Genomic DNA, 101396 nt, shown 5'->3' on the forward strand with positions numbered 1-101396 from the left:
CTGATTGGCCGGCGCCGCCGCTCACCCCGCCCCTTTCCCCGCCTCGCGGAGGGGCGTGTTGTTTACCGGCGGCGATTGGCCACCGACCGAGGCCGGGTCTGTCCTGATTGGCCAGGCCAGTTCTGCCTCCGCCCCGCCCCGTGCTCCGAGCCCTGGCAACCGCGACGAGGCCGCGCGCGCGCGCCCTGAGGCGATGGTGGGGGGGGGATGGCGGATGGCGGCGCTCACCCTCAGCGCTCCCCTGTCCCCACAGCGCCTGTCCCACAGCGCTCCCGTGTCCCGATACAGGATAAAGATGAATGCTGACCTGACTGGAGCAGCCTGAGGATGCTCAGCCCCCGCGGGTCAAACTCTCCGTGTAACTCTCTGGGATTCCCGTCATGTTCCTCGAGGGTTCCAAACACCCGTCTGGATTTAAAACCCCTCCATGTCCTACTTCACACCAAGAGACTTCTGTGCAGCCCAGCGTTGCAGTGGTTTTGGGATGTGCGCTTGCACACTTCCCTTCCTGTGGAATGAATCGAAGGCCCAATGGGTCAGGATGGAGCTGGTGGATCAATCCCGTGAGACAAAGGCTGCATCAAAGGGCTCCTCAACTTAATGGAGTCCTCAGGGCCAGATAAAACAAAATAAATAGTTGTTTAGAGGCTTTGTGGGGCTGTTCCAACATGCTGGTGGATGTTGGAACATCCAACAAAGGGATAAATGTCCTGGGACAAACCCAAAGTGCAGCGATTGGATGCCTGTACACACTGGAGACAGAAGTCTGGGCAGGTGACTCGGGCAGATTCGTGCAGGGTTTGACCTGCTGAGGCTCCACAGCTCCAACAAACAGAAAATGTTTATGAAATGTCACAGGCTGGAAAAGTAAATCCACCTTCTCCACGGAGCCATCAGCAGTGCTGGGCTCTGCCAAGCTCTATTTCGAGGCACAGTCCCCGTCTGCAGTGCCAGTGACGACGGCCAACGCCTCCCTCATGTTTATTTTGATGCCAAGGACTGCGAGAGTGCTGTAAACACGCACGGCTTTTCCTCAGGGTGTTCCTGATGTGGGCTGGAGTTCCCGTAGGTACCAGCAGATGTACCTCCCATCACACAGGCTGATTTCTGGGGAGGATAAAAGCTCTTGGAGACGCGGACCTGCTCCGGATTGAACACCTGCTGTTAACGGAGCTGACTTCCAGCCAGCTGCATGCAGTGACATTACTCAGGTAATGTTCACGGGATGAGTCTCTCAGCTCCAGCCTCTGGTATCCAAATCCCCTCAGCAGTTGCTCCCTTCTTTTCTTCCCCACATTCCAAAGCGTATCCTGCTATCACAGAGATGGAGTAGGGATGTTCTTCCCCCGTAGTGGAACACATGTTCCAGTTCACCTAAAAGGACAAAAAGGGTTCACTTTGTAAGCACAGAGCATGACAGCTCCAAAAGTACCAGTTCAGATACCTGCTTGAACACATACATTCCTTTCCCTTTACTAATTCAAACCTAATAGAACACTCTGAAAAATTATCCCTCATATCTCATGTAGCCTAAGGGGGGAATCTCTTATCAGAGCATGGCTCGTTTCCCAGGTTAGGAGAGAGGGATTCCTGCCCCATCTTTGTTCCTCAGTATTAACTCACTTGTTGAAAATAGCTCAGCAGGATCAAGGAAAAAAAAACCAAAAAAACCAACCAAACCTCAATATAAGTGATGGACTGCACCTTTGGGATTAAAAACAGGGAAAATAAGTCTGTTCCCTGTGCTGTCTGGACCTGGCAGAACAATGGAGTGTTGTGGGCAAAGGAGGAGTCATGTTGAGGTCAGCAAACAAAATCTGTGGTTGTGTTCTATTTTTTCCCTTATGCAAGGAATAATTTTCTTTCAATGTGGCATTTATTTGGGATTCAGGGAAGTGAGAATGTGGGGGGAGAATGAGAATGAGAAGTGTGTCCAGCATTCTGAGGAAACACAATTTACCTCTTCTGTAACGTGCTGTGCCTTACAGAGCAGCAATTCCTTCCTGACATTCTTTGGGAACCCAAAGATGCACGTCCTATTTAACAGGGATTATTGTGACCAGCCTGGCTAAGCAATCTTCCAATATGGCCCGGCAAGACTTGTCCAGGCATGCCCAAAGCAGCTTCCCAGGAATGGCTCTGCATGGCTAGGAGCTGTGTATTGCCTGGCAGGGGATGACACCGAGGTGTTGATTGGGCCCTGTGGCATGCGGATTTCCACACTGAAACAGGATTACAAACCGTGCTGATTAAGGGACACAGAGTAATTAACGCTCCAGACACAGCCATTGTCTGCCCACTCTGGACACCCACGGAGGAAAAACAGGGGTCACTTGGAACAACAGCTCCCTTGAGCCACTTATGCAAAGAGCCTCCCACAATTTACAGCCCCTAATTAATCCAAGTGCCCCTTATAATGCTCCATACCCCGTTATTCCGGTATGGAGGACAGCAGCAGTGCTGACACCTGGAAGGCAGCAGTCTCAGAGTGGTGCTTTTATACAAAATACAGATATTAGAAAACACCTATCAAGGCTCCACCTGTACACACACTGAGAAACAACTGAGGGATTCTGTTGCTTCAAGAGCAATGGGATCAGTGCCTTGGGGATAAAAGCTATCAAAACCTTGGCGTGGGCTTCCCCTCACCAGGCCCTTTGGGAAGGAACAAGTCTAGGAGATGAAATGATTCATCAATCTGCCAGAGTTTAAACCTTGTTCCCCAGACAGCAGCCCCTGAGGAAAAGTGGCATTTGATCCTCCAGTAGCCATGGGAGCAATGCTCCCACTGGTCCAGCTCCTGTCTGCCCAGAGGAGTGTAATTCCACACCTCTCACCTGGTGCTCCTGGAAATCGAGTTCACCACTCATAAATAAATGAATTTCTTCAGATTTATCGCTTGCTGCCCATGAGACCAAGGGAGAGCAAGGCATCCCGATAAGAGATAAAATGGAGCTTGGTGTTAGGGAAGGGATTCACTGGACAAAGCCAGAGAGGAGCAGTGACAGTGCCTCTCCCAGAGACCACACCTCGAGTTCCAAGCAACTGCTGGAATAAGGAAGGGAGGGGGCAGAAAAGAGAAACCCAGCGTATTTGCTCGGGAAACGCAGAGCACAAAGAGTTTTGAGCTGACAAAACCCAAACACAAATCAATGGAAACTTAGTAAGTTTAGGACACAATCGCTGCTGTAATTTAAATAAATCTGCCATGTACTGATAGCACATACTTTGCTTACTGAAAAATAACAGCTGCCTTGTATAAATAAGAACACCTATACCAGCACAGTTGCTCCACAGTCCTGGGACAAGACTCCCAAGATGAGTTTCCTACAAGAGAGAAGTCCAAAAGTCTACTGGGAAACAGTTTCTTTCTTAGAAAATGTTCTTATTCCCAGTAGCTGGCATAAAACTTGTAAAGCACAGCTAAAAACTAAATTGCATGCAGTGCTAAAACCCTGAATCTTGAAGGAAATTCCAAGTCCTGACTGTGAATTTTCACTGACACAAAAGGATTCTGTTCCAGAAATAACACCAGGGACAGGCCCCTGCCTACTATTTCCCAGCTCTGAGCGAGCCCATGTACACCATGTAGGGAACCAGAGAATTCCATGATCCCTGACACCAGCAGAGCAGGAGGAAAAGGCTGCAGAGTGAGCTGGCTCTGTGCTGAACCCCACGCTCTGCCTGTGTTGTCATGGAGGCCTCTCTCCACACACCGAGCTGGAAAGATCCAGAAAGCGCCCAGCAGCAAACACAGCACGAGTCCAGCGCTACCTATTTTTTCAGGATCATCACATTTCATTTGAGAGGGTTTAGAAATAGCTCTGGGATGAGAAGAAGAAGGAGGAGCCTTGCAAAGCCTCGTGTAAAGACAGCACGAAGGAAGGCACTCCTGGTGACTTCACCAGGGCCACGGCAACACCACCTGCAGCTCAGTTGCTCACGGGTTGTAGCTGCCCCACCTTGAAGTCCAAACTTCGCCCTGTGGTCACTGAGAAACAGGAAGGAAGCAGGAGAGACTCCTGATCCGTGACACATTTTGGAACTTGCCCAGTGACTGCAATTATTGATGACTGCTGCGGGGGGTGGACGCAGGTAGCACCCTTTGCCTTAGTCCTCGCCGGCTCCCACTGCAGCTACTGTCAGAAACCTGGGCTGCTTCTCCAGGCCTGATAAAATCCAGCTTCCTGCCTTTTGTAGCACATCCCTCCAGCTGCACGCACCCACTGCTGCAGGCAGCACCTCAACAGCAGCTGGAGGTGCAGCCCCACACTCCTGCTCCCACTGAGGAACCTTCCAGAAGCCCAGGGAACGCCAGCAAACAGCAATAATCTGCCCTCAGTGCGAGTTAAATTGTCTGAAAGGCAGCTGTGTGTTTCAATAGCCTCCTGCTTGCCCAAGCATGACCACAGAACCAGCAGCTGGCTCAGAGGCCTCCTTTAATAACCATTTGTTACTGGAAGGTGCATTTAATTCACTGTGTATTTTTGTCATTTACTTTAAGTGGGTTCTTTTATTTAATTGACAGGATAATTTTAGGCAGTGTTGTACTTAAGGCTTTGGAAAGTTTTGTTGGTTTTTCTTTTTTAGCAAAGGTGGTTCTGCATAATTTCAGGAGGCGTTTTCAAAATCACAGGGATTCTGCATAAATGGAATTTAAATTAGTCATTAAAAGTTAAACCAAGGGAAAAAATAAAGGCAGTCACCTTCCTGCCTGTAGAACTAGGCAACTGCTGAGTAAAATTATTTGCTAGGAAGCATTCAGCTACAAGAACTGGATATTGCAAATTTATTTTATCATTTTACACTTATTTTCTAATTTAACATTCCATTTTCCATAAAAGATGAGAAGCCCTTAATTATCTCACAAAATGCTCCTTTCTCTCCTTTCCCAGGCTGTCTTAAATTCTTGTATGTCTTTTGCCAAAACTGAGATCTTGGGACAATGTCTTCTACACTTTGCACAGGGATAATCATTAATGATAAGATTGCATCAGCTGGAACAGATATACAATTCTCTTTATCAGCCAATACAAACACAGCCTCCCACAGATGGAAGGGTTTTTCCAGCTGTAAATGTGAAAAATTTCAGTCCGGTGGATCGGTTATTCCTACTGAAATAACAGGCAGCTGGAATTCTGCAAGCCTTGTGGAGTCTGCTGCCCTTATCCCTGTGCCAGTAAGGAATATTCCAGTTCCCCCCTTGCTTTCCAAGCTCTGAGAGGGGTGAGAGGAGATGCACAAAGCTCCACGCCCAGCCCCACAGATGTTTCCCCAGGAACAGCTGCAGGAACATTGCCAGCATAGTTCTGTCTCAGGATACGGCATCCAGGCACGTTTCTCTCACACACCCCTGCTCCTTGCCAGAATAAATATTCCAGACAGACTTCCTCAGATGCACCCACAGCAAACGGGATCCTAATCCACACAGAGAAGTGCAAATTAGCCATTGGGAAAGGCACATCGACAGCCATCGCAGCAACGCTATTCTTTTTGTAAGGTTGTGAACTCCTACAGTGCTGATATCAACTCCCCAGGACACAAAACATCCAATTATAATTATTGATCTCTACAGGAAAAGCGTAGCCACAGCCAGGTAATTAATATGAGCTGCCTTTTAAAAACAGCAAATCAAGGAATTTTTATGTTTTGGAAGGGAAAAATGGAATAAAACCTGTATTCAATGACATCACTCTGCCAATACTGAGAAGGTAAAACCGGGAATGCTGCTAAGGAGGAGGCACGTTCGTGGTGTTCTTCCATGTTCTGACACGTGCTTCCAATTAATAATCTATTTTCTGGGAAGAATGATGGATTTATTGGTGGCATCCCCAGGGTGAAGGGGACAGTCTGAAGATATTGCTGTCACCAAGTTAAATGAAATAGAGCCGGAACAGAACACGTTCCAAAGAGCAAAGCAAACGGCAGAAAATAGCAGCTCCGGTTGAGAAAATTACATTATGGGGCTGTTTATTTAGTAAAACTAAATCAGGTAAAAAGGTTAATTTAGTGTCTGCAGCTCCCCTCTCAGAATTAATCACTGAGTGAGGTGAAAGAGGTGCTTCATCTGCTAAATGTGAGCACGTATTTGACTGTTCTGGATGAAAGCAGAACTGTGTCCCGGTGTTCTGAGGAGCTCCATGCTGGGAACGGATAGGAAGAGAATCTTGCGCAGCTCAAAGAGAAGGGTTTGTTTTCCTAGTAAATAATTTAAATTCCTGCTGGTAGGAAGAGCAGGGTGGGAACAGCTACACAAAGTCCTGAGAGGCCTTTGTGGAGATGTTCCACTCGAGCTGACACTCCTGTCATTCCACTGATGGTGGTTTCTAAGGCCAACAGCTTTCCTTAACAGCTGTGCTGGAAAGCTACATTTAGGCTCCAAGAAATGAAGGAGCCTGCATCTAGTTTCCTTTTTTTCCTTTGCCACATTCTTCAGGAATACTGGGTTTGGGGTAGGGGGGTTTACAATTTTCTTTGAAATTTTTTTAATTTTTTTTTTCCCCCAAAGGGCAGCTAATTATTGCCTGTAGGAACAAGCACAGCTGAGGTACTCATAAGGTGGAACAGCCTGATAATTTGTATATACTGATTTTCACACTGCTTACTCGGAAAATCAGCATTCCATCGATTGATTCATTGCACAAAAGAAAGGGTGAAGGTTTTTCAAAAACTGCCAGTGATTTTGTACAGTTCAGTTTTCACAGAGACCAGACAGTTCGGTGCTCAAATCCCATTTCATTCCCCTGGGAGAGTTCCTTTGTGCTGATAATTTTTCCTTGACAAGCACTTAACTCCCTGGAAGCTGAGCAAAGCCTTGTCAGGTAATTTCACCATGTTTTTAGGGTTCTCCTTGCTTCCTTCTGCTGCTTTCCCCAACATTCCACATTTGCAAGCTGTCCCTCTCACAAAGAAAACCGAGTTTAACTTTCTTTTCAGCTTCAGGAAAACCAAGAAATCCTCAGCCTGTTCGGTTTTTTTTTAAAGGTTTTGTTTTTTAAACCAACACGAAAATTGTCTCCTCTGGGCTGATCAAAGCCTGCTTGCTACTTGAAGGATCACAGGTTAGCAATAAACACAGCAAAGTTAAGTCATGGTTGGAGTCAGAGCGTTAACTCCAGGGATCGCTGGACTCGCTCTGTCACAGAGGGAGCTTGACCAAACAGTTCAGCTGTTCTGTTTATTTTTTCACCAGTTATTTTTAAAAAGCCTGCATGTTTGCATGAGCCCCTCGGGATGTTCAAATGCTGCACAAACTATTTTAATGTAGCCTCCCAACCTGCCTGCCACGAAGGTGAGTTTCCCCTTGCTCTGAGGCTGCTGGGTGATTTGAACTCCCCGAGCACCTCACTTGGGTGGGGTATGAAAACCCACAATAACCTTTGCAACCTTACAGATCCTTCCAGTCCTACCCCCTGCCATGGGAAGGGACACCTTCCCCTATCCCAGGCTGCTCCAAGCCCTGTCCAACCTGACCTTGGACACTTCCAGGGATCCCGGGGCAGCCACAGCTTTCCTGGAGGGGAATTTTCCTCTAAAATCCCACCTAACCCTTGCCTTTCTTGTCAGCACAAAACCCTATTGCCTCTTCCATCTCTCCCTGTTGTCCTCCAAACACATGGAGTTCAGGCTCCATCTCCTTCCCAGCAGTGCTGCCAAATCCCTTGGTGGTGGTCACTGCCACAAACTGCCACTGTGGGATTTGGGAAAACTGCCACAGCTTTACAGACTTCTGAAACACTGGCTCTTAGGCAACCCAGAATTAGAATGGAATTGTGAAAGCGAGATAAAATTCCAGCAGGACTTGCCCTTCTCTGCACCTTCTAAAAGTCATATTCTGTTTCAAGATAAAAATGAATAAAAATGGAAGGGAGCAGCACGTGGCAGGGCTGGATTTGAAGAACAGTTCACCCTGAGCACAGGGCAGCTGTTGCAGCAAAAACAGCCTTTCATTTCAGTCTTATGTGTTACTAGGGAAAGGGTTAAAAAAACCTTGAGACGGATGAATTTTTCACAAACTGATTCAGAGTTAATTTGCTGGAAAACGAATAGGAAAAAAAAAATAAATCTATGCTCTCTCGATGATTTATGCCACTGTGCTTATTATCTCCGGAGGAAATCCTCCTTTGTGTGCTGTCTGAACAGCCAATAACTACAGATACTGGAAGGAGTTTAAAGAAAACAATTTGCCTTTGCTCTGAACTTCTTGCTTTTATCTCCTCATTTCAACCTCTGGTGGTGCGGCAAGATTCTGACACTCATCACCGTGCCAGGATTTGCATGCCAAGTATTTATTCTTTTCCTGGTCTTTGCTGTACAGTATTGTAACACAACCCTAAACCCATTACAAAAATAAAAAAAAAAAAGGGCTTTGGTTACAAAAGGATTTAAACACTCAAAAGCTTGTCCAGTTCTCAGGGAATAAACGGAGCTGAGAGACAACAGCTCAGCTTCCACAGCACCTCGGGCATCTTGTGCTGTCAGTGGGAATGCCACACAGGTTGGAAACGACAAGGAAAAGGGACAGCGCTGCAGGCCTGTGTGCCGGGGAAGGCCTAAGGAAGTCAATGAAGTCCAGGGCAAATCCCTGTTTACATTCTGCAGCGCACTAAACAAGGGATCACCAGGGATAACACAGGGAGCTCTGTTCCAGCACGCACATTCTGCGAGACGCGGGATGCGCAAGGAACAGGCGAGAGCGTGACACTTTCGCCGAGGATCGGCACAGCTCGGGGCTTACTTACAATTAACTCAGAAATAAACACCTTTTGCCGTCGCCTCGCCAGGGTTTTAAACGCCGCTTTACCGCCCGTCCCCGGCCCTGCCCGGAGCACCCCCCCTCACAGCGCCCTCACGGAGCCGCGCACGCGCAGCAGACCCCACCGCGCGAGGCGGCTCTGCCGCCGCGCGATGCTTCCGCCAAGAAAAAGAGTCCCCGCCGTCCCGTCCCCCCCCCCGCCCTCCCGTTCCCCCGCACCGACATCAGGCCGGGGGGAGAACCGGGAGGGGCGAACCGGGAGAGGAGAACGGGGAAGAGAGAGCCGCCTCCAGCCGCCGCCGGCCTCCCGCATCCCTGACGCGGGGCTTTGTCCGCGGCCGGCGGCGCTGAGGCGAGGCGGCTCCGCGCTGAGGGGCGCTCGCGCCGCCTCGCCGGCGCTTCTTTCTTCCCCCTCCCTTCCCCTCCCCGAACCCCCCGGGAAGCGGCTGGCTGCGGCGGGCTGCCTCTCGCTCCCCGGGCCCCGCACGGTGCTGAAGCGCCGCGGAGGAGCCCCGGCGCCGCCGCCCCGCCATGGGGTGCTGATGGCCGGGCCCCGCCGGGCACCCCGCCGCCGCGCAGGGGAGGTGAGAGCCGTGAGGGGCCGGGGGGACCGGGGGTGTGCCGGGCAACGCCGTGGTTACGAACGCCGTGATTGTGCAGGCGCCGAGTAAACGCGCCCAAAGCATCCTGCCTGCGGTGCTTTGTGTGCCCGTCGGGTCCCTATCCCTGCCCCTCGGCCCGTGCAGGGGGCTCAGCAGCGCATCCCTGCCCCAGGGGTGGCTCTGGTCACAGCGGGGCATTTTCCAGTCAGAGAAGGTTAAAAAGGTCTTGGAATGCACCTTAAAGGTGACAGGGTGGCGTAGTCGCAGCCCCTGTGCCATGGGCAGGACACCTCCGGGTGACCCGGTTCTTCCAAGCCCCGTCCAACCTGGCTTGGAACACTTTCAGGGTTGGGACATTCACAGCCTCCCTTGGGCAACCTGTTCTAGAGTCTCACCGCCCTCGTAGTAAAGAGTTTCTTCAGAATAGCGAACCTAAATTTCCCCTCTTTCTGTTGTACCCATTACTCCTTGTCCTATCACTACAGTACCTGAAGAAGAGCCTCTTTCCAGCTTCCTTGTAGGCCTCCTGGTTTTGGGTTTTGTTCCTCTGTCTCCGTGTACTTCATTTGCAGAGATGGGCTGCGCTCTTTCCCCGCTTCCCTCTCAGCTCTCCTGGCTGCGATGGAAGAAGTTTCCTTGAAGGAAGAGCAGCATTGTGCGCTCTAAATCCATCTCCAGAGGGGTGAACTGGAAGGAGTGAGATTGCCATGGGCTTTTGTGCCTAAAGTAGAAAGAGTGACAGAAAAAATTATCCTGAAAACTTGTCCACTGTACACAGAAAAGACTGCTCTCCTGTCCTCCCATTTTTACCCCGTGAAGGAGGGAAAAAGGAACAATTCCTCATTTTACCACTCTTAAAAGTAAGGATCTTAGATGGCAGGCTGATTCAAGCCTGGATTTAAAAATCATTTCAGCATCAGCCTTTGTCTGCTCCTAGACATTTCTTTCTGAGGTGTGCTGCACCAGCACGTACATGGCACAGCCCCTTTTAAAGACAGAAAGGTGAGATTTTTTTAAGATAAAACGTTTAAACTGAGCAAGATGCAAGTGGTGCACTGCACACTTGGGAAAGGGGAGCATCTCCCCTGTCACTGCAGCTGTGCCCCCCACCTCTGCCCCGCTGCAGGTGCACCTGGAGCCCAGGTCAGGCAAGGTGAGGCTGTCTCTCAAAAACCAAATCGTGGCATCTTTTCCTTGTCTGGAGGGTTGAATTTTGGGTCCCTGCAAATGATTCTGATTTGGTTTTCAAGTAGTTTGGCTGGCTCGTGGGGCAGGAGCAGGGCTTGTTCTCATTGGTGCCTACACAGACCTCGGCGTGGGATGTGGGAAGCTGATTTTTTGGCTTCTCCCCAGCAGGAACTGAACTTTCACACGGGGGGGCTGTGTGTGTAGATACACACACACAGAGTTTTAATTATCCTTCACCCCCGTGTAGAACCTGGTTTGATGTGGCAGGACTGATCCTAGCTGCTGCTTTTGCTGCCTCTCTTCTGTATTCCCAAGTCCTGCACTTGGTTTGGTTTGGGACTCTACTTAAAAACACTGATAGTGGCTCTGGTGAGAGCCCTGCTCTGTTGAGATCCTGTGCACACAAGGTTCCCCTTGCTGGATGCCAGCCGCGGCCAGGCTTTGCTGCTGTTCCATGTTTGGGGTGTCACAGGGCTGCAGCCCATGCTGTGAGCAGGAGCTGCATGGCACTTCTCTGCCTGGCCCTTGGGAGCTGTGTTTCCCTGCTTCCAGGCCTGTCTTCCATCTTAATGTAACCCTTTGATGCAGTCATTATTTGTGATCCTGTTTTCTGGTGGTTCCAGTAATACGTACCTACATTTATCAGTTTAATCAGGGGTCAGTCCGAGCAGGACACTGCTCAGTGCTGCTGTCTTTGCTCCTGTCACTGCCCTGGGAGAAGCCTTTTTGTCCAAATGTTTACAGCTTTGTCGAGCTTTGAGCATCTCCCCTGTAGTTACAGCCCCTTTCTGTGCTCACCTGCCTCGTAGCATCCTTCATGCAGGGACTGAAATGAGACCTCCAGCAGCATCCCTGTGGTGGATGGTGCCTTCCCCTCAGGGCCAAATGTTTTGGGGAATATTTGTATGCACTGTGCTTTTACAAGGCACTTTTTATATTTAAGAAATAAAGTTCAGCATCATGCCAGTGGAAACGATCCATTTGACCTGGGTGATGGAAGGGATAGATAAAAACATCTGCAGTTTACACCACACTGAGGGATTTTAGAAAGGTCAGGCAGGACCAGTGGCCTCAGGAAAACTAAACATCATGTTCTGAGTGCCAAATGATAACCCTTAGGACTGGGCTGCCTGAGCATGGACCAGACTGTGAGTGAAGAAGACCTGCATCAGATGGAGTGTAACATATCTGTGGGGTCTGAATTCCTTCCCTAGAATGCTTGCCCAGGAACCTGCCTGTATTTGCCTTTTTTCCTCTGCTCCCAAGACTTTGTGGGGCCTGAGGAGCTCCTGACCAAAGACCTCTTCAGCAGCACACTCCAGGGAAGCAGCAGCAAAGCCAGGCTGGCCTCAGGGAGGTGGCTACATTGGAAATAGCTATGATTGCACTGCATTCTCAAAGAAACTATTCTCAGAAAAAACTAAAGCGCAGTGAAGTCACTGAGATGGAAGGAAAGCTCAGGTGTCTCCAGTCTCTGTACAAAGCAGATGTGGTCTGACATTTTCCCTTCCTGTGTGTTTGCTGACTGCGAATGTTATCAACACTCATTCATTAACCACAGTGGGTATTTGCACTTGCTGTGCCATAAACTCCTCTAAAAGCTCACTCATAAATAACATGTTGCTGCAGATATTCCATATTGCTCCAAACATCTCTACCAGGGCGATGGGAGCTGCCAGGTGAACCCATCTGCCACAGGCTTTTGGACCTTTTTGGTGGTTTTCCACTGCACACAGCAAGACCCTGTTTCTTGGCCGGGGTCACTTGGCTGCAGTGGTCTGTTAGACAAGAACTTGGCTCCTAAGAACTTCAACCTTCATGCTTTTTACTAATTCAGACTGTAAATCTTGGTGTTGACGTGCTCCTAACTGCAGCCGTGCAGCTGAGCCATCAAGCTCAGCTTAGTCCCCAATTGTGGGAGCCCTGCCAGTGTGTCCATGCACGGAGCAAAGCGGGATTCACACAACTCCGCTGTGGGAGCAGCAGCAGGAGCGCTCCAGCTGCTGTACAGACTGCCTCAGACACTCTGCTTCCTTCCCCTTCATCTGCACCCCCCTCTCAGAGCTTCCACGTTTAGTTTATTTTGGGCTCAGGGCTGGTTTTAGGCTGTCCAGGGCTGTGGGTATATCAGGGCTCTTGTAGGACAGGAGAGATGAAGATGCAGGGAAGAGCCAGGACTGTGCCTGTGCCGTGCTGTTTTAGTGGACAATTGGAATTATATCCTTTCCTGCATTGTCTCAACAAGAGGCTAATTAGTCAGCAAGCTCGAGCTCCTGGAGGATAATTAAGCTTTATAACTGTGGGTTCTCCTTGGTTGATGAGAAAGAGGAGGCAGTACCCTCAGAGCACAAGAATGCTGCTCTGCAGCTACTGTGCTGTACCTCATAATTGATCTATTGTTTCAACAGCAGATAATTCCTCATTTCCTCATAATTATCTCTTTTTACTGCCTCACACTGTATCCTGATATTAGCTGTAATCACTAATTTATCCCGAAGCCAGTCAGAATCTACAAAGCAAAATATTGGCCTTGGTGAGCACTTAGGCTTTCAGACAAAGTTCTCTTTTGCAGTTGTCAAGAGGAATCAAGCCACGGTAGTGAGACATTTTTTGGATGTGGGTGTTGAGCTGGGTATAAACTTGTTTGGTTTTATCACTGTTCATTGATGTTAATGAGTGACTACTGCCGACAGACAGAAAGAGGTACTGCTGAATCCTGCCTCTGTGTTTTTGCCCACAGAGGCATTGTATTTATTTGGTTTCAGGGGATTATATTACTCAAAAGGTGCTGCATGATGCTTTAAATTCCGAATGCCTGTTGGCCCTTGCCTCTAGAGAGTTAGTTTTTATGGGCTTGAAAGCCTCTGGCCCTACTTTATGAAATTACTGCTCTCCCTCCTACTTTGTGAGCTTGTTTTTCCTTGGAGTGACTTCCTTCAAGTTACTGTTGATTTATACCAAGTTACATTGGTGGTGGGAGAAGTGACTCATGCCCTGCATGTGTTGCTTTGAGGAGACTACCAGTGAGACATTACATAATGCCAGGTTTGGCTTGCCCCTTTTTTAATTTTAAAGCCTTCCCACTGCCTGAAGAACAGACAAGCTGCTCTGGGCTGCTTTGAGCCTTTAGCCCTTGGCATCCCCAAGTGCTTGAGGCTGCAAAGTACCTCTGAAGGTCAGCTTCTCTGAGGCCCCAGCTTGAGCAGAGCCACCTAAAACCAGTTCCTCTGTGCCATGTCCAAACACTCTTTCATTGCCTCCAAGGATGGAAACTCCACAGCCCCTCTGAGCAGCCCAGCCAGAGCTCTGTCACCCTCACAGTGAAGAAAGGCCACTGATTGTCACTCTCTGGACACAATCATTCAGCCACTTTGCAATCCACCTCACTGTCTGCTTATCCACACCCTGCTTCCAGCCAGGAGTCTGCCCAGACTTTCCTTGGCCTTCTTCTTGCTACCCAAGGACTCAAGCCCCTTTAGTCCCTCCCATGGCTTGCCAGACACAATTCAGCTGGGCTTTGGCTTTTGTCTGACCTCATCCCCAGCTGCCCTCATTATCCCATGGTCACTGCAGCCAAGGCAGCCTCACCCCATCCCAGTGAGCCCCTCCTTGCAGGAGGGTGGGGGTCCAGTGGAACCCCTGTATCCAGGGTGCTCCTGGGTTCCCTGTGCTCTGCCTGCTCACATCACAGTCGTTGGGAGTCCCCACAGGGACCAAGGCACCAGAATCTCCTCTTGGCAATAGAGCCTGCATCCCTCCTCTTCAGCACTCCCAGGGCATGGGAGCCATCCCACCACACCTCTGTGATCCAAGCTTGTATTCCTTCACCTGCACTCTCCATGTTAGCTCCCCACACCATTCATAAGCAGACACACACCTCAGGGAAGCACCCCAACGTGCTTTCCCTACCAGAAAGGAACCTCATAGACATGACCATGCTTACATGCAAATGCTGAAAGGGACCCCACTTAAGCAGCACTTGTTGTTATATTTTAATGCCTTCCTGTCACCTCACCTCACATGCTTTGAGCCTATTTTGTAGTTAAAAACCTTGAGATGGGGCAGAAGGTTTCCTTTTAGTGCCAACAGTCACCTGCTTCCACCCTTCCCCTTGTCCCCAGACACTTCACTTACCTTGATGGTGGGAGTGGGCACTGCCTGCCTCTCTGTTGCAGATGGGGCTGAGGCTCTGCAAGCTGCCAATCCCAGAGAAATTCCTGTCCATCTCCCATGAAACTCTGATGTTCTGCTGCCTGCTCGCTGCCTCCTAAACTCCTCCAGTTGGCACCATGGCTCTTCCAAGACAGCCAAACCTCCTGCAGGACCAAGGCCCTGGGCACTCCCTGGGGGGCAATGGCCCCGTGGTGTGTCACCACCATGCCTGAGACTGGTTATCCTGGAGCAGGGCTACCAGGGTCCCCCCTCACATCAGCCCAGCTCCACACAGCTCTGGCAAAAAGTGCTGCTGCTGCCTCAGCTGCCTCTTATATAGATTTAGCCCAGGTGCTGCTGAGTGGGTGCTTGGCTCTCCCCAATTTGGGACAGCTGGTGATGCTCCTGGGAAGCTGCTGGGGTTCTCTCAGCCCCCTGGTTTAGTGGCTCAGCAGCAGCAGCACCCTCAGGTTCTTCAGAGGATCACAGGTGCTCCCCAGTGTCCTGAGCCTTGTCCCCAAAAGATCCAGAGAGTCCCTGAGCAGAGCCCAGAGGCTGCCAAGCAAACCTCAGTCAGTTGCCTGTGGGAGCCGCTCGCTCCTTTGCCAGTGGTGCACAGGGAATTTGTACAAGGCTCAGCCATTGCTGCCTCGGATTTATCTGTCATTTACATTGGAAAAAGCATAAAAGTAGTGGGGGTCATTTCAGCACTCGTTTCTCTTTGCTTTATTCTGTCTGGTGCTTCAGTTCTGAACAAGAAGATGTCACCATCTTTTTGGCGTGTGACCCTTGTGACTGTCCTTGACGTTCACACAAAAAGGATCGCATTCCTGACCTGTTCCTGGGCCTTGGGACAAACTCTGCTGCCAAACAATAGCAGGGCCCATTCCTACTGAAATCTATCCCATGGCTGATTTGTATAAACCTTGTGAGGAACTTACATCTTCCATTAATTTTTAGGTTCCAAATAACCAAAATCTCGGAGCACAACTCACGAAAATATATTGAGTTTCATCTCCTTTTTTTGTATCCACACATACATACAGCAGCTGGAGCTGTTCTCCTAGGGCTGAATCCTGAGTTTCCCTTTTATCCACAGTTTGCTTGGTCTGTTGCTGCCACAGCAGGGAAAAGAGCTGTGATTAAAGCAGCCTGCTTACACCACTTGAAAGCCGTGGCGTGGAATATTTAAGCCGTTACTGACCAAAGACCTTTCTGGGCAAAGGCTGCTTGAATGGATTCATCTTGGCAGCTGCCAGACAAAAAGGAAATGCAAACCTCCACCTCCTCCTCCTCTGGCCCTTCCTAGCAGAGCCACTAGCACAGGGAGTGGGGTGGGCATTGGTCTGGGAGCACAACCATATCGCCAGGAGGGAAGAATGGTGACACTGTCTGAAAGTTAAGTCGGGAGTTCATCTTCTGCCTTGTTTTTTAAAAGTTCCTACTTTGGAAAACACAATTTTAAGTTTCCTGTAAACGGCAAACCCCTGATGTCAGTCACAAGGCTGGGCGAGTGAAGGGGAGCAGAGATCTCTTAGAAGTGATCCCGTTTATGGAGCAGCCCTTTTCCAGAGGGCTCCTCCTTCCCAGCTGCTAAATGGACCCTGGGATTTCTGTTTCAAAACAAGACATAAAAGAAACCCCTCCCCTCCCTCCCTCCCTTCAAAACACTGCTCTGCATTCCCTGTTCAACCCGTGGTTGTAGCTGGCAGGTTCCTTTAAAATGTTTGGAAAAATCCATCTGTTTGGAAAACGGGCACTAAAATGAGGTCAGCTTTATTTGCACTCCCAGGAAAAATCTGGTTGGAGGAGAAGAAGTGGCGAGCGTGTGATGTACATGAGCCCGCCTGAGCGATGCTGCCAAAATACCTCAGAGCCTTGCCTTTGTACCAGGTTGTGGGAGGCAGCTCGGGCTGAGTCACACACACAAGTGGCGAGGGCCCTCTTCCTCTCTCTGCCAGCCTCCAGAAGATTGCCTCTTTCCCAATTTGGGCTTAGGCACGGCTCAAAGGAGTGCTGCTTAAAGGTGTGAGATCACCTGCAGGCCCTCAGTCACTAACGCTGCTGCTGAGAATTCTTACTGCACTTGGTATTTGACCAGAGGGCAGTTTGTTCCTTCAAACACACTTGCTCACTTAGCTGTTAACCTTTGGAATTATATTCCCAAACGTACTTTTCCCAGCCACTTAGCCTGAAAAATTTTTATTGTCTCACAACACTGTCGAGCTGTTTCCTTTGGCCATTTATTTTGTACGTCCCAAACCAGTTGATTTGAACCCACACTGGTCATCTGCTCATTTACTGCTGTCACCTCGGGCTGTACTTTGGCATTTCCCTCTGGCCAGCACAGAAGTCCAGACTGCCTCACTGCCGGGGCATGAGGAAAGAGTTAAGCTGAGAGAAAGCCCCAGGTGCTAAAATTAACATCCATCCCAGCCCCCGGCCACAGCTTTGAAATTTCTAATCACAACTTGCAGTTAGACATTTCTGCTAGCAGTAGGCTTGGATCCTTTGAAATCACAGATGGCTGGCTGGAGCTCCGAGCCATTCAGTCTCCTCCTCTCTTCCTTCTGCTTCGCCTTCCCCCCACTGCCCAGAAAAATCTGTGTGCAGGTCATCTGTGAGATTTTATTACTGCTTGCTAAAGCTGAAGCAGATTTGGCTGCTGATCCCTGGAAATAAGAGGTCTGCAGAAATCAGTGTGGTGCTTCAGCTCTGCTGGAATTACTCCCCTTGTTCAGAACACCCACCTGGATTGATGTGCAAAACAAAGGTAGTGGGATTTGGGCTGTCTCTAGCCCTAGAAATCTTGTTAATTGTTTACAAAATGAGCTGTGTTTAAAACAGCAAACAAACAAACCCCCCGCAGCAAACTGAAAACAAGCCACCATCAGAACCAAAGAGGTTTTTGTTACTGCCCTGAATTACTTCAGCGATCCTGTTTGTAATTCAGTTGTATGAGGACAATTAAATTGCAACTGGAGGCAGGAAAATCAGGAGCTGTGTTAGGAGCTTGTCCTTCTAGTGGATAGTGTCTTCTTGGAGCAGCATCTTTTGTGTGCAGGAGGCACTTTTTATAGTCACTGCCAGTGAGTACAAAGCCTAAAAATAAAAAAGCTCCTCTATTTTGCATCCCACACAAATGCACCCCCCAAACCATGAAGTGTTACTTGGTCAGGGAGTTGTCTGCCCCTGTTCTTTCACAAACTGCTTTTGGAAACTGTAGCCTGCAGCACTTGGCAGCCTAAAATCTCTCCAGGGAAACTGAAAAGCGTTTCTTTGAGTCAAGGTAGCTATAAACTTGGACCAAAGGGAGATGTGTATGAGATGAGAGATCTTTATTGTATGGACCAGCTCGGTGTTTACCGTGGATAAGGAGGTGATTTTTGATGCCTCTCACAAGTGAAAACCTCACACCGTTTTGACTCTCTAATTTCAGAGCAAGATCTGACTTGCAGCTCCTCACAGGAGGAGTCAAAGCCAGTCCCTTGACTGGGCTCACTTCTCCTTTATTAACTCCCCAACTGTTCTTTAAGAGTTCCAGCGCTGCCAGGTGACCTTCCAGTGAAGATTAGGAACTTCAGGAACTGTTTGAACAGTGGTTGAAAAACTCCCAAAGTAACCACAAGGGAGAAAACCCCAAACCCAAAAAGCCAGCGCCCTGGAGCTAAAGGTTAATTCCAAATCAGGGGAAGAAGCAGAAAGCTGGGCTGAGTTAGTTCATGGTGTCTGTTCCGGCCTGGGCAGTTCCTCCTCCGGGGGTGACTCGGGCTGGCTTGCAGGAGGTTTTTGGCTGGAGGAAGTGTTTGGGGTGGGGGCAAGCTCAGGCCTCCTGCTGCCCCACCGAAGGGTTCTGCAGTGCTGCTGCCACTTTTCTGGGCTGCTCAGCTCCTAAGCTGGGCACAGAGAAGAGTCCGTGGCCCTCCCTGTGCTGCATTTTGGGAAGCTGTGCCAGCCCTGCTGTTCCTCATCCTCTCAGAGCCTGCTCTGCCTGTGCTCCCTTGTGTTTTGGGAAGCCTGCACACAGTCCTGCTGGCGGTTTTTTCCAATGGCAGCATTTATCTGATGGAGAGCTATGTAAATGGAGATGCAAACTGGATTCAGCCCCGGGGTGCTTGGCCAGGCTCCCGGCTCCGCTCTCTGCTGGAAAACTGCGCACCCTCTTGCTCCAAGGGAAACTTTCAAGCGCGTCATTCCTCTTCTTTTTTCCCTTATAAAGGTTATTGTGCCTCAGCCCTCAATTGAATTAGGTCCCTGGTTCACAAAGGAAAGGTTATTTTCTCCTCTCTTTTGCCCTTGGCAAGCGGAGAGCAGCTGGCAGCAGCGCTCACTAAAGATGCCCCTTGCAAGGCCCTGGGTGTGTCGTGGCTCCAGGCTCTCTGCTGGGGCACTGACCAGCCCAGGCAGCGCAGGGACAGCCTCAGAGGGGATCAGGGTAACTAAAAGCTCTTGTCTGGTTCCAGAGGCCTGGGAAACCCATTTGTGTTGTAAACATGCTGGGAATGTTTATCACTCACAATAGAAGAAAACGGCCTGAAATTTTCTCCTGCGTTGTCTCCAGTGATTTGGGGGTTGGCTAATTACTCTCTCCTTCCTGCAAAACCAAGGAAGGACCATCAATATTTCATATGAGGAGACATGGCCGGGCTAAATAAAGCTCCTGCTTTTTTCCTGACGAGTGTGGAGCGAGCTGCTCCCGGTCCCGGCTCTCAGCACTGCTCCCAGCCTCGGCCTCTGCCGTGGCTCTGCTCCCACCCTTACCACCTTCTGCCTGGTGCAGTGCCTGGCACAGCTGTGCCATGAGATGGGGAGGGATCCAGCCTTTGGGAACTGGCCACAGGGAAAACTGTGGCTCTGGTGGGAGGCTCACGAGGTGCTAATGAAGCCCCCAAAGGAAGGAGCTGGAGGGGAGGCTGTGACTCTGTGTCCCTGTTTCCCCTTCAGCCCCATTTACAGTGAGTGTCCTCAGGACCAGCCTCAGGTTTAAAAAACAAATGCAAAATCAAGTTAATGCACGTAAATAAGCTGTGGTTGGAAGTTCTGGAGTTTCACTTCCCCAGGCAGAGTCTCCCTCTGGGCAAGAGAGGAACTTCTAACAGGGATTTTTCAGCCCACAGTGGCCATTTGGGGGCTGGTGAGAAGAGACACGCCGCAGAGCTTTAGGAGTCCTTTTCAGCTCTCCTGGTTCCAGGGTGTTCTGTGTATTCCATGACACCTGGGCATCTCCTGTAAGGATATGCCAAGCCAGTACAGGCTGTCCTTTGTTCATGGAGCAGGATTTGTTATATAAAAATCTAATATGGAGGGGGTTCCTGTTCAGGACAGAGGGCCCTGACATTTATTTGCCACTTAAAACCTTCTGGGCTCTTAAGTGGGGCTGGAGTGTGGTTTATACCTGGTGCAGTTTGTGTGAATGAAGAATAGCGTTTGTTCTCTGTCAGTCTTGATCTTTAAGGTTTCCTTTAGCTCTGGGAAAGCACCTTGAATCTTCATTTGCTTGGAGCTGCTTTTGTTGTTATTTATAATAAGGGATTGTTTTCCCTGTGAATTCTGTTTTATTTTCTCAGTCAGCACCTTGCCTATTTCCTGTAAATACAGCCTGCACTGTTGTATTCACATGAAAATGCCTGGTTAGTGTTTGGCCAGTATCCACCTTGGGGGGATTGCACAAGGCCTCATGCAAAGAATCAGAAGTTTCAATAACTTTCCCATGGATTTACCCTTCATTTACCATTTCCCTGTTTTGCCCAGGTGAGTTAACACTGTCAGAAATCTGCAGCCGTAGTGCTGGTAGGCAGTCTGAGAGCTGCTGCCTAAATCACCTTTCCCATCAGATCATCCTCTCCTTTTGAGAGCAGGTGGTGCAATCTGTTGTCTTTAAAGAAATAAAGGACAAAAGCCTTGTCTCTGCTTTGTTTTCCATTTGTGATGGACAGGTTTTTTGACAGGCTGTTCCTGCGAGTGAGGCTGTGCCAGGGCTGGGGGAACATTTCCATTTCCTGCAGCTTTATTCCCCTCTGTGCTGCCTTTTGCCCAGACAGGCACAGCCCAGTGTTTCACCAAGCTCTCTTTGGTTTTGCAGGTAGCTGTATCCAGCTGGGTGGCAGGTGGATCCAAGGGTCACCATGAAGTTTTCAGGACCCCTGGAGAGCCAGAGGTTGTCTCTCCTTCTGGAGATGGCAATCTCTAGGGAAGCTCAAATGTGGAAAGCACATGTGCCGAAAATTCAGCCCAATCAGGTAATGTCTGTCCTTCACACCATCCATCCCAGCAGAGGCAGGAGGCTGTCCAGGGGTTGGTGTGGGAGCACCTGCAGGTGTTCAGGAGCAGTTACATTTCCTAGCACCTGAGGAATCAGCCTCTGGAGGAAGCGATTCCCTCTTTATTTGATGGACACACCTGGCACAGCACACGGGGTGGGGTTTCTGGGCTTGTGGCAGCACACACGTACCCTGTCCTGATTAAACTCATTTTGCAAACGGTGTGGATTATTAGCGCCTCTTTCTGCTGGGCACCAACTCTGCAACAGTTCCTAAAAGCAGCTCCATTGTCTTGGAGTAATTCACTGATGGCAGCACCCATCTGGTGCCTGCTCCAGGAGGAACCTCACTGACTCCAGCAGGGCTCTTTGTAGAGCAGGGTGCAAGCTCATGTCAGGGGAAGCAGAGCCAGGCACGGGCCTGTTGCAGTGAGGAATGTTCTCACAGGACTGGAGGAAAATTCAGGCTGGAAGAGCCCACAGGGGCTCTGTAGTCCAGGCCCCCTGTTGGGCTGCAGGGAGGTTGGACCAGGCCTCACCCAGCCCAAAGTGGGTTTGTGCTCCTTTGGGAGGAGGCTCTGTCTCACCTGTGCACTCCACAAAGTTCTGTCTGAAACAAAATATGGAAATGTGAGGAACGTTGTCACAGAATTTCTGTCCCTTTGTTGCCGGGTCGGGTTGAAATAAGCACACTGAGGGCCCCGATCCAGGCTTGCTGTAGTTGCACCACATGAAACGTTCACACAGGTAAGTCAGCTGCCATCAGAGCTAATCCCTGTGGTGTTTGTTTTCTCTCTCTGGCAAACAAGAAGCTGCTGCTGTTGGACAGGAGCAAATACATTTTAAGGGCCTCAGTGTTAGTTTTGTTAATCCCTGTTTCAGTTTCCAAACAAGTGATCTGGTTGTCAGAGGTGTGGAGTGTGTTGTAGCTGTGGCTGTCTTGAGGCACGAATGGCTTAAGAGTCTGGCTCATGGTAAACCAGCCTGTCATTCCCTGCTGGCTGTACTCCTGGGGTGATTATACTGCAGGGAGATAAGATTACAGGATAACAAGATAGGGTAGGGACTGGAGTGTAACCAAACCAGATTGATGGGTGAAGATTTCACAGGGACGAGGCACTTGCCTTTCTGCCTTGGTGAAGTTGGTTCTGGTGGCTCAGAAACCAGCACCTGCCTCAGGCAGACTTCCCAGCAATCTGTGCTTGTCCTTGCTCCTGGAATTTCCACCCCCAAAACTCTTGGTGTAACCTTTTTCTTTCTGTTTTCCTACCTGCCAGCTCAGACATTGATGTTATCAATGAAATGTTTTCTAGCAGTAAGGGACCACTGACTGGGAGTGGAAGCTGCGTGTGTGTGAGGTGTAGGAAGGTCAGAGGGAGAGGAGAGCATAAACACAGCTGCCTGCTCGGGGGAAACCCGGACTGGGGAGGGCAGGGAGCAGCTGAGAACACTCCTGTCTGTAATCACACATTTCCCTCTGTTCCTATGGTTCAGGACTCCCACCTTGTCCAGCTGTCCCGTGTTCCCCCAGCCTTCACTTTGGTGATGGTGCAGGCACGGACGTGCAGTGTGAATTATCCTGTTTTCTGTAATACCTGGGAGAAGGTCAGATTCCCAAACATCCACTGCCTTCTTCTGAAAGCAGCTGCAGCAGCCTAAAACCTCCCTTGCACGACAGTGTTGTGTATTCCCCGTGGCAATGGGGAAATCTGCATCCTTCTGTGGATCAGATCTGGCACCCCGGAGCGTGTGGAACTTTCCATTCCCTGCTCTGAGGGTGGCTCAGCTGCACGGAGGTTTAGTGGACTCACCTGCTTTGCCAGTGCCAAAACGTTGAGTGCGTCTGCAGACATCCAGTGATCTGATTGGAGACACTAGGGAGGGATTTTTGAGGAGTAAACTTTCTGTTTTGACTCTTCAGGAGACATTTTTGGTTCTGGTGTTTAAACTGGAACAAACTCAGTTTCTAAATATGTGACAGTGAGGTCTTTGACAGGAAGAAAGAAACCCACAGTTAAAGAAGCAGAAAGACTTTCCATTTTAGGATGGGGTGCAGAATCTGTTGGGACTTGGTTCCTGGTGATTTAATGTACCTGATTCTTCCGTTTTGTTTGTACTTCTTGTCTAAAAATTGCTATTCCCTCCTTTAAATGCAGGCCAGTGTTCTGGGTACGTGCAGCATATCAAAGGCAGATCTCACAAAGGCTTTTCAGCCTGAAAAAGCAGTGGGCTGAGTCTGGAACCTCCTCCTGCTTCTCAATGGATTTGGATTTTTTTCCCTTCTGGTTCCCCTTGCTGTGTCGTCCCTCCTCCCCCCACCATGGGTTATATGAGATGCAGGTGACATTCAGCAGTGCTCTTGGGATTAAGGCTTGAGAAGTGGAGCCGTAAAGACAGATCAAAGGTTGATTTTTGCCTGTTACAGAGTAACTTTGTGGCTGAGAGGAGCAACAGTGAAGATTTTTGAATTTATTTTTTATAGAAGGAGAGTGTCACTTGTGTCATGCCTCCTTTCTTTCCTGTTGCGGCTCACTCTGTCTCCCCACTTGTTCTCTGGAGGAATCTGCAGAGCTCAGTTTATTTCCAGTGCTAATAAAGGTCACCTGCTCACTGCCCAGGAGCCCACAGGGACCAGGCAGCAACAGACATGGGGAAAGAGCAGAACACCTGTCTGGGACAGGAGACATGAAGGAGAGGATTATCAGCTGAGGTGTTTTCTCTCTATTAGGCAGCAGTAAAACAGAGTGATGTTTGAGTTCATAGACTGTATTTATTTTAGCCTACATATTCCAGAAGTCTCAAGGTATGAGAGAGATCAGCATCCCTAGAGATGATTTGCTCTGTGCTTGCCCTCCAGGAGGATCCATATCTTCTCCCCTGGTTCTCTGGCCTGGGTGACACATGGAAAGCACCTCTGCCCCAAGGAGGAACCTTAGCTTTCCACCCGCAGGGACTTTCTCACTTTCAGCTCCCAGAGTGTCTCAGTTTTGCTTTTAGTTTCAATTAACTAAGAATCAGTGACCTCGCTGCTTAATTAATTTTCCTGTGCTGCATTTTGTTATTTGTGTTCTGAGGGTGTCACAGGGACACCTCTGAGAGAGAGGGATAGGGCCTGGTGTTTGTGTGGGAAGCTCGTCGCCCTGCGTGGAGCAGCAGCAGGGTTTGTGGGGGCAGGGGGAGCAGTTCTCACTCCTGCTGCCTGTCTCCTGAAGCAGGCTGTAACAACCTTTCCTGGTGCTTAAACTCACCTGTCTGTGTGAGGGGATTCTGCTCCCATCCTCCTGCTCCTTGATCTGCAGGTAGGGTCTGGAGCAAACACCCTTTTGGTAGGATTCCAAAAAGAGCTGGAGACTCCCTCCTTTCCTTTGCTTCCCCAGGTAGTTCCTAAGGAGCCAGATGAAATTTGGGGCCAGCCTTGTGCTGGACATGCACCGAGCTGAGGGTGCTTTGCAGTTGCTCCTTCCTCCCCCAGGCACTGTGGGGCCAGGCTTGGTTTAATTCCACATCCCAGCTATGCTGTGGCTTTGGGTCAGCGTCTCCCTTCACACAAGGACAGGCCCTGCAGGCACTGCGCGTGCAGCTCCGCTCCCTGACTGAAACGGTGCCTTTGGCTGCCCACGAAGGGCCACAGCCTCCAAGGCCAGGTCTTGGAGGGCTGGGGAGGAGAGGCAGCACAGAGAAAGAGAGTCTTAACTCTTCCCAGCCATGCTGGTTTTAGGAGAAGACCTCACCTTTTGCCTTGGCAGGCACAGGGAAACAGCGCCCAGCCGGGACAGAGGCCACTGGGAGCTGTGGAAGCTGCTGCCTGTTTTGGTGGGATCGGGCAGGAAAGGGATTTGCCAGGGATGGAAGGACTGGGGGGGTGGTGGTGTTGAAATCCCCCCAGGCTGCTGAGGCAGAGCCCTCCCTCCCCAGCAGGAACACCACAGGTGCCATTTCCACCCCTCCTGGAGCACTCCCCTTTCTTCCCCCTGGGTACTTCCCACTCCAGGAGCACCTGGAGCAAAGCGTTCAATAACCTCTCCCGGTGTGTGGTGTGCTCATTGTGCTCCTGGGCCCTCCTGCCCCCAGGGGGGCTCACATTCCACCCTGGAACTGCATCAGTGATTTCAGGAAGAACCAGTGTTCCTTGGAGAAAACAGCAGGTACTTCTTACTCAAGAGCCAGGCTGTAGCTGAGCAGCAGCAGACAGTGCTGGTGACACCGGGCACTGCCGGGGCTCAGGGCACAACACGGGCACTGTTACTGTCTGTGGAGGGTACCTACAGGTGTTCCAGTGGTAGATGTAGCCTAAAGTGTGTATTTGGTATCAGTATTGGGGTGGTTTTTTCCTAAATTCCTGCTGCTTTGCCCTCGTGGCATTTCTGGGGGCAGTTAGAGCCCAGCTTTTTGTGCTTCTGGACGCATCTGGGCCGATCAACCCCAATAACCCCCACTGGAGCAAGACCAGACAGTTCCCTGGTGATGTGAAAGGCTCAAGGAAAGCTGGAGATGCTTCTGAAGTGGGGCACGGGGAAGGATGTTGTGTCAGTGCCTGAGCTGTGCGTGTGGTTGAAATGTAGCTGCTGTCCAAACAGATCGATGGGGAGACACGGGCCAAACACCTAAACCAAACACCAAACCCAAACTGCACGTGAAGCTGTAGCTGCTGCCTCCTCCTTCCCACTTACCTGAGCCACTGAGAGCCTTGTGTCAGCTGCTTGCAATTTTCTTTATTATAACAGGTACTGAGCTAAAAAATCCTCATAATTTGAGGAAAAAAATAAGCTTTTCCCCACAGAACCCCAACAGAGTCCCTCCACTGTGCTGTTGGCAAGGGGAGGGGTTTGTTCCAGCTGGGAATTGCTGTGCACCCATATGGTTCTGAGCAGGTTAAAAACTAGTAACTAAATAAATAACAAATTTGTAGGAACTACTCTGGAGCTGAGGCTACCAGTGCTTGACAAACTGCAAGTCACCCATCCTCTTTTCCCCAGAAAAGAGGACAGTGACGCTGGAGTGGGGTTTGAGATTGCTGTAAGATGTCTTTTCCAGGGCAGGTTTTTCAGATGGGATAAGTAACTGCAGGAGCAGAGTGGTGACTGGGGCTGGCTCCAGGCTCCCTCTTTCCAAGGGAGGCTTTGTTTCCGTGCTGAGTCACTCAGGCAGAGGTAAAAAACCTTTGATCCTTTCTCAGCCCATACTGTCTGTCTTTCTCTCCCCCAGGATGTAGCCATTTCTCCAAGGCAGAGGGATGAGGTCATCCAGTGGCTGGCCAAGCTCAAGTACCAGTTCCACCTTTACCCAGAAACGCTCGCCCTGGCCATCAGCCTCTTGGACAGGTTTTTAGCAGCAGTAAAGGTAAATATTTGCAGCTCCACAGACGGGAACAGATTCCTGCCCTGGCACACGGTTGGCGTGCGCGGTCCGAGCGGCGCGGCCGGACGGAAGCGCTTCCTTCCCCCGGCCCCCGCCCTGCTCACACGTGGGTGGGCAGCACCTGCTGTGCTCTGGAGCCACATCTGGGGGGTTTGGGCACTCAGAGAGCAGTCTCTGCCCCAGCCTGGGCTGCCCTGGCAGCCCCAGGCCAGCCCCTGGACAGCAGCACCAGGCATGGGCCCTGCTCACCTCCATGGCTGCATTCCTCCCCTCTGTACCACCCTGAAATGCTGGGGCACCTGCGAGCAGGAAACCAGCTGGGAAAAAACTGAGGAGAGGTTTGAGCCTGGCAGGGGAGCTGGTGCTGGGAATTGGGGAAAAAAAATGGGTGAAGAAAGTTGAAATACAGCCAATGGCTTTTGGATGGGTAGTTCCCTACCAAGCTGCTCTACTGCCTGATGGACTCCAGCTTGGACTGATGTCTGAGAGGTGGGAAGGAAAAAGGGAAGCTGTGCATGTGACAGCTGTGCCCTCCTGCTGTGCTGAACCCAACTGGAATGGATAAGCCCCTTTGGGTTTCAGGCTGTTCCTCCATAGAAACTGCTTAAAAAAGGAGGAAAAACATTGGGGCTCCCTGCAAGTGGGCCCTGCTGCCCCTCTGGCCCTCTTAGCTGGGCTGTGCTTTGCACCTGCCAAGTGACCAAACACGGTGTGCTCCAACCTGGAACCACTGACCTGCAGCTGTGAAGTCAGGCTTTGGAAGTTTCTCCCTTAGCACTTTTGCTCGGTTACGTTCCGTGCTCAGCAATCCGTGCTCTCACGTGCACGTGTCTCACCCCACAGCAGCAGCTGTGTCAGCAGCACCCCCTAGGAGAGGGCAGCTGGAGGATGCATTCCAGTCCTGTGCCCTTTGTTTCCCGTCTGAGAGACTCTGGTAGAACACAAGTGACATCATTCATTAACTCACCCCTTAAATATTAATAAATATTGATCGCATTTTCATGCAAGCCATGGAAGTTATTATTTTTAAGCACCCAAAGGAGCTGATTTACTGACATGCTGAGGTGGCAAATATTTAGATTCCTCAGGAGCCAATGCCCTCAAGTGCAGGTTTTCTTCCAGCAAGTTGGAGCAGCCAAGGAGCCTGTACAGAAGGCGTGGGACTGCGAGTCCAGAGCCCACTGTGTGCTTTGGGCAGTGAGCAGGAAGGGGGAAAGGGGCTGGGCTGAGCTCTGGGGCTTTGTGCTCTCTCCCCAGTTTTCCTCTCCCACAAAGCTCATTTCTGTGATGCAGCTCAACTCCTGGTTTTTCACCAGGGGCTCCTCTGGGATTTTATTGTGAACACCAGTCCCTTCCCCAGGAGCAGACTTGGGGATTGCAGGGACTGGCTGTTACCCAGAGCCAGCAGTGTTGGTGTATCTCACTGCACAGCTCCCTGGGCAGGGCTCAGTCCCAGTCCTGCCCTGAGGGAATTCATTCCCTTGGACACCTGCATGCACAAGTGCAGGATTTTCATTTCCCTTCGCCTTCAGCATCTCTGGCCACAGGCAGGAGAGCTCAGCTGCCAGGAGGTGCTCATGGCTCTGCAGCTGTTCCAGGGTTTAGGAACAGCCTCTGCCTTTCCAGCCCCAGCCACTCTGGAGGATGTGGCCATGGCCAGTGGTCGTTACACTGCCTGTGGGAGTGAAGCTCCTTGTCAAGGTGGTCACATCTACAAAGCTCACAAAAAATCCCCCTTTCCCCCCCAAATTCCTCTTACCTTGCCTAAAAACCATCTCCTTGTTTGTGGAAGGGACCAGCTCTCCCTCACTAATCCCTGGGGCACAGTTTTGGGAATTGTAGTGTGAAATTACAAGTGATAATTTCACAGGGGATTTTAAAGTTTTTCTGAGTTACACTTCCCCAGGCAAAGACAGTGTTTTCCAATTCCCGTTTCCCTTCCCATTCCGTGTCTGACCTGCAGCAGGTGAAGTGGTTTTTCTGTGAGGGGACGAGCTCCCCTCAGGATTTTCTCTTTGCCTGCTGTGCTGCAGTGCCTAAACCCGAGCTCTTTCCAGTCCAGTGCCGCCCACTGGGATCACAGGGCTGGCAGATCCCTGCCCCGCTGACGTCACGGAGCAGGGATTTGTGCTTGGCACAGCTTGCCACTGCCAGGGCATAGCCAGAGGTCAGCCTGCACATCCAGAAGGAGACCTGGGGCTTGGGATGCCCCAAGAGAAGGATCAGGGCATCGCTGCTGCATCACACTGACACAGAGCCCTGTCTGCTCCCCTGTCCCACAGGCCCGTCCCAAGTACCTGAACTGTATTGCAATCAGCTGCTTCTTCCTCGCTGCCAAGACCATTGAGGAAGATGAGGTAACTCTGCTCTTCCTACCGTGCCATTGTTGGACTGTCTGCCCTCCCAGCCCCACCTTTGCTTGCTCCTGGTGGCTGCCACCTGCCAGGACAGGAACGAAGCATTTGGTGGGATTTCTCTAATGACTGGTTCTCTCGTTTCTTTTTTTTTTGCCTTGGCTTTTGCAGAGGATTCCAGTACTGAAGGTGTTGGCTCGGGATAGCTTTTGTGGTTGTTCTCCAGCTGAAATTCGCAGAATGGAGAAGATCATCCTGGATAAACTGAACTGGGATCTTCACATGGCAACGCCACTGGATTTCCTTCATATTGTAAGTAAAGGGCTGTTGATGTTCTTTCAGTGCAAATAATTTGTCAAGAAGCACCCAGACAAAAAAATCTACCTGTAAGGGACCAAAGACCTTGGAGTGTATTTGGAATTCCTCTGTACCTGTAGTTTCTGAAAGAAAATGCCTTGCCATAGAATTCCAGAGACTTGTCACTCTTGAAGTGCAATATCCAAAACGTGAGCCTGCCGCCTTTGGTCTGGCCTGGAGTGTGTTCAGCTACAGATTCACAGCTCCTAGAAATTGTGCTCCTAACTCTTCACTGCCAATGGTTTTCCTCAAAGCTAAACACCAGACAGCAGGGAAACAAGGAGTAGAGCCATGGAGAAATCCCCAAGGGCAGGTTGTGAGTGTGGATCCGTGTCTGCTACAGACCTGCGTGGCCAAGAGCCAGATACACACATGAGAGGAGATCAAGGGAGGTGATCTGAGGTTCTCTGTGGATTTTATCCTCACTCCTTCCCTGAGGAGTTTGTCTAGGACCCCTGAATGCCACACGTGTGCTGGAGAGAGAAGGGTGGATGGGAAGGCCTTTTGCAGAGCCCTAGAGCCTGGTGCCCAAGCAGGTCCCACCAGAAGGGCTGCACCAAGCTTTGGTGGGTTCAGCACGTCGGGTTTTTCCCCACGGGGCAGAAGCTGCCTCCAGGGTTGGGCTGGAGGATCCTTGTGCGTGCACAGACTGTTCCCCAGGTGTGCCATGGCCTGGCCGGCGCTGCCAGCTGTCCCCTGTGCTTGTGTCCCGCAGTTCCACGCCGTGGCGGTGTCCAGCAGGCCGCAGCTCCTGGCCCTGCTGCCCACGCCGAGCCCCTCGCAGCACGTGGCGGCGCTGACCAAGCAGCTGCTGCACTGCATGGCCTGCTTCCAGCTGCTGCAGTTCAAGGGCTCCATGCTGGCGCTGGCCATCGTCAGCCTGGAGCTGGAGAAGCTGCTCCCCGACTGGCTGGCTCTCATCATCGAGCTGCTCCAGAAGGCACAGGTGAGGAGCGGGAAGGGACCAGGGCCACATCCTGCTTGGGGCTCCGGGGCAGCTGGGGCTTTGTGGTTCCTTGCTGCCTGTTGTTCCATTCGTGTGGGGATGGCTGGGCCTCAGCCTGGAGGGACAGCTGTAGGGACAGTGCTGCCAGGTCTCAGTCCTGACCACTGCGTGACAGCGGGAGGAGCTGTGTGCCCTGATCTACACAGGCCCTTGCTGCACCAGGGAGAAACTCCACTTGTTAGTGGTTCTTCCATTCATTGACAGCATACAGGAAACCTTGCAGGTACTCTGGCAGCACGCTCCAGCTGCTAAAAACAGGCAGTGAAATCCTGTAATATGTCCCAGTTGTGCCTGCTTCCCCCGAGTCCCACAAGGTGCAGGAAGGAGCAGGAGGTGTATCTTGGGACGTCACCGTGGTAGTTGGCAGGGGGTGTATCTTGGGACGTCATCTTGAGGCTCAGAGGTGGCCGAGGCTTTGGGAGCCCGTGCCCTCTCCTCACCCTGCCAGTGATCCCACAGCAGCCGTACCTCTGCTTGTCTTCCCACTCCAGATGGACAGCTCGCAGCTGATCCACTGCCGGGAGCTGGTGGCACATCACCTTTCCACTCTGCAGCCTTCTCTGCTGCCCAACTCTGTATATGTCTACAGTCCCCTCCAGCAGACCCTGGTGACCTGTAACAGAGGAGCGTTCCACCGCCAGCCCTCCTCTGTCCCAGGGCCAGGTTTCTCCCAGGACAACGGCCGGCCAGAAGCGCCCGTCACAGCTACAGCCGCGCTCTGCCCGCGCCTGCCCGCCCCCGCCGGCGGCTGCAAGCCAGGCTCCGCCAAGCGCAAGGTGGAAGAGATGGAAGTGGACGACTTCTACGACGGCATCAAGCGCCTCTACAACGAAGACCTGGCCCCGGAGGCAGTGGCCCTGGAGAACGTGGGCTCCGTTTGCGGCGCCGACGTCTCGCGGCAGGAGGGCAGCGTGTCCCCCTGCCCGCCTCTGCAGCCGGTGTCTGTCATGTAGCTGCCAGTGCCACCGCGGGACCTGGCAGCCCGTGGCCTCAGCGGGGCGAGAAGGGGCCGTACCTTGTCAGGCTGAACTGAAGGGAGCCAAAAGAAAACCAGGAAAAAAAAAAAAATCCCGACCCTTTTTTGAATTTTATTTCTTGTGCGGCTAATTATAGTTCCACTATTTAAGCACTTAAAAACACAAAAAAGTATAAAAATCTAAAAAAAGACCCAAAAACCAAACAAAAAAAGTAGCAAAAACCTGTTCCTTTCTAGTGTTGTCGGTTCCACTGTTTTTCTGCTCCTGTGTGTTGTAACCCATTCTCCACATCCGAGAGCTCACACACCAGCCCTGCGGAGCTGTTTCCAGGTTTGCCAGCCAACTAATGCCTCTCTGATCCCATTCCCACCTGCTCCTTGCTCCCTTTCTGCCTGCTCCTCTTTTAGTTCTCGGCCAGTCTCGTGCATGACATTCTGTCCTGCCCCACCTCCACCACAGCTTTCTTTTGCCCTTCTAGACAGAAAACCTCTTTTGTTAATAGTTGGGTGTTTAAATGTGATAATATTGAAAAACTGGATTTAAACAAAACATTAGGCAGGAAAAAAACCTAAACCAATGCTTGCAAGCTGCTCCACACTTCAGTAATTGCCACAGGAGTGTGAAGGTGCTCTGTGCCTGGCACAGAGACTTCTCCCAGTTAGACCAGTTTGCCTGTCCCAACACAGAAAGCAGTTACTGGGTTTTGCATCACTAGAACTGAAACCATTTTTTTCTTGCTGTGCAGCACTCAGTGTGGATTCTCACCAAGGCTCGGTTCTCTCCATCAGATGTAACCCTTGAATTGTGCAGAGCCCGGTTCTCCCTGCACGTTTCCCAGCACTGCTGGGTGAGGTGCTGGGGCAGCTGCGGACACCTGAGGTTCGGAACACGTGTCATCATCAGGCACAGAACCAAAACAAAACACCCCGACCCTCGAGTTTTGTGTTCATGTAACTTCTAACCAAGAGTCTGACCTTGATCGCGTCTCCTCCGTGTGACACCCTGTTCTCAGAACACCCTGTCCCGACTGTAAGCTCTCTCCACAGCCCTGAGGAAGGTATTGTATCCAGAGCCATTGTACTGATGAAAGCCTTCTGGTAGCAATAAAGAAAGTTGTCCTGGATGCCCAGTCTGGTGTTGTGCTTTCCTCCCAAGACCTGGCTCGGCTTTACCCGGCAGCTGCCAGGGAGCTGCTCTGTGCCAGACCCCTGGAAAGGTGACATGAGAGGTGCTGGGCAGCCTCTCCCAAGACCTGGCTTGGCTTTACTTGGCAGCTGCCAGACCCCTGGAAAGGTGACATGAGAGGTGCTGGGCAGCCAGGGGAGTCACCCAGCATGAACTCACTGCCTCTCCAGCACTTCCAGCTTTGGGCCTGGTTCTGGTGCTCCTCTCTCCAGGCTAAGTGCCTGGCAGGAACACTGCTCCATGTCCCCTGTCCTGGAGCCCCTCCTGCTCCCTGCCTTCCAAGGTGCCATCTTACTGCAGCAGTGCACCCTGACAGCCTTCTCTTGGGTTCTGGCTTCTTCCTGCCACGGCTCAAAAAATACTCCTCAAGCCCACATTTCTCAGCAGGGTGTGTGTCTTCCTTCCCTTCCAGCCCTTCCTGCCGTCCTTACAGTATTTTCAGTCCCTGACCTTCTCATCCCACAGCTCAGTTTTCCAAAGCCAGGCTGCTGAGCAGGCTCAGGGTATCACAAGCACACCACCAAGCAAAGCACCCTGTCACTGCAGGACATCCCCAGTTCTGGGGCTCCCTGCTTCCAGCCCATGGCAAGTTACACATCTTTCCCAGTTCAATTACATTAGCTTTTCCCTTCCCCACCCCAGGTTTAAGGGCATATTCCTGCATTCCCCACTCTCAGCACCAGAACACAGGCATTCAGATGCACACATGGAGAGGAGTTGGCACGAGATTGGGAGCAGGGAGCCTGGCTGGAACAGCAAGGAGGGGAGCTGGGCCTCAGGAGATATTTGGGTGCCTCTGGGGCAGTTTGCTGACCAGGTGTGCTGCAGCCGTGGCTGTGTATCACTCTGGGAAGGTAACTGTGTCCTTGTCACTGTCACCCGCTCTGCAAACTCACAGGACAGCAGCGGGTCGTGCACTGCCCCACACTGCCCTGGCTTGTACCAGCCGCGAGGGGAGAGCTCTGCCTTCCAAACCACACCCAATTAACAGCATCACTGTGGCTCTCCCAAAACTGCCCTGAACCCTTCCTGGCCTCCTTGTGCTGCCTGGAGCCGGCCAAGCCACAGCACTGACCTGGCGAGCCCAGGGAAGCAAACACCTGCAGGGGCAGGACTCGGTGTCCCTGGCTGCAGAGAGAGACAGACACGTTTTATTTCCTTGGTGCCGTGCACAAACCCTGTCCCTGCTCCGTGTGAGCCACCTCTGCAGTGTCCTGCTGTCCTGGCAAGGCCCTGCATGCTTGGCACCTCTCTGGCTGTGGCACCCAACAGCATCCCATTGTTTTTGCTCTTCCCTGGAGCTGCCCCCTCCAGCCCCAGCCTGCACAGCCCCCATCACCTTCAGCAGCAGGCTGGCTCCTATGCTGCTCCCACTGCTGGAGCACAGGGCCGGACTGGAGCACTGCCAGGGCTCCTTGTTTCCCACAGGAAAACACTCCCTGATGCCCTTGACTCCTCACATTCATGTGACCTTCCCACAGACCTCACAGCACCCCAGTGCTTCACGTCATGGACCAGCCCAAGATGCCAACAGCTCCAGAGGGGCCCACAGCAGTGCAGGCCAGGAGCCCAACATCTCCCACAGGAGCACTGGGAGAAAACCACTGCATTCCCAAACCCAAGCATTTGCTCAGTGCCCCAAGCCCAGGCAGCTCTCCAGGCACAGCAGCCACATTTTGGAGGAGCACTGCTGCTTGTCCCCAAGCCTTTAGCTGCAATCCCAGCCCAACCTCACACGCTGTGCTGCTCCCCCCAGCTTCCCTGAACCCCTGAAGGATTTGCCCTCCAGACACCAGAGCATGGATCCCCTGCAGCAGCCACACAAGGGTTAACCCCAAAGCACAACTTTTCAGCTGGGAGTGGATGAAGTGGCTTTCCCAGCTCTGCTGGGGACACTTGGTGACAGATAATGTCCCCGATTACCAGACACCGCCCGTGCCTTCTGCTCCCTTCCCTCTGCCCTGCATCCACCACCAACAGAGTCTCTTTACCTTATGGACCTGTTCTCCCTGAAGTTACCCTTAAAAAACCCCAAACCAACCCCAAAACCTTCTGCTGACAGCGTCCCTATCAACAACCAGTGTCAACAACCCCAGAAGTTTAGTACCTGCTCTGTATGAAAGCTTCTCCATGTTTTGAGCCCATTCCCTTCGAGCTAAGTCCAGTTGTGAGGATTTGGTGAACGACAGCTCGGTGCACACCCCCATCGATTGAGCTTTCGAACAGTCACAAATAAATTTGGGCTGCAGGGGACCTCTAGAGGTCATGTGCTGCCAGCTCCTGCTCTCTGCCTCCCTCACCTCTGCCTTTCCCCTCCAAAGGAGCCGCCTCACCTGGCACGCCGCTGCTCCATCCCAATTCCCATTAGTGCCCTTCTCTAACTCCGCTATGTCCTCCCGCAGACACGAGCTCCAGAGCTGCAAGCAGGACTCAAGGCACCAGCGCAGCAAAACTCTACAGGGCTGCAAAACAAAGGCAGTCTGTGTGAGTGTCAGCATTGGGGTTGTGCCCCTCTGCTTCTCTTTATATTAGGCTTTTAAAATAATTCCATTTGGAGCTTAGAAGCAACAACAAAAAGGTGTGAGGACAGAGGGGAACATAAGGAGAGGATTCCCTCCCTGGCAGAGGGTCTCACAGAAGGCTGCAGGAGCCATCCAGCAGCTGAGGAGCCCACAGCCAAGGCCCTTGGGCCCCCAGCAGCAGCCACTGGCACAGCTGCCACCACTGGAAGAAAAGACAGCCTAAACTGGGCATTGCAAGGGCAAGGCGTGTTCTCAGTCAACAGTGACCAGCTTGGTGTGCAGAGCACCCTGGGCCAGGGGGACACTGCCTGCATGAGGCACAGGAGGGGCCCGAGCACCAGCATGCTCTGAGCCCCAGCAGCCCTTGGCTGCACGGTGAACCCCTATTTCAGGCTCCAAGGTAACTCACTATTTTTTTTATGAATATGTGCAGCTCAAGCCATGGCTTTTTGGTAGGGATGGTGGCCCAGGGCACGCAGGGATCCCATCCTGCAAGTTGTGGTTCCCAGGTAAGACAAACACCCACAGAGTTCTGCAGAGCAAGACAGGGACAGACACAGCCAAGGTTTCATCCAGCAATGGCCTCGACCCTGCTTTGTGCTCACAAGGCTGAACTGAACATGTTTCTGACCTGGCTGTGTGGTGGGAGGCACTGGGTACCACCTGAGGCCCCTGCAGCTTCAAGAGTGGGGCAGACTCTGGTTTTGGTATCACTGCAAGTCCTGTCCCAAGCTACACTTGTGCAAATATTCACAGCCCTTCAGGCTGGGCAACAGCCAGCAAGTCCAGCTACATACCAGGGCACAGCACACGTGAGGCCAACGCTCAATAACCTTCCTGAGTGTATTTATAAAGTCACTTCTTTGGTTGCAAAGGCTTCCAGGATATGCAGTTTTTCTTTCACCTGGCTGGAGGGAGCTGACCCTTGTCACTGAAGATGCTACAAAACACTGTATGTGTGAAAAAAAAAACCCCAGCAGATTTCAGCAGAGCCCCTCAGCAGCTGGCATGTCACACACCGAGTGCCAGAGGCCAAACCTAGATCAGCTCAGGGTAGCTTTACCTCAGCAGGTTAAAGGAAGGGAAGGCCTTGATTAATGTTCACAGATGCAAAGAATAAATCACTAGTATTCGGTTCAAAATCCAAGTGCAGCACTCTACACAAAACAACATCCCAAGAGGCTCGGGCTGCCTCCTTCCCTCCATCCCAAAGCAGCTGGAGGTCACCACACACATCTACAGGTTGTGTTTTTACCTTCAAGCAATCCTTTGGCACTTCCCAAACTTCTCAACTGAGTTCACTTCCAAAGTAAACAAGGTAGAAATTTTAACAACTTGCCCACACTGAGGACTGTTAAAAAATAATCACTAGTTAGGCTTCATGAAAACAAAATGAAGCCCTGCATCTAGGTGCAAGCCAGCTGTACAAAACCAGAACCTTGCTCTGCCCATAGCAAGGCACAGAAAATAAAGCCTTGACAGTCCAGCACAGGCTCCATCAGTGCCACAGGATGGGACATCCACCGTCACACACTGACACACTGAGAACACCACCAGGTCTATGGAGAGATTTCCAGCCACGCCAGAGGAGCACGGGACGCCCTCGAGATGAAGTTGTGGTGTCCAAAGCAGCCAGGCTCGAGGCAGAAATTAAATCCTCCAGCTTTGCACACTCGCCCCCAAGTCTGTCATTCCGTGTGTCGCCAGCAGCGTGTGCGTGTTACGGCAAAAGAAATCGGGGAGGGAGGCAAAAAAATCCAACTAACCCAGAGCAAGGAGTCCCAGCGCGGCCGAGCTCCCTCCGGCGGCCGTTCCCTGGAAGCCGGGACGCTGTCGCGGCGGGCAGGTCCCGCACAGACACACAGCACAGCACACCCTCAGACGCACGGGTGGGAACAAAGGGGGGAGGAGAGGAGGGCAGACGTGATGGAGGAATGAGATGGTTCTTCTCCTGGCACGGCTGCCCCGGATCCGCAGCTCTTCCAGTGCCCTACGGTCCACTGGGAGAGAGGGTGCGGGGGCTTTGGCAAGGTGACGCTTACATAAAGAAGAAGCTACAGAAAAAGAGAAAAACAGAAGAGAAAAGAAACAGAGGTTCAGAATTGAAATGAAAAAGTGAGGATGGTGGGGGGGGGAACAAAAGAGGAACAACATTTTAATATGTCACGGGGGAGGGAATGTACTGGGCAGGTGTCACACACATCAAATCTGGCCTGAGCTCCCCGGGACACCAGCTAGGGTGGGGAACAAGCTCAGGACCACCACAAAAAGCGACTGACAAACACCAGCACGAGCCTACAGAGGCACAGAACAACCTGCCGGGGAGGCAGAGGTTGACAGGTGACCCTCCTGTCACCCTGCCACAGAAAGGCAACAGCAAACATCACAGAGGCCACGCAAAGACCAAAGCTTGGGGTAAAAATATATTTCCTCTCCCCACTTCAAGTGTTGGCACTATGTGGATCTGCAGCCTGAAGCATATACAAGAAATAACTGAGTTTATGCTAGGTGGTTATTATTCCATCTGTAATTCAAAAACTGAAATATTTTCACATCAAATAAAGTGACAATATCTAACAGATGCATACATATCATTTGCATTAACACTGTATGTAGGTTACACAATCGTTTAGTTACAAACATGGGTTATTTTCCAATAGCAAGGTAATAAAGTCCTACATCTATGGTTTAAGGCAATCAGGATATTAAAAGTACAAGATTTCTACCGCTGTTCACAGCTTTGTTTCCCGTGAATGAAAAAAAAACCCTTCATATTTTCAGAGCTCTGCGCTGGCACACGCTGGCAAGAGCACCACAGGTATCACACCCTGCACATGCAGCCCGAGCCCTGGGAGAAGGGACACGGAAGGGGACTGGAGTCACACGGACACATCTGATGTGGTCACACACAAAAAGACATTTCCATCTGCACTCGGACGGCTTGGGAGAAGCTGCCTGCAGAACCATGGGTCCTGTTTAACAGGGATGTCCTTCCAGGGAGACATGCAGCTCCCTGCTGGGATTCCAAGCTGTCAGGAGCACGCAGGGGGGTGACAGCAGTGGCAGCTCTCCAGCTGGAGAGGAGCCCGGGGTGGTGCCAGTGCCTGCTTTCCCCTGTGGCTCCTGGAGTGCCACAGGAGGTGCAACTCAAGATGATGCATTTCACAACCACGAGCTCCAAGGGCACCTTCCTACTCACTGCCCTCTCTGGAATGAGCTGTGTGATGCCCAGAAGGTTCTGGGGGAACAAGCCCTTTATCCATCTCCTCCTCTCCCACTGCCTACAGACCCCCTCTCCACAGAGCAGCCACAGCATTGTTTCTGCTTATCCATTCTGGGGGTTTGCTTCATGCCCTGGGAACACCACCATATCCCAGAAAAAGCACATTGCAGCGTGCTTCCCTGCTCCCCTGTATTAGCCTCAGGACTGAAATCCACCTTGTGAGGAACATGCAGTTTTTTAGAGGAGTTTTAACCGCCCCACTTGCAAGTAAGCGGGCTTGGAGCATCTCCCAGAAAAGCACAGCTGCTCTCCTGTCAGGAGAGAGGCAGGAAGGGTCAGCCTCTTCCTGCTGTACTTACATGCAGAGGTGAAAGCACATCCAGCCACACCTGAGTGTATCATTCACTCCATGCACATCAGGGGCTACTGGGAAAAAAGGCACGGGGAAAGGAAAAGCAACAAGAGCAGCAGGAACAAGCTAAACATGGCCCAGGGGGTCAAGATAGGGAAAAAAGTAAAGTAATTTCCATCTCCTTCAGCAAAAAACCAAAACAATACCTTTGACATCTTCAAGTTTGTGGTTTATTCCCAGTTTCTCCAACACAGCTGGTTTTCTGCTGGAGAAAAGCTCAACCAAAAATACACTAATGCACTTGACCACAGCTTTCTGTCAAAAAGGAAAAGCTCAACTCAGCTGATTTCCCCTGCTAAACATCCCTTCAAGGGCTGTTAAACGAAGCAGGAGAAATAAATGTTAAAATTAAGTTTTCTACTTGGCACAAAACACTGGTAATTAAAAAGATGACATGCACAGAGGCAGCTGAAGCAAAGCATATTGCCACGAGCACTCGGTGATGGGCATGTGATGTGACTGTAAAAAACTCATGCAAACAACTCAAACTTCTTCCTTCAGAACTCCAGATTTCAAAGCTGGGTTTGCCAGAAGCCACAAGAACCAGAATTTCGTTTTTCCAACTAACCCTGCAGCAAACCCATTTAACCTGATGAAAAGTGCATAGTTGGCAACTCCAGGAGGGGAAAAAAAAAAACCAAACCCAAACAACAACCACAAAAAAAAAACAACTTTAAAAACAACTTCAAAAATCTAAAAAAAATTTTTTAAATGTGTAAAAAAGAATAAAAAGGGCAACTGCTTTATTTCCAGCTATTTATCCATTTCTGCTCTCTGTCCAAGACATGGTTCATAGATATCCTTTTCCCAAGGCCATGTTTAACCGGTGAGGGTAAAAAAGCAAGACAACCCATAAGCTAACCTCCAAGCACTTCCCAATCCAACACCTGAGGAAAAAGTGATTAAAAGAAGTGGGAATTTAAAAGAAGTGGGAATTCTGCCTTTTCTTTTTCCCCCAGAGAAATTCCATCCAGAAGCAGGCCAAGAGCTGCGGAAGGAGACTCAGGTAGGAAGAGTTTTGTGTAAGAAGGTTTTAAAGAGACTGCCTAGCTGGGAGCAGAGCAAGTGCTGGCTGTGCACTGGCAGAGGAAGAAATCCAGGAGTCACGGGGTAAGCACAGCTCACCACTCCTTGGGAAGGAAGGGAATGACTGTGTCTGAAAGCAATGGCATGGAAAAAACACTTTAAACAGCCCCCACTTCCACAGTGTGTGGCCAGAGAGCAGGGCCTGGCTTATCCTGCACCTCCTTGCCATGTCCTAGGGATACCTGAATGGGACATGATTCCTGCTGCAGGAGGGCTTGGGGGCAGTGCAGAGACTGTGTCCAGGCACCTTCTCTCCCCTCCACCTGGAATTCTGGATCCCACATGCTCCTGGCAGCTCCAAGAGGATGCTGAAGGTTCTATCTTCCCCCTGCCCAGGCAGTTGATTCCATGAGGGCTGCTTAAGCCTCGTTAAGACCCTGCCCATTGGAAACCAGGCAGGATTTTAAGGGAGGCTCCAAAGGTTTGAGGCAAGCAGTGCAGGGAGAGCAGTGCTGGGAATGGTCCTTCCCCGAGGCAGCCACTGAGCTGCTCTGCTGAGCTGGAAGGGAGGCTGGAAAACCAGGCCAGCACAGAACAGGATCTAACACAAATTATCATGCAAATGTCACGGCATGCAAGGTCAGTTACACTTGGTTATCTACACACACCCCCCTCCCTCTCCCCGGCAGGGACTGGGGCTGCTGAAGGCATCAGCTCCTGCAGGAACGTGGCTCAGGCTGAACTCCAGCCCCAGCCATGGCCTGGGCTGGCTGGGACATTCCTACAACACTCATCATTCCTGGGGTTCCCACTGCACAGCCAGCAGCACTGAGGACACCTGAGCCAGCCAAAACCTGAGCTGCTGACTCTTGGTTCAGACTAGGGGCCAAAAAGAATTGACTGCTGATGGTTTTGGTGAGAAAAATGCATGGTGTCATCATGATTACTCGTCCCTCCACCCAGCCCTGAACTTCCACTCACACACAGTCCTGCACCCAATCCCTCTTCCTTCTTGTTCCCACTATGTTATTAGATGAGTTAATAGTTATTCATGTTAAAAAAAATGGAAAAAAATATATAAAAAGAAAACAGATGGCAGAGACACATTACTGCAAAAGCAGGTGAATGCAGGAACATCCTTGGCTCGACAGGCTTTATGTGAAGCTTGCACTGCAAGTTAAAAAAACAGAACAAAAAACAAAAAAGTTAGCACTAACAGAACTCAAAATGCAAAAAAAAAAAAAATAAAGAAAGCCAGGAGAGCCGACACCAGCAACCCGCTCCGGTGGGTGGGCATGCAGATGGATCATGGAATTACAAAGAAATTCAACCTCAAGGCTGGGCTCTACTCCGGCCTATGACAAGCAAAAGTAAAAAGAAAAACTGTGAGGACAGAACTACTGACCAACCAACCCTGTCAGCTGGCCCAGGTTACAGCCTGTCACCACAGAGCTCGGTGGCTTTGGGGCTCATTTGTTCCCAGCTTGGGGTACTTCCCACGGGCATCCTTGCAGGAGGCAGCTCAGGTACCTCACACCTGGACACCAGGATGTCTCCAAGCATGCCTTTCACAGCCAGCTCAGATCCTTCAGGCACCACCAAACCCCTCTTTTTACAGGGTGTTGGGCCAGACCCTGACATGGGTGCTGCAGCTCAGGGACTGCTTTGGGAGCAGCACGGCCCCTGATGGCCAGACCAGGCACGTTGGTCCGGAAACTTAAGTGGAAAGGAAACTGGAAAAAAAAAAGTTTTACACTTGGCTTTCAGAAGCAGCTTTTAATAAATGGAGACAGAAGCCAAACAGATGGTCCTGGCTCCTGGGGGGGCTGCGGATGAGCAGCAACACAACGGCACATGTTGAGGCATGTGGCCATCGAGCCAGCAGCAGGCGAGCACCAGAAGGCTGCTTGCCTCTCCCACTGGCTCTGCTGCCAGGAGCTCTCTCCACACTGGGCAGGCTGGAAGCACAGTCCCCTACAGCAGGGGCTCAGCCCCACGTCCAGGCAAGTGGCACAGTCTGCTCTGCAGCCACCCCTTCAGTACCTGAGGGACACGGGTGTGCTGTTCCCAAAGCCCCAAACTTTTTAGATAAAGAGTACAAGCTTGAGAATTTCTGGAGGAATAGTGTGGAAATCAGGAAGGCCAAGCTCTCCCTCATGGAGTCAGGTGAGCAGCAGATTCCACCCTGAGCCTTCCCTCTGGCATGCACAGCACAGTGGAAAGTGTTGTCCAAACTGGAGAAATCTGATCCCACCTTGAGAAAATGAAGCATTTCCATGAATTACTTTGTGGGGAGGCCGTAAGGGTCGGGCATGGCAAGGCTTTCCTCTGGCAACTGCACAGGAAGCACCACGGGCCATGGCAGCAGAGAGAGAGGTTGGAAGCCTTAACTACACAAACTGCAGCTCCACATTAGAGTGCAAGGAGAAACTGAAAGCCTTTAGAAAACCAAGGTGAGCTACAAGGCAGGAGCATCAGCATTTCCCTTGAAAGCCTCTGTTAGTAACTCTGACACTAGAGAACACCTGCAGCAGGTACAGCACCTGGCGTGGAGCGACACAAAGGACACACTAAAACACGGGCATGTTCCTCCAGGCTGGATTTCTGTGAATGCAGCAGCAAAGCAGAACCTGTGTTTGTCACGGTCGCTGGGAACAGCCCTGTCCCACTCACGAGGCTGGAACCAAACAGGAGCTCACACTGACCACCCAGAGGGACAGAACTCCCCAGACCGTTCTGTACTGCACTGCTCCTACAGCTAGGAGATGAAAAAAATCTGACTGCTACCAGCTCTGAGAGATAAGGAAAAGGCTCTTCAAAGCTTCCTATTCTTTTTAGGGAATGCATCACCATCTCTGAGCTCTCAGGTGAGAGAAGATGAGTGTCCCAGCTATCTGCAGAAGGGGGTTTCAGCATGCCTGGGCCTTAGCTGCCAACACTGGCTGGTTCCAGTGCTCAGCCCGACAGCCCTGGGTCTGGTCCGTAAGGATTTCTCCCCGAGCAGAGTGTGCAGTGCTCCATGCATCCCGGCAGGGCCCAGGGCCACGTCCTCAGCCAGCACCGAGCAGCAGGGCTCCATAGGAGCTACATCAATTTACAGCAGCTGAGGAACCAGCCCCAGGCCCTCCCCACCTGCCCCGGGCAGCAGCGACCGACGCCGGGCACGGAACCAGCGGCAGGGGCCGTGCAGCGAGGGTGACAGCTGTAAAACCCCGGTGCATCTGCTGCACAACTGCTGCCACACAGCTGGGCCAGGCTGCAGCTCCCCTGGCATGGGAGACACAAGGGTGTGAGGCACAGCCCTGCTTTTCCAGGGGTGACACCACCCGTGTTACTCTAAGGAACGCTCCCTTCTCTCGCGGGCAGCGAAAGCAGCGTGGAACTGTCATTTTTGTGTGTGGGTTAACCAAGTGTTTTCCAGAGATATTTGCTGCATCCCCAGCTTTCCCAAAGGCAGGTACCGACTAAGCACCCTTAGCACAGGTGACTCACTAAGGACTTGCATGAGCACCGTCTCACTAGGAATGGAAAAAGCCAGGGGAGGGCAAAGGATCACGCTCCTAGGACACGAATACAAAATAGTAAAAAACAGTGCCATGATCTGGACTAAAAGGTAAGGGTTTCTTAGCTTATTATGTCAACTTGATACAACCACAAACGCCATTTAACTGCAATTATGGTACCGTAGTAGTTTGTTTTTCTAAAAAAATACAAAACCCAAGCTTCTTGTCTTTAAAGCAAGCTTCCAAGTCATCACTTTTGGCACTAGCATTCCCCATGTAAAAATAACATGGTGGTTTTGGTTTCTAATTTACTTCTACTTACAGCTATAACCTTAAGGAATGGGAACTGGAGCCTACCGGTGAAAGAAAGGATGGGCAGCAACTCCCTTAATACTTCTGGCTCAGGCAGATAAATCTGAGTCCAGAACATCGCATAGTTCCAGAAGATGCTGAACAGATCACAAATCAAAACTCCACCATCCAATTGCTCTCCCACACCAGTCAGACTTGAAGATAAAATTTGAAGGTACTCTTCTAGAGAAAAATTAATATCATGTCCCTGGCCCACCCTTTAGAAAAAAAAAAAATATTTTATTTGATCAGGCTGAGAAAAGGCCTGTTTCCAGTCTGGTAATGGGGAAAAGCAAATACAGACATGCAGCAAGAAAGAAAAAAACAACCTCCCAAACTTGCAACAAACCCTACAAAGGGTGTGGGTGACATCCGCTTACTTTTTCTTGTCCTTGTCTTTCTTGGTTTGTTGAGAACCTGCCTGCTGAGCCTGTGACTGTAATAGCTGTGCTGCTGCCTTCTTCTTTTGAAAGTTGTTCAGCTCTTCCTCAAGTTCCTTCTTTTTGTCTTCCACCTTTTTCTTCTCTTCTTGGTGAGTCCTCTTTAGATGGTCGAACTTTTCGTGAAGCTGCCGGGACAGAGACAGTGAGAATTGGCTGGGAAAAGAGGAAGGAATGTTCCACCCTGATTTCCTGGCAATTTACTGATGCCCCAGGTGTTCCTGCTGGCACTGAGGCCTCCCTGCATGCCATCAGCCTGTCCCCAGCCTGCCTGACTCGTGAGAAAAGCCCTGCAGGTAACACTCACTGGCACACAGAGCTGGAATTCCCATTGCTGTAGGAACTCAGCAGGCCTCTGGACACTTCCACACCTCCCATATTCCATCCCTCAGTGCTTAGTGGACTCTATGAGGCTCATGCAGAGCAAGGGAACATGGGCACTGAGGGCTGCACTCTTGTTTGCACCCCTGCAGCAGCACATGCTCCAAGAGAAGAGCAGCTCCCTGCCCCAGCAGGACATTTCCTGTACCAGCCCTGCCCCAAGCCCTCACCATCACAATATACTCACATCCTTCTCTGCTTCCTTCAACTCTGCTTCCTTCTCCTTCACTCGCATGACAAACATCTGCCTCATTTCGTCCTCCTTCTTCTGGAGCTCGCCCAGGAATTCATTCCTCTTTGCTTCGTACGTCTCCTGGAGACTGTTAAAAGCACACAAAACCCAGTCAGAGCAGCGTTTCAAGCACAGCCAGGAGCTCCCAACCTTTGGAGACCGCAGCACTGAGGTTGTCCTGTCACAAAACACGGTCAGAGCTCCAGCAGAGGCAGCATCACCTCCGTGAAAGCCATCCCAGCTTGCTAGGTGGCAGCAGCGGGAGGCGAATGGGAAGGACGAGCCGAGCTCCCTGCTCAGCGTCCCGAGCATCACTCGGCAGGCAGGGTGGCTGTCCTGGAAGAGAAGCAGCCTCTACATAAGTGCCTGCAGCAATCCCCGATGCCCACGGGGCTGGTGATCCATCGGAGCCACAGTGCCTGCCTTCTCCCTCTGTGGGTGCCAAGTCTCTGCGTTGCAAAGGCAAGGGTTGTGTAGCAGACCCGGGTGAAATCTGCCCCCGTGTAGCTCATTAGGCATGACACTGACACTGAGCAGAACTCATTTTCACTACTCATTGCTAACAGTCACATCAGGGGCTTGATTTAGATAAAGCCATCCTGGGAGACCTCCCTTTCTCCTTTGCAAAACAACAGCAGCCTTCCTGCTCCAAATAACCACATCACTGGATTGCTTCATTCCCCCTCTACTTGGCATTCCTTCATTTCCCCAGCACTCAGATAGACAGTGAAGATTTGGGTCATAAAACACGTTGTCCGTGTACCTCTGAGATTTTTAAAGCCTCTTAGGAACTCTGGACGCCAAATTCCTCTTTTGTTTTATTCCTTAAATGGATTTGGATAGCCCAGCCATAATGATAGTGTGGGAATGATAACTATTTCCCCCAAGAGGCTTTTCTGAAAAAGCATTTTTTAAATGAAAACTCCACTGGAGTCCCACAGACACGTTGCATCCATGTGCCTAAGGAACACATTAACTGTTGGGCCAGTGGAACACTTTAATTCCAATAAAGTCAAGCTTTTACTTTTCCTCACAGTGTTGGGGGCTTTGATGGCTTTTTTATTGGTTGGGGGTTTTTTTAGGGGATGAAATATTGAGCTGGGGAACACAACTTGTCAGATTATCCCAAGCCTTGTGTTTAACTCTGCTAATTAATAGGCACTTGAGTTACTTCCTAAAATACCCACCAGACAGGATGCCCAGAGCTGTTCTGGCACAGCACCGGCCGCCCCAGAGAAATCACACCATTCCACATGACCACACCAGCTTCCTACACATGGAAGCAAAAATACTGATTCTAAAAACAACAAAAATCCTTTTGTGGGAGAGCAGGGCAAGAGCTATCTTTGGATTTTTAGCTACATGCAGAACCAGACCCCTCACAGCATACAGACTTCAGGAGACTCAAAACAACATCTCGCTAAAATACAGTGTTGGATTTGATGCTCTGACTGTGGACACTGAAGCTTAAATTCCCAAGCCCTTGTGAAGGATGTGGCAAAGCCCGAGGGCAGGTGAGCCTTTGCTGCTCAGTGAGCACAAACTGAATCTGCCATTAGTGCCACGCTGTCCTAGGGAGCAGCAGAGCCTCAGAGCCAAAGCTCTGAGGATCCTGGACTGCAAACCACTTCTTCCAAAGCTCACTTCCAAACACACCATGCCAGGTGATGGGCACGCAGGAAAACCCTGGCAGGAGTGAGAGGGGCAGGGGCTTCCTGTTAAATTTCCTTGTCCCAAGTTCAAAGCTTCATTCTCTGCCACAGTGATTCTGACTTCCAGAGGAGCCAAGTTCTCAGAGAAACTGGCCTGGCAACTCCCAGGCTGCATGTGAAAAAAACAATTACAGCCCAAAGGAATAACAGTCCAAACCAACTGGGATCCCTGCAGCTTCTCACAGGCAAAGATGACAAGGGAATTGGCTTTTAAGTACACAACCATATGAAGTTAAACTACGAGAGTAACTTGCTTTCCCAACACACCCCCACACCCTGGCAAATAACATTATTTGAAAAAGGAGTGCTTTGAAAAGCTCAACCACAGCAGCAAAGAATCCAGCCCACAACAGACAGAGGACAGCAGAGGGGTCTCTGTGCACAGAGACCCCACTTCACGGAGCTGATGCATGTTGGGATCTTGGTGCTTCCTCCCAACCTCCTGCAGGCTGGCCAAACAAGGTGGGGGTCTGAGACATCACCAGTGCCCCTTTCCCACACCTCACAGAAGCCCCTACACAGCACCAATGGCTTGCTGGGACCTCCTGCCCTGCTCTCCCTGAGATTTGCCAAAGGCTCCCTGCTCCTGGCTGATGCAAGCTGCCTGAAGAGCAGCAGTTCCTGTGGCTCCTGGGGCCAAGATGCAGGGAAAAGCACCCTTTTGATCCCTGAGCTCAGAGAGAATGTCTCCCTCGTTTCAGATACTCATCAGCCTCGGCCAAACAGCTTGGGATCATAGGTTTTGTTTGTTTATTGGAGGGAAAAGGCACCCAGAGTGAACTGCTCTGAACTAGCACGTACCAGATGGAGAAATTCTGTACATTTTCATTTCCTTTCTACTTATAGCTTGGTCAAAAGAGGCCTCGTGTACAGGAAGCAATGGAAATTCCTCAGATTCCTCCAAAGGAAGGGCTGAGCCCATCTTAAGCCATTGCTCTCCAGAAAGGAAATCCAATAAAGCTTCACACTTGGGCTTAGTAACAGAACTGGGCTTGACTGATTCCAGCCGAGTTTCTGCTGCAGAAGAAGCGCAGCTGCATCAACTCAGCAAGTCAGAAACAAGACCCCAAACCAATGCCAGCCCCTGACGCACACGTTACAGGGGCAAACCCCCACTGGTGCACTGGAATTCTGACTGCCCTCCCCGGGAGGCAGAGAGGAACCTGGGACGCTGTGAGGCAGGGGAGGGCAATTACCAGGGAAAAGCTGGGGAGGAATGGGAAACAGGAAATGAAGGGAGAAAACAAACACCCCCTCCCAAATTCCCACACAGCTGCTGTCCCTGGCTAATGGCTTGGGCTGCAGACCAATAAAGCTGTCTGACAGAATGAACTATGTGTTCAGTAATCAGCCAAACCTCAGGCATGAGACCGTGGCACCCTCTTCACAGCTCACCTTGGACCAGCTGTGAAGAGCTCCAGGAGGGTCAAAAGATCATTTACCCCAGGATGTCCCCAATGCATGGGCCACCCTCCTGTCACACAGACACGGCTGCACTGCTCCTGCCTGGAATTTCAGGCAGCCCTGTACAGCAGCAGAGCAAGCAGGCTGCAGAGCACAGCAGCACCTGGGTTGCACATCCCTACCTGAAAGGTTTGCTGTCCGGATCCGTGTCCTTGAAGCCCATCTCTTCCAGCTTGCAGCGCCTGTACAGCTCGTAGTGCCGGGTGTGCGTCTGCTCCCGCAAGTCCTCCATGTTCACTCGGATCAGCATCTCCCGCAGCTTCACGAAGTCGCAGTGGTTTTCATTTTCAACTGCAAAAATGATCATGTCCACAGAGAGAACGTGAAACCCCGGGGGCCCCAGTGTAGCAAACCTCAGAGCTCCTCAGGCACAGCTCCACGCCAGCCTGTACCAAAACACCTTGCTGAACTGGGGCTGAAGCCATCCCACGCCAGACAGGCCCGAGTTCAAGGCTTGCACTGGATTTGCAAAATCTGTGCCATGCCCATCTGCCACAGGGCTCCCACCTCCCCAACCATTTTTGCACCAGCAAGGTGATGATCCGTTTGCTCACAGGATTTCACTTCCCACCCAAACCAACTCAAAATCCTAGCACTCACAGGGGCTCGCACAGGCAAAGCCTAAACTGGATCTCCAACTATCTGGTCCTAGTTTTCTGGGAACAGCAAGAACCCAGAAGGATACAGGTCTAAGTCCAAGACCTCCCAAACACTTGAACTTCTTTCCTAACTGTTTTTCCCAGTACCATCCTCTGGTGAGAACAGCTGAAGTCTCTGAAGCTGCTTCAGGGTCAGCTGGTATTACAGAGAAACCAGAGAGTTATGCAGAACTGCACTGTGAATGCTCCCCTGCAGCTTCCTGGGCCCTTCTCCAATGGGATACACAACTGAAGCCACAAGGAGACCATCAACATCTCAATCCTGTACTTCTCAGTGCTGGCTGGAAAGCAAGGATCAGCTCTGGATTTTTGGCAGCTTCAGTAAAGCCTGGGCTGCAAACAGTGCCCTGGCCAAACTCTGCCCTCCTGCAGGACGGAGCTTTTGGCCGCACATCCAGATACCCATGTTCGGGCATAAGCTGTGCTCTCTCAAGCCAGATTTTGGCAAGGGCCATCCAGAGATGGAAGTAACAGAACTGGGTATTCTTGGATCAGAAGGGGATAGGATGAGAAGGCCTGGCTTGTGCCCTTGGTAACGTACCCTGCACGACACCCCAGGGGTACTGCCTGGCTTTTGCCATCTTGTTGCCAATCTTCACTTCCTCAGTGCTGCCAACCACGGCAAAAGGGAGGTGGACCTACAAAAGGAAAGGGACAATGAGGCTGGGGATTTCCTTTGCTGCCTTGCCACAAATTGTTCCTCAAGAAAGCTGTTTACTGGGGCAGCTCTGCTAAATTTAAGTTGTTTAAACTCCTTTGCAATTCGTCTGGTGTTTCAGGAAGAGCAACAGGACAATCTGGATGAGAAACCTGATCAGACTTACAGCCCAGAATTCAGAAGTCCTAAAAATACAAGATATGTACATTACTTTCCATTTCATTACAATGCACTACTGTCTTAAGCACGGACCAAGCCTTACAAACTGGAACTGAATTTGAACACCAAGAAAAAAGAACCGTGAAACAATAAAAAGGAAAACACACTACATCCTCTCAAGGAAGGCAAAATTCAGGGGGATTTTGCTGTTACAAACAACTGCTAATGCTTCCTCTTACACAGGGCAAAGCTGTGAGCAAGAGGAAGAGCGGAGCTGACCCAGCCCTGGGCTGACACGTCTGAGTCATGGAGCTCTGCTCCGTCCAGGTCTCTCCGTGGGTGTGGTGGCGACAATCTGGGATCTACTCCCAGAAGTGTGGCTGCTGCCAGGAGGGAGCTCGCCTCAGCTGCCAGCCCAGCCCAGCAGAACTCTCCCTGCCTTGACAGCATCCAAAGGGGCTGAGTGCAAGCTCTGGGAGCGGGAGCTGTGTCAGCCACGCTGTGGTCACAGGCTGGGTGGGAGGGGACGATGTCAGGGCAGAGGACATGGAATTATCTGGCAAACGGGTTTCCCAGCAGCCAGGCTGCACCTGAGGAAGGCAGAGCACTGCACACAAAGCACCCTGGTAGTGCCACATGACTTCCCTAAGCCAGCTTCTCCCTGCTCAAATCAGCAAGAGAGGCAATAGGGAGCTTTGCAGAGGGTCTAACATTCAGCTGGATGAGATGATTGCCCATCTACAAGCCCTCGAGCAGCAGAACTCACAACAGCCTTCAAGGAGCAAGGAAATAGCTTAATCTGACTGCACTTGCTTTAGGACTGGCACATCCTCTTGGGGCCAATCAACACCTCACTGCCAGCAACGCTGAGCTCAGATTCTTCCCTCTGCACCCGAGTCAGGCCCATGGTAAAGAGTTGCTTCCCTTGGTAACCCCCACTAAAATGTTAGGTCCAGTCTAGCCTCAACTCCCTCCCCTAGAGGCAGGGGAGGAGGTGAAAGCCAGAGCCACTGCTGGGCAGTGGAGCGCTGGAACATCAGTGCCGGTGCCCCGCTCCCAGCGGAAACCCAAACAAAGGCAGCAGCAAATGAATCACCCCCACGAAGCAGCAAGTGGTCGTTTGGGACAGGAAAGCCAAACCTCAGCTCCCTGCCCTGACCACGCTGGGGCCCGGCCTCCCATCCTTTTCCTTTCCTGACGAGAATTCTGCAACAGGGGAAGGATGTGAGAACTGTGATGGGGGAGAAGCGTTTGTCACACAGGGAAACCTATCAGACCAGGTATCGCCAGCCCCCAAAAGCCTTCTGGCCAGGCTGATGTCCATGCTTAAACTGCAGTTTTAAGGCCAAGCAAGACCCAGCACGGCCACCAAGGACAGGCCCAGGCAAGGCAAGAGCAGCCACCCCCCCAGATAACATACACTCATGGTGGCGTTGATCTCGGCCACCGTCTCCTCATCGGTTGGGAACTGGTAGATCTGGACACCGTTGCTGACCAGCTCGCTCATGATTTTGCTCTTGAACTTGTGCAACTCGTTCTTGGCGATGGTGTCAGCCTTGGCAATGATGGGGATGATGTTCACCTGCAAGACAGGGCAGCACCTCTGCATATAGGAAAGCACAGGTTGTGTCTCTGGGAGAGGACAGAGCAGGACATGCAGTGACAGCCCTAAAGTGCCACCAGCCAGCACCCCCAGCAGATGAACTTCCCTGGGGCTGCTGCCAGTAGCACCACCTCAGGCAGGATTTCCAGGCAGCAGTGATGATGGCCTTAGAAAGAAGTCAAATGCAATTTGGCAACATGCTATTTCCTGTCCTGTCATGCTCCCCTCCTCATCCGAATCGGCTGGACAGGAAATGCTGTCATGGATTATTATGAGCTGCTCCAAAAAAAAATAAGAAAGGAAGCCACCCTCTCTGCACATCCCCCGGTGCCACAGCTGGCTGGATTTCTGCAGGAGCCATGCTGATACACCAGCCTGTCACAGACCCCGGCTTGGGGGGTGTCACCAGGGACACCAGAGGGGCAGCAGAGCTGCTGTCACCCCACGGGAGGTGGAAGCAGATGGTGCCTATGAGCCAGGGACACACAGGACAGGGGCTGGCAGTAACACAGGCACACTTCCCCCAGCTGTGTGCCCTCATGTGCCCCCAGACACTGCTGCACTGCAGGACCAGGGCTCACTCCTCCCTGCACAGCTCTGAAAGATGAGTTACTCTCTTCTCTAGACAGGCTGTTGGCAAGGATAAAGATCCTGCCTTCTTCCCCTGTCTCCTCCCTTCAGAGGTACAGTTCTTGCTTTTGATCTTGCAGGTTTGCTTTTCCCTGTAACAGCAGACAGAACCTGTACTGAGGATAACAGTAATATCGACCTATATGGAGGGATTTTAACTACAGTACTTGAAAATCCTCTTCTATTACATCACTTAATTCTGTTTGGAGCTATTAAATCCCTCTTGGCCAAAAGATAAAACAGGAATGTCAATTAGCTCGCTTGGGATAAATCTCCATAACCTTATTTTCAGTTGAGGAAGGCAAGGAACCTTTTCCATCACCACATAAAACCCAATCAATTGGCCTCTCTAGGAAACAAAGAACCACTGTCATCATGGATATCCTGCAGAATCAGGACCCAATGAGCCAAAAGGTGCACAGTGGACTGACTTAAATTGCTTAATCACGATGGAAAGGAGCACAGAGAAGGCTCAGTTTAGCTAGTCCGTCTCTACATTTGTACCTCAGTTATTTTTCCTAGAAGAGAGGCAATCTCCTTTGAACTATGGTTTAAACCAAGCCCATGAGGGTACCTGGAAGAGCAGATGCCAAGTTACATATCTATTCAGATTCTTGTTTATGACATTACAGCTAGAACACCACTACATTCACCATAGCAGATCAAATCACTGCTTTTGTCTAGCTGGATGTGGTCAGAGCAAGCAGACACAGCACCTCCATTTGTTTTTTATTGTTAGAAAAATGACATGCACTGTCTTTACTGACTTTAAAGATGAGCTGGGGAGCACTTGGCCAAGCTCCCCACCTGAGGTAAAGCTGGAAAACAGCAGGAGTCCAAACTCTCAATAAATCTCTGCAGCACGTGAAGCAGAATAATGAGCCATTGTAGCAGCTTGCCCCAGGTACCCTTCTCACACTTCCTGTTCACAGCTCTCCACCACTAAACCCAGACGTGATTTTCCTGAGCAGATGGCAAGATAATGAAAGCACTACGGGGCCGTGGTGACCCAGGCAGCCAGTACCTTACTGTCGAGCTTCTTCATGGTGACCAAGTCCAGGGACTTGAGCGAGTGTCCGGTGGGAGCGATGAAGTAGAGGCAGGCGTGGATCCGCGTGTCGTGGTAGTTGAACAGGGAGCGCTTGATCTTCAGCTCTTCCTGCAGGTAGGCTTCGAACTGTGCGTCGATGTATTCCACGATGGGCTTGTAGCTGGGGAGACAGGGCACAGAGAAAAGCAGGGAATTGGCTGCTGTGACCACACTCCACACTGATGGACACTCAGGAGCTCTGTATGGCACAGGACAAGCACTGCTTTCAGGACCCTCCCCACCAACCTACAGTCCCTCTTCACAAGAGTGCCTTTCCACTTGGTGCACAGGCAAAGCACAACAGACATGACAGCCTTCGATTTCAGATGCATGGAACCACACAAGACTGCTACCCTGAAGAACAACACCTTAGACAGTCTCTCCAGTTCAAGTCTGAGCTGCTGCTCTGCCATCTCACTGAAAACCATCTAACATGAAAAAATTTAGACAGGAAATCGTGACCTATCCCCTAGCTTGTCCAAAATCTCATCATCTTAAAAAGATGGGGAGTCACAAGGTAAGAGGAACTTTTCAGGAATTAAAGCCTACGAGCAAAGCTCAGAAGACAACTGCATCATTCATAGACTTTGATAGGACCATTTTAATGGAGAAAAAGCAGCTCACGTAATATAACATGTCCTTGTTCAAATTAATTGTTTGTGCTTCTGCAAAGAAAACTGCTCCATGTGTTCCCCCTCCACCAAGAGCAGCTTCATGGACATCACTAGGTGTGTCTATAAAATGACTGCTGCTCTGGTTTCTTGGCTTATGGAAACTGTCTCCAACCACGAGACACTGAAACCCTCAGAGACATGTGCAAGGAAAGCAGTAAGGCCCCACAGTGGGTGAAATATTAGAACAAGCCCCATAAAAAAAGTGGAGCAAAGGACAACTGTGAAGCCTCAAACTGGAGGAGAGAGCTAATTGCACCCACCACAGCCATATGTGCCAGGACACAACACAGCAGGAGAAGAAAAGCTCTCCCCCTAAGCCCTGCTGCTCTGTGCCTGCCCTTCTCTCCACGGGGTTAGGCAGGAGCAGCATCCAGGACTGGGAAACACCCCCGGAATCTTCTGCCCACCTTAGCGGGCACCAGTATGGAGCTCTCTCTCCTGGCAAAGCTCAGATTACCTGTCATCCTTGTTGATCTGATCTCCAAACCCCACCGTGTCCACGATGGTCAGCTTCAGCCGCACGTTGCTCTCCTGGAGCTCGTAGCTCCGCGCTTTCAACCTGACGCCGGGCTCGTTGTGCGTGGCGGGCTCGCTCTCGAACTTGGTGTTGAACAGCGTGTCCATCAGCGTCGACTTGCCAATGCCGGTTTCACCTGAGCAGACAGGAGTGACAGAAGTGTCAGGACAGGGCTGCTGCTCTCCCCTGCCTCTTTGTCTGGCACCTTCCCCAGGTTAAGGAGTTATTCCACTTGGGTAGCAGTGGAATTAGGCTACATGCACATCGCTAAGCAAGATAATCCCTGCAGGAACAGATGTCTTCAGAGACAGCCCCCATCTCTACCACTGCTCCATGACTGACCCAGGAACTTTCTTCATGGTAGCAAGTTGTAAATTGTCTCAACTCCAAGTCCGATTCCCTGATTTTGTTTCAGCCTTTTTAAGGCAGTTTTGTTGTCTCAAGAAGATCATCTGAAACCCATAGTGCAACTTAAGACAAAAAATCCGAGACAGAGAAATATATACGGAGTTCTTAAAAAAAAAAAAGGCACACTGCTTAAATAACAACTTTTTAAACTATTATAGTTTCACTTATCCCCAGTGCAAGTAGTAACATGGATGAAAGCATTAGCCTAAATCCCATTTTTCAGTCAAAACTGTTTGTTTAGCAATTACACTCTCAAGCAGCTATTGCTACCCATGCTGTGAGCAGGGGTGGGCTGAGGCAACTCACACGGAAAGCCAAGTCCCAAACTGATGGCACAGACTGCCTGTGGCTGAAACTGCAAATTTCAGGGAGCTCCTGATGTGAACTGCTGCATTCTATGCCAGATAGGCTCTGCAGCATTTTACATCCCAGTTAGAAGTCTCACATTACAACACTGAAGTTAATTGTGTCCTCCCTCAAATCACAATTTTAAACAGCAATTTTTTTTCAAGGCTGACATTTCTGTTCCTTGGCCAGCTGCAGCAGTTTGTGTGAAACTTTAATATGGGTGAAAATCGGTGGATGAGCACATTTCACAAGGAAAAAAGAGGTGGATCAAATTGCTAATGGAGACATATTAAGTCACGCTAAGAAAGGCATATTTACTTCAAGAGAGAAAGGCAATTAATTTATGCCATTTTGATCAAAGAGCTGCCTGCTAATCGGGCTGTTCCCTGCTGGATTTAAATGGTTTCATGCTGCTTCGAGAGTCACGTGAGGGCTGGGAGCTCGAGTGTGCAGAAGTGCAACTACTCTCTTATCTCCTCCTTTCACACACAAAGCTACAGAGAGGAGTTGAGTTTGCTAGATTTCTTTTCAAGCAGCTCACAGAAATTCTCAATTTGCTGTAGAAAAATCACAGTCAGAGGGTTGTGGGTATTTTTCCAGCTAATTAACGTAACTAATTAGGAGGGACAATACACCCCTCTTGGAGGCTTAAATGAACAATGAATGGAAAGATGATGTTTGCAGCCTGCACTGCCAAGCTAAGAGAAGAACCCAGCAGTTTTGTCCCTTTACAGAACCAGATTCTGGGTTCACTGACAAGCCAAAGCTGGCTTGGCTCACAGCTCCCCAGGGCTGAGCAATGGATTTCCAACTGCAGAGTATCCACAGAGTGCCAAGCCAGCAGCTACCTCCCCACAGCCAAGAGAAGATATTGCCTCCCCATATTTCACCCTCTGAACAATTTGGGAAAAGTAACTCAGACTGTTAAACCAACTTCCAGATTAAACAGAGCAGAGGACAGGTGACAAGCTTTGTTCTCCAGTACATCATTTGGAGACTAAAAATGGCACAGTTTCCAAGTGAAGAAACTAAGAATGTAAGGATACAGGCAAACCCTGGAAGGGAAGGAATGCAATTTGGTGAGAAACAGCCTCCACACCCAACCCAGAGAAAAGCAGATTTAAGTCAGTATGCTTTTAAAAATACATTTAGTTCCCAAGTTCATTCAGTTTCCTTACAGGCAGCCTTTGGAGAACGCAGAACCACTGGGTGATCAAAGGGATAGATTTTAACAGCTAGCAATTGCCATGCTCTGACTCAGGGGACAGGACAGAGAAAGGGGAAAGAGGAGCACTCGATTTCACCATGGAGCTGCTCGGGGAAGACAAGCACAGTCAGGAGGGGCTCAGCCCTGCCCTGGGCAGGGGGAGAAGGTGTGAGTGTGGGGCTGTGCCCCCTGAGGGCCCAGCAGGTGACCTACCCACGCACAGGATGTTGAAGCAGAAGCCCTGTGACGTTGACTTGTTGACCAGCTGGTCCGGGAGGCTGTCGAAGCCCACGTGGCCGGACAGGGACAGGTTCCTGAGGTCATCGTTCTGTAAGATCAGGAGAAAAGCATTCAGCAGGGTAGCAACACCCCTGGCAGGGCAGAGGTCATGGCAGAAGTGTGTTAAGGACACAGAGGATTTCAGGATGCAGGATCTGTGCCTTGGGTGTCTCTCCCAAACACATTCTCCTTTTCCTTCTATCCATGGCTGTGGGGCTCAGGAGCTAAAATGTCCCCAACCCCAAGGCAGGCAAACGCCACCACACTGGCCTGTCACCAATAAACCATGATTCTTTACCAATCTGCAACACCCAAATGCTGTTTCTGAGGCCCCAGCATCCCACATCCATAGAGTTACCCTAGGATTATTTTGGCAGACATCTGGAAAAGAGTGAAACTCAGGCAGAGCTGCGAGGTGACCAGTTCCTGTTCAGTTGGTGAAGCAGCTCAGGCTGCCTCCTCCGTGTCCACTGCACCGCTACACAGCAGAAAACAGCCAACCTTTCACTTCACAACTTCCCCAGCAGCATGGGAAACTCCCCAGACTTCCCAGCGAGGCTGGTTCTCTCAAGAAGCATACTGAGGAGTGACACAGGTTGTGATATGGCCCTGCTTGCAGCCCCAAAAGCTATTCCTGACAGACACCTGTGTAGGCGAGCCGAGAGCCAAGGTGGTGCTTTCCTTGGCTCAGAGTGCCAAAGGGAAGGAGCAGCTCTCAGACTTGCTCTGTCCTCCCAGGCCTACAAGGGAAATGCCAACATTCTTGCCCTTTTCCTGCAACCCATCAGCACAGCCACAGCAGGACACAGCTCAGATAGCAGCTGTGCCACTAGAGCCAGCTAAAGCTCTTTCCAGCTTTTCACAGGAAGGGAATAAAACGAGCATGCTGTTCTGCCACGCCTTGGTTTACAAATAACCTCATCTGACACAAGGTGAGGAAGCAGGGCACCATTCCCAGCGTTTCCTGTGTGACCTACAGAGCTCCTGGTGCTGCCTGTGCACGTCCTCAGCAGGAAAAGAAGCCAGGCCAGGCCGCCCAGAGGTGCCAGTCACCCCTCGTGACCCGCTCTCCTCCTCGGCTGCTCAAGCTGACAACATCCAACACCCCAAAGATGTTCTGTGGAGGGCAAGGGAACAGCACAGACCTTGCAGAAGGGAGATTTGACACAAGCCCCAGAGTGTGTTTGGGTCCTTCCCACAGCAGCTGTATGGCAATCCACAGAGAGGCTTGGAAAAGCAAGGCAGCCCAGTTACCTCTTCCCAGGCAAGTCATGGTTGTGCCAAGGTCCCAGGTAAAACAAGCAAACAAAAAAAGCCCCACAAACTTGGTACACCTGGAGCAGCTCTGCTGTTATTTCACAGCATGTTTCTCCTGAAGTTTGTTGTCCTTAATTTGGAACCCTTCTCCAAACCCAAACCCTTCCAATGGAGTCACTCCCCCAAGGCCACAATAAATTACAGTTGAACCAGGCTGAGGCTGCCCACAAAGATGCTGGCAAGCATCAGCTTCTTTCCACAAAGAAGTGGGTTTTGGACCAGACAAAGGCAACTCTTTGGTTGTTAAGAATCAAAAGCAGAGGAGGACTTCCCACTCTCTGCACAATTGCTGAGCAGCTCCACTTCCCTCCTTAGAAGACAATGGATCAGCCACCAACTGCAGGGAGAAACGAGCCACATTTGGGCTGAGTGTCGATGAAAATAAACTCAGACCTAAAGAAATACAGAAACTCCCTGAGAAAAGCAACATCTCCAAGTGAAAATGTCTCAGTCTGTGCCAGGAGTCTGGGCAAAGGGCTCCTCTCTGCCATGCTGGCACACAGAGCCTGGCACCTGTGCTAGACACCTGAGCCTTCTCTCAGCATCTAAACCAGGCTTGTCCATAGCTGAATGCCAATTTACCAGTGTGTTCACCTCCATCCCTTTGCGTGCAGGGAGATACCATCACCACACCACAGAACCTTAATGTGATTAAGAGATGCTGCCTCCTTCACTCAGGCTGGGTAAAGAATAACCACCCAGAAAGACCATCACCCTGTGATTTCCCTGGAAAACGCCCTGGGATTGATGTATTACATGAATGGGTTAAATTAAATATTTGTAACATTAGTATTTCTAAATGCCAATTTACCAGTGTGTTCACCTCCATCCCTTTGCGTGCAGGGAGATACCATCACCACACCACAGAACCTTAATGTGATTAAGAGATGCTGCCTCCTTCACTCAGGCTGGGTAAAGAATAACCACCCAGAAAGACCCTGTGATTTCCCTGGAAAAGGCCCTGGGACTGATGTATTACATGAATGGGTTAAATTAAATATTTGTAACATTAGTATTTCTAAAAAAAAAAAAAACGGTGGGCTTGGGTTTATGACCAAGTGAAGGGAGCTCAGAGCAGATCCCAGAAAGCAGAAAGTGCCCATGACTCACAGGCTTCACACAAAGTGGTGGGTGTTGAACATCCCTCAGCACAGCACCAGTATCTCTTTCTCTGCTATATTTTGGGAAAGCAAGTACTGCCTCATCATCAGTTGCTCAGCAGGAACAGGAGTTAGACTCATCTCTTGCATCTGTGTCAGTTATTTTCGTTGCAGACCTTCTCTGGTTTATTCCCCTCCCCTGGCTTTTTTTTTTCCCCTGCAAGTGGCAAACATCAACAATGGAATAAACAAAAACTATCTCTGCACTTTGCAATGCCAAGTATTTTTCACAGGCTGTGCTGCACAACAGGAGACAAGAGGAGCCTGATATCTGCTCAAAACATCAAAACCCTCGTGAAAAGATCTGAGGCCTGAGGCACAGGCAGAGATGAAACACAAACCCCAGCATCCACCTCCCTCAGTGTTCCCAGGATGCAGCACATCTCCCTGAGCAGAGCAGACACAGAAAATAGCTGCAGTTCTGCACAAGGCCCACAGCTACACATTCTGGAGGAGGCAGGAGAGCCAGAAGAACTACATTTCTAAACCTCTCCTCCACACACAAACAAAGCCAGCTCTGCAGCATGCAAGATGCCCTTGGAAAGCTGACACAACCACTTCCCACTGCAGCCAGGCCTCTGCTCTTGCTTTCACCCCTTCACCAGGATAGCTTCACCCACAAGGAAAGGAAGCCTCTGCTGGAGAGCAACAAGCCTGATTGCTCAGGCTATCAGCAGCAGAGCAGGCAAGTGATTCATGCTTTTGGTCTGGCAGAGCAAAAGTGTTGTCACAGCAAGAGGATGCCAAGTCAGATGGCCCTGTCTCTCCAGCTGTGAACTGCCATGACAAGCTCCTGAGCAATTGGGGGCTGGGTTTGATCCCAGCTGAGTCACCCCACTGAGAGCTGGGCACCTCGGGCTGAAGAGCAGTCGAAGGCTGACACGGATCCTGCTCCACCCCAGAACCCCCGTGTGCACCATCAAGCCATGGGAATGCTGCAAGCACGGATTTATTCCTCCTGCCACATGGCTCCTCTTCCAGAGGAAGCCAGCAGTGCTGCTCAGGTGCTTCAGCCCAAGTGGAAAGGCACCTCATCACCCTGCCTCACTGCCTTCTTCACAAGCACGTCCCTCATTTGCCCTCAGATGAACAGAGCTCAGCACAACTTCTCCCAGCATTGCACCTCAGCAACCTGCTGGACTGAAACACCTTCTCAGGAGTCACTCACAGATGCCTTGGCAACCACAGACAAGTGGCAGTGTCTCAGCTCCTGACCTCTTAGAAGCACACTAAAGGAGTAACTGCTTGGCAAGCACCCCTCCTTGCTCCCAGCTTCAGGATCCATGGACAAGATGAGCACGGGTAAAACTGCAGCTCCAGAGACTCCTGCAGAGATCAGCCAGTTTGCACCAGATGTGCTGCTAGACTTGGGTGTCTGGATGTTCTCACACAACGGAGAGCCTGAGACATCCCAAAAGCAATCTGTTTTTTTAAACTCTTCCTCAAGGCAGTCACGTCTCCTGTACTGAACCCTACATTACAGGGCATCGTTCCCGTCCCTCTTCCCATACCATCCGTGAGCAGGAAGCAATTCTGAACAGCCAGAGCTATGTGCTAACCCCTACAAAAACTAAGGAGTGACATGAACAAATAAATGCCTGTTTCTTGGGAAAGATGCTGATCACTTGACTTCTCTTTGCCGAGAGCCCTACAAGGCATCCCACAGTCGATATTTCTTGGATCAACAACGATCTCAGAGCTGCTGTTATCACAGCTGCTGGTTTGAACTGCAGCAGGGGAAGGGAAGGGGTAAGTTAAGCAGAGACAGGCCCCCAGAGGCACAGCAAATACTACCTACCATCACTTTATATAAAGAGATTGATTGTCAGGCACTCACATCCCACCACTCTTCATTTTAAGGGGGTAAAAAAGCCTTGCAGAAGACAAGAATGGGTTTGCAGCCTCAGAACCCTTTCAGATCTCTTTTTTCTTCACACATAGCTCCTGGTGGCAACGATTTCACAGGTCAAGCAATGCTGTAATGGATGCTCTGTGGCAAACAGTGGGTTTGGCTGGACAGGAATCAGTGAAGCTCTATAAAACAATTCAGCTGATGAGGCACGTGCAAGGAGAGTCGGCTCATTCCTCCCAAGCCACAAGAGCTTGGCAGAGCCGGCAGGAATGAAGAGAAAGTTTCTCTCCTCCCTGGAGTCTGTGTGTGGATGGGGAGCTGGAGATAAAGGTGGAGTCCCTGTATCACTCCTCCAGAGGCAACACAAAGCAGAGCTGAGTCCTTATGCTTCCAAGAGTGACTGGCAGCTGACTGGAAACTAAGCAAATTGCTCCTCTCCTAGGCAGGAAAAAAGCCCCACTCCCAAAAGGCCAAGGAGGGAGTTCCACAAGGACATTTACTGTCCCAGTCCCCAGTCTGCTCTCCTTGCTCAGGACTTAACCATGATGGTGGTTATTCCCCAATCCAAGCCCCTTTTGCTTTAAGGCTGCTGGCAAAACATTCCCCTTGGGCCCCTCCCAGCCCACTGCTGCTGGCGGCTGGGGGTCAACTTCACACGGCCTCCCAAGAGTTAAAGAAAACAAAAACCAGCCTCAAATTCGAGAGGGGAAAAAGGCTGGTATGCAAAATATTGAGCACAACCCCAAATATGAAGCAAGTGTTTAGTTATTTGAGGCCACACGACTGAGGAGGCACCTTTAAGAAATTCTAAAAGCTTTTATTGTTGTCAGCAGCTCAGACCAGCAACATTTTTGACTCATTACTAGGTCAAATGATCTTAGATGCTGCATCCAAAGCCAGGGACCTCAGGGATAGTTTAGTCTGCTCAGACAGAAAAGCAGCTCAGGCAAGAGCAGGAGCACAGAAGCAGAGTAGTCAGGAGGAGACAGATCTATCCCCCTCCCAAAGTTAAACCCAAGAGCCCATGTCCCTGACAGCAGGGTACCAAGTATTCCCAGTGCCTATGCCAGAGCCAAGCTCCCTGTTCCTAATAACAGCACCCAGAATTCTGCTTCCCTTCCTTACACAGGGTTAAGGGATGGCCAAACCCTTAACAGTTGGACAAATGGATTTATGAATAGTATGGGGAGAACATGGGAAGCAAGAGCAACTCCCTTCCCCTCCTAGGCGTGCAGGGATGCCAGAAGAAAAGGGCTGATAGCAATCAATCAGTTAATCAGTTCAGAAAGAGAGGAAGGACTTCTTGGCTGTTGTTTCAGAGGAAGATAACCATCAGTGTCACCAGCAGAGGAGGGGGAGTTCCTGGCTCCACCATGCCGCTGGCTGGCTGCAGGCTCGGGCAAATGTCTGCACAAGCTACTCAAGTCTGGGAGGTCCTTGGTTGTTGTTCTTCCCCCTCGCTTTCTTTTTTCACCCCTTTTCTCTCAACAGGGAGAGCAGACCCCCGTGGAAGGCATGCTCCCATTCTGTACATTAATGCATCAGTCAAGCCATGAAGATCTGTGCCTCCCTCCCTGCCACCAGCCCACCAGTGACTCACTGCTGCAGCTATCGGCCCTGAGGGATGGACTGCAGGAAACCATCTCGATCTTCCTGGATAAAAGCTGGCACCAGCTGCAGCTGCCTAGGGACACACAGCTCCTCAGCAGTGCCCTGCCCCAGCCCTCCAGCAACATCTACCACAACAGCAAGGAGCCAGATCTCTCCTCCCAGGAATAGGGAACGCTGTCAGCAGAGCTCGGCCACGGTTGACTTTCTTGCTCATTAAACAGGGAGGTCACAGGAAATACAAAAAGGCTCTCCCTGAATATACTGGATTTTCTTTTTAATCCCCAAGAATCAGGACAGCAGAAAAGGTTATTTTGTGCAAAGAAGGCTGGAAGCAATTTGACCAACAGAGCACAGGGCAGCAGCAGATGGGGAAGGGCAGGTGTGGAACTCGTGCTGCCCCTCCTTGTAGAAAACACTGCCCCACAGATAAAACCTCACGGGACTGGGGAACCTCCAGCCAGAGGAGGCTGCCACTGAGACCAAGCAAGGGATTCCCCCGAGCAGATGCTCCCAGAGACTTGGGTGATGTGGGACACACTTCCACAGGCACAGGCAATAACACACAGGAGCGATGCTCTCTCCAGGGCTGCCCCCCTAAACAAAGGGCACGATGACAGAGGAGCAGGCATCACAAGCCGGTCCCTGCTTTTCCACAGGCAATGCTGCACACAGGAGCGATGCTCTCTCCAGGGCTGCCCCCCTAAACGAAGGGCAGGATGACAGAGGAGCAGGCATCACAAGCCGGTCCCTGCTTAGGCACAGCTCACACACACAGAGCCAGCGTGCCCCAAGCTCTCCCCGCACAGATGCCACGGGGTGGGAAGCACAAAGCCCACCTCCTGCAGCACAAATACTCCGGTTTCCAGCGCTGGCAGCTGCGAGTGCCAGCCCCTGCCACACGGCAAGGACAGGCTGCCCGCCGCCCATGCAGCCCCGCGCCTCCGGGACACGCCGGCGGGGAAGCGAGGGGAGCTGCTTACATTGGCAAGCTGCTGGAACTCGGCAGGAGCACGGAGGGAAAAGGATACAGTTGCATTCTTCTGGAAAGAGGGAAGTCAGCAAAATCTGACAATTCAGGAGGGGCGGCACAGAGTGGGAAAGAGCATTTGTCTTCAGGCAAAATGTTTGGCTAAAGGTCAGCACAAGCTCAGAGCACTCGCAGTTCCATGTATGCCAAGAACTGACATAAAAGACATTTTCCTCCATAGGTTTCCAAAAACCACGGACCTTTCTATTTGGAGGCAAAGTGACTAATGCTTCTAACAGCCCCTGATGTCACAAACTGCTAACCAGCAAAAGAAAAAAAAAAAAAAGCTGGACTTTGGGGATGATAAGGACCATATGTGCATTCCAGCAAGGCTTGTAAACTCACTGAAGGGGGGGGAAAAAAAGGAGAGAGGAAGGAAGGGAAAAAAAAAAACCCGATGTGACAAACAAGAATGAAGACAATCCAAAGGCAGAGCCCAATGAGAACCAGATGCTCTCTGCTTCTCTGGCCAATCTCTCTCCTGCCAGGAGGACAACGTGCAACATTCCCTCTCTGCCCGCCTGCGCGAGGCTGAGGGAATAAAATGGGAGCTGCTGCTCCTGCCAGCTGCCCACGCCGACCCGCTGCTCTCCTCCCGCTTCAGAAGGCAGCGTGCAGTTTATTGCAGTTCCCCTGCCCTGTGTCTGCTGCAATGCCACACGCAGGGCGAGGCAAACCTACCCCTTGGAGCATCCCCGCTGTTCCCTCAGCCAGGCACAGCGCAGGGAGCTGTGGGTTCCTTCATGTGAGCCCTGAAATGCTGCACAGTGACAACATCCGAGTCAGGCTGGCACTCCAGGCCAGCTGACACTGGCCAGGACCAGAGAAGATCCAGTTTTGGCTAGACTTGAGAACTTGCCGCCTTTAGAGTTAAGAACAACTCCCATCGAAGGACAGAAGCCAGCTGGGAGACAGCAGGAAGGCATGTTGCTATATGGACATCACAAATACTGCTCTCTCAAAGTTCTCTCTCACAGAAAGAAAGTGCTTCGCCCTTTTCCAGCCCTTCTGGCTGCACAGTGCCACACCACCACAGATACAGATACAGCCCAGCAGAGAGGGAAAACCCAACAGCCGTTTCCTTCTGGATGTCACTGTCATGCACTTAAAATAGCCTTGAAACAGCTGCACCACAGGCCATTAAGTCATTGGATCTATGCTCAAAGCAGGAGGCACAGCCCAACATGGGACCCAGCACAGAGGGAAGGGTGATACACAAACCCATGAAGATTCCAGTTACACCCACAGAGAGGAGGGAGATATCTGGGACACTGCCCCCAGGCACAAAAAGGCAGAATTAAGACAAACCTGGCAACAGAGCATCTGAACCCATTGCCAGGTCTTCCTGCAACCTTCCCCAGGCTTCCACCAACTCCGGTTCAGTTAGGGCTGTGAACACAACCAGAGCAGAAGAGGGATTTTGAGAAAGGAAGGCAGCCCACAGGGCTTGCTTGCAAAGCTGTAACAGGGCAGCACTGTTCCAATACCTGACTCACATTAAGGGCCCCTGGGACACAAAAAGCAGCAGCTTTCCTTGAGGTGGGGAAGGCACAGCCCAGCAGGGCTGCCTCGCACTCCTTAACCCCATGTGCTCCTTCCCGAAAGGCTGCAGCCACACATCAAGGGCACGTTTTGTCAGCTCCTATTCAACAAGCCGCAGGACTGGAAGGTGCCCCAGATTGTGCTCTGGGTAATTAATTATCCCTGGGACTCAGAAGCAGGATCCATGTTCGTACTGTGCCCTGCTGGCCTGCTCAGGGGCAGGTGGGGGACACTGTGGCTGCCTGGCACACGGACACACTGCCAGTGCCTGCCCAGACCCAGCTCCCAAGCAGGGCACCACAGCTGTGCCTACCAGAGCACAGCTTCAGATCATTTATTTACCACTTCTCTTCATTCTGGATGAAAAGAGCTCACATCCATCACAGCAGCTGTCCCCACACCTAAACCCTGAGGTAACATAGGCGTACATACACACACTGCTTATCCCATGCACAGGTACCACAGCAGTGAGGATCAATGGGTCCTAACTCCAAACTAATCACCACCCAGCTCCTTGACAAATCCCTACCAAGGCTGGTAGAGTCCAAACAAGTGCTAGATACACAGGAACTCCCCAGGGAAACTTGACTGGTCCAGTATTACCAAGGAAGTACCAACTGGACTGAGAAGAGCTGTTTCAGACCAGCTCTTCTTAAATTCACATGCAACATGTATGTGCATATATTGCACTAAGGTTGTTCAGTAAAAGGCCACAGAAGACATCTTGTCTTTAGCCAAATCCAGTGTTGTCACCTTCACCAGCAACAGGCACACTTGAGTGTGATTCTGACCAAGTAACCAGAAAACAAGAGGAAAAGAACCAGCTTTGAGTGAATTCATGGCACAGCCTAATATGCTGAGTGTTGAGTCACAGCACTCACATCTGCTTCAAAAAGGGAAACAGAACACACAGAGCCCCTCGTGGCACATAGAGCTCTTCCAAGGCGCCAAAGAAATCCTTCAAGGTGAATAAGAAAAGGTCAGCAATCAATAAATACCAAAAATCACAAATACTGTTTGCCTTAGCACACAGTTTGTCATGTTCAGAAGAAGGAAAGAAGAATTAAGTTGGACTGAATCTGCACGCAGAGGAAAAGGTGAAGGTTTACTCAATCATTTGGCTAACAGTTTTGGAAATACTAGTCCACAGACTTTGAGCTCTCAACTACCTCAAAGCAATAAAGTTCCCCACTGGCCTTCAGCAAGTCCTGGTTTTCCTGCCTTCAACAGGGAAAGCCAACACTCAGTTTTTATGAATAGGAGCAATTCTGTATTTCAACTGAATTACTTCCTTCCCTCCACCTCACTAACTCCAAATTTTTGTGGTTACCTTGAAAGACCATGCTTTGTCTTTCCAAAAAGCCTCTCTGGCCAGAGTTTCTCCAGAGAAAAGGATATCTGATCTAGGCCTGCAGCACAGCCACAACACTGGGATTGTTAGGGGACGGGACTAGAAGGCCACCCTACATCAGGTTTTTTATCTTCCTTGTGTTTGGCTGCACTGATAACTGCTACAGAAACTTCACGTTTCTGGAGCCAATAGACACTGCAAGACAAAACACATCTCTCACATGCAGCCCACAGCCAGGAATGTTCCCACAGTCCTCTCTATATCCATCACTTGCTAAGGGGCAGGACCACAAAGACTTGTGATGGCCACTGCAATCCTGGTGATGCTCCAAGCCATAAAGAATCCCTGGACAGGACAGCAGCAGTTACCCACCATACACTCCAAAGTGCCTGAACTCCATAAAGGCATGGCTAAATAACCATTTACAGCACCAGAAGAAAGGATTAACTTTCTACTCACAAGGAATCCAAGGATTAGCCTGACAGCTCCGGTTTTTGAGCTGGAGCAGAGATAAACCTTTCATTCCAGAGATTTAAACCAACTCCCAGAAGCATCAAGAGTCCCACGCTGCTCCGTGTTCTGGAGTTTATCTTACTCCTGCCCCCCCAAAAGGGCTAAGGCTTTCCCTGCATTCCAGCTGCTGGTGACAGAACAAGTCCCCAGCACAGCACAGGCCACCAAGGTCTCGGTCTGATGCAGCACAGCCCAACTCCCTCCAGCATCTGACCATCCCTGTCCTTTGCAGAACACATCCTGGGCCTCCCCTGCAAACACACCAGCAAGGAAATCCCAAGCCCATGGTGGCCTCCAAAGGTGGCTCTGGTACCACCACGCTACAAGAAAAGGGTTTTTCCACAGGAGATGAGCCTGGGAACTCCATGCAGTGGGGAAGGATCTTCCCTTCAATTACAGGAAATGGCACCCAACATCAGGCTTATGTGACAAGGTTCTTTTGCAGGGTCCTCTTTTCCAAACACCTCTATAACTGGGGCAGCAATTCCTGGGGAAGAAAATTAAAAAGGTCATTGGTGCAGGCAGGATTTTGTTGTAAAGGCAACGAGGCCACAGCTGGTCAGATGCAGCAGCCTCCTGAGCTGTGGGAGCACAGCTCCCACCCCAGGGCTGGATCCTGGCAAGGGGCAGCGTGCACAGAGCTGGCAAACAGCAGTGTCACAGCACCAGGGATTGCAAGCAGGTTTAGAGCAGATTTATTAGTGTCATCCTAATAATGCAAATAAAGGCAGATGCAAAACTGGCATAAGCCACTGCATATGGAAAAACCTGCCCACATCCTCCTCCATCAATGCCTGTTACTAAAGCACAAGCCTGTACAGTCACCCTTTTCCTCCTTCCTCACTGCAAGGGCTTTGGAGGCTCCAGTGACAACTCCAAGTCCCCCCATGTCAGCAGGTTCAGATGCTTCCAGCCCCTGAACCTTCAGCCAACTGGTAGTTTCCATAAGCTTAGCTTTTGTTGGTGAACAATTTTCCTTTCTGCTCTAGAAAAAGGGACATACATAGCTGAAACCAAAACACCAAAAAAACACAACAATGAGAACAGTGTCTAAATGTACAGCACAAGGAAGTAAGCAAGAGAAAAATATTTTCCTTTTGGCTGTTGCTAAGTTTCATTAACCCTAACTATTATTTGAACATCAACATGTAGGAAACAACAAGTCCTAAAGGAAAGTACTAACCATCTTTCTATACACAAACCTACCTTAGTGGCTACATTCCACATGCTAATTAAACGAATCCTGTAACAATAAAATTCTCTTTGGACTTAGACACAATCCCAAGGACTTGATCCAAAAATCTACTACCAGCTCTGTGTTTGATGCATTCCCCCCACTTCAGTTCCAGAACCAGACCTGCCCTAGTTGCTACTTCTTCCCAAGTTCCCCATCCCAACACAGTCTCTGGCAGAGCTGCATGCTCAGTGAGCTCAGGGTATGTGTCAAATCTGCAGAACCTTTGAGGATTATGTGGCATTCCAACCTGTCCACTGGAACAATGGGCATTTGTAACAAGAGAGGCAGCAAGTCGTCCTTCACACACACAGCAGAAGCAACACTTGGCCTGGAAGCGTGAGGGAAGATGTTTTCATGGCTGGCAAAGGGGATAAGCTCCATGAGGGGAACAAGTTATCCAGCAGGCAGGCAGCTGCTCAGAGGCAAGCATTGCTCTATCATGAGTCCGAGCCTAGAGGCATGAAGTGCAAAGAAACGCCAGGTAACACAGATCAAGTACAGCAAATCTCCTTGGAGCCATCTGTAATTATCTCAAATCCACAAAGATCCTCACAGGTAAGTGGTGCACATCAACTTCTGCAGAGTGAAGGTTTGCAAAGGGCTAGCTATCTTTTAAGGTTCCCCTCAGCTGTGAGGATACACTCTGTTATTAAAACCAGACCTCAGAGATGTTTTCAGCCCTGCCACAGACTGGATGGATGAGCAGAGAGTAAATAAACCACAATTAGTGGGAGGCAGGCACTGATACTGCCCTGTGCCCTGTCCAAAGCTTCCCATCCGCATTCCGAGGCTCCCATACACCTTTGTGAGCCGGACCTTTGGCTTCTGCTATCTCAGTCATCCTCCGGCCGTCCCAGTGTCGCGACAGTTTAATTAAAAGCAGGAGCCTGAAAAGCTGGAAAGAGGCCTGGAGTGCTGCTGGGCTCACATCCGGCTCTGGAGTCTGGTGCTGGGGAAAGGCATCCCTTCCTTGGCTGCAGCAAAGGCGCCCAACACCAGCTCCCAAGCCAGGGGACAGGTCTGGAGTGGGACCCAGCTGCCCTGGAGCTGCAAGATCAAGTGACCTGGCATCTGCCCAGACAGTCCAATCACCTGGAACAAGGAAACTGTCCTCCCAAACAACAAAGATGCTGCTAAGGCTGCTTGGGAGAAGCCTGCAGCTAAAACCATCTCCCTGTGCTGCTCCCCGCTTCTTGTTTGGTGCATGCAGCAGACGCATATTTAATGCATTTCTGCTACTTGGGAGTGTCCTGCCGAGAGCCCAGCGCAGCTCTGCACAAGGGCCAGGCTTTAGGAGCTAAGTGGGACACTTCCAAACATTACCCTGCGCTAATCCAATGTTATTTTTCCCACAGCGGCCCGCCGCTCACAAGACCGTTGGCAGAGGTTTGCAAACCACTGGCATTCACCCGCATTCTCTGGAACCGTGTTGTTCCAAATTCATAAATTATTCCATACGCAAGCTGCTGCAACGTCCATTAGCTGTTGGAGCAGTCCTGCTAGAAGGTTAAACTGGAGACAGTATCCACCCCCACAGATTGATTAATGTTGGCCAACACATTCTGCTTCCACTGTCCACCCCAGTCATGTTTGCGCTTCAAAGGGAAAGCAGAAGCAGATGGATTCAGACTTGATTTTAATTTCTGCCCTCCTGTCAAGGCTTGTGCTTTAGCAACCCATGCTGCTGCTTGTAACAGAGCAGTATTAAATGAACCCCACACTCCCAGTGATATTCTTCCTTACACCCCAAAAGCAAACAGATGGAATTCTCTGGAGTGCTATGCTTCTGGACAGTCCAGCTGCTTGGATTTCTCCAGAACAGTCAATCCAAACTCCTGCAACCTTATGAGTGCAGATGATACATATTGCACTGCTCTTGCTTGAAATCCATAGCTCAAGGACAGCTTCTGGAACAGAACATTTTGCAAGGCTGTTTCTCTGAATAACAACAATAAGCAAGAGGATCTGCCATTAGCTTGCACCTCCCGCGGTTACTTTTCACTGTAGCTTTTTGTGCTCACAGTACCCAGACTTCTCATCCCCTTGTTCCCCTCAACTCCTCTCTTTCCCTGGAAGCACCAGGACAGGCAGTCAGGCATCCCTCCACTAGCAAGGTGCTGGGCTGTTTGGCCTGGCCAAGCCCTGTGCCAGCACACAGCAGCTCAGAAGGACTGTGACAGATGAGCAGGCTCTGCTGTGCCGGCTTCAGCTCCTGCAGCAGCCCGGCTGTGAGGACCTGACAGAGCAGGTAAATCCTGCTGCAAATTTATGGAACCAAACCTAAGGATTCAGGAAGACAAACACACCCCAAGGCAAATGAAGGCTGCTCCAAGCAAGCTCTTCCTACGGAGGTCTAGGGAAGATTAGTTCACATGAAGGAGCTCCTTGCTCTGACATGCTCCGTAACTCCAAGTGCTGCAGACCCGCCTGTGCCAAAACTGGGGCACAATTCCCATGTGTGGTGCACGTTTTTGCCCTTGGCTCCAGTTATTTAATGAGATACCAAAGCAAAGGATCTGCTGCTGCATATCCTTTATTAAGATTGCAGTCTCCACCTCCACATTGCTCAAAGCAGGTGATGCACGAAGCCACAAGCAGCCCTACCTGGGCTGCTCATATTCCAGAGCAGCTGGGGTCTGACAGATAAATACCTGCTGAGGAACTCGGGAAGCCTTCAAAGAGAAGGCTAATGCCCAGCTCTTCCTCCCACAGCTGCCCAGGAGAAGGAGCTGAGTCTGTACATGCAGGATGAGGGCTCCCATGTCACAGACCAGCACAGCCCAAGAGCCTGCACTCGGCCAGCAGCGCATGCCAACCCCAGGAGAGTCAGCGCAGGCTGGAGCAGCCCTTCCTCAGGCACTTGATGTCTTAATTCACATTTCTCAGGTCACTCAGTAGCCCCTGAGGGTGCCAAGTGGAGCATAAACCTCACGAGCAGGCTTGCACTACCTTCCTACTTACACAGGAGGATGGCACACATCCAGCCATCTCCATCTTCCTTCCTTCCACCCAGCACCACTGAACCCTGGACCCCTATCCTCCTCTGCAAGGCACAGCACCAAAACGGGAAAACAAGTCCTGAGCAGCTTTCAATTGCCAAGATGTTTCAGCACACACAGCTCAGAAAAAGATACATTTACCACAGCGTGGATACTGACAACATCCACACACCCTTCCCTCGGGACTCCTTACCCTGGATTTTACATAGGGACCAACCACCTACTTCATGCCAGAAACATTTTCTAGCCCGCGTGAACTTTATAGCTCCCTTCAAACTGAAACCAGGACAGCACATAAACTGTATCACAGCTAGCCTGGATTTATACTTCTGGCTTTCTGGCTCAACCCACTGGAAGAAATCATCAGGTTACTTGGTTAGGCTATGAAAATCCTACTTTCCTCAGGTTATAGCAAAATCCTGTAAAGCACATCCCACTGGAAACTAAAAAAAAAGCTTTTCCAAGCTCCATTCCTGGCAAAGCCAAACCTAGAGGAAATGTAGCTGTGTTCAGTAACAGACAGGAGTCACATGGCAACCCACAATTTCAAATAATGTTTTGTTTAAGCAACAAAACACCTCTGGCTTTTTGTTTAAATGGTTCTGGCCTCCACCAGAGAAATTAAGCATCTCTGAGGAATGCTCTATGTGGCAATCGCCCTCAACTGCACTCAGGCAAACCCAGAGAAACAAGGTCAGAGTTACTCACACTGCTCACCTTTAAACCCTTCCTCCTTATTGTTACATCTCCTTGAAAACACAACTTGCATATTACCCTATTTGAATAGCTATTTTCTTGAAGGCAGTTTTAATTAAAAGCATTAATCTGATAATGCCTCTGTGCCACAAGAGTTCACTCGATTTGGTGCAACAGGGCGAGGTCTGCAGAGGTGACTAAGGTGTGCTATTAATTCTCTGATCACAGCTTGGCACCTCACTAAACAAGAGGGGGAATTATCTCCTGCTTTACACACAGAAAACAAAGGCACACCAAGACAAAGGCATTTACCCAAGACCACACACCAAATCAGAGGCCGAAAGGCTCGCAGCATGTCAGTCACACAAACCCTAATCTTAAGTGGCTCTGCTAATTACTGCTCTAATAATTAATAACTGCTCAACTGCAAATGCTGAGTGGCAGGAGCGCTTTCCAGGCGGGTGAATATTCAGCTACCTGGAAACACACAACCCAAGGTCCCCTGACAGTCCCAGTAAATCACATGTCAGAAACCCACGCGAATCGTTCCGATTGCTCAGTGACCATCAACTGTGCGTCCCAGAAGGGGAGGCATTGCTCTGAGAAGTTGTTTATTCTTCTACTTTCAGCCGGGTGCTTTGTAATTCAGAGCATCAGGAGAGTCAACCACAGCTTCGCTGAAGAGCTGCCCCACAGCCCAAGTCCACACTTCTCCCTTGAAGGCTCTCCCCAGCACCGAGAGCTCCCAGATCTGGTGCCACTTTTTGCCCCCACTGGACACAGGGACTTGTGCTGCAAGCACCGAACCCTTCCCTCTCCCAGAAGACTGAACTAGGCATGTGAAAAAGGCAGGAGCATGTAAGGGCTCACTTGAAGATTTAAGGGAGCAGGGGGAGAAAAGAACTGACATAAATTAGGTCAAGTGCTCCTGAAAAATGCCAGTTCCTTTATATATAGCGACAGCACTCTGATATCTTTTAATCTCAGCTTGCCATTGTCAGATATTAGCTGAAATTCCCTGCTTTTGCTCCGGCTGCCATATTAAAGTGCCATGTAGTTAATATTAATGAGGCAGATGAAACAGAATGAGACCAGGCTGGCATCTTCTGTGATAAAAGACAGCTTGTGGCGGAAAAGCATTCATTTAAAAGCACTAGGGATTTCTCTTGGCTTGGAAACTACATACAAGACACAGGAGGAAAACAATAAAATGCTTTTCTAATTTAATTAAAAATCTTCATCTCCTGATTCTATAGGTTAGCAAAGGCATAATGGTTGACTGGTTGTTTCTGCTGCCAAGATAACTACAGTAGCAGGGAGTTGAGTTACCTGGCCAGAATTATGGGGAGCTTTAGCTAAACTGCTGAAACAAGATTTGAAAAATTACTTCCCCCACACCTCTCCCCTCCAGTGCCCATACCCTTGTGCTTACACTCAGGCAGAAAATCTCAGGGCTCAGAACTCTGTCCATAAAAGCAAAGGTATAACGAGGCCTGCCACAGGCCAACCCAGACATGAAGCAGATTTGAAGGAGGAAAAAGCAGCAGCCAATGGATGTGGTGATGAAGTGGTGTGATTTGTCACCAGACGATATCACAAAATCCCTTCTCCTCTTGGGGCCTTGACATGAAGATTTGAGGACTGTGCATATGTTCAGTCCCAGATGGCTGTGTTAAGCCTTATAATCACTCCCAGCACTCACAGGGAGCAATACCTGCTCGCAGTATGACAACCTAATCTTTTCCCTGCAAACCTCGGAAGAAATGAGTACTGCTCCCAATTATTTAATTCTGCACTTGCTGACAATACCAGCCTTGACACCTCAAACTAGGAACAAAACAACAACAAAGACTATTGAAATAACATGAGCCATGCTGTTCCTGTGTTCCTTCCACAGATACCCAAAAAATGTAATCATACCAACTAAAACTAAAGGAGACAGAGAAAAACCTTTAATCACAGATGAAGCAAGAAAAGGAAAACCCAACCACATGTATGCACAACCTCTTCACTGGCAACCCTGTACATTTCCTAGACACACCCAGGGGATGCGGGGAAAGCCATGTTCCTGCAGGAATGAGTGTCAATCATAACCTGGTACCTTCACCTTCCAGGCTGCAAGTTTCTCATTCCCAAGCTAGTCTGTTGCCTGCCAAATTTTGTCCCAGAAAAATCAAGCCAGGACCATCAGCCTGGCATTGGTCATTCATCTGAAAGCTGCCAAAAGCTCCCAAGCTGACCCAGATCAGAGGAGAAGGGTTTACACAGGGACTGAAGGGAGATGATTTGTGAGTGTCAAAACACAAAGATGTGTCTGTGGCTACAGGTGGGAACGTCTATCTGGGAGGCTAAAAGCAGCACTGCAATTCCACCTCTACTGCACTGTACTCCCTGGGAACCCCTCTCCATGCTGCCCTGCAGAGCCACAAGCCCACAGGGTCACCAAACAAGCCATCTCCCCAGCCTGAGCCTCTCTCTACAGACAAAAACAAAGTTGTCACCACCAGACTGCCAGAATTCATAATTTGAGCCAAGTTCATGTGCTTACACAAAGCACTTTGCACACTTGGTGCATTCAACACGTCTGGCAAATAAGTCCTGCTGAGCCTTTTGCTTACACAGGACTTCGTAATTGACTTTGCACCCAGTGAAGCCACCAGTGAAACACCCAGACTGGGCAGAAGACTTTCAGATCCACAGACAGCCCCAAACAGCCCAGAAAGATACTTAAAAATATCCCGCCCAAGAGCCAAAACAGTGCCTCACTTCCACACCCATCACGTGAGAGAGGTTAATGCAATTCCTGAATGAAAGTCATGAGAGGCATGCAGATTTCCAGGAACAATTTATATTAGAACTCCTGCTGTGCACAGGAATCGGTTCTCAGGAGCCGCTGGCAAAGCGGGGGCAGCAAGAGTGGCAAAACCAAAATGTTTTTAAACCAAGTCTTTTTCTATTAGCTTGTGCCAAGTATTCATGAGCAGATCTGGTAAAGAAATAACCCACAATTACAGTACTTCAATAACATATTTCCAGCAGCCAGATCCCATCTGAAAATAAACCCAGAAACAGAAAATCCAATTAGACCATAGAAAGATCTAAAGAAGCTGTAAGCTCAGATGGAAGAAATCACCAACTCCCCAAAACAGCACCAGTCTGCTCTCTGACGGCACCTTATGTGGGATGCTACCACAGAAAACAAAAACCTTAAGCCTGCAAGAAAAGATGCAGCTTCTTCCTATTTGCAGACACTTCAACAGTTCTAATTGCAAACCCAGATCTTAAGCCCTTGTTGCCAACAACACGGGCGCAGCCTGCATTTTTAAGTAAGGAGTCCCAAAGATAGCTCTAGACTCATAAATCACCGAGCTCAGCAAAATACCTGTACTAGCAGGGAAAGGCAGTAATGGCCTTAGGACTACAGCTTGTGCCAGTAGAGCACCACTTAGATGGGATAAGCAGAGCGCTCCAAAGAGAGAGAAAGTTTCCAGAAAGGCTGCTAAAGGAAAACCATAGGGAGCTGTTCTTCCTTCAGCACGTTGTGCACGGCCAAGTGGACCTTGCCCACACCCCCTTTCATCCCACCTGCCCAAGCTGTGGACAACAGTTCTGACAAAGTCCTGGCCCACATAGGGTGCAATGGATGGGGAAATGCATCCAGATGGGAGGGAGCAGCCAAGAAGGGGCATCTCTTAGTCCCACTGCATAGTGGATGCAAACAAGGACTTACACTCCATGGAGCAATTTCCATTAAGGCTGCTGTGAGCTAAGAGAGTGAGAGCCCAAAGTGGGTTCTGTGTCTCTGCTCCAGAGCCTCCTCCAGCAGCAGCAGTGCTGAACTCTCCCCGTGCCGTGGTGTTTGTCTGAACCATTATTACGCATCGCTTCCTCCAGCAGGCTTCAGAGCTGCTCACAGAGCTGGAAGTGAAGGCAGATACACAGCGTACCTAAAAAAAGCTTCGAGTACTATTGGGAGGCTTTTTTTGTTTATTTTTACATCACCTGGTCACATCCAACTGTTCTACGCTGAAGCTGCTTCAGTATCTTTTCCCTGCAGCTCACAGGACTGAAGCCTAGAGCCAAACCACGCCAAGGGCAAGGCTGGATGAAGCTGCAGCATTTGCCAAGCCAACAGAAGACCCTGTGCCCTTGGCATCTCTCCTGCCAAGCAAGCACTGAGCAGCCTCATGCCCGTGCTCCCAGAATCACCTCGAAGAGCCACAGGGCTGCTGCAGGGGTGGGAAGGGGACATATAAAACATGCCTCAGCTGTGCGTAAATATTTTATTCCTCAGATTCATGCTTAGTCAATCCTCATCATTATTTTAGGGGCCCTTACTCATGCACTAAAATTGCATCCCCATCATCTCACCTACACAAAGCAAGGGTTTTCTAAGTATCTCAAGGACCTGACTCCAGCTCAGCTCATTCACACTGCAAAAGCTGGAGGTCCTGAGCGTGTGGTGGGCTCACACACAACCTGCCCCATGACCGAGGCTGTGCTGAAACAAAAGCAAGGAGGAGGCAGGTTCCCACCATTGTTAACATCAACAGGAGCAGCAAGAATTGTCTGAAACAATTTCCTACCGAAAACAAGGCAGCGAGGTGAATAAAGGAAACAAAAAGGTCACAAACTAAAACACGGTCCTGTGTGCACCACCCAGGGCTGCTTCCTTGGTGCACACAGCTGAGCCAGGCCAGGCCCAAAAGCCACACTTGGCAGCAGCAGGCAAGGAAGCCAAACCCTGTGCCCTGGCCACCTCAGCAGCCCAAGCAGCGCCACCCATCAGGAGCGACAGCATCACCAGGAGGAATCTGCGGTCCCACAACACAGAAGCATGGGGTACTCCCTTCCCTGGTGCCCATCTCTTGTCCCCAGCCAGTGGTCCTGGTGGCCCTCGGCACGCAGCAGCACACACAGGTGTGGCTCTCTCCAAAGGTGCTGCCCCCAGCTCTTGCTGAACCCAGTGGGTGTCAGCCAATCTGCTGCTCAAAGACAAAGCACAGAGGCTTCAGCCCCGCTCTACCTTCCCTACTCCCTCTCCTTCCTCCCCTCCATGGAAACCAGCAGTCTCTCATTATCAAGTATTTTTAAAACAGATTGAAGAGTAAGAATACATTGTGCTGTTTTAATCTCTCCGATAACATGTTCTATGGTTCCCATGCAAAATCTGTACTCCAGCTTCATTTTCCCCTCAGTTTTTGTCAGACTTGGAGAGGAGGGTACACCAAAGCATACTTTTAAATGAACATGAGTCTCACTCGTGTAACACAACCAAGCTCTGGTCCTGCACACATTTAGGATAAACACAAAGAGAAGGGTAGGTAGGCCAGGGTCCTCTTCCATACTCAGATCTACCAACAAACCACCCAACACCGGTCAAGATGCTGGGAATTAATCCAAGAGGAAGAAAAGTGTCCCCTATCCAGCACATCTCAACAGCTTCCAGACTGGAAGTGGCTTATCTCACACTGAGCCCAGATGACCACAGCATCCTCCCAGCCTGGTGCATGTTTAAGCACAGGCATGGATTTCATCAGCTGAGAGCTCCCACGGCAGCTCCCGGCACCCATCCTGCCAAAACTTTGCTTATGCATGCCTCTACATTTGCATGCCGAGATCAGACTCCATTAAATCCAACAAAATTACAGGCAGCACATTACACATGTGCCTTCACATCTGTGGGATCAGGGCCTTAAAAAGAAAGCCTCCCATCCTACCAAAACACGCCCTGCTCGGCTACAATTAAACACAGACACTTCAGAGCTGTTTGCTCAAGTTATTTTTCTATGCATACTTTTGCAATTAACATAATGTCATATCCTGCCAGGACGTAAAAGGTTGTGACTCAGGAATGTTATCATCATTTTAGCTCCAACTGACTTGCTTTTGGTTTCATTCCTTTCCTTTTTCTTTCCCCCTTCCTTTAATTCTCCCTCCAACAAGCTGCATGCCACTCACAGCTCCACTTCATCATGTTTTGTAACAAAGTTGGAAAGGCAAACGTTCACCAGTCTTGCCTTGCTCTAACATATAATTAACTATTCCTTCCAACTGCCTGCCGCCCTCCCAGCAACACAACAGCAGCATGCAAAGTGGGAGCAGGGAGGATTAGATAAGGAGGTACATAAGAGAGAACATGCCCAACACCTCCTGAGCGCCAGGCCACCGTCCTTTCTTCTCTTATCACCCCGAGATAAAACAACTCCCGTGTCCAAAAAGCACGGATTCCGGAGGATGGAGGGTCTGCCCAGCAGTTGCTTGCGAGGAAGCTGAGTGCCCTCCTCCTTCCCTCTCCCACACGCTTCTCTCATGCTGACGGATGCTTCATTCCCCAGTCAGTCCCACTGCACTGGACTCAGCAGTCCACAGACAAGAATTTGGTTTAACTGGTGCAAAACCCTCTGTGGATGTGGTTCCGGGATGGCCCTGGACTTGGATTCACCAAAATAACCCAGGAGGCTCAGTAGCAGCACCAGCTCAACATAGCAACAAAAAAAAAAAAAAAAAAAAAAGCGCCAAACACATTCACAAGAACAAACAGCAATCACGTCTTGCAATGAGCCACGTTCCTGAGCCTATTTACGCTGCAAAGTTACTGCTCCACACAAAGCCAAAAGGCTCTGCTTGGCAATACCCTTCAGCTTGCCCTAAAAACCATCTGAAGGCATGCTTTCAATGCACATTCTTAGCCCGAAAGACAAACTTCAATTTCTAAGCATGCTTTAGACCCCAAGATCAAGGAAACATTTCAGAAGAAGCTTTACAAATGGCTGGTATAATTTACAGGTATTCTGTTAAGAAACACCAGCTCTTATTTTGCTTAGCAGCATAACTTCCTCACCTCCAGTAACACCATTAACCCCATCTCCATACATTTGCTTTGCCACATCAGAGGAACCATACAGCCCCGCAGATCCACAAGCACATAATAAACGTTAAAAGAAACTGGTCTCATCCTGAAAACAGACCATTTTCTTATTTTGAGAGGGAGTCACATGCAAGTCCTCCACTCATGGGCAACTTGTACGTTACTCCCAAGCACTGAAAAAGTTACCGGGAAGTCGGTCAAGTCTCTCCCTCCCCTGGCCGACAATGCACAAAAGCGCATTCAGTCTGGTCACGGTGGAGTTTCATTCACGTTTCTGCAAGCTGGACGCAAGAGAGATTTCCTTTTCTTTTTCGGCATACTTAGTTTTTATGGGTTTGGGGGTTTTTTTCCACTTTCTCCCCGTCAGGGGGAAACCTTTTGTCTTTCTCACAACGAACTAAAAACCCTCTCGGCCACCACATCCCCAGAAAAACGGTCACGCTGGAAAACGCAGGACACGCGTGCCCCAGGAGCACTGCCATGCCGGGACTGCCGTGCCGCGCCCGCCGCAGCGTCCCGGGCAGCGCGGGCCCGTCCCGCCCGCCGGCTGCCCACCCGCACGGGGCACAGCCCTTGCCGCTCTCAGCTCTTCCCATCCACGGCCAGCGGCGGGGCACAAACACCCGCGGCGAAGGCACCAACACCTCAGCGGCGGCGGGCGCAGCCCAGGACCACCCCCGCCGTCTCCCCGTGCCCGCGGGGCTCCGGGAGCAGCTGCCCGCCGCCGCCGCCACGGCCCCGCCGCAATCACGAGCCGCGGCCCCAAAACGGGGCCAAAAAAAAGTTTTGCGCGGGCTCCCCCGGCCCCGGAAAGGGGCAGAGGCGGCGCGCCGCGGCGAGCCCACCGTGCCCTCCGGCACCGCGCCCCCGCAGCCCCCCGCACCCCTACAACCCCGGGCACGGCATCCCCGGCGCTGCGCCCCTGCAGCCCCGCCGCCGCGCTCGGGCGATCCGGCCCCGGCCCCGCGCTGTCCCCGCCGCCCCCCGGCCCCGCGCACCGCCGGTCTGCCCACGGCCACGGCCATCGCGGTGCGGTGTCTGCGCTGCGCTGCCGCCCGCCGCCTCTGCGCTGCCTGCTAGCACTGCAACATGGCCACCCGGCGGGGAGGGCCCATGCGCAATGCAAAGGGGCCGGGCGGCGAGGCGGGACCCCCCCGGCCCTCCCCCGGGGCCGCCGGGCAGCGCGGGCGGGCGGCCGGCGCCGCCCCGCCGCTCGGGGAGCCCCGAAAGTCGGCGGGAGCCCCGGGGGCTGCAGTCGGTGCCCAGAGGTAACCCCCCACTAATCCCTCTCCCTGCTCACGCCCCCCACGCCGGGCCGCGGTACCCGGCCCCTTCACCCCGAAGGGTCTCTCTCGCCCACCCTGGCAGCCCCACAGCTGAACGTAGAGACCCATCTACTCCAGAGATCCTTGCAAAGAGATGGCCAAGGAAGCGGCCAGCATCATCCTCCTACCACCAGTTAGGCGAAGGAGCACAGGGATTCAGCAAAGAGGTCTTTCTAACAAGGAGGCACACAGGAGCCCTTAACTCCCTTGTATAACAACAGAGGATAAAATCTGGCACCTCATTCTTCTTGTTTCTCCGAGCACTTCTCTTCTGTCAAACGCATAGACACTGCTGTTCAACAAACTTGGTATACCAAACAGCAGCCACGGTGGCCAGTTGCTCTCCCATGTTGCAGCATATTGTCACAGTTGAGGCAGCCACAATACAGAGTGTCCCCACACCACTTGAGAGGGCTTCAAGCATCTGCCCTTCTTGTTCTTTATCCCAGCCTTGTACACCCCTCACGGTTCATGCATTGTACCTGTGTGCCCTCTGTTCCCTCTGGTGGCTGGTCAGTGCCCCTGAGCACTCCATGGCTCGCCACCTTCAACAACGTTCACCTGCTTCTCACAGCTGTGGCCCATTGGGGATGAGGTTGGGCTGCAGCCCCACTCCCAATTCCACAAACTGTGTCCCTACACTCCCACTCCACTAAACGACTTCCAGCACTGAAGACAAGCATAGCTGGCTCCTTGCCACTCCAGCTGACAAACACTTAACACCCTGGTGTTGAGCATGAGATCCCTTTATCTAAAAGGGGGTACTCTTAGAGCTAAGCTAAACATGTCTGCCAATCTGGGACCAACGTAGTGATAAAGAAAGGGCCCTACACTGCTTTGTGAGACACAAAACCCCAAAGGGCTACAGAAGACAAGACCCTATTTGCTGCACACATGAAGGAAAGATACACTGATTTATGGACACACCAGAGCTCTACCACCATGTAAAAAAATTCCACAGAATCACAAGGAAAAAGCCAACAGAATAAAAACTGAGAGCACGAGTAAATGACCCAAGGTAGCAGTAAGCAAATAGAGCTTCACAGTACACTCACCATTTGTAGTCCCTTCGATGTCAAAGCTTGTACTTTTCCCCTCCAAAAGCCATTTCTGTATGGCTACATAGTAGCACATCACTGTTTGAAGGCTACAGAGTCAAAGTTCCTCCTTCCTGCAGCTTTTATGATTGTGCTTTGAAGAACTCAGGAGCTGATCTTGGAGAGTGGTTACCCACACCATCTCCTGCACCCCCAGCCTGACCCAGAACCAATGGAAGTGCACTACCTGACCCTGCTCCCCAGCCAGCAGCTGAGGATCTGCACCTGGCCAGAGCCTCAGCTGGGCACAGGTGCAGCCCCCACCAGCAAAGCAGCAACACCAACAGACACGCAAGGCTGTCTATCAGGAACATTTGGCAAGCATAGCTGATGCAGCGCTTTCATCACTCTAACATGTTAGGTGTTAATGCCAAGATCCGAGGGAGGCTTCAGCATTAGACTCATTATTGCTCTTGTAGCAAATTCCTCCTGCACGCACAGCTCCAGGTGAGGAGGCGCTGAGCCTGCCTGCGCCGGGAAAGGCGCCCGGACCAGTGCAGCCTCTAGTGGAAACCTGGTGATCCTATCTCAAGAGCTGCCCTTGTGGCACCTGTGGGTGAGGCAGACAGAGCTTCCCCTCGTCTGGATTAGAGATGCATGATACTCCTACATCAGCATAACTCAGCCAACGTGAAAATCTCCTATGCTCATAAAACCTTGATGTGACTCACCCTGTCCTTCCTTGGCCTGGAGCTGGGAGAGCTGTGGCCGCATTTCCTCCACGATACTCGCGCACACACATCTTCATGGGTACGGCCATCCGTGCTAAAAGAGCAGGGAGAGAAAAACATCAGCACAAAAAAATGTTTTGCCATCTTACCAGAGCTCAGCTAGTGCAGCTCTGCAATCGCTAGTGTTGAGCACCTTGTTCCTCCAAATTTCACACCTGTTGCTGCAAAGCCTCATCCCCAATGGGTTACAGCTGTGCAGCACAGGTGAATATTGTTGAAGGTGACAAGCCATGGAGTGCCCAGGGCACTGTTGCTAACAAATCAACACCCAAGCAAAGGGAATTGCCAGCCCCTCATTCCAGAGACCCCACAGGAACTGTTTCAATGTTCCCGAAGATGTTACGCATGATTTTGCAAAGCCACAAGACACAGACTATCACCACTGCATTTCAGAAGGCTTCAACCCATACAAAGTAACACCACACCACAACCAAAGGCTTCAAGCATAGGTCTGCCTTGTTCTTTAGCCCAACCTTTTACACCCTCATGGCTGATGCCCTGCACCTGTGTGCCCTCTGTTCCCTCTGGATTGGTCAGTGCCCCTGGGCACTCCATGGCTCGTCACCTTCAACAATGTTCACCTGTGCTGCACAGCTGTGGCCCATTGGGGATTGTCCTCGGGCCCCTGGGGGCTTCGTCCCGGCGGCACAGTGCTCCCCCGGCCGCCGGCGCTGCCGTCGGGTCCTGGGGCGCTGTCCCCCGCGGTGCCGCCCCGGTCCCTATCGCCGCCGCTGCCACCGGGCCCGGAGACGCCGCCTCCCTACAGGTTGCCTCAGCCCCGATCTCCGCCGCAGCCCGTGACCGAGACGCCCTTGCTGAAGGCCCCACGACCCTCAGCAAGCCCGGAGAGGCGACCCCCGGCCGGACCCATCCCGTCCCCGCTGCTGTCACCGGGCCCCAGAGCGCTGTCCCCGCGCGACCTGCCCCCTTCCCGGTCCTTGCCGTTGCTGTCCGCCCCGGAGGTGCTGCCCCTGTCCCGGTCCCTGCAGGCACTCCCTGCCAGCCCCTCCTCATCGCCACTGCTTTTGTCAGGCCCCGAGGTGCTCGCTTCCACCAGGCTGCCCCCATCGCAGTCCAGGTCCCTGCAGCAGCTCCCCACCAGGCCATCCCCAGACCTGCCGAGGGGGTCCAGGGGGCTGACCCCCAAGGGACCAACCCAACCTCGAGTCCTGCGACAGCAGCCGTCTCAAAGCCTGACACTGCCGTCAGGCCCTGGGATCCTGCCCCCCACCAGGTCCCCTCCACCCCAATCCCTGCCACAGTCCGCCACTCTCCCGTCCCCATCCCGCCCCCTGCAGCCACCCCTTGCCAGGTCGCCCCCATCCCAGTCCTTGCTGCCAGCACAGGGCCCCGCAGTGCCCCAAGCCGCAGAGAGCCAGCCCCCAGCACCGTTGCCTGTTTTCCGGAGCATCAGGTGCCAGCTCGCTTTATCGGAGGCGCAGGGCATCACCCCCTCAGCGCACGATGACTGTGGGCGGCAGCCCCGCTCCGTGCTCGCCAAGAGCTCCCCCAGGAACGCCGCAAGCCGGGGGCCCTTGGTGCCGCTGGGACAGCGGGAGCACGCCTGGCTGGTGGCAATGTCAGCGGGCTGCTGGGCTCAGGTGCGGGGGCTCTTTCTGGAAGAGCCAGAGCTGGCCCTGCAGAGGGACTTCATATCAGGCTTTACGGTCCTTCACTGGCTGGCCAAGCACGGCGACGGGCCGGGCCTGCAGGAGCTGGCAGCGGCGGCGCGGCGGCTCGGGCTGGCCCTGGACGTGGACGCGCGCTCGGGCTGCGGGTACACACCGCTGCACCTGGCTGCCATACACGGCCACCAGCTTGTCATCAAGGTGCTGGTGCTGCAGCTGGGGTGCCAGGTGCAGGTGCGGGACGGCAGCGGGCGCCGGCCGTGGGAATACCTGGGCAGCTCCACCTCGGGGGAGATCTGGCAGCTCCTGGAGGCACCCCGCGGCACAATCATGTTCCCCACGCAGCCCCTGGCCCGCAGCGTGTCCTCGGTCAGCAAGGTCTCGCCGGCCACCGGCAGGGCAGCGCTGCCCGCCTGCCTCAGGGTGCAGCTCGGCCGCGGGGCAGTGTCACACCAATCCGGCAGCGACAGCGACTGAGGCAGCTCCCGCCATCCCCCGCCAGTGGAGATGGGACTTTGGTGGCCACCCTGAGAGAGGAAGCCACGCAGGCAGAACAAAAGCTGTGAAACAGACTGAACCTATTGAAGAATGTACTTTTAAATTATTCCAATCAACTGTTGTCTGAGCCTCTCTGCCCTCCCTCCCACTTCTTGCTTTTTTATCAGCAAAGGGATGCAGTAACTCTGCTGGAAGCGGGAAGAACCCTCGGGTGGCAAGTCCTCCACAGCCCACAGGGCCAGGACCAGCTGCTGGGTGCAGCCAGCACCACCAGCATTAGTGGGACCGTGGCTTTGGGGTGAGGCTCAAATCTGGCCCAGTCAGGGTAGAGCACTTGCTTTTGCTGACAGTGACAGATTGTTGTTGGTCCTGGGGTTTGCAAAACACTTGTTTACACCACCTAAATTCTGGGGAGCAGTAAAACACATCCCTTTTTAATCCCAGCAGATTAAGGATGAGTCCCTCTTGTAAAAATGCAGCTGATCAAGATCCAGCCTTCCAGTGAGTAGGGAAGGGCGTTTCCCAGGCCACCTTGCCCACCATTCCATGCTGAAAGGAATGCAGGGCAGCACCACAGCCCTGCTCCCCTGCACAGCTGCCTGGGGCTGCCCAGCAGTATCCCTGCTGCTCCCTCATTCCTGCACCTCCAGTTGCTCTCCTCACACCACAGGATTAGGAAGTGGTACCCAGGTTGTGGCTAGAGCCCTGTTCCCACGCCCCGGGATGGAAAGCATTCCGGTAGGATTGTGTGTTGGGCAGAAAAGGAGCTGTCCTGTAGCATGGGTCCCAGCCTTGCAGAGGGAAGGCAGTTTCATACCCAGGGCTGCATCTTCCCAGAGACACCAGCCCTAAATTGCCTGTTAGGTGTTTATGTGATGGGAGCAGGTGGGACTGGGGGGCCAAGTGCAGTCAAGAGATGTCCAGTGGAGTAATTCCTCAGAGTTTACAAAAAAACAAAGGAGTCTCACTGGACTGTGTGAGTCCTACAACGTACTCTGCTCTCTGCTTTAGCACAAATGAGCTTCTAAAGTGCCAAAAATTACAACAAGTTCATCTTGCACCAAATCTGTCTCTCCTATAGATCGTCTGTGGAGGTGGGAAGAGAGCTGAGATACACGAGACAGGGATCCAGTGCTGCCAGGTTGATGCTCCTGCTGCTGGGTGACCCCGGGTGCAGGACCAGTGAAACTGGGACTGCTGTCTCAGCCTCAGTGGGAGGCTTTGGGACACAGCAGAGCAGTAGGTGGGAGCGCTCATGCATTTGAGGCATGTGTGTGAATGGCTGCAGTTTCGGGGAGGAACAGGAACGAGGGCAGCAGAACCTGACCCTTGCATAACACGCGTGCCAGGGAATGCCTCGAGTCCTTGCTCAAGCACTAATTGAGGTCTCCGCTTTGCTTGGGGTTTATTTGAGGGAGGAACTTTTTCCTGCACAAGGGAAGTTACTCTGCCTAATTCTCAGGCCACTGAAGGTTGAGGCCTTTTCCCAGCCTGTTTTTCTCCTTTTACAAGGAAAGAGTTCAGTAGACCAAAGAAGTGTCCTGTCAATGATCATTTCTCTCTGAGATGACAACACAGTCTTGAACTCATAAGAAATTCAGCTGTGAAGTGGCCTCTGAGCCACCAGCATGAGAACATGGAGGGCCCTGCAGGACCCCCACAGAGCAGGAGGAATCCTGGCTATTCCCCTTCCTCTTCAATCCAGCTGGGGTTTGTACTCCAGGTCACACCAGCACACAAAGTGGCTGCTGCCTGGTGAAGCAATGAAACCTTTTCCACCACATTCAGAGCCATTGTCACTACTGACATCAAGCACCAGGCTCCCTTGGGAAAGGGGAATCCTTAAAGCTTTCCACAAGCCTTGGCTATGAGCTCATAAAAGCAACCCTGTTGGACAGGGGATGTCAGGGATGCCACCAGAGCCTCCCTGTACAGGAACCCCAAATGAAAGAAGTTTGTGAGTTGACTAAAACTGGGGTGGCGGGCATATTTTTTTCTCCAAATACAGCTTCCAAAGAACAAGGTTTTCCCTTTTGTATCTTCCATGCTGTCACCTTGGGATTCTCATCTTACAGACTTTCCCTGACCTTTCTCCGTGACGCAAACCAAAGTGATGCTTTTTGTCCCTGCACACTGTTTCAGCCCTCGCCTGTCACCTTTTTCAGAGTCCTTTTCTCTCCCCAGCAGTGTTGTCAGACTGCTGAACTAAATAAGTTGTGACCTAATTTTGTGATCACTGTTTGCTTGCCTATTGAGATGACACAGATAAGCTGTATCCAATTTTTAAATTACAGAGCAACTGTTAGGAAGCTCAAAACTTTCCATTCTGGATTCAGTGTGCATTCACTCTGGTTTATCACCTCAGTGGTATTAGGACTGCTTACACTGCTAACACTGCACAGTTATTTGGGGGAATAATCACTCTTTTAACTCCCAGAAAGCCTCATCCTCCCAAGTGGACAGGGTGAAACCCATCTCCAGCCCATGGTGGGAGGCAGGGCTCCCTCAGCCACGCCTGGAGGAATCACACTGCTGCCTTGGTGCGTCACAGATCCAGTCAGGAGCAAGCTGGATACACACACACGCAGCCTGAGCATCTCCATTCCCAAGTTCTCTCGATCTCCTTGCTACTTGTCAGCCTGCCTGGCCCCTTCCACACCTGTGCACGCTGCTGTTTCCTCATTGCAGCTGGACGTGGCTCCTTGCCTCACACCCAGCCCAGGCATCTGACTTTGCACCGCCCCGAAACACAGGACACGCCGTGGATTAGTGCACAGCAGGACTCTGCCCTCTCCTCTCATTGCATCTAAAACACACCTCCCACTTGGCGCCTGCTGCTGGTAAAGTCCACCCCTCATCTCTGTCACGCTTATCTCCGATCAGCTGCTTTGTACTCCAAAGCCCACGTCCTGCAGAGGGGGAGGGTGTTTCAGTGCGCCGGCCTTTGCCCAGCACAGGCTGTCAAACCTGAGCCTTACGAGGGCCTGGCAAAGGCACACCCCTTCACACCCACCCGTCCGATGGCTGAAAGCACAGCACAGCACAGCGGGATGTTCAGCTGGATCCACGCCTCTGGACCAGGACTGAAGGCTGGAGCAATGGTGGGAGTCCAGCTCAAACAGCCCAAGAGGCTTTTGTGCAATTAGAAAAGTGTTCCTGGGCAAGGCAGGCGAGCAAGAGCACAGAGCATTGCAAACTGAAACTAGTGGCCACAGGACCCTTTATGTCACAGCACTTTATGAAGCAGAGACAAATAGAACTTGAAGAATTAAAAAAAAAACACCAAAAAACAATTGGACAGTCCATCACACAAAATACACTTTTTTTCCTACTATGAAAAATGTCATTTTGAATTAAAGAGTTTGTGTACAACTCCACAGTGAGAAGAAAGTCTTGCACACTTTCAGCAAGTGATGAAACAATTGCAAATGCTACTAAATCCTGTTAAAGCTAGAATTTCTCATCACTACATTTACTACAAGTAGCACCAGATGTAGGTTAGCAGAATGGGGTTTAGAATAAAAACTCTTCCCAATTAACAGTACAGCCTAAATTTCCCCAGTAAATGAGAACTGTTAGCCTTTCAGGGAAAAAACAAATATTGTCTTTGGAAACTCAGTCACACTGGAAAGCTCTAAAAGGAGAATTCTTAGTTTAGTTAAATTAATACCCCTCATCCCCATCATGAGTCTATTTAAGCACAGAAAATGTGTTTTACCATTAATTAAAAGAAATATATTTTAGGATACCAAGAAAAGCTTGGTACAGAGGCACTATTGTGTTAAATACCTAACTGAGCACATAGTGCAACACTTGTCTGTGAAGACACAGATGGGTGATCTTGTGGAGGTTGCTTTTCTCCTTAGAGCTGTTAATTTGATCTGGTGGAGCAAACTACTTTTTGGATGGTTTAAATAAACCTAAGTCTCATGTTATTTTAAATCTGGACAGGATTTCAGCAAAGGCACTTAAGCTCCTCATACCTGTCAGGACTTCCTTACAGTACAGGCTGTCATAAAATAAAAGCAACCCAAAATCTGTTTGTGAAATATATCCTTACACTGCTCTTAACATGTTTTTTGGAAGAAAGCACAAAACTGCTCATGGCAGATGGGTCTGATAAAGATTCTGGGTGCTTTTGTTACTATGTGATAGTGTTTCATGGGCTGCCATGTGCTCAAAAGCCACAAGCTATTTAAAATTAATTGTTTAACAAGTCCTAGTTTCTGCTGTGAAGGAAAGACCCATCAAAACTATTGGCAAGGTCCTCCACAAAAGCAAGTCTGGCCTCAGTTTGCATTTCTAATGCTGGCATGGCAAGGAAGGACCAAAATCCTTCAGGATGTGTCCCAGCAGCTTCTCTCTAGCTGTGGGGCCTCTGTAAAGAGAGCTCTTGGTTTAAATATTTTCTTTTCGCCTTCCTGAGTCACAGCTTGAGAGTGAAGGAATGTTCTGAAGAATTTGATACCAGAAGAGGTATTTTATAGACTTTAATGAAGGCCAGGATGTTTCAGTGGAAGTGGGAATCAGAAGAATTTGAATTGGTGCGTGTCGCAAACCTGGAGCCCCATGGTAATTCCACAGGGAACAAATAGCTTTGCACAGCCAGGCACAGGACAGGTGTTACTGCAGGTTGTCCAAAGTCCGTGTGGGAGGTGCATGCCACTGGTAAATAGAGAGAATGTGTCAGGGAAATGGGAAGGGCTTGAGTCTCACTTTGAGAGAGGACAAGAGGCACTTGCCAGGCCTTAGTGGGGAGTGTTGTTGCTACAGGGATGCAGAGCTGTGCTCCTCCATCCACAAACACTGCACCCTCCTTATCTCCCCAGTGCTTCTCACACTGCCTGGTGATGGCATCTAAAGTGACCCTAGAACAAAACAGGCAGCTGATAAGGAGGGCAGCTGATAAGGATGAGGCCAGGGTTTGTCCTCAGAGACAGGCTGTTTGCAAGCCTGCTAGCGGCCAGGGAAGGCAGTGGGGCCAAGGGAGAAGCAGATGCTGCTGCTCACTTGCATCCTGCAGGACTGTGCCGAGCTTGGGGACAGCAGCAGCCCCTCCCATGCACCACTGCTGGCTTCCACTCCCGCAGCTCTGCTCTCCCTGTGACTTCACCCAAGGGAAAGCCCGCTTGTCACTCTGGATTGTTTCATATCCCTGCCCGGACATGCCAGTGCCCCTGGTCAGCCCACGCAGGCAGGCTGGGGAACCAAGGTGGGACTCTGTGCTGTCACCCTGGTTTGACACCTAAAGTCACACTGCCTCCTGTGTCTGAGCCAGGCTGGGTCCCTTACCAGCCTCTGTGCTCGTGCCAAGTGGCAACAAGTCACCCTGAAGGCAGGAAGACCTCTGCTGGGCACGTGCTGAATATTACTGAAGAGTGTAAAATGCAAACACTGGAAGGGGATTAACTCTTACATAAGAAAACGTGTGTAGAACAGTCCAATGCATTAAGAATAATCCTGTTCTTTTCCTTCCTTGTGTTCAGATACTTAACCTGAGTTTCCAGCTCTGCTTGAGCCGTATCATCAGTGGCAAGGAATGTAAAGCCTGACTCTTGTTTTAACATACTTCCTGCTGGAGGTTTATAATCCACAAGGCTGTTATGGGTTCTCCCCATCCGAGTGCTGGTCACTACAATCCACAGGCAAGGACAAGGGATGTACCAGGGCAGCGTGTGAGCGTTTTAGAGGGAAAAAGAAGGAATAAAATGCTCTTGCCAAGGCAGAGAGGCTTCCAGGCAAGTGGCTTTAATAAACAGCATCCCCAGGAGGTCACTAAGCCTGGCAGTCTCGCCTGCAGGTTGAGACGCACAGATGGGCATAGTCAAGGGAAGTTGCACATTTTTCTTTGCATAAACACTGGAACTGGTTTAGTCATGCTGAGTGGCATGCTCAGGGGGAATGCAGATGCTCGAGCTCTGGAGTTATTTGCATGTGATTTGGATTCTTTGTCTCTTTGCTTTATAAGTACTGAGTAGATGATTTAAGCAAAGACCTTGCAACCCTGCCCTCTCCACGGCTTCTCGTTGCTGCCTCACAAGAAGCCCAAGGTTGCTGTTCCTCATAGTGGCTGCTGCAGATTTCATGACGGGTGACTTTTTAGCTGCTGGATGGTCTGTGCTGGAGCAGTCAGCCACGGATCTGTATGTCCACACAATCAGGCATGGCATCTGGAAAGTCCTACTCCTGCCTGTGGCCGAAGGGGAGGGCAGTGCAGTGGTGCCTCCCTTGGATTTTGGTATTTTTGCACGCCATGCCCCTTGCCTGTCCCCAGGCACTGTGGGGTTCCGTGCAGCCCAGCTGCCAGGCTGTTCCTCTCTGGGGCTGAGCACACCCCGGGCACACTCTCACTTGCCGTGGGAGGGCAGAGTCTCAGTGGAGCCCGCCACCTCCGCTGGTGGCTGCACTGGGGCAGCCAGTTGGGTTTGTGCTCTCCCCGGGGCCTGAGGCATGGCTGGGGCTTTGCCATCGCTCACACTCTCCCAATCCTTCCTGTCAGGGTGACAAATCCTGCCTGCCCTCCCTTTTCCTTGCAGGGCTCTGAACCACTGCCTCATTTCACCACGCTGCGCCAGAATCCTTTTATGAATCCAGCCAGGATCACCACAGCCTTCAGTGGGGTTAGGAGCAGGGTTTCTGATCTGCCCACGGTGCTTGGGAATGATGCTCTTGCTTTCCAGCAGAACTTACTCATCAGCCACTTCTAAATGTATTTCCAAATTTGTGTGTGCATGTGAGTATTTCTAACTGGGTCCTTCCTCTTTTTGTCTACCAGATGAGATGCCACCCTGGGAAATGGCCCATCATGAATAATGGGAGATGACCAAATGACCTGCCTGCACTTGATACTTTTTACAGCTGCTGTACTGTATGAAAGCACGTCAGTCTTAAACCTGAGTGTCTCTTTGTTTGCTGCACCTCAACAGCCAGAGAAGTTCAGAGCTGTTTTGTGAACTAAGGGAGTCCTCATGACTCATTTCGGGTAAGCCCTAAATCTGGCTGACAAATCATTGGGGGGGAAGGTGGCAGGAAGGGGAAGGAACTTCTCCCCACATATCATCATTTTAATGGCTCTTCAGTGTCTCGTGACTCAGAATGGACAGTGTTAATGTTCCTTCAAAGACTGTTACATTTTTAATCAGCATGTTCTTTCCAAGGCATTTTCCAAATACTTGCCGACCATTTTCTCTTGCCTAAAATTGAATTCAAGAAACTTGAGCCAGCCTAAATACAATCCCCTCTCACTGTGGGTGGCTCAAAGGAGACCAATTCTGGCACACACATGTTTTTGTGGAAAAGAACTCCAGATGGCTTGAGTTTCTAAGCCATCCTGAAATGCTCTGTGTGCTATGTCAGGCTAGAAAAGAGCTCTGCTAAACCATTCTAACCTAAGGGTGCTGAAATGCTTTTGTGGACACGGGTCCCACCCTGTCCAAAGTCACTGTGATGGGTTTTCCTCCATCAATTAGAGCCCCAAAACAAGAAACTGCTTCACAATCTTTCAGTCCAAGGAAAATCTCTGCCTTGCAGGTTTTGCAGAATGAGAGTGACAGGAAAATCAAGCCTTACAATCCTAAGGAGATAATATAAAAGGACCAACAGATGTGTCTACTGTGTCCTGGATGTGTCTACTACGACAACACAGATCCAGTCCTGTGGCCTGGAATGCAGCAAATCTTTCAGAAGAGCATCCCAGGTTACTTGGCAAAACCCCAGCTCTACTGCTGGAGTTACCCTGTGGAGGGCAAGGCAGCTGCACTCCCTTTTACCTTTTTTCATCATGTGGACCCCTTCAAGGCCTGTACAGGTTTTATTCAGCAGGTTAGGGATAGGAAAATCCATAGGTCCCCATCTTCAGCCCCCACACAAGTCCCCTTGCAGCTGATCATGAGGTGCCAATCAAACCCAGACTGCTTGGGGCTAGACCACAGGAATATCTGAGGCTTGGGAAGTGCTGCTATCCTGCTGCGACATCCTGGTGAGAAGTGTTCCAGGATCTGCTCCCAGTGGCAGAAGTTTGCAGTGCGGTCATAGATGCAAAGTAAACAGCTGTGCTGCTAAGAAAAACGAGCACTTAGGGCTGCCTGAGTTGAGAGACCTCGAGGAAAACACTTGAAGGGTCACTAACCCGTGGGCTCTGCTAGGAGTTCCCACTGCAACAGCTGCCTGACTGAGATCTCTGGTGACCCACAAGGAGGAGGGAAAGATGGACGTGGATCCTTGATTTTAGAGTAGCAGGGACATCCAGTGAGGGGCAAATGCAAGCAGCTCCTTTCAGATGAGGCAGTAAACTCCGAGGTGAGGCGTTTGCCACCCGCAAACTTAAAAGGTGAAGGAGGGAGGTGCCAAAGTGAAGTGAGTCCAGCAAAACAAAGGCCCAGTTCTCCTGGGTAGTTAACAATCTGCTCTAGTTAAATCTAATCCACTGAGAGATGAGAGAAACACAAAGATTATCAGCTTGGGTCAATGTTAATGAGGGAAATAAAATGAGGAGACATACTTTAAATTCCAGTGACACAATCAGCAAACTCCTTTCATCACTTTGTGACAGCGCCAGAAGTTCTTTATAATTAACTTAATTTATAATTAACCTGGAATAGAGATACCTCCCTTTAAATGTAGGGAAAGCTAAAAGCAGGAAGCCCTCAGGGATAAGAACGCTGTAGTGACATGTGGCCATGCAACCCCGGCTGGTATCCAGTGCAGACTGGACCTTCCTGGCACAAAGCTCCCCCTGAGGCAGTGCCTTGGGAGCCTGAGTGCCAGCAGGCTCTGGGAGGGCTCCTCACCCTCCTGCCACACTGGACTGTGAATCCTTGAGTCACTCTGGCTAAAGCCTCTTCCTGGAAGTCTGGCTCCATTCCTCAGCGGTATCCAGCTGAGCCCTAGAGTTTCCCCCAAGGATAGCACGGGGCTGGAAGATACCGTGGTGGTGAGAGCATTGTTTTAGCCAGCTCTGCAGAAGGGTCCAGGGAAACTCTGCAACTAAACTCTTCAGGGAGCCATGGCTACCCAAGCAAAAAGGCAGAAACTTCTCAGATGAGACAAACTAATGGGCTGTGGTAGCAACAGAGAGAACCAGACACTTCAACAGCAGAAGCAGAGGATAGCTTAAGTTCAAGTCCCCAGATATTCCAAGAGAGAGAAAACAGCCTGTGAGTGTATATAGAAATGCAATGTATATCTCTGTTATGCTGCAACAGAATAATATTTAGGTTGTAAGAGTAACCAGCGGTTATTGCTGAGAACAGAATCCCATCCAGACAGTATTGACACAAATATTCCCTAAAGCTGGCGTGAGAAAAAGATGCAGCCCTTGCCTGATGCACTGAGAATGAACTCACAGAGAGAAGAACAAATCTTCCCCAAAGAAAGCAAAAAACCAAACCCTAACCTAAAGCCAAGTGTAAGGGTGAGGGGTTTCTCCTGTCATTATTTTAGCAGCCCAATCCCTGGATTGGAGCACTTCTCCCTGCTTGGTCAGTGTCAGTGATTGAGGGGCAGCGGCTGAAGCAGTGGTGCCCTCCCAGGGCGGTGCATACACAGAACTGCCGTGCTGGCCCCGGGGCTGGATGCCTTCTCCGAAGGAGGAGAAAGCTTCTGCTCACTCTTTCTGCAACAAGCTGGGGCTCCTTCTCAGCTGCGGCCATGAGCCACTCGGGATGTGCCGCACCAGCAGCCCCCAGCGTGTGTGGGCTCTGTGCACCACAAACCAGGCTCGGGCAGTGAGAGCCAGCAGGGTCACACCCTGCTCCTTGAGGTAGCCAGCAGCGGGGTGTGCCCTCAGACCTCCCCAAACCAGGGGAAAGCCTCTCTAATGACAGCACTGATTAGCCAGGGATGTGACTTTGCCAATGGCTAGGGTGTATATTTTCTCACAGGAGAAACACTGAGCATACTGCACCCTTTGCTTCTGAAGCAAATCTGGGACATTTCTAGGGAGTTACAAGGAAATCAGACGGGCGTGTCTGCCTTCAGCCTGTGCAAACCAAGAGGTGAATCAAGAGTTTGGGCTGGAGACCGGGTGCTGGGTAGGACCCTGTACCCACAAGCAAGCCTGCAAGGCCAAGCACTGAGAGGCCAGCCTTTGATTTCTCCAGAGCCAAAAATTCCTCTGTGCATCACCTCTGGATGAGCAGGAGATGACTCTTGTCTCCAGCTTCTACCAGAGCTGCCAGGTGGGTTAACAACACTTCTCCAAAAGCAGGTAGAGAGCTGTGACACCTGAAATGGGAACACCTGCACTGTGTGTGCCCTGCTGCTCTCTCAGGGCCTGTAGTGACTGCAGGCCCCTGTAACAACCCAGGTGGGGCTCACTCGGGCTCTTCTGCCCAGGGTTTCTTCTCAGAACATCCCCTACTGGACCTGGGGAGTGAGAGGGGCTTGCACAGGGCAGTGCCTCTCCCTTCCTCCCCCAGGCCTTGGAAACACACCCCAATCCTCTGCCTGCCTGCTGTGGGTGCATGGGGACTGAGGTGCAAAATGTGCTTTGCCCTCTGTTGTGCAGGGAGGCCGGGCTCATCCCTGATGGGTGGGATTGGCCAGTTTGGCTTTGCTTTGCAGCCTGCCCTCTGAAGGGCCACTGTGTCCTCTGTTTTTCTCCCACTTAATCCCAAGAAAGATGCAGGACAGTGAGGCAACTCAGCATTGTAGCCCCAGAACAAACACCTTGCTGATTTCACAGGGCTCAGGACAAGGAGTGCTTTAAAGACAAAGGCTTTGCTGCTAAACCAACCAGGCTGCCAGTGCAGAGCACTCAAGGAAAACAAACAGAGCAGTCTCCGTGTGTGATTAGAAAGGTAATTCACTGTCTGAAGGGTCAGTGGAGGAAACTTCAGGCCAGAAGAGCAGCTCACATGAAACGTGCATTTTGGGAGACAGAGGGCCCAGCACTGAAAGGAGGAGAGAAGTCTCCAGGGATTTCACAGGGCTGAAAGGAAAACAAATACACAAACCCAACTGACCAAACAGAATTTGCTCAATCCCTCCCATGTGCCAGCGACCAGGGGAACAACTGCACAGTAAGTCAGGCTCGGAGAGCAGGCACCTAAAGCCTGTCTCTAACACGTGATCCTGGCTAACACCGCTGGAGAATGGGGCTAACTTAAGGTGGAATTAGTTGGGATTTCTCCAAACTCTCCGTGGAGGGGGCTTGCTCTCAGTGGCATTTGCTATCTGCGTGAACTCTGCTCCCACAGTTAACTCCTGAGTTCTGGATGGCTCTTGTGTGTGCCAGGGAGTTAGCTGGAGGTGAGGCATGTGCAGGATTTTCCCTACAGCACTTGCAGTCAGCATTTTGTCCTCTTTTATGCACCCCAGTCACAGGGCTGCAATCCGAGCTTGTGACTTTTTAGTCCAAACACAGCTCAGCTTTGCTGAAACGCCACGGGAATGTTCAGAAATGGGTGTGGGGGATATCTGGGGCAAAGGATGGCATCGGGAGTCAGGATGCTGTTCTTGTAAGAGCTCTAATGAAGTTCCAGCAGCCTCCTGCAGGGCAGCGTGTTTCCCACCACCACCCAGCCACAAACTGCTGCTCTGTGGTGTGAGGTGCCCGGTACAGCCCTTCCAAGAGTGGTCACGGCTCACACAGTGCTTATAGAGCAGCTCTCACTGAGGGGTTACAGGCAGGATGGGTAAGCTGCGTGTCATTAGCGTCACTTCAGGGAAACTGAGGCACAGAGTCCTGAGGCCCCTGCTAAAGCCCGTGCAAAGGTACAAGCCGATCCAGGGACACGGCCTCCCCAAGCACCGCAGCCGCTGTCCCTTGACCTGCCTGCCCTGCACAGCCTCTCGGGGCAGTCGCGCTCGGTGCTTTCTGGGGGCACAGGGAGGGGGAATGGCAGGCACTGGGCATTCTTTGGGATAGCAGCCTCCTGTCTCGTCCTGCCGGCTGCACACGGCTCTGCCCGGCCTCTTCCTCCCCTAACAAAGCATTTCTCTTTTCCCTCCGGAGCCTTTTGCAACTGGAATGGAACCAGCGAGATCGTGCTGCTTTTCAAAAGCCGCAGCCGGAATTCTCACATCTACTTAGAGCCCCACACCACCAACCTTAACCTTTTAGGCACCGTTGAAATGCTGACACGGGCTGTACCAAGCCCTCGGCTTTCATCTAACTGCAGGCAGCGGGGCTTTGTACCCAGCGTCTCCCATCAGGCTGGGCGGGGAGAGCACATCCACCCGTACCCACAGAGGCAGGCACTTGGCAGCAGGAACACGAGGACTCCCAAGCCTGAGTTTAGACACAGATCGCCGAACAAAAAGCAGCCACCTGGCTCCTAGCACAGAGCAGCACTCCGGCTCCCGGGATCGGAGCCAAGAGACGCTGCACAGCAGCTAGGAGAGCTTGCAGCAAGGACCACGCAGAAGCAAGCAATCACTAGTCCTTAAAATCATACACAGACTGCCTGCAAAGAACAGTATCGACAGAGGTCTCCCGCCGCCCCCTGTAAACGGCTGGGAAGCTCGGGCCCCAGCACCTGGGGTTATCAATCCCCTTCCAGCTCCCCCCGAGCATGTGATGGTCCTGCCCGGGTGCGATCAGCTGCCGGAGCCTGGCGCTGCGTCACTCGGTGCCGGGAGAGGGGCTCGGGGCTGCTCTGCCTGCCGGGGCCGGTGCCTGCAGCATGGAGAAAGTGAGTGCCGCCCGAGAGCCGGGCTGCTGTGCCAAGCGGGACTGGGATTTCGCCTGGGCTGCCTGTGGGCTTTGGGGTGGTGCTAGAGGTAGGCGGAGAGGAGGATTAGCGGGGAGGAAATGCAAGGCTGATGTATGGCTTTGGGAGGAATAGTTAGGGCTGACCAGCCGTATTTCTTCTCCTCTTCTCTAGCATCTTATCTAAGTGGGGAAGCTGGGGAATGTTTATATTCTCAAGTAATCTAAAGGTTTGGGTCTGTTTGCAGCTCTACAGTTTCCAGACTCTTTATACTTTTTTCCCTTAATCTGCGTATTTTTCTTCTGGAAAAATGCCTTTTGGGTGCAGGAGTGGGTTAACTCTTAATGCAACAGGAGAGGAAAGCAGGCTGGCAGTGTACTCTAACCCACCCCTTCCCCGGCAGCTTTCCTTTCCTCGAAAGACCCCCCGGGCGCAGCGGCTGCATTCCAGAGCCAGGAGGCAGAGTTAGCGCCGTGGGAATAAGCAGTTTGGTGACTCGAGGAACCCTGAGCTCCGCAGGCTGTGTGTGGGCAGAGCAGGGAGCAGGCATGAGGGCAAGGACGGCGTCAGGGGGCTGGGGGGCAGCGTCCAAGCAAACTAATTTGCAATTTGCCTCCCTACCTGGCCCGGCACACGGTTAAGTAGCTCAGTACCAGGCTTGTGTGGCCAGGTTTTGGTAACAGAGGGGGCTACCGGGGTGGCTTCTGTGAGAAGCTGGCAGAGCCTCCCCCGTGTCGGGCAGAGCCAAGGCCAGCGGGCTCTAGGACAGACACGGCGCTGGCCAAGGCCGAGCCCATCGGGACGGCAGGAGTGGCTCTGTGATAACAGCCTGCAGCCTGTGGTGAAGGCCGTGGCGAGGCAGCTGTCCCTCTGCAGCCCTGGATGTCAACAGGCAGGCAGAAATCCACTTCAGCCCAGGCAGCACTGTGCTGGAGCAGGGGGATGCCTGAGGAAGGCTATGACCCTGTGGAAAGGGACCCGTGTTGGAGCAGCTGGTGAAGAGCTGTAGCTCACATGGAGGACTGTCACTGCAGGGAGGGACCCACACTGAGCACGGGAAGACTCCTCTGTCTCCTCGAGCAGTGGCAGAAACATCCTCCCCCTTCCCTGCCTCCCTGTGCTGCTGACCGGGAAGAGGTAGAGCCCGGGAAGGAGTGGCGGGGAGGCATTTTAAAGGCCTATTTTACTTCTCATTATCCTGCTCTGATTTTAATTCCCTCCCCCTTCCCTGCCTCCCTGTGCCGCTGACCGGGAAGAGGTAGAGCCCGGCAAGGCATTTTAAAGGCCTATTTTACTTCTCATTATCCTGCTCTGATTTTAATTGACAACAAGTTAAATTAATTTCTCCAAGTTGACTTTGTTTTGTCTGTGACAGTAATTAGTGAGTCATCTCTCCCTGTCTTGGTTTCAACTCATGAGCTTTTTGTTGCATTTTCTCCCCCCACCCAGTTGTGACACAGTGGCTCTGGTGGGTACCTGGCATCCAGGTACCAAACCCACCACACCTCCTTGTCACCTTTTGCTGCTGAGAGCAGTGGGAGACCCCCGTGGCTGCTGGTTCAGGCAGGGGGCCTGACCCAGCCCTTCCTCTAGCACAAAACTCGTGTTTGGGTGTGCCAGAGCTGCTGTGTGCCCTGGCCCAAGCAGGATTGGAAGCCTTGCCTTGGGATAGACTAACTCCTGTGGTTTGGCCCTGCAGGGACTGGTTGTTACTCAGCTGGATGTTGAGCCTGGTGAGTGCATCAAGGTCAAAGGGAAGATCCAGTCTGATGCCAAAGGGTGAGTGAGGTGGTAAGTGGATTGATGGGGGAAGCCAGAGCTCCTGCTGTGTTCAGCTTGTCAGCACTGGCAGCTGGAGCTGCTGCACTGGCACCCCTCTGCACTGGCTGTGTTTGCCCAGGTTTGCTGTGAATGTGGGGAAGGACAGCAACACCCTCATGCTGCATTTCAACCCTCGCTTTGACTGTCACGGGGACGTCAACACCATCGTGTGCAATTCCAAGGAGGATGGCGTGTGGGGGGAGGAGGACAGGAAGGCTGATTTCCCCTTCCAGCATGGTGACAAGATTGAGGTGAGGCCCCAGGGGCGTGCACAAGGCCCAGGCACTGAGCGCTGAGGGCACAGCTTTTTAATGCTGCCCTGTGCCTCTGCGGCACAGAAGGAGCAAGCATGGACAGGGGAATGACCCCCAGGGGAAGAGCCAAGCAAGTGTCTAGAGCTGCACTGCCCAAGTCAATGCCCAGCAGCTGGCATGTGTGCCCCACTCTGGGCTAAGCTGTGCACCTCAGAGCAGTCACAGCACTGAGGTCGGACTCAGCCTGGGTCTGGCTCATCCCACAGCTGCAGAAGCTTCCTCCCTCCTATGCCTCTGCTGGCAGGGAGGAGGCTGAGCTGCTGAGCCTGGCCTTGGCAGCAGCAGCCACCTGCACCCAGACTGGAGGTAGTGGGAGTGAGCAAAGCCTGGGAGCTGTGATGTGTCAGCTTCATTCCTTCCTCCCTTCCTTCCCTCTCATGGCTCTCTACAGATATGCATCTCCTTCGATGAAACTGAGGCCACGGTGAAGCTGCCCGAGGCAGAGTTCAAGTTCCCAAATCGGCTGGGCATGGAGAAAATTGAATACCTGGCTGTGGAGGGTGACTTCAAAGTCAAAGCCATTAAGTTCAGCTAACAGCTATGGCTTTGTTTGTTTTGTTTTCTGCTCCCTGTGTAGTGAAATAAACCAAAACTTGCAATGGCTGCTTCCTCTGCTGTTTCCTGCTCTAATCTGCTTGCTCCTGTGTGTGCTGCGGGGGGGGTGGGCAGGGAGGGGATGTGTATCCAGCATTTTGCTCCTTACACTGCAGCCTTGCAGCTGGTACTGAGCTAGACATGAACCTGGCAAAGCCTGACTGACTGTGAGCAAGGCTGCCTTAGCACTAGTTGCTCCATTCACCGTGCTGGCTCCACTGCGTGGTCCCTGTCTGGTTCCTCAAGGGCAGGACTAGTCCCAGCCAGGAACGAGTGAGTGCTGGCTGTTCATGGTGCCATCCCTGACTACGAAATGCTGCTCCCTGCTGGGGATGGGGGGCTGACAGGGAACTCGGGGCATGGCTTGTGCTCTTGCCAAGAGCTTTGCTTTCCCAGAACGTGCTCAGCAGTCGTGTGTGTTGCAGGCTGGCACTGGTGTACCTGAGGAGCAATGAAGAGTAGGCAGGCTGGGAACAAGATGTGGATTGAAAGGTGAAGCCTGACAGAAAGCTTAGGACTGACTTGAGAGAATCCAGGCTGTCCCTGGTGCTCATGACTTGAGGTGTGGACACTGCCAGAGCAGAGGATCAGGCACAGTCAGGGGCTGAGCAACACGTCAGGTATGGGTGACAAACCCTGTGGCAGCCTGTGGGTCAGTGTCTGGAACATTTCCCTGCTACAGGGCTGTATCCAACAGAGTCACCTGGGCCATTTAATCCGGAGTGCACTGAACTCAACTAACTGCAGTTAGGCAAAGAAGGAAAAAAGCTTGGTAAAGAGTCTCTTCTGCTTACAACCTCTGTGCTCATGCAATGCCTTGGAGTGTGTTTGCTCTCCCCACAGCCTGCTGACCCAAGCCAGGGCTGGAGCTGGGACTGCTGTGACATTGGAAAACTCACGGAAAGTAAGGAAGTCCTGCATGCTGTGTGGAACTGGGAGCCTGGACAGGTCGGCTCTGTGGCTGTGTGACTGTGCTGCCAGTGTGGCTCAGTCAGCAGCAGCCTGTGCAGGTGAGGCCTCCTCAGCCAAAGGCTGCTCCGGTGCTGGAATGTGATCCCTGCTGGCTGATCTAGGCACAGCTGCTCCTGGAACAGCTGAGCCAGCCTGGGTAGGGCCACAGCCCTCTGTGGAGTATTTCAGCCATCCCAGGCTCTTGGTGAGGAGGCTGAAGGGCTGCCTTCATGCCACCAGCACTGTCCCCTCTGCACTGCAGCAGCTGCTCGGAGCTGGGCACCCCCAGGGGAGAGGGCACGGATAATGGAGGGATTCATTCCTGCCCTGCATCTCCTGCATCATTTATGGCACAGGAAGCTAAGTGTTTAGAGGCTTGGGTCTGTTTATGAGGGAAGAATGAAGACAAGTCTTGCTGGTGCTTTGCCTTGTCAAGTAAGGCTGGGGATTTTTGTGTTTTGTGGGGAGTTGGGGAAGAGAGAGCACTTTTTGTCTTGTTTCTCCCTCTGTCACATAACCTGGCTGAAGGTAAGTTCAATCAGGTGTGTGACACTGAAAAGGCACAGTGGCCCTGATGTAGCAGGGGCACAGGAGAGCTTACAGCTCTGTGATTGTCTCTCTTCCTGGCTGCCCTGGTCAGGTGAGGTCTGCGTGTCTCAGAACTGACAAGAATAAAGCTAATCCCATTTTTTGCCCTTAAGCTGGCAGTCCTGATTGCCAGGTAGGTTAGCCACAAGTGTTCCTGTCTGCGGTGCTCAGGGCACAAACAGTGCCTTCCTGGGGGCCACCCCCCTCCTGGACTTCCCAAGAATTAATTAGCTTTATCCTGCTTTTGAGCGCTGGCAGTTACCACTCAGGAGACCATAAAACAGGAGAAAGGGGAGGAAGGAAGCATCCTTTTGCCAGCATTTCCTGCTGCTTTGAGTCTTTGCTCCCATGTCCAGAGCTATAAATAATCCTGTTCCTTTAAGTGACACCAGTAAATGCAGAGTGCCCTGGCTGGCTCCTGGAGTGGTGACCAGGCTTTATCTCTGCTAGAGCCATTGGGAAAGCCAGAACTCTGTGGCCTGCTGCAGAGGAGAGGGTCACCATGAATGGGAAAGTGACACTTGTCCCTGCCAAGTGTGCTCTCCTGAACCACAGGAAGCTCATGTCAAGACTCCTGGGAGAATCCTGAGCCCTGCTTGCTGTGGGGAGGAGCAGAAATCACCACAAGGGTGCGGGTTTTCTTTCTTTTTTCAATTATAAATCCTGCACAGTGGGCAGGCACCATTTTCCTTAAAGCATCGTGGCCAGGGAAAATGGGACCTCAGAACCCCCTACAAAACAGCCGTGAGTCTGTGTCTTATAACACGGACACTCAGTTGGGTGTGAGAAGAATTTTTTTCAGTGGAAAAGGCTGCCCAGGGAAGTGGTGGAGTCACCATGCCTGCAGGTGCTTAGGAAAGGTGGAGATGTGGCACTTGGGGCGCAGTGGTGGATTTAGTGGTGTTAGGTTCACAGCTGCACTTGACTGTAAGGGTCTTTTCTAACCTAAATGATTGTACCAATACAGATCAAGTGAGAGGTGCTCTCACCTCACACCTTGGAAGATGAGAACAAATAACCAATTGTAAAAAAAGATGAGCTTGGAAGCAATAGATGGGACAGGAATTGAAATCTCATGCACAGCTTAGAAGAGCAGTGAGGGCTAAGACAGACCAGCAGCTTTGTCTCCTCAGAAAATAACCTCTCCCTGAGCAGTTCACGTTAACTTCACTCGACAGAAATAGGCCATCCAAGTGACACAAGGCTGCACGAGCCTGTGTGTGGCACTGATTGTCACAGCCTCAAAAGACAATCTGAGGACACTGTGCACCCAGCAGCTGGGTGCTAGGGAAGCTGAGGGACAGCCCTAGGTGAGGCACCAGAAGCCAG

At 51.3% G+C, this 101396-nt stretch overlaps 4 protein-coding genes across 8 annotated transcripts; 3 read left to right on the forward strand and 1 right to left on the reverse strand.

Moving 5' to 3' along the window:
* The first annotated feature begins 9227 nt into the window (after positions 1–9227).
* CCNI (cyclin I) lies at positions 9228–32131 on the forward strand. Its single transcript, XM_041459666.1, has 7 exons — positions 9228–9339; positions 20780–20936; positions 26162–26296; positions 28597–28671; positions 28840–28980; positions 29741–29971; positions 30523–32131. The coding sequence occupies exons 2-7, from the start codon at positions 20823–20825 to the stop codon at positions 30982–30984; spliced, it is 1158 nt and encodes a 385-aa protein (XP_041315600.1). The 5' UTR covers positions 9228–9339; positions 20780–20822; the 3' UTR covers positions 30985–32131.
* A 147-nt stretch (positions 32132–32278) lies between these two features.
* SEPTIN11 (septin 11) lies at positions 32279–78973 on the reverse strand. 5 transcript variants are annotated; one of them, XR_005954512.1, is made up of 11 exons: positions 78866–78973; positions 55626–55740; positions 53390–53585; positions 52193–52379; positions 50356–50517; positions 48660–48756; positions 47582–47750; positions 44239–44371; positions 43611–43798; positions 38497–40546; positions 34666–36769 (listed from the first exon to the last, which is right to left on the reverse strand). XR_005954512.1 is itself a non-coding variant. In XM_041459665.1 (11 exons), exons 1-10 carry the CDS (start codon positions 78890–78892, stop codon positions 40531–40533), a joined length of 1290 nt encoding a protein of 429 aa, XP_041315599.1. In that variant the 5' UTR covers positions 78893–78973; the 3' UTR covers positions 37123–38605; positions 40487–40530. The 5 variants fall into 5 exon arrangements, 4 of the variants coding, with proteins under 4 accessions (XP_041315596.1, XP_041315597.1, XP_041315598.1 ...); XM_041459665.1 differs by lacking the exon at positions 34666–36769 and having other exon boundaries at positions 37123–38605; positions 40487–40546; XM_041459662.1 differs by lacking the exons at positions 34666–36769; positions 38497–40546 and adding an exon at positions 32279–34655.
* Positions 78974–78987: 14 nt separating this feature from the next.
* Positions 78988–83125, forward strand: SOWAHB (sosondowah ankyrin repeat domain family member B). Its single transcript, XM_041459604.1, has 2 exons — positions 78988–79135; positions 81558–83125. The coding sequence occupies exons 1-2, from the start codon at positions 78988–78990 to the stop codon at positions 83123–83125; spliced, it is 1716 nt and encodes a 571-aa protein (XP_041315538.1).
* Positions 83126–95700: 12575 nt separating this feature from the next.
* Positions 95701–98533, forward strand: LOC121349337 (16 kDa beta-galactoside-binding lectin). The gene is made up of 4 exons (XM_041459627.1): positions 95701–95781; positions 97499–97578; positions 97700–97871; positions 98326–98533. Exons 1-4 carry the CDS (start codon positions 95773–95775, stop codon positions 98467–98469), a joined length of 405 nt encoding a protein of 134 aa, XP_041315561.1. The 5' UTR covers positions 95701–95772; the 3' UTR covers positions 98470–98533.
* Positions 98534–101396: the final 2863 nt, after the last annotated feature.

This window comes from Pyrgilauda ruficollis, unplaced genomic scaffold, assembly GCF_017590135.1.
Source record: "Pyrgilauda ruficollis isolate IOZ18807 unplaced genomic scaffold, ASM1759013v1 scaffold139, whole genome shotgun sequence".
NCBI classification, from domain to species: Eukaryota; Metazoa; Chordata; class Aves; order Passeriformes; family Passeridae; genus Pyrgilauda; species Pyrgilauda ruficollis.

What these genes read in the sequence shown, in the direction of transcription:
- CCNI (XM_041459666.1), top strand. Translation starts at nt 20,823, where the DNA reads ATGAAGTTTTCAGGACCCCTGGAGAGCCAGAGGTTGTCTCTCCTTCTG. An exon ending in CGAAAATTCAGCCCAATCAG is followed by an intron (nt 20,937 to 26,161) that starts GTAATGTCTGTC and finishes TCTCTCCCCCAG; the next exon opens with GATGTAGCCATTTCTCCAAG. An exon ending in GGTTTTTAGCAGCAGTAAAG is followed by an intron (nt 26,297 to 28,596) that starts GTAAATATTTGC and finishes CCTGTCCCACAG; the next exon opens with GCCCGTCCCAAGTACCTGAA.
- SEPTIN11 (XM_041459662.1), bottom strand. Translation starts at nt 78,892, where the DNA reads ATGGCCGTGGCCGTGGGCAGACCGGCG. An exon ending in CAGATCAACAAGGATGACAG is followed by an intron (nt 52,380 to 53,389) that starts GTAATCTGAGCT and finishes CTGTCTCCCCAG; the next exon opens with CTACAAGCCCATCGTGGAAT. An exon ending in CCCCTGGGGTGTCGTGCAGG is followed by an intron (nt 47,751 to 48,659) that starts GTACGTTACCAA and finishes TCATTTTTGCAG; the next exon opens with TTGAAAATGAAAACCACTGC.
- SOWAHB (XM_041459604.1), top strand. Translation starts at nt 78,988, where the DNA reads ATGCAAAGGGGCCGGGCGGCGAGGCGGGACCCCCCCGGCCCTCCCCCG. An exon ending in GCTGCAGTCGGTGCCCAGAG is followed by an intron (nt 79,136 to 81,557) that starts GTAACCCCCCAC and finishes TGGATTGGTCAG; the next exon opens with TGCCCCTGGGCACTCCATGG.
- LOC121349337 (XM_041459627.1), top strand. An exon ending in ATCCAGTCTGATGCCAAAGG is followed by an intron (nt 97,579 to 97,699) that starts GTGAGTGAGGTG and finishes GTGTTTGCCCAG; the next exon opens with GTTTGCTGTGAATGTGGGGA. An exon ending in AGCATGGTGACAAGATTGAG is followed by an intron (nt 97,872 to 98,325) that starts GTGAGGCCCCAG and finishes GGCTCTCTACAG; the next exon opens with ATATGCATCTCCTTCGATGA.